Raw genomic sequence first — 118,603 nt, forward strand, 5'->3', positions numbered from 1 at the left:
CCAGGAAGCCCGGGTTCGATGCCCTGACTCTTACACAAGGGGCTCGTTAATGGCCATTATTATTTAATAGCTGTATTATGATAAGTCTCTCCTAGCCCCCTCACGCTAGACCCTGCCCCAACCAGCTTAAAGTCAAGCAGACAAGCCAAACAAAGGGCGGGAGGCGAAGCCAGCACAAACAAGAGCCGTACAAATATGTTCTAGCCCAGACTGAACTGAATCTCTGCATGAGGTTCCCTGACTGGGTCACGCTGGGGGGTGAGAATAAATGATCAGAAGACGCCTGCTTGGCCATAAGTTCCAAGTGCCCGGCCCCCCTGAGCGACGGGCTCTGTATGGTCCCAGCATTCTATGTTGCACGCTGGTTTCGCATCGAGACCCGCCGTTCGCACCCGCCTCAGAAGGCAGTAAGAGGCTGGACTCTGGCTAACTGGCGAGGTGCTGGAGCCGGCCGCATCCCGGGGCTGTCCTAGCGGGCTCAGGGATCCCGGAGCCAGCCTGCCCTCCTGGGGGCTCGTTTATTCTGGGGGCTGTTTGGGGAAGGCTGGTGATTAGACTAATCCCTTAACCCCTGATTGCCTCCTCCTCCCCATTAGAGGGTCAAACAGCTTTAGCAGCAGGGGCTGAGATAGGCCCTGGGGTATATAAAGCGCCGGGTTGCCTGTCGCTCCCAAGGGCAGATCTCCCTGCTGCCAGCTCTTCGCCATGCGGGCCTCTCCTGCCTGGCTGTGGCTCCTCTCCTTGCTCCTGCAGCCCCTGCCGGCGGCACACGGCTACATCTGGGCCTGGATGTATTCGCTGCCCTACCACGCCCCGGACCAGGCTGCCCTCCCGAGAAGCGCCAGTCCCCCGGCTGACAGCACAGCCAGCGTGGTAAGAGGGGGTGGGCTCTTCTCCTTCAGCCTGCCTGGTTTGACTGTAGGAGACAGCACCTTAGGGCGGCGGTTCTCAACCTCTTCTTCTCATGACCCGGCGGAAGCGATCGTTGATCCAGCATCATTGGACTGGAGTGGGGGGTCTGGGTTAGGGCCCAGGATGAGAGCTGTGGGGTGCAGGAGGGGGCTCCGACTTGGGGGGGTCAGGGCTGGGGCAGGAGGGGGCTCTGGCTTGTGGGGGGGGGGGTCAGGGCTGGGGCAGGAGGGGGCTCCGGCTTGCGGGGGGGTCAGGGCTGGAGCAGGAGGGGGCTCTGGCTTGGGGGGGTCAGGGCTGGGGCAGGAGGGGGCTCCGGCTTGGGAGGGTCAGGGCTGGGACAGGAGGGGCTGACCTCAAGTGGCTCCCGGGCATCGGTGTAGCGGGGGGGCTAAGGCAGCTTCCTGCCTCTCCTGGCCCCGCAGATCATGCTGCACCCCAGAAGCAGCCGCAGCAGGTTCCCAGACAACGGGAGTGTGGAGCTTGTGCTCAGGGCAGGGGCAGTGCACGGAGCCCTGTGTGTTCCCTACCCCCCACCTAGGAGCCGGGCCTGCTGCCGGCCGCTTCTGGGGGGCAGGACAGTCTGCAGTGCCAGGCTAGGCAGGAAGCTGCCTCAGCCCCCCGTTGCTCACAGGATCCCCCTGCAGCCAGGAGCCCCAGGGCCCGACATTCCCCCGCCCAGTGCTGGGGACCCCGCATCGGAAAACTGCCAGTTGAAAACCACCGTTCCAATGGGTAGAGCAGGGGACTGGGGGGTGAATAAGCATCTGTGATTGTCACCCCAACAGTGACTGTCAGGGGTGACAGCTAGGCCCCCATGTGCTCCAGTGGCGCAATGGGCTAGCGCACAGTACTTATACAGCAGTACTTGGCTGAGCAATGCTGAGGTTGAGTTCAAGCCTCACCTGGAGCAGGTATTTTAGGGGTGTGGAATTTGCAGGTGCTCCTTTCCCAGGGCAGATAAATGGACCCCATATAGAGGCTGAGCAAGGTCCCTCAAACCCCAAAATGGGTGTGGGTGAGGCTTCATTCAATTAATGATTGCAAAAAAACCCTGAAATGTCTGTGTCTGTGCTCAACTGAATTTTTTTCTTCAAAAACATTCAGTTTTTCATTGGAAAAAAAATGTTGGACGGCAGGGAGGTGTTTGGTTTGCCCCCTTCCCCCCAAGAAACTCTTCCTCTGCCAAATTTGAAGGGGAAATATAATCCGTCCAAAACGTAGACAGAACATTTTCCGCAGATGGCAGCTCACAGGTTTGTTTACTGCTCTTGCTGGCCAGGCACTATTGATGGTTCTGGTTTTTAAGTTTCACTGCCTGGTTCTCGGGCACTAGCTCGGCGCAATGAATCCATCCAAACTGAACAAAACCTCGCCCTGTTTCAACGGATTCTTGTAAAAATAAACCACGCAAACGCTGCGATGCGTGTGAAACCATTTTTTCGACTCCACCTCCCTTGGCGTCTAGCACTGCCTAGCAGCGCCTGGGTTAGGAAGAGCCTCCCACGCAGAACTGCTTAACACAAAGCGTCCTCTTGGGAGTGATTTAGACAAACCATCTCTGTTGGGAGTGGCCTGCTGGCTTTGAGCAGCTGTAACCCATAGGCTTAGTGCAGGACTCAAGGACTTCACTAGTATTGTGACAAGTGAGTGTTCTGATTATGCTGAGCGCACCAGTACCAGACCCGGTCTGGATGATGCTACGTGCTTGGCAAACACACCACTGCCTGCTCGCTCCCCCAAAGAACTCACAAACCAAGTACATGCATTCACCCTCAGAATCCGCTGGAAGGGGAAGAATTATTCACCCCGACTTCGAGGGAGGGAAACTAAGGCCAGGCTTCTTGGCCAAGTCATGCAGCGAGGCTGGGAAGAGAACACAGGAACCCCTGCAGTGTACAGCTTATTAAAGCGCGCCAGTGCCGGGCGTGTCACCGCTGGGATCTTTGCCGGCAACACGGTTCCATTTTTAAGCGCCCTCTGACCTCCCTGGTCACCAGACGTCTCCAGCTACAAGTGTCCCAAACTGACTTGCGGCCTGGTTTGCAGAGGCTGGGCGCTTACTGCGTTTCTCCAGGGGAGAGAAAAACTGAGCCCCCCCCCCTTATCCGGCGACCCCCCCCCCCCCCAGAATGATTGGTTGCTTTGGAACATGTGAGCCAGCCAAGTCTCCCCCCACCCACCCGAGGGTTTGCAGGATGAGCCCTGACTCAGAGCGGCTGAAAGGCTGAGTGGCAGCGCAGGGGCCATGCTGATCCTGATCCCAATCCCACTCCCCACACCAATGCTCCCCCAGGGTCCCCTCCGAGCCCATCCCCTGGCACTTACCTCCCCGGGAGGGGGGACGCAGTGGGGACGGTCGGCCCATTCCCCCTTCTGGTCTGACCTTGTGTCCTCTTTCCCCCAGGCGGCCGCGAGGTGCAGCCAGGACCGGCCCTGCGCCCCGGGGCTCTTCTGCGACAAGCATTTCCGGCTGTGCCTGCCCCGGCGCCAGGAAGGGCAGTACTGCCGCCGCGACGCCCACTGCGCCCGAGGCCTGAGCTGTATATTTGGCCAGTGCCACAGAACCATGCCGGACGGGCAGGAGGGTAAGGCAGGGAGCGGGGCCGACGGGGCTGGGGGCCATGCTGAGGCTGAGCCCTGGGCCTGTGTGCACACACCCCCGGCGTCAGGCAGCCCAGCCTCCTGGCTGTTCTAATTTATACCTGGCAAGCAGAGACAGAGAGCAGTGATAGGGCAGGGAGCTCCGGCCACGCCCACATCCCTCCCCATAGGGCGGGGCCAGGCACGGCCCCAGGGGCTGCTGCAGGGGAGTGGCGTTTCTGTGGGAGGCTGGTCCAGGTGGCACGTGGTCCCAAGACGGATGGGACTGGTTGCTGCGCCAGCAGGCTGCAGGGTCCTGGACCGGGGACGGAGGGATCGATGGCCCCTCCCGGCCTGCCCATCCCTCAGCGCCTTCCCCGTCTGCCCCCAGGTGCCCGCTGTCGGCAGGACAAGGACTGTGACGGGGCCAGCTGCTGCGCCCGCCACCATGGCGAGATGCTCTGCAGGAGAAGGCTGGCTCTGGACCAGAGCTGCTACGTGCCCCCGGGAGGCTTGGCCTTCAGCCTCAACCAGGTCTGCCCCTGCCAGGAGGGGCTGGTGTGCCGGACCGGGGCTGCTGGCGGCGCGTGAGTGCGCGGCTCACTGGGCCGCACTGTGAGCTCCCTGCCAGGTCTGGGGCAGGGCTCTGGGACAAGTGGGGCGATGAGGAGGGGCAGAATAGAGCAGGGGGGCAGGGCTGTTGGTTCATGCCTAGATTCATTGCCCCTGCCCTTCGCTGGAAGGGGACAGTGGGTTATAATGAGCAGAGTAGTGGGAGGGACCCACAACGCCCGGGGCCTATCCCAGACTCTGGGAGGAGAGTGTGGCCTACTGGTTAGTGAAGGGGGGGCAGAGAGAGAGAGGTCTAGTGGTTAGAATAAAGGCATTTTGCATGTTTTCTGGATGCTATTCCATGGACTCCTTGGGCGAGCCCTTACCTCCCTTTGTGCCTCAGTTTCCCCAACTTTAAAATGGAGCTAACCCCCCTCCCAGGACATGCTGTGCAATTCCAGTGTGGGGAGGGGGCGAGCAAGCCAGAAATGCCACCTGCTGACTCCTGGATCCCTCCCTTCTTGTCCCCTCCAGGAAAACGGTCGACTATTGGCAGGGTAAAAGTGACTGGCGCTGCATGAAGCCCTTGCTGTAGAGCGGAGGTGCCGGGGCGCCCTTCCCCGAGGACACGAGCGCCATATTGATTCCCTGTAAATAGCATGTACATAGACCTGTGCTCTGATAAACATGTCTGGTTCTTCCCCACTCAGGGGACTGGTGGTTTATTCCTGGCTCTGAGTCACAAGGTTAAACCGCTGCCCTCTCACCACGACCCGACGCTTCGGAGCACTGGCTGGCCCCTGCGGTGATGCCTTTGGTATTTGCACATTGCTCTGTGCGTGTGTGTGTGTGTGCGCGCGCGCATGGGGCTGTGCATTGCTCTGTGTGTGTGTGTGTGTGTGCGCGCGTGTGCGCGTGCATGGGGCTGTGCATTGCTCTGTGTGTGTGCGTGTATGTGCATGCATGGGGCTGTGCATTGCTCTGTGTGCGTGATTGTGTGATTATATGTGCACGCATAGTGCATTGCTCTGTGTGTGATTGTGTGTGCATGCATGGGGCTGTGCATTGCTCTGTGTGTGTGTGTGATTGTGTGTGCATGCATGGGGCTGTGCATTGCTCTGTGTGCGTGATTGTGTGATTATATGTGCACGTATAGTGCATTGCTCTGTGTGTGATTGTGTGTGCATGCATGGGGCTGTGCATTGCTCTGTATGTGTGTGTGTGTGTGTGTGATTGTGTGTGCACACATGCGGCTCTGCAGGCCTGCCTGTGTATATGGGTGAGATACTAACTCGCCCATAGGCAATCACCAGCCTGCAGAATTCAACGGCACTCAACACGAAGGGCTGCTCGCGGCTCCGAGGGGCAGGGCGGCGAGGAAAAGTCGGGTGACCCAGCTCTCTTGAGCCGCAGGCAAATACACAGTCACGTCCCCCTGTTCGCTGGGTGTTTGGCCTCCAGCTTCCATGACCTGCTCCTATGGCCAGCTTGCCAGAAAGCCTCTCTCCTTGTTGCCTAGTGACCAGCGCCTTGTGAGCAGAGATGCTGAATGGGAACGGCTCCCAATAAACGGCGGAGGCCTGGTAGCGCCGTTAATCGGGGGCAGGGTGGCCGGAAAGGGGCTCAGCGTTAGAACTACAGAGCCCTAGGCAGGGAAGGGACCTCGCAAGGCCATTGCGCCAGTCCCCTGCCCTCACGGCAGGACCCAGAACCAGAGACCATCCCTGCCAGGTGTCTGTCTCACCTGCTCTTAAATGTCTCCAGTGATGGAGACTCCACAACTGCCCTAGGCGACTTATTCCAGTGTTTAACCCCCTGACAGGATGTTTTTCCTAATGTCCAACCTAAACCTCCCCGGCTGCAGTGTAAGCCCCTTGCTTCTTGTCCTGCCCTCAGAGGTCTGAGTCTGCTTCTGCCTCACGAGGTGCCGCCGTTTGGAGCCTGCCCCTGCCTGGCGCTTGCTGCCCTAGAGCAAAACCAGGGGACTTTCGGGCCTTAGACACTCTTCCCCTAGACACACCATTGTGTCATCGAAACACAAAGGCTACATCTACATTGGCAAGATTTTGCACAAATACTTTTAACGCAAGAGTTTTTGTGTTAACGTATTTGCGCAAGAGAGCACCTACACTGGCATGGGCTTTTGCGCAAGAGCATCCGTGCCGGTGTAGACGCTCTCTTGCGCAAGAAAGCTCAGATGGCCATTTTAGCCATCGGGCTATGTTGCGCAAGAAATTCATGTTGCCTGTCTACACTGGCCTCTTGCGCAAGAAGAGTTGCACAAGAGGGCTTAATCCTGAGCGGGAGGATCAGAGATCTTGCGCAAGAAGCCCTGATTTCTTACATTAGAACGTCAGTGTTCTTGCGCAAGAACTCGCGGCCAGTGTAGACAGGCGGCACGTTTTTGCGCGCGCAAAATCTTGCCAATGTAGACACAGCCAAAGGCCTGGGGCCTCAAAAGGATCTGCCAGAACAAGAGGTCTTGTGGCACCTTCAAGACTGACATGTTCTGGGGCATCAGCTTCCGTGGGACACCTTGTTGGTGTTACAGGTACAGACTAAGACGGCTCTGAAAGGTATTTAGCGCAGCAGATGCTGAGCCGAGGCACCTCCTTCAAATCCCAGACCTGAATTATGAAGGCAGCATGGCAAGTTAGCTACCTTTGAAGGACATCCCAGGTACCCCCCCCCCCCCTTTCAGCAAGGGAGTATAGTTCTGTGGTAGTGCATCTGACTGTAGTGTAAGAGGTTGCAGGTTCACATCCAGGTACCCCCTAAATGGGGGCTACCCTTTCTCCCCTGACCCTTGGAAATTACAGCCTACGCCAGAGTGCAATGGCGTGCTGGGCCTCTGTGGTGTTACCACAATACAAACCACATCACATCCCTTGATGCCCAGCAATTTGTTGCCTTCACTGGAAGACACATCTGCCTTTTGGGTTGATTTATTTTTTCTTAACTTCAGCTCGGAGGCTTTTGCCCTGTCTCCCTTTCTCTGCCAGATTAATAACGTTACCAGCCTCAGTGCTCAAAATAATGCATCAATCAAGAGATTGTTTTTTAAAAAGACAAAACTCATGAGGCGTAGGCTCAATTTACCTGTTGGATTGGGGGGGGGGGGGGTTTCTTTGCGGGTATGTCTACACTTCAGCGTTTTTCCGACAAAACTTGAGGAACGTTCACACTGCAATTGCGTTCTTCCACAAGAAAATCGAAAGAACAGAGGGGTTTTTCTGGCATAGGGAATCCTCATTCTACGAGGAAGAAGCCTTTTTGCCAGAGCTCTTTCAGAAAAAGGCGTGTGTGACAGGGAAGAGGAAGTTCTTTCAAAAGAAGAGGAAAGAGGAAAAAGCGCAGGTGCCCTGGTGGCCACGCCGTCCATAGCAATCACAGCTGACATGCGAGAGTGTGTCCATTTGGTGTGGACACACACGCTTGAAAAAGAAGATCTCTTCCAAAAAAAGCTTCTTCTGAAAGAAGCCGACAGTCTAGACATAGCCTCAGCAATTAGGAAACACACAATTCTGGGGAGGTGGGGCAGCAGAAGCAGTAAGTGGCCTGTCTATAACATGTATTGCCTAGACCCGGGAAGTTGACGCAGCGCATGCGTGAGAACACTAAAAGGCCCTCAGGCACAGGAAAGTTCTGTGCAGCAATGAAGCTAAAATAGGCACCGTTGCATTTTTGAGAGGTCACTTAAAGAATCTAGTTCCGCTCTTCTGTCCACTTGCTCATTGCAAGCCCTACAGACCATCTTAACTTCCCACTCTGTGCAGCTGGAGGTTTGTGCTAAAACAATCAGCAGTAAAATGTGTTGTGCTTTAAATAGCCATCAGTAGGGTCCAGAGTTAACATGATGTTGCGATTAATGCAGCCATTTGCACTTCTCTGAATTGTTGTCGCAGGCCTCATGCTGACTCAAGGCGAAAAATGCCCCAGCAGTTAAATTCAGGGGCTGCGTCCAGATTGGCATGATTTTCCGGAAATACTTTTAACGGAAAAGTTTTCCGTTAAAAGCATTTTCGGAACAGAGCGTCTAGATTGGCATGGACGCTTTTCCGCAAAAGCACTTTTTGCGGAAAAGCGTCCGTGCCAATCTAGACACGCTTTTCTGCAAAAAAGCCCCGATCGCCATCTTTGCGATCGGGACTTTTTTGCGGAAAACAAATCTGAGCTGTCTACACTGGCCCTTTTGCGCAAAAGTTTTGCGCAAAAGGGACTTTTGCCTGAACGGAAGCAGAATAGTATTTCCGCAAGAAGCATGGATTTCTTACAGTAGGAAGGAAGTGGTTTTGCGGAAATTCAAGCGGCCAGTGTAGACAGGCGGCACGTTTTTCCGGAAAAGCGGCTGATTTTCTGGAAAAACTGGCCAGTCTAGACACAGCCAGGGTGTTTCTCTTCACAGCCAGGAACATGTTATGTAAAAAAAAATGAAGTCTGGGATTCTTAGACCACAGATCTGTGGCAAGAGAAGATTCCAGAGCAAGTGCCTATACAGAGCCCTGTGTGTGCGCGCAACAGCTCCCACCAGCCCCAGGCACAACACCTCTCCCATGGCACCATTGTTTGTTTACGTGTCCCCCCCATTAGTGGCTGAGTTGTGTTAATTGACTAATTGCTTGAGTCAGCACCATTTCCCCAGCCTGGAGAGCAGCACACATTCCAGGCCTTCCTGCGGGAGGCTGAGTTGAATTCCAGGTCACACAGCATCACTACTTAATTGTAGGAAACGAGGAGCCAGGCCTCCTGGGTTCTGCTCTCAGGCCTCCCAGTGACGTTGTACGGCCTTGGTAAAGTCACTTAGCCATGGCCCTCACTCGCCGAGCCCTGGCCTACCTTTCGCCCAAGCCAGGGAACCAGGAGAGTGGTGGGGGACAATCAGGCAACATTGTTTTTAAAGGAAGACCTGGAATCGAGTAGGCTCCTGCCTTCCTTTCGCCACAAACTTCTCTCTGCGAGGTGGGGACGTTCGCCCCTCCTCAGTCCCAGATGCGGGAGGCTGGGCCCGACAACGCAGCGAGCGCTTTGAAGTCTGCCCGGCGGGCGGCGCTGCCGCTGGTGTGGTGCCGGCCCCGAGGCCGCTCGGGATCAGCTGCTGCCGCGGAGATTTGCTTCCTGTTTGTGCCGCTCGCTGCAGTGACGCCAGGCCAGCTGCGGACCGCAGTGAGCTCACAGGATTTCCGTACACTCAGACGCAACGGCTCCTCGCTCACGTGGGAGGGAAAATTACCCCGCAAGCGAGCGCTGCCCACGGCCCTTCTGACTCAGCTCTGCTGCTAGGCCGGCAGTCGGCTCTGCCGAGCACGCCGCCTCCGTGCCGAGTTTGCAAGCCTGGCGGGAGAACGCTCCCTGCCAACGCCGTGTAACGCCCGTAGGCGCCTGGCTCTAACCCAGCCTGCTCGCCCCTGCCCAGCGCAGCACTCCCCAGCTGTCCTGCGTCCCGAACCCACCTACCCTCAGCACCTCCCCCTCCTGGTTTCAGATTTCACACCTTTGGGGCAGGAGCTCAACCGCTGCTGGCCCCAGTCCGGTTAGATCCCACGGATGCTCCTTGCACCCGCGGTCGGCCTCTCTGGGTTGCAGGGTGCTAGGCCCTGTACACACAGCGAGACTGACCCTGCCTCCCCCAGAAGTTCAGAGCCTTGAACACTGCGCAGAATCTGGGTCTTCTAGTCCCAACAGCCAGAGAGGCCGGAAGGGAAGCAGCACCATACCCACGTTAGAGGCAGGGAAACTGAGGCAGGGATGAAGTGATTTGCTGAAAGTACGGGGGAGCCTGGGACAGAGCTGGGAATTGAAGCCTAACAAAAGAGGGGGTTCAACAGGCCACAAGTCCAACAGGATCCGGCCATTCCCCACCCCCAGCTCCAGTGGCCAGTTTGCAGGAGCCGGCCGGCTGTAAGCGCAGAGACAGCCCCTTTTGCTGCACTCAGCATGATGAGCCGGGGCTAAAAACCAAACATGAAACTTTGCTTCCTTTAAGCTGAGCTGCTGCTTCCTTCCTCGACCGTGGGCCCCTTCGCCACCGCTCGCCCGTGGTGTTTTCAATCCACTGCCAGGTGAAGCGAAAATCAAGAACCCCGTGGCCTCCTGCCCTTCCCCCGCCGACGTAGGAGGGGAGCGTGGCCACGTGGAGGGACAAGCAAGCCCCTCTGCCCCCCGAGCACTGCCCAGCCGTTCTGTTCACAGAGGGCAGGCCGCTAGAAAGGAGGGAGCACAGGCCAGTAGGGAGGGCAGCCAGATCTCGGAAGAGTGCGGTCCCCATGGCCTGCCAGATCTCTCGTGTAACCTTCTCTGCTTCTGAGCTGCAAGAGTTTGGCTGCTGGGAGGTGGTAGAACCCTGCCACAGAAGGGGCCAGTCTGACCCTTTGTGGAAAGATGCTGGTTTCCCCATCTCCCCACCAGGAGACTGTCCGGCCCTCGGATGCTCTGCAGAAGGAGGACCGGATAAATGCACTAGACAGGAAAGGCTGCTATGGAAGATTGGGCAGGGATTCAACCCCTGGGAAACCCTCCCCTACGACTCGGAGCCTCAGTCTCTCACTCTGAGAAATGGGGCTAACGCGTCCTCCGTCCTGCCCGCGGAGCTCAGAAACTCTGCGCCCCACCTGGCTGGCCATGCAGCCCCCCCACACAGGGCTGTGCTCTCCGTCAAAACCTCGAGGTTTCCCCATGGTACCAATCAAGCCATCGACCGTCCAATCGCCTGCCTGGAAGAGGCCACGGGGCAAGTGGCGACGTTACCCAGCATCCTCCCCTGGAACCTTTCGCAGAAGGCCCAGCTAAACCAGCCCCCTAAGGCGGCAAGTTCTGCCCCATCCCTCCAAGCCGGGCAGAGGAAGATGGGGGGGACTGGAAGGAAGAACCAGGAAGGGGCCAGGAATGTGCCCGGCGGAGCCCACATGCAACAGGCTGGATTTCCAGGCACTCCCCAGAGACACGTTCGGCTCGGACACATTGTGCAACGTGGCAGGTTTCAGAGAGATGTTTGGGGGGCTGCACCCTGGGAACCCCTTGCTCCACTGACCCCAAATTTGAAGCACTAACCGTCCCCTGCACCCCCATGAGGCACCTTAAATATTCTGGGAATCCAAGCCAGGAGTGAATTTTGGTGCCCTCCCAACTGGAGTCCTTTAAACAATACGCCTGTCAGCTACCTTCCCCCGTCAGAGCGGCTGTGCTGCAGGAACACCATGCAAACCTCATGGGTTTCCTTCCTTTCCAAAAGCCGCTAGGATTGAATGTGATCCGAACCCGCTGGGGCTCGCGCTCTGGGCTGGAAGCAGGGACTATTGGCCATGTGCTTCCAGGGGGCTACAGACCCAGGTCGAGGTCGGGATGTCCCTGCACTGAGTGTGGCCCAGATGTCCAGTAAGACAAGCTCCTGCCCTAGAGCTCAATAAGGTAGGAGACAGTTTCCCGGGGGCTGGCCCTAGACTGAAATGACCCCCGTTCCCCAAGGAAATTTCTTTCCTTCAAGAGCAAGGTGCACATCTGTGACCGGTCCGTCTATGACAAAGACAGAGCCACATGCCCAGGTCTGGTATTAGCACATTCCCAAAACCAAACACTCCGTCGTACTCACTTCTCCCTGGGGGACGGACGTTCGTTGTATTGCGTCATGCACTACTGGAAGGGCCCCACCCCCCGCTCTCACGATGAGCACAGCAAAGAGAACAAATGGACACCAAGGGATCACATTGGCGGAAGGACGGAAAGTTGCTTATGCCCATTTCACAGATGGGAAAACTGAGGTTCAGGTCCTGAAAGACATTGCAGGCCCTAGCTCCAAATGAAATCCAAGGGAGTTGGACGCCCCAATGCCTTGGAGGACCTGAGCCTAACTGATTTGCCCAAGATTCCCCCAAGCAGCTGGTGGCAGAGCCAGGAATTAAACCCAGATCTCCTGGATCCCAGCCCCGTACCGTATCCACTTAGGCTGGCAAAGCGACCAATAAAAGACAAGATCCCAACTGTGCAAAAAATTAAATAGTGGAGCCTTTAATCAGGTATAAAATACAAGACACAAGTTTTATTAAAAATACAGAACCGGAGAGTCAAATGGATCATCCCGGAAATCGTAAAAAAATACCCCCATCTGAGCTCAAGGCAGGAAGCTAAGACACGCAGTCCCGCTCCTCTGGGCCCAGCAGGGGGTCTGTGCAAATGCAAATCCATGGGACAAGCTTAATGAGTTTAAAGCACTTAACGGACGGACGACAACTTGTTAAGGGGCTGATCCAGAGTCCATCGGATTCCTCGGGCACCTTTCCTGGGGGTGTGGGGGTCAGTTTGAGTGTCACCCCAGGATAGAGCACTGCACTGGAGAATAGCAGAGCCCCCGACTCCCCCCCATCCTTTGTGCTTATCCGGCATCCTTCATATCCAGGGATTCCAGGCCACATGACAAAGGCAGGCACTTGCCAATGGGGGAAACTGAGGCACGGAAGAGTTAAGTCATTCCCCATAAGTGTGCAAGAGCAGAATCCGGGGAGGAGGGGGGACAAGACATCTCCCCGACCATCAGCTCCAGAGTGTCAGCAGAAATGGAACCAAACACCCGAGTCCGGATCCAGAGTCTAGATTTGATCCTGATGCCAGGTCCCACCAGGCCCTGGTGGAAGAAACCAGACGGAAACCTGGTGAAGGGGGGAGTTTGCTCCCCTGGGTGTGACCGGGGCAGCTTTTCCCCATCCTTGCGCATTCCCCCCACCCCTCCGAATCCCGGTGCTGGAGGAGGGGCCTGAACCCAGAACTGTGATATTGCACCAGGGCCATGGCAGAGGAGAGAAATGCTCCAAACCCAAGCAGGGGAGACGGCCCTTTCCTGTTTGTGTTAAAATCCTAAAATACAAGATGTCCAAGGTCCCGGTCAGACAGACCAAAGGGAAGCACCAAACGGGAGGAGCCAGCCAGCGGGCGCCGTCAGACACGCTGCACGGTGACCCGGGGACGCACGGAGAGCGAACTCAGGGGACCATCGGTGCCCTGAAGCTTTTGGCTCCCCGCCCCAAGCACCACTTGAATTTGGAGACGGGCCCAGGCAGCGCCAAGGGGTGCAGGTCACCCCGGTCCTCTCGCCACGTTTATCTCCAGCCCCCATCGGGAGACCGAAGGCCTCGAGTGCTGAGCGAGACTCCTCCTGGCGTAGCTTATTGGCAAATCGGCGGGAAGCGGCGCTGGGGCGGCTTGTGCGTAAAGTCCTCAGGCCTGGCTCCAGTCTTCCGGCCTTTGCTTACGTGAGAGCCAGGAGCAGAGCGATTCCCCCGCTCCAGTCCCCCTCTGCAGACGTGATCAGGAAGAAAGACGGCGCAGAACCGATTCCCGGCAGAGACGTGATCTAGAACGGAGACCCCCGGGCAGAGGCGATCCGCCCAGATTCCCTCCAGACTTGCTATCCAGAAGGGATCCGCTCCCACGCTGATCCGGGCTCGAAAATACACGGTCCGGAGTCAATCCCAGCATCAGCAGGGAAGTCCAGGCTGAGACGCGCGCGTCTAAAGAAATAAGTACGATGCTTGCGAGCGCTGCACGGTGCCGTCATACCGCTGGCCAGATGTGTCAGTTGGCCGCCACGCGAGACTTCATCCACTCCAAGCCAGCTGGCAGGCTGCAGAGACGAGGCGAGAACGCACATTAATAACCCCACACTGCACGGATACACCTGCCAGAGGGTTTCCAAAAGAGCACAGCTCCACGCCACGCAATGGGGAAACTGAGGCAAGGATGGGATTGGCCTGCGCTGCTCAGCAAATCGGGGGCAAAGCTGGGAAGAGAACCCAGGAAGCCTGTTTCCCAGGACCCCTGCTCTAACCTCTCCCGTCCAGAGGCAGGAAGAGAAGCCAAGAATCCTGACGACCCCCCCCCCCCCCCTTTAGCCTGCTCTAACCAATGGATACTACTCCCCTCTCAAAGCCAGAAGCAAAACCCCCCTCCCAGCTCTAACTGCTGCACTGCTCTGCTTTCCCAGCCCTGCCACTAGAACCCACAGACCCCAACTCAGACCCCCTTGCTCTAACCACTAGATCGCACTGCCCGTCAATAGTTCTAACCCCCCGGCGCGGCACAACACACAGCAGTCCCCCAAAGACTGTCCTTTGCATTGGCAAAGCCCTCCACAAACCAAACCGTGCCAGGCTGTGCCGATGAGACAGCTCCCCTTGGGGGAGCCCCGGTTCCCAGGCGCTGGGAAGTCCCGGATTATGCCAGAGTCACCGCTGAGTCAGCCTCCCGCTGCCGAAAGGCCTTGGGGAGCAGGAGAAAGGCAGGGCCCCTTCCCAGGCCGAGACCAGGGGCCAGAGACTAGGTGGATCAAGTTTCATCTGAGCAGTGAGTCATCACCGGCGTCTGGCCGCCAGGTAGCAACCCGCCAACCTGGTGCGTGGGTCAGGCAGGCATCCCTCCCCCCCGTGAGCTCAACCATCTGGCATCTCTTCCCAGGCGGGTCACATGAAGCCAGCCAGCAGGTGCTGGCAGCATGAGTCACCTGAGAAGACGCTTTGGGCCTTTTCATCGAGGTGTTTGGGGAAAAAAAAAAAAAGGAAGTGACGGGCTCCGAAGAGAGGTTCTCGCTGCACCGATGGGGAAACTGAGTCAGGCGCAAAGGGCCTCACAGAATGGAGCGCGTGCCCAGGATTCCCTCCGCGCCAAGGTCAACAGCCTTTTCTCTCCCAGATAGGGAAAGGGAACCCAGGAGTCCTGACTTCCGCTCCTCTACGCTAACCACTAGACCCTACTCCCCTCGCAACAACAGATCCCTGGAGTCCCAGCTCAGCCCCCTGCTCTAACCACTGCACCCAGCACCTTAAAGGTGCCTGGAACATTTAGAGGCAAGTTGTTGCAGGCCAGCTTGGAATGTGCATCTGTCTGGGCCAGGCACGGAGGGAACCTGCCTGGATCCGCGCCCGTCAGTCGCAGGAATCCCCTGACTTCCTATTGGCTTCTTCCCGAAACTCCGTGCTCGGGCGCCGCAGAGCCAGGGCTGGGAGGCCAGGATGCTGAGTTTCCGCTTGGACCTCGCTGCGAAGCCCGACCCAGAACGGAACCAGACCCAAGCACCCCGACCGGCTCCCAAGAGTCGAGTCAGAGTCGAACCTGACCCAATCCCAACTCGGGATGGGAAGGCTTAACCTTAACGGGTGAGGCGGGCCAGTTAAGGTGAACCAGTGGGAGCTACTCCAGCCCAGTGGCAGGCAGGCAAGGGGCCATTCTAGCTGGGCTAGAGCAGATTTCTTCCCCCTCCCCCCACGTTAATCAGTTAGCCAGGATTTTACATCCCTAATGCCTGTTAATCAGCTGCCAGGAGCCCTGAACACCCATGCCAAGCAAGGTTAGAAGGGAGCCCCCAGGAACTGCCGTGCTGGGGCAAACCAGCATCCACCTAGTTCAGCCTCCCATCTCCTCACTGCGGTCAGAACTTGGAGCTACAAAAAATCCCCTAGTGAACAATTAGGGAAACACTTAGCAGGTAATTTTCCTTCTAGCCTGGCCAGTAGCCCACGGCCTGGCATGGGGAGAGGGGTGTTTCTAGCCCTTAGATAGGTCAATCCAGCATAACATGGCAGCCGACATGTTGATTATCTGCGTGGCACCGCCTAGAACTGGTGCAGGGGGTTTCTCCCCCCGGAAAATGTTCATTTTCAGCAGCAATGCCAATAGCAAAATACTTCCGCTTGGAAATGCTGTCCAGGTGCCTCTTGGGAATTGTAGTTCAGAAGCCTCATGCACCCACTCATTGCTTTAGGCCAGGTTGCAGGTCAGACTACCCCTCCCATGATGCAACACAGGCTCCCCCCTTTCGCATCATGAAGAGACCGTGGCCATGGTGCATCATGGAAGATGTAGTCTGGCTGGGAACCTTCCCCATAGAGGAGACACAGGTCAGGGGCCAACTGAACAACAACTCCCATGAGACACCGGGGCAGCATTTCCAAGTCGAAATGTTTTGGCCATCAGGCATAAAGCCGGCACTTTCCACAAAAAGTATCCTTCCTCCAAAAGCATTCAGCCAGCCAGACCCCACCCCTCTGCTGAATGAAGCAGAGCGCTGCAGCCCGCCTATCTTGTGGGGGAGAGTTCCGCAGGACACACGAGCAGCAAAAGGGACAGCCCAGTTTACGCGGTGGTGCACTCACCCCTCTCCCGTGAGGGCACAGCAGCCCTGGATGTGCCACGGATGGTCCTTGATGGAGCTGAGGGTTAGGAACTTGGAGATCTCTGAGGTAGTCATGGAGTTCTTCACATCCTGCTTGTTGGCAAATATCAAGACCGCCGCATTCTGCAGGTCCTGGGGAGAGAGATGCTGCCATAAACTTTCTCCCCCTTCATTCTGCTCCCTACCCCCGTGAACATCCCCCCAGCCCCATGGTGCTGCTAAGGGACAGGAAGCAGCATGCACACCCGCAGCATGGCCAGGGACCCAGTGGGTTGCGCACTGGGCTGGGAACCAGGTGATCTAGGTTCTGTTCCCAGTTCTGCTATGTGACATGGGCGAGCCACTTTCTCTGTTTCCCCTTTGGCTGTTTAGATTGTGAATCCAGCATGGGGACCTGTCTCGATGGGACCCTGTTCTCAGCGGGGGCCTCTCGGTGCGGCGGTGAGAAGCCAGAACGCTCCTTACGCCCCATTCCGAACAGCGGGCCCTAGTCGGGACTGGAATGAGGCACGACCGGTTTGTTTTGCATGATGCCAAGCAGCCGCCTTGTCAACCGAAGGAAGGCGAGGGGCCGTGTTACGGCCCAGCAGTCCCTCCGCGGGCAATATGGAGATGCAGAGCGGCTAACTGCAGCACGAACCCAGGGGTTTCTGCAGAGCATGGGGTGTTATGCAGGACACGGCTCCTCCAGGGTGCAAGGGACGGCCGGGGCTCTGGGTCTGAAATAGCTGGATATCCTGCCACTACCTATCCAGCCCTTTAACAACTGAGCACAAACATCAGCAACATCGCTCAGGGATCCGCCTCACAGTGACCGGGCTGAAGCAGCTTCGGCATGGCCATCGGGCAGTGGCCGCAAAGGGCGATGCCGGTGCTCGCTCACCTCATGCGCCAGCATCTTGTACAGCTCCTCCTTCGTCACCGTCAGCCGCTCGCGGTCCGTGCTGTCAATCACCAGGATGACAAACTGAAGGGATGGAAAGCGGTCGATCAAACATGCTGGAGCAGCACAAACCTCTGAGAGCTGCTGGTGGGGCAGGAGCCAGCTCCGGCCCCTCAGCACGGCACGATACCGATCGCTTCTGCCACCGATGCTCTGAGTGACCTTGGTCAAGTCACAGTCCCTCCAGGTCTTAATTTTCCCCATCTGTGCAGAATTCTCCCCAGACTGACCTGTCCATATTGTACAGCTCAGCGGGGCAAAGGCTGTCTCACCATGTACATGTACAGCACCTAGCATAGCAATCTCTCTGGCCCCTGCTGGAATACAAATAAGCCAGCGTTTGCTCTGGGCCTGCGGAAAGTTAACGGCAACCTTGCAGGCCTCCTACTCAGGCCAGGCCTGTTCTGAGCCGTGAAGGAGAACCCGCAGGGCAGTGGGAGAGAAATCCCAGCTCGAGTTATGCCAGGAATGCTGGCCAGGCAGGAAGGACGCGTCTGAACGCGGATCCCTGCCTCCGTGCCAAACCAGCGGGGGATCTTTCCCAGGGCGCTGCAGGAAAGTATTTTAATTCCATTCACACCAGCTGGGACAAAAGGGGGGGGAGAACCACGTAGAGAAGCGGCTCCTCCCCTGGATCCAGCCCCCCAAACTTCTACTTGCTTCCTGCCCCACCCTAGCAAACCATCTCCGCTGTCTCCAAAGCACCAGTCTCCTTAAAGGAACAGTGCACCATCCCACAGCTGAGCTACTGAGGAAGGGTTGGATCCTGCCACCTCTGCTCCCAAGGAAGCACCCATGGAAGGTGTGGGTGCCGGAGGAGCCAGAGGGAATTAGGAACTCAAACCCCAGAGGATTCAGGTACCCCAGAGGATCCCCTGCAGAGAAGTCTGAGCAAGGCCACTCATCCCGCAGCTACCTGCGTGCCACCGTGGGGAACAGAGACTGCTGCTGCCGGGGGCCCACCACCACATAAAACGGCCACACTGGGTCAGACCAAAGGTCCATCTAGCCCAGTGTCCTGCCTGCCGACAGTGGCCAATGCCAGGTGCCCCAGAGGGAGGGAACAGAACAGGGGATCATCCAGCGATCCCTCCCGTCACCCATTCCCAGCTTCTGACAGAGGCTAGGGACACTATTCCTACCCATCCTGGCTAATCCCCAGTGATGGACCTCTCCTCCACGAATTTATCTAGCTCTTTTTTGACCCATTTATAGCTTTGGTCTTTACTCCATCCTGTGGCAGAGAGTTCCACAGGTTGACAGAGTGAAGAAATACTTCCTTGGATATACAGGTGCACCAGCAGAACTGCGTTTGGAGTAGGGATGTTAAATATCGATTAACCTCATGAATTCTTATCAGTTACTTGACTATTCTACAGTCCCCAGGGCCGGGGCCGGCAGCCAGTGCACTCCAGCCCCACTCCCGAGGAGCCCCCTTCCACTCTGCACTGCCGCCTCTGTATCAGAGGCAGCAGCTCGGGGTACTAGGCAGAAGAGTTTAAAAACCAGCTCCCCATGCAGACTGGCTGCCCCGTGCTGCTGTCCAGAGGAGGGGCTCAGCTCCCGGACCTGGAGTGAGCCAGAACTGAGCCGGGCTGCCTGCCTGCCTGCCTGCCTCCTACTACTCTTTAAATGCAGAGCTGCAGCGGGGGTAGGTCCCGGACCCCCACGAGCCAGGACTGCTGGCCAGCCTGCTAAACAATTTACTTGGGGGGCAAGGGGAGAGAGAACGCATGTAGTCCACAGCATTAACCGATAAGCTTTTGCTTATCGGTTAATCGACTCCACTAGGACATCCGTACAGTACTTGGGATCGAGGACTAGAGCCGCAAGGATCGAGGCGCCCCGGTGGGTCCCCCAGAATAGCACAGGAAGAGGGGTGGGGTGGGGGTGCCCTGCGTTGGCTGACCTGCAGGAGGTAGAATAGGAGCTGCGGGGGAGGATAAGGGGCATCGGCAGAGCTGGGTGGCTGGGGCCCAGCAGCAGGACAGGAGGGCGGGTGGGCGGAGGGTGAGGAGCATCTGTAGAGGCGCACACAGCTGGCAGCCCACGTGGCCAGTCAGCTCCTCCCCGTAACGAAAGCACATCTGCCAGCGGCCAAGCATGTCGCCCTAGGGGAGCATCACAGGGCAAGCCCAGCCCGCCCGGGGACACGCTGCTCCTCCCACCGGTCCCTTACCTCTGTGTTGGAGTAGTAGGTGTTCCACGTGGACCGCAGCGTCTCCTGCCCCCCGATATCCCACATCAGGAAGTGGGTCTTCCGCAGGATGATCTCCTCCACGTTGCTGCCGATGGTGGGCGACGTGTGCACCACCTCGTTCATCAGGCTGGGGGGAAGCACGGGCCAGCGTCAGAGCCCAACCCAACACTGGGACACCCCTCACCCTGGAGGCCCCCCCAGATGCTCAGCAAGAGGCCAGGAGGAAGAAGGCAGCACCGCCTGGTAGGTAAAGCACGGCTGTGGCGTCCTAAAGACCTGGGTTTAGTTCCCTGCTCAGGCACCGACTCCCAAGTCACTGAGCTGCTCCCTGCCTCAGTTTCCCCCCCAGCCATCCTTTGCCTTGCCCCCAGGGGAGCCTCAGCGGTACGATCCCTGGGAAGGGGAGGCTGTGTGGAACCCTGAAACGAGCACCATTCGGAGCCACGCGTGACGGTTCTTTCAAAAGCTGGCGTCCGAATGACGACTTGACCCAGCTTTGAAACTACTAGAAAAACATGCTGTTTCTAGCCCCCCTTCATTGAAATGAATCAAGTGTAACCCACACACCTAGTGTGGTCCACTGTCCCATGTCGTGATATTTAGACCAGGTACAGAGAGAGATAAGGGCGCTCTACAAGCAAGGCTAACAGCCAGCTGGCTTCTTGCTCAATTAGTAGAAGTTCCTATGCTAAGCTCCAGAGATCCTGGGTTCAAATCCGCCCGTGGCTGTTACAAAAGCACAGAAAAGTTCTTTCCCTTGGCAACTTTTTTTTTTTTTTTACTCCCCCTCGCTCCTTTTCTTTCCTTTTTTTTTTAAGCAATGCATGTTTCACGCAGTACCGGAGTGCACTGGCTTTCTTTTAGCCAGACTGTGCATTTCTGGTGTGTGGGCGACCGGCCAGCTCGTCACTAGCATTCGTAATTCTGAGTTCTACGGGACTTGACTCCATCCCCTACTGTGGGTTTGTCCAGCGCCCAGCCCAACGGGGCCCCGATTTCACCTGCCACCTGTCGCTGTTCCCCCTCCCCTTGCCAATTTCATTCTCCCCCGCTGCCTTCTGGAATGCGAGGATGGGGTGCAGGCCTCTTTGTTGTGCTGCGACCATTTGCTGCCTGCTGGGGGAAACTCCCCCCGCCCCCCCCGTAGGGGTTTGGGCTATCTCAGCTCCCCCTCAGCCATCTGGCTGGCGGTTTGGCTCGGAATGGGAGACGGCAGGCCGGGGATACTCACAACTGGTAGAGGATGGTCGTCTTCCCTGCATTGTCCAGGCCCACAATGATCACCTTGTGTTCTGCAGGACAGACAGACGCAGGGTCAGGACAGCGCAGGCAGGCAGAAGAACCTGGTGTAACCCAGCTCCATGGGCAGCTCCCTCACCCCACCCCATCTCCCCTCCCACCCCAGTCCAGCACTGGGAAAAACCGGACGGCTTTCCACAAGCAGGCTGGCTCTGAGCAGGGACAAGCGGAGAGGGGGGTGCAAAGCAGAAGCTTTTTAAACACGAGGGGCCTTAAAAGCCATAAGCCGAGGGACACAAGATTCCAAGGTCTTGCTGCGTTGGGATCACCCCAAGGAGAAGCCGAGAAAGAGCCGTCAGGCTAGAGGGGGATTAGTTGTTTCCAAGGATCAGTTGGCTCTAGCGGACAGAGACCTGGATGTAACCATGAGCCAGTCATGGAGCAGCTCTGTGCCTCAGTTTCCCTCCCACGCGGTCTTGTCTGTTGACACGGTAAGCTCTTTAGGGCAAGGACTCTCTCGCACTGTGTCAGTGCAGCACCTAGCCAAGGGGGGCACCTAGCTACTGTTGCAAGACAAATGTTAACAAGTAAGTAGTTTGGTGGGGGTGGAGGATGGTGAGCCTAGCGGTTAGAGCCCAGCCTAGGACTTGGGGAGCTAGGTTCAATTCCATGCTCTGTTAAACCCTCCCCCAACCTCTGCATGAAGGCCCCTAGTCTCCATGCCCCTGGTCTCCTTAAGCAATGGCTCTTGGCCTTTCCAAACACCGGTTCCCCTTGCTGGGGTCTGATCTGTGTTGCACATGCCCACATTTCACCCCACTTAAAAACGACTAGACAAAAATAATCAAGTGTCCCAGCTTGCTGGTATTGCAAAGTGGCTGCATTTCTCCTGTTTCCCATCTAATTATAAAATAAGCCAACAGGATGATAAAAACTGTCCTTCTAGTTCAGCATTATAGCCTGTAGACTAATACAAATGAACCATGGTAGGTCTGAAATTTGAGTTTGAACAGACTTCGCTAGCACATTTTGTGTAGGTCTGCTCTAAACCAGAAGAGCTGGGGTACCCTTGGAAGACCGCTGCATACCGCTAGGGGTACAGGTCCCCCCAAGTGAAAAGCACATCCCTCCCTCCAGCAGACTGGGGGGGATAAATATTACAAACTGCTCAGCTACTGTGGTGACGGGAGCCAAGGAAGCGCTACAGGCAGCCACACCGGAGACAGACACTTCCAAACACGCTCGTGATTTTGATCTTCAGAGTGGGCAGAAGAGAAACCCAGCCAAGAGGCCACAGAGCCGGACTTGATGGGCACAGACCAGACCTGTTGCAAGGGAGCTAAGGCAATTCCGAGCTTTGGTGCAATCGGAACGTCCCTGCCACACAACCCGTTGCCCCCTCCTCCTGCCTCTGGATCTCGGGGCTTTCGAGAATCGACCCCCAGCCAATGGACCCTCCCCACAAAAAACCCTCCCATGGAAGTACACAACCAAGCCTGCGAATTGAGAGTGGCAGCTGTGGAGCTGGTGGGGAGAGGAGGGGGCTGAGTGAGGTTCAGGATCCGCATCCTTGGGCACAAAATAGCCCCGGGGGGGGTCCCAGTGAGGAGTTTGGGAACAGCTGTAACTGAGGAGGCTCCCATCCCCTGGATGCAGGAGAGGCCAAGGATCCAGAGCAGCAGGCTCTCAACCCTGCTCCCCCAAAACGTGCTCAGGAACCCCAGGCCGGCAACCAATCTTTTTCTGCATAGAACAGCCAAGGCCGGCGTTGGGGGGGAGCCCCACTAAGCTAAGCTGCGCAGGCCTCACCCCGGGGGGCAGAGCGATGGGGCTTTGGGGTTCTGCCCCTCTGCGAGGTTAATGCCCCCCCCCCCCCGAAGAGCGACAGCCTCCGCAAAGCCCAGTGGCTCGGCACTGGAAGCGCTTCCATCAGGAAAGACGCAGGCAAGTGCACCCAAGGGGGGGGGAGCCAGGGAGAGGAAGGCAAGTGAGGGAGCAGTCGGCTCCCGGCTCCCAACAGCAAGAGGCTGTTTTCTCTCCAGCCCAGACGCCCACACAATGGGCTGCACTGCTGCATTGTCTGGGCTCCCAGGCCGGAGTCTGGAGCGGGCCTGGGCGGCTGGAAAGGGGCAGGGCAGGAAAGGGAGAGGGGCCGGAGCAGCACAAAGCGGGGGGGGGGGGCGGGGGGTGTTAAACCCCTGCAGGGAGGGCAGAGGAGCCTTTACGGGCTGTTCCGGGCCAAGCCCCAAACCCAAGGCCTGGCCCCCCCGAAGGGCTCTCCGCTGCGGATTTCAGAGGCAAGCCCCGAGATGAAGATACCCGGGTTTACCACCGCCCAGGGGGCAGCTTTCGGCCCCAGCGCCTCCGTTCTGCCCCGGGGTGGAAATCAGAGCTCGGGGGGGGGGCGCTTTCCCGGGGGGGGAGCCACCGGCTGAGGGTCCGAGCTCCCCCCCCAATAAAACAGGCTCCCTCCTCCCCCTCCTTTGTTTCCTCTGGGCTCATTATGGCAAGAAACTTTCTGCTTCCCTCTGCTGTTCAGCTCTGCCCCCCCCCGGCCCCCCACTGCGCTCCCACCCGCTCCAGCCCCCCAGCCCTTCCCCCAACAGCCCGCGACTTACACCCCCAACCACGCCAGCAGCCCCCCAACTCCCTTCCTCCCCACGCACCCCCAGCCCTCCCCACCCTCCAGAAACCCGCCACGACCCCCCCCCCCACCGAGCGGGGCCTAGGATCCCCACGGGCGGCCCTTACCCTGGCTGCCGAAGATGCTCATCAGCTTGGCGAACAGCTGCCCCATGGCGCCGCGAACCCGCCGCCCGCAGCGAGGGACTGAGCCGGGGCCGGGCGCCCGCCCCCCCGCTTTATAGCCTCGTGACGTCAGCGAGCTGGCTTGGCCCCGCCCCCAGGCCCCGCCTCCTGTGGGGGTTTCCCACGGGGACGCCCTCACGCGCGTCCTGTGGCCGGAGTGGGGCGCTGCGTACGGCTACAGAGAGGAAATCCCCGCTAGCCCCTCCCCTTCCCAGCCCTAGCCTGGGGGGCCCAGGCCCGTGCACAGCCGGCCCCTGCCGCAAAGGGGAGCCCCCCAGCAGCCCCACTCCCTCTCCTTCCCACCCCCAGCCTGTGCACGACCAGCCCCTGCTGCAAAGGGGAGACCTCTAGATTGGATCCCAACCCAAAATTCAAGCTTCCACCCTGGATTTTGACTACCCCTGTGCCTGGAGGGGCATCTCGTTTGGAGTTTGCCGCAAATCTCTGGTGACACAGGAGTCTCACGTTTCCAAACTGACTAGCATTATTTCCTTGTGTCCCCCCCCCCCAGTCGATATGCTCCCCCTGTTGCTTGTCTGATACCTAGATCTTTGGCGTGGGGACAGGTTTCCGGTGCTATGTACAGCACCTTGCACCATGAGGTCTATGACTGAGGCTCATGGGCACTGCCACGAAAGAAAGAATAAAACATGCTGCAAAAACCTACCCTCATGCAGAGCAACATGATTCAAGCCACAATGAGAGGGGAAGGTGCTGCCCCAAGAAAGACACCCCACCTCTCAGATTTCTCGGATCCAGCTGGTCCAGACTTCGGACCGCCAGAGATCTGGACTGCAGAGCTCTTGGGCCCAGCCTCTCCCAGGAAGATGCTGCTGGGTGCTGCTTTGGGACGGGTGGGCAAAGTTTTGCTGGTTTTGTTTCAGGATTTTCATCCCACGACCTGGAACCTCAGAAGCAGCGTGAAACTAAAGTGAAATTCCTTTCAGTGCCTGGCCAGGAGCAGGGGGCTGATTTGGAGCTGAAGGTCCAGGCTAGTTCTTACTTTACTGGAGCTGATGCACCCAAAATAAGCTCCTGAAACCAAAACCTTGGCGGCAAACAAAACACCAAGAGGGGATTTACCCAGAGCTGCTCCCTGAGCAAATATGTAATAGCATGAGAAGGTCTGGAAACGGAGCCAAACTTCCCTGCAATGCTCTTTCCCAGACTCCAGGCTCTGAGCTGACTGACAGAGCTGTAAAACGTTCACCCCTCCCCTTTTTTTGCACTGGCAGAGCAGCAGGCCTGGCAGAGAACTTTAAATCTAAACGTCTGGGCCAGAATGGGCCCACGTCCTCCTTTGGAATGAAGGGCTGGCACTTCTAGCATCCACAGCTTGGTTCTTCACCATTCATGGGCGTAGCCAAGGAGATTAGACAGAGCGGGCGTGTTTATTAACTGTCCAAACAGAGATTAGTTCCCCCATTGCTCTGGGTGCTGATCAGACAGAGACAGTCCCTGCCCCAAAGAGCTCCAGACTAAGGAGACAGAAACAAATGATCATCCCCATTTTACAAACAGGGATCAAACCATTGTTCCCTCTAATTTTATCCATCTGTGTGCAGAATAAATTTTGTTATGTGCACCAAGGCATGTGTAACTGTGCACCACCAGTAGAAACACATGGTGCCGGCTGTGGGCGCTTTGCTAATCAGCTTGGTGGCGTCAGAATTTCTCCTGGGTGGCCACCCAAGTGCTCAGCTTACAGGGAAAGCTGGATCTGACCCAAAGAGAGATTAAGCACCTGCTGCAAGTGTTTTCTATAGTGTTTTCTATCTCTCCGTGGATGGTGTTTCACCAGCACCACCCTACACTTAGGTTTAGAAAGTCCAAGGTTTTAAAAAAGCAGTTCTGTGCAGAAGTATTTCTATTGTTGTTAAACTCCAAAGCAAAGAGCGTCTGGTTTGGATTTAAATATTTCTCTGATGTTTTTAACCCAGCGGTTACTGCCAATGAATAACGAACCGGAAAGTGACTCTGACTACAACCAAAAGCAAAACTAACCAGGAATTAAATACCATTGGCGTAAGCACAATAAATAATAAAAGCAGCTTACGGTATGGAGGGTAAGTTAGATTTCAACCGGCTTTGTTTTTAATATGCCAGAGTGTTCAAAATTATGAAGCTAAGAATGTATTTTATTAATATGATTAAATACTAAAATGATTAAATAAATTAGGATAGAATTATTTTGATATGTGGCATGGGAAAGCATTGAAAAATAGGTGGATACCCATTTTAGAGATGGGAAAACTGGGGTACTTGTTTAAGGTCATGGAGTGAGTCAGAAAAATGAGGAATAGAATGATAAACTGGCCTCTTCTACACTCTGTTATTGCTCTCCCACTGTTACTGTGCCCCTTTAACCACATTTAATACTCAGAAAGAGCTTTGCTTCATTTTGGGGGAGAGAAGTTTAGCCGAAGAGCTGCTAAAATGTCCCCTCCCCCCCAAAAAATGGTTCTTAATTAAAAAAGGGCCCTTAACAAAGAAATGTTTTGCCAACAAAAAATTAGCTGTTATCAAAAGTTTCCATTGATTGTGGTATTTGAATGGCCGGTTCTATCAACACGGTTGTCACAGCAGCTTTTGTGACCACTACTGACCAGTCTTTGGTAAATACATTTTTAAAAAGTCACATTGATTAAAAATGATTCCAGTTGCAGTTTCAACATAAAACTTCAATTTAAAATATCACAGAAGTGGATCCATGTCAAAGCCCGTGCCACATAAATAACGTTGGCACTTATTCCATGCAGGGCCGGCCTGAGGTATTCTGGTGCCCCGGGCACGGGTGCACGGTGCATGCGTGGGCTCGCCCGGGGGAGCAGGTCCATCCCCCTAGGGTGCACAGGCCTGCCCCTGGGGCACACGGCGTATGCGTGGCCTGGCTATGGCCGCTGGCGCGCAGCCTGGGGCCCACCCCTAGGGCGTATGGCACAAGCGCAACCCAGTTGGACCCGGCTGTCGCTGCTGGTGCGTGCTCCGGGCCATGTGGGGCCCCGCGGCCTTGGGGGGAAGGGCGTTGCTGGCTGGTGCCGCGGGGATGCGGGCGGGCTGGCTCTGCGGGAGCCAGGCGCGCGGTACCTGATGGCAGCTGTAAGGAACACCACGCGCCCCTTACAGCTGCCATCAGGCACCCCCCATCAGTTGGCGCCCTGGGCAGCTACCCGGCTCGCTAATGCCTCGGTCCGGCCCTGATTCCATGTTTCAACCAGCTTTGTATAATAAAGGGAGGTGGTGTGGGGGGAGGGCAGGGTTGTGATCCTATTTGAACTAGTTCCCTCATCCCTACTGAAGTCCTTCCTAAACCTTCTTTAAAAATGACTTTGTGGACTGAGTTCTCAATCTCTCCACCCTTTCCCTCCCCTCATTTCAGAAATTTCACCAAAGACCCTTAATATCCTGCAAAGAACATGCTGAATCAGAGCCAAACGTTAAATACGCTGGGAACAATTAACACACCATCACACTGCTCATGACAAAAGAGAGCCAAAGTCTACTTGTGTGTCAGGGGATCTCCTGGTTAACTAGATCAGATTGATTACTCCAGTAACACACTCTTGGTAAGAGAGAAACCACTGACTAAAAGCTTAGTCAGTTTCCAGTCATCATCTTCTTCCCACTCCCTCCACACGCACAGCTGCCTGAGAAAAATAAAATGATGCAACAATTCTAATCAATTTGTAAAAGGAAAATGATCAGCAAGAGAGAGAGAAAAAGAGAGAAGTTTCTAATTTTCTGTTTTTGAGATTCCAGGGGAATGATTAAATTCTCTTCCCCAAAAGTCCTGGTTTCACTTTATTTAAGGTCATGAAAACACCTGTCTTTGTATTAAAAAAAGAAAAAGCGAACACAGAGATGTAGCCCAATTATCCGTATCCTTGAAACCAGATCTTCCTTTCTGTATTTCATTTTAACCTGAAGATAAGGAGACAGATTATGCCCCACCCACATAGAAGTCACGGGGAGTTTTGCCGTTTACTACCATATAAACAGGGCCAGAATTTTACTTGTCATCTTTTTCCTCTGCTGTGAAGGATAATCCATGCGGCTCTTTGTGGCTGTAAAGCTGCCAGGAAGACATCAGAACCTGTCTAGATTTTTGTCCAAAAGTTCCTCATGGAATAACTCTCCGAGGCTGCTACAGAAATGTAGTTAGGGTCACCCTAGGGTTGCCAAGTGTCTGGTATTGGCCCAACAACTTTGGTCATTTTTCTTCCCTTTTTTTTTTTTTTTTTTTTTTTGCTCAACCAGTTATTTTCCTGCCATGTTCGGTATTTTTTGTGAAACTATCTGGCAGCCCTATTGGGGTCCAAAAAAACGCTCTCCAGACTCACATAATAGACTAGATAATGGTCTTTGGAACCATCCTCTTGAATTTCACGACAGGGAGAGAATTGTTAAATTCTCTAGGACGGTTTTAAAAAGATCTCTAGACCATCCTTAGCATTCTACGATATTCTATAGGGTTTTCCCTATCAGGATTCAATACCTTAAAAAGTAGGTATTCTTAACATTACAATCAGTATCGTATCTATGGGCCAGATCCACAAAGATATTTAGGATTTCACTTTTTATTGATTTGGGCCTAGTTTATTAAATAGCTCTAATGAGCCATGCCCAGCTACGGAGCTCTAGAACAAGCAAAAAGATCCAACTAAAACTACAACTCCCATGACTCATTTCACCTGCCTGCCTTGCACTGAGAAAAATGCCTCTCCTCCCCCCGCCCCCCAAGGGCTGGTGACCGTGTAGAAAGTGCTGGCTGGGCAGAACCTGGCTTTGCTCTGTTCCCCCGGGAGGAAGGGGTTTGCGCGGTTTGCGCGGTGTTGTAATACAACAATCTGATGGCTCTTTCACCTACCCCGTGTCGCAATGGCTGAGGGTTTCCTCTGCGCGGTTGTGGGCCGCACTGTAGTGGAAACACCCTTTGTGCCTCTAATGGAAGCTCCTTGGAGCTATTTCCGTGCCGCGGGCCCAAGGTTGCCTATGGGAGTTAGGCACCTAAATACCCCTGCGGAGCTACAGCTGGGCCTCTTGCACAGTGAGGCTTTTGAAGCAAGTGGCAGCGTTGGCGCCTTCTCTTTAATGCCTACGAGCTGGCTTGTCCACCAGCCAGAAACTAGGGATGCCGGGTGTCCGGATTTGAACCGGACAGTCCAGTATTGGAGCTTTCTGTCCGGGAAACAAATCGAGACAATAGAAACGAGACTAGAAAAGTCGGGTATTTTCTAAATCCGATGGAATGTCGATTGTGATGTCATGTCAAGCGTGTCCGGTATTTTGGTTGCAACCCTACCAGAAGCACCTCTCCAGGGCGATTTCTGATGCTAGGGACCCTTTGATCTAGCAGGCCAAGGTGCCAGAGCCATTGTCTGGCTGCTGAAGGAAGGCACAGTTCTAGCACCCAAGCCAAATTCCAGCTGGACACACGGTGGGAAGCAGCCAGGTCGATCGTCTCTCCCGGGGAATCTTTCAGACAAGAGGAGGTGGCTTGCTCGAGCGGCAGGGTCCCCTCTAATTTTGCCCGCCCCTGAGCGGAATGAACGTGATGGACACCAGGCTGGAGGGGTTGTGGTACGCGGAACAAAATCCATGTGGCGGGGGCGGGGCCAAGGGGTTCTGACTGGGAGGGGGCTCAGGGCTGGGGCAGAGGGTTGGGGTGCAGGAGTGTTCGGGCTCTGTCTGGGGGTGCGGGCTGGAGGGGGGGCTGGAACAGAGTGGTGAGGTGGAAGGACACAGGCTGGGGGTACAGGCTCCAGGGTGGGGCTGGGGCAGAGGGTGGGGAGCACAGGTATGAAGGGGGGCTTGGGGCCAAGCTGTGGAAGGGGACTCGAGGGGGGGGCTTGCAAAGGGCAGTCTGGGCCTTTTGGGCTGTGCTAGTGGTGGGGTCCAGGCTGCCACCAAGGCCAAGCACAGCAGGGGGGGAGGGGCACGGATAAGCGACCCGCTGAAGGTAGGGAGGCGGGTTGGGTTCTGGGCTTAGGAGATGGGGCTTTGAGCCTTTCCCTTATCCTGCCTTCCTAATGCGGGGGCCAGGCCCATCCCTGGGGCAGCCTGCTCCCCAGGTGGGCCCCTATCCCCTAAGCCTCTGCAGAACCCACCCCACCTCCCTACCCCCAGCAGGTCCCATAGCTGGCCTTGATGTGGGAGCCAAATCCATCCCTGGGGCAGCTTGTGGGCGGGGGCAGGGAGTGGTTCTGGGATGGGCCACCATGAGGGGGGAGGGCATGTGTCTGGCCACCCTGCTATGGCAGGGGAGCTCCGAGGCCAGGCCATGGTAGGTGGGGGCCCAGGGCTGGGCTGTTCCGGCCATAGCAGTGGGGGCTGGGCCCAGGTTGCCTTCAGGCTGCGGGAGACATCTGGTTCAGGCTCTCTTCCTCGGCCACCAGGCTGGAGGCTAGACGGGATGGCGTGGCCCTCTGTTCCTCCTCGGGTGATCCCCAGAGCACGTGCACGGTGCGAGTTAGGCGGCCCTGCGGCTGACCACACTATAAACTAGCGGTTGGGACGCAGCAGTGGGTGGAACGCTCCGGCCTCTGTCCCGCCGGGAGTCGGGGTAGATTATTTCTCATCTCTTTCCATCTAATTGAAGGCACTTCACCAGCCACCAGCGTTCTGCTCCCCCGGAGCAGCGACACAGGAAAGATGGGCTCTCCCATCTAGGAGACCCCGTGGATGCCCCTCCCCATAAGCACCCGGATCCTGGGCTTCTCCTCCAGCACAGAGAAGCGAAGCGACTTGCTCCGATTGCTCCACAAGCCAATGGCAGAGCTGAGGACAGCACCCGGGTCTCCTGCGTCCAGTCCAAGACCCTGTTCAATTGGCAAAGAGCTGCCAAGTTTAATGGAAGGCTGCAGGAGCTGTACCCTGAAAAACAGCCCCCATCACCTCTGGGCAGCACTGCGCCACCTTTCCGATGGGACGTGACCCATGTTCCCTCTAGGTTTTTCCATCTGTGAGTGGAATACATTTTGTGATGTGCACCCAGGCACATACAGGTGTGCACCACCCACAGAAACACACACTGCTGGCTGTGGTCAGCTCGGGGTGCTCTGCCAATCAGCTGGTTGGCAGCTGAATGTCTCCTGGTTGGCCACCCAAGCGCTCGGCTTACAGGGAACACTGGGCGTGGCCCTGGCACCGTGACCACGGGCAATGATTTCAAGCTCCCCTGGCGTTCTTTGTCCCCATCCATGAGCAGCACAGCACACCCCAGAGGCAGGCGCATTTCAGTAGCCAAGGGTGTAGACGCCAGTGGCAACCAGAAGTGCCCAGGGCAACATAATCTGCAGGATGCCTGATTTGAAATGTGGTGACCCACGACAGCCAGCAGGTGGCAACGGCACAGCACAGGGCTGAGTTAACCCTCTCTGCCCCAGAGAGTCTCAGAGGAGCTGCCCAGTTAAGTCTGTAATTTTAAAACCTCAGAGACTCACCAAAATAGAATCCTGAGCTTCCGTGGGCCAAACCCATGTCCTCCGATGAGAGTGGAGAAGAAAGGGGGAGCCTCCCAATTTGAACGGAAAGAAGACCCCACACTGGACAGTGTTCCCAGGCGCTCAAAAACAAACTTAACTCTGCCCCTTCCTGCATACACACACTCACTGTAGCATTCTGGCCGGACAAACCCATTTCCTTAACAGAAAGAAGTGGAGGGGAAAGATGGGGGGTTGTTGTTAAACAGAAAGTTGTTAAAGGGAAAGTCACATTTGGCATCCACTGTGAAACAGGCTCTTTAAGTGTCTCGACTCCCGCTCGGACCAAGAAGGACTAGTGAGGGGCACAGAGCATGAGCATAGACTGACTTTAATGGGGCTGGGACTTTGAAGCCTTCCTAGCAGGAGACTCAAAGCTTAGGGCAGGGGAGGCAGGAGACACAGGGCATGGCTCATCTGTCACTTTAATGAAACAATTGCGACTGGACTGCAGAGGTAGACAACTGATAAGGGAGGGAAGGGAGCATTGAAAACGCATCAGCACACGGCGCTAGCACTCTTCCCGCCCACCCCATCACAGCCGCGCCCTGTGAGGTCTCCATGAAATATTTATTACAAAGAATCAAGCGAATGGGATACCGGTTCTCTCCCCACTCCCGCCTCACATGAACAATAATAAATAAATAAAATACACTTTTAAAATAGTTTGTTAAATGACATAAATACAGGACGGTTCGTTGCTTTCAAGTGGCTTTGCTCACGTTCAGGTTGGGTCCACTTTGCAGACTCCTCCTCCCCGCCACCCTCTGCTGGGTTCAAGAGTGTGTCATGGGCCCCACACTGCTAAAGGAGATTCTCCTGCAGTTCAGCTGGTAGGGGCCTGTGCACTGGATTGCAATCCTAGGCCCGCTACCACCATGAAGCTATGAGCAGCAGCACTGAGCGAGCCATGACGTGTAGTATCTACGATACAGTGATGTGGCTAGAGCTTGCGGATTTCAAAGCGCATGGTGGAGGGTCGCTTATTATCCCCCACCTTTACAGAAAGGGGAAACCGAGGCACAGAAAAGAAGTGTGGCCTGACAAAATGGCAGAGCTGGGTGCAGACCTGAGGCACCCCAGGTCCCTGTTCTAGCCACTAGGCAGCACCGTGGGAATCACAGGCAGCTGCCAATCAACTTTAAGAGGCCACAGAGAACACATCCCTGGTGTTGGTTGTGGTTCTGCGGGGCAGGCTTTACCGCTCATGCCAGCTGTAGGAGTGGGAGACCCATGGGTCTGGTCTAAGGCAGTGCTGGGGCTCCCCTGGTGAAAGATCCAGTGATACCCCAAGCAGGCAGTAGGGGGAGGCAGCCCCCCCCAATCTAAGAGCAAAGTTTAACATTCCCTTTGAGAGGCGTGGGGGGCTGGGCTGGTGGGCACGGCTGACGCAGGCCCCTCCAGGCACGTGTGTGATGTGGGCAGGGCGCCAGGGAACTCACATCCAAGAGGCGCGGCAAGGAGCTGGGCCCTGCCGTGTCCCAGCTGGTGCGTGGGGGGACGGGGACGGGCTCTCGCGGCGCACGCACACACACCATGGCCGGACAAGGGCTGAACGCACATTAGACAGCCGCTGCGAGGCATGGTGCCCCCGGGCCAGGGGAGAGGCGCTGGGCACCCGTGGCCACTTCACGCCGGGCCAGGCCAGCTTTTGGCACCAGGTGTGCGGGGGTGAGAGCAGCTCTGCCCAGGTCAGAGGTCTGGGCCAGATCTAAACAGATCCCTTCCCCCCACCCTCCTCCCAGGAAGCTGGGGAGGGTGGGACGTGTCTGGGCCTTTGCGTAGAAGCCTCCAGCTGGGATAAAAATACCCCAGAAACAAAGGGCCCCGAACCCTGGTTCCCACCCCAGAAGTGGGCGCACTGGCAGAAGGGGGGGGTGTTCCTGGGCTGCACGGCAAAGGAACTGGGCTCCCCTCCGTCGTTCAGCTCCCCCAAATGCAAAACACCCACCTGGGGCTTCCAGGAGCTGCCTTGGAAAGGGGCAGAGAGGCAGCGTCACGGGCCTGTGGGGCCCCAGGGTGTGAAAACATGGGGGGGGGGAGGGCACCACAACGCCCCCCCTTAGCCCAGGCGCCGCTTGTATCCGGATGCCCGAAGAGGGCAACTGCTCTCCGCCCGGCGCACTGCACTCGCATGCGGGGAGGCCGTGCCGCTCAGCAGGCAGGGAGCACGCCGTCCGTGCACCCCCCGGGCCCTATGGGGCACACGCATGCACTTTCCCCTCCCCCACCCGCTCAGCCCCGGGGGAGCTGCCAGCCGAGGCACTGGAGCACAGAGGAGCCGGGCGGGGGCCGGGTTCTGTCGTAGGCACTGGAGCACAGAGGAGATTCCTCGGCGCCGGGCAGGGGCCGGCCATCCCAGGCCTCTGGGTCCTGGAGAGCACCGTGGATACACATGAGGGGCTGAGAACGGGACGGGGGAGGAGCCGGGGGAATGATGGGTACGAGGGTGGAGCGTGCTTTCCTCCCGGGAGGAGGTGCCCGCCTCCGGGCATGGTGCCCCACAGGGAGGGCAGGGGAGCAAGCTGGGCCCCACTTTGGTCAGCTTTGGGGGCAGGGCAGGCCTGAGGCCCCGGGGGGGGAGGGGGGGAGTACATCTTCACTATCTTATGGGAGGTGAGGAGGCAGGGTGGGGACACCACTGGCAGAGAGGCCCCCCCAGCGCTGCTGGCAGGGGAGCCCCATATGGGGGGGGAGTGGTACAGTCTCAAGCCAACCCTGCTATGGGGCACAACCAAACCAGCCTCAAAGGGGAGAGACCCCCCCCAGCTCTACTGACCTCCTATAGATAACGCCCCATGGCGGGGGCCCCTAGCAGCCAGCTGCCCCCCCCTAGCGGATGTACACGTCCCGCCCCCAGCCCTCCAGGTCGTTCTTGTTCCGGCTCATGGCCTCCTCCTCGCTGGGGCAGTAGCGGTCGCGCCCCTTGCTCCGGCCCCGCAGCTGCCGGTTGTGGTTCTGCTGGTCGGGCTCCGCCTCGTCCCACGAGCCCTGGCGCTGGTGGGAGCGGCCCAGGCCCCGGGGGTAGACGCCGCGGGGCTCACCCTCCAGATCCTCGTAGGGGTCCGTCTCCATGTCCATGCAGGACTCGCCCGGCTCCGTGTAGGCAGAGTCGCGGCTGCCCTGGGTCTCCGAGTCGAAGGTGTCCTGCCGGGACAGGCCGCGGCTGGCCAGGCGGCCGTGCGGCTGGCCGGGCCGCCCCTGGCCGCGGCTGGCCGGCTCCCCTGGGTAGTCGTGCAGGCTGGCGCGCTCCCCCTCACGCAGCTGCTCCCCATGCACTAGGTAGGGTCCCTGGTTAGACGCAGCGACAAACCATGCGAACGGGAGAAGACAAGGCCGAGTTAATGGGGCCACTGGGGGCAGCTTAGTACTGGTTAGCACACCGCACGCACACACACACACAGCGGCCCCCACACCCACTTCGGGCAACCAGGGAGCGGGAATTCTGGGGTCCCAGTCCCGGGGCTAGGAGGGTGAGTCCGCCTGGAAACAAACGCACCGGTGATGGAGTCGGGGGTGGCTCAGGGCTGGGCTGTGGGTGGGATGGACGGGGGCAGAACAGTGTATGGGGAGCCCCGGGCAGGCACAGCGGGGGAGGGGCTGTGGGGCAGGACCGGTGGAGCCCTGGACGAGGGATGTTAACACGTGGTTATTAGGCTACTCGAGCCGTCGACAGCATTTTTACCGACTACGCGATGAGTCGACGGGGGAAAGCAGCCGGCTCGCGCCGGGACCGAACCTGCGATTTAAAGCGCAGCAGGAGCCGGGGGGGGCAGATGGCAATTTCAACTGCAGAGCCGCAGCGGGGTTCGTCCTGGCTCGAGTCCGGACTGAGCCAGGCCCCCTGCCGAGCTGGCAGCAGCCTCTGTCCATGGAGGGTCCCAGTGGGGAGTGGGACACCCATGGACAGGGGCCGCTGCCGCAGCAGGCTCCCCTGCCGCCCTCCCGCCCCATGATGCTGCCTCTGCAGCAGCAAGGAGGGGGCAGGTGGCACCATGGAGATGGTGTGGAGGCGAACCGGCTTTTAAGCTGGTTCCCCCCAGCACTGGCTCCTGCTCCCCCCCCCCCCACCTTGTTGTCTCTGATATAGAGGCAGCAAGGGGGAGGGGAAATGCGAGATGTGAGTAGTTGAGCTAATCGACTAGTCAACTACTCGCTCACATCCTCAGCCAGGACTGGCACAGCAGGGGAGGGGCTATGGGGCAGGGTTAAGGGGTGCTGGCAGGGCCAGGTATGGGGCGCCCTGGACTGGCACAGCAGGGGAGGGGCTGTGGGGCAGGGTTAAGGGGTGCTGGCAGGGCCAGGTATGGGGCGCCCTGGACTGGCACAGCAGGGGAGGGGCTATGGGGCAGGGTTAAGGGGTGCTGGCAGGGCCAGGTATGGGGCGCCCTGGACTGGCACAGCAGGGGAGGGGCTGTGGGGCAGGGTTAAGGGGTGCTGGCAGGGCCAGGTATGGGGCGCTCTGGACTGGCACAGCAGGGGAGGGGCTATGGGGCAGGGTTAAGGGGTGCTGGCGGGGCCAGGTATGAGGCGCCCTGGACTGGCACAGCAGGGAAGGGGCTGTGGGGCAGGGTTAAGGGGTGCTGGCGGGGCCAGGTATGGGGCGCTCTGGACTGGCACAGCAGGGGAGGGGCTGTGGGGCAGGGTTAAGGGGTGCTGGCGGGGCCGGGTACAGGCTGCCCTGGACTGGCACAGCAGGGAAGGGGCTGTGGGGCAGGATGAAGAAGTGCCGGCAGGGCTGAGTACAGACAGCCTTGACTGGAGAAGCAGGAGCGGGGTTGTGGGGCAGGGTTAAGGGGTGCTAGTGGGGCCGGGTACAGGCCGCCCTGGACTGGCACAGCGGGGAGCCGTGGGTGGGATTGAGGGGCCCCAGTGGAGCCAGAATGAGAGATGCCTGCCTGGCTCCCGGCTGCCCGAACGGGGAGGCCGCGAGCAGCGTCTCTTCCGCTTCCCAACGAGCAAGCGTTAGAAACGCCAGGCACCGCGCCACAAACATGCCCGGACCTCCTCCCGCAGCGCCCCCCTCCCCACACAGGGCACCACACAGCAGGCTCCCCACGGGGCCCCAGGCAGCCGGGGAAACTCCACTTGCACTTACGGGGGAACCGGACACACCCGGAGGCAACGGGCGGGAGCAGGCCGGACCCGGAGGGGCGGGCACAGGCTGGATGTGCCAAGGTGCCGTTATGTGAGCTCAGTGCCCTCGCAGCTGGTGGGCAGGAGCTGCGATGCCTGGGGGGTGCAGCTGGTTGTCGCTTCACAGGGGCTTGGTGGTACCCACCAATTGGGCATCTCTGCTACCAGCCAGGCCAGCCGTCAGCTCTGCCCCCCAGGGGTGAGGTATACCGGTGCAGCCGTTACGGTACCTTCTTGCCATGGGGCGGGGGGGCAGCGCCAGGGCAGGAGCTAGGAGCCCAGCTTCCTAGCCGAGGTGAGGAAATTGCCTGACGCTGCCTTGTTAATGGCCCCCATCTACACACGCGGGGAAGGCGTCGGCCAGAGACGTCTGGCAGCCGGGCTGGGGTTTGCGGCTCAGGTCTGGCTGCGCTGGCGCTGCCCCCGAAGGTGGATGAGGGATCAACCCCTCCCCCAGCCCGCCCTGCAGAGCCCCATGTTTGGAAATCCCGCCACAGCCTTTCCGCCCGCTCTGGGAATGGTGCTCGGGGCAGGCCCTGCTCCGAAGGCAGCGCCCAGCCACGCCAAGAATCCTGGCTAGATTTGAAACGGGAAGGCGCGGTCACGCCCTGGGCAACCTGAGGGGGGCGCCCTGGCTCCCCGGAGGGGGCAGCCTCTGTGCAGAAGTCCAGGGAGGCGGGGACACAGGAGGGTGCTAGCAGCGTAAAACCGGCTCTCTGCGATGCTCGGGCGGCGCCGGCGGGGGTAGGGGGCACATCCCTTCGTGGTCTCCCCCGGGCACGATGCCCCCAGTTCCTGAGCCTCAGAACGATGCTGGGCAGGCAGACGGGGCCCCTCCCGCACGACCCGGGGGGGCGGCGGGGGGCAGCAGCAGAAGTGGGGTGCGGGGGGATCAGCCGGAGATTCCCAGGATCATTTCTTCCTCCGTGTTCAGAGAAGGCGCCGCCTTCCTCCTCTTACAGCTACAGCGCGTGCTCCTCCACCCGGGGCCGGGGGCTCTGCCCCTGCTCCGGGCTGCCCTTCCCGCCCCAGAAGCCCAGGTTGCGCTGGAGGGAGGTGAGCACCTGTACCTGGAGGTTGGAGACGGGGGCGGGGCTGGAGGCCAGGGCGGCGGTCGCCATGGTGCGGTTCAGAAGGGGATTGGGCGGGTTGCTGCTGGGCGGGTGCGTGGCCTTCCAATAGGCTTCCAGGTACTCGGCCAGGTGCTCACAGGCGTCCTCCAATTGGTTCTCATCCAGAATGATGTCAAACATTTCCTGCAAGGAGAGAGGGGCGTGAGGTGGTCCAGCAGGGGGAGTGGGGAGGGGCAGGGGGCGGGGCCTCATCCAAACTGGGAGAGTGGGGAGGGGCAAGGGGCGGGGCCTCAGCCAAGCTGGGGAAGTGGGGAGGGGCAGGGGAGGGGCCTCATCCAAGCTGAGGGAGTGAAGAGGGGCAGGAGGCGGGGCCTCATCCAAGCTGGGGGAGTGGGGAGGGGCAGGAGGCGGGGCCTCAGCCAAGCTGGGGAAGTGGGGAGGGGCAGGGGAGGGGCCTCATCCAAACTGGGGGAGAGGGGAGGGGCAGGGGGCGGGGCCTCAGCCAAGCTGGGGGTGTGGGGAGGGGCAGGGGAGGGGCCTCATCCAAACTGGGGGAGAGGGGAGGGGCAGGGGGCGGGGCCTCAGCCAAGCTGGGGGTGTGGGGAGGGGCAGGGGAGGGGCCTCATCCAAACTGGGGGAGAGGGGAGCGGCAGGGGCAGGGCCTCATCCAAACTGGGGGAGTGGGAAGAGGCAGGAGGCGGGGCCTCAGCCAAGCTGGGGGTGTGGGGAGGGGCAGGGGAGGGGCCTCAGCCAAGCTGGGGGAGTGGGGAGGGGCAGTGGGCAGGGCCTAAGCCAAACTGGGGGCATGGGGAGGGACGGGGCCTCAGCCAAGCTGAGGGAGTGGGGAGGGGCAGAGCAGAGAAGGGTTCTGGGTCAAACTAGCAGTGAGAGGCAGTTAAGGTGGTAGTGGGAGGTATCGGCCAATCAGGGCATGCCGTGGGGCAGACATTCCCCGGCTGTGGGGGGCAGGGACTTGGCCAGGCTGCGAGGACGAGGCGGGGATCAGGGCAGGCACTCTGCTGAGCTGGGGGTAAGGTGCAGGCTGCGGCGCGCCGTGGGGCGGGTACTCACTGGCGGAGCTGGGGCATGGGGCCGTTGTGTGGGCAGGAGACAAGCCGTGGGGCGCACTCACCGGAGGGCACTGCGCCAGCTTATCCGAAGCCACCATCTGCACATTCAGGTGCTTGGCCTGGGACTTGCCCCGGGACTTGACCAGCCTTTGAAGCACCTGCAGGCGGCCAGGGGCGAGGAGTGAGCGCCGGGGGCGGGAAGGGGCAGCGTCTGCCCAGGCCCCAGGGGAGAGGCTGGGCGCGTGGGGCTGACGCAGGGCGAGAGAGGTGACATAGCTGCTGAGCCCAGCGCTCCGACAGCAGAGCCGCTCTGTTCCTCTACAACGGGGTCGCCGATCCCTGGCTCTGCAGCTGCCCTTCAGTCCCGAGCCGCAGCCCCTGCCATCCCAGCCTGGGGAGACACGTCCCTTCGAGGAGAAGGCTGCGACCCTACAGCTCGTAACCCTCTCCCCTCCCTTCTGCTCTGACCAGGGGACCAGCCAAAACCCAGATCCCACATGCCCAGCGCCAGGGGCCCAGGGGTGGGAGAGACCCGCAGGGAGGGGACAGCTGCCTGGGCTGACTTCACCCCCTTCCCACCCCACAGAGCAGGGCCTCCCCCGACATGTGAGCCCTGCGCAGGGAGTGCAGCACCAGCGGCTCTGAGCCCGGGGGGCACTTGCCCTGCTGCACCCGGTGGCCCCTGCTGGAGTGGCCCTGCCTCCACGGGGCAGTAGAAGGGGATTTCATGTCCCTGCCCAGCTGCAGATCTCGCGGGGGGTTAGGACGCATGGCGGCGAGCTGAGGGGCTCCACTCCCACCCCACGGCCCCCGCAGAGCACATACCTGCACCTGCGTGCCAGGGGAACGGTCCCAGGGCACCTCTTCTCTCTGGTACTTGTTGGGCCCCCCAGCAGGGGAGGTTCTGGGCAGCAAGTAACCAGTAACCCAAGATCTGAGCCACCCCTCTGCAGGGTCCAATGCACCCACCTTGGGCAGTGTCCCCGGAAGCTGAGTGCTAGGGTGGCTGCCCAGGAGGGATTCAAATGCCATCCAGCTGATTAGCAGAGCGCCCGCAATGCCCACAGCTTGTGTGTCTAGTGGTGGTGCACATCCGCACACGCCTCAGTGCACAGAACAAAATTTATACCACACATGGACGGAAAACAAATCCCAGGGAACACTGACCTTGGGGGAGGTGATCTTGATGTAGACGATGATGGGGGCCAGCGAGGTCTTGGCCAGCTGGGCCGGGTGGTTGATGGTGTCGGCGTCCAGAGCAACGAGCTGCAGGGTCCGGGCCAGCTCGAAAATCCGCTCGATCTCGCTCTGCACCTCAGCTGTTGGACCAGAGAGACAGTGAGAGACTCTCGGGGGGTGGAGCCGGGAGCAGAGAGACCGTGAGAAATGGAGGGGCAAGCTCTAGGTGAGGGCCAGGGGCAGAGAGACTGAGAGACATGGGGAGGCAGAGGAGGGGGAGAGGATTGAGGGAAGGGGTCAGGTGGGGAGGACCAGGGCAGTATGTTGCGGAGGCTGCGGGGCACAGCAACAGGGGAAGTGATGTAGTAGGGGCAGACCTTGTGTGGAAGAAAGGGGAGAGGTAGAAGGGTTGTGGGGCAGCCAGGGCTGGCCTTACCATGAGGGGAACTGAGGCAACTGCCTCAGGTGCCAGACTGTGGGCGGGGCGCCCCTAGAACCCAGAGAATTGAGACCTTTCAAAGTTTTGGCTCCAGCGAGGGAGCATGGGGGCGTCATTTGAGCTCCCCACCTCAGGTGCCAAAATGTTGTGGGCCGGCCCTGGGGGCAGCAGTGGGGAGCGCTGCAGCAAGCAGCCATCCTCTGGGGTCTCTGTGTCCCACAGGCAGCGGAAGCCCCTCCCAGACACGTGGGTTTCGCTGCGGCTCCGCCTCCTTCCCCAGGCGGGAGGGACGTGTCTCCGGGTCCTGGCGTGGGGAACGGCCAGGCCGTGCTGCACACTGGGGTCGCCGGGCACGCACCCAACGTGCGACGCTGCCCAAGATCATCCAGCACGGGGCGGGGCGGGGCCTGCAGCTGGGGGCACGCTCACCCCCCCCTTCCTCTGCGCCGAGCTGGGGACAAACTAAACCCCAGGGCCCCACATGCCTGGACCTGTATCAGCCCTGGGGTGGGAGACTCTGGCCCCACCTTGCTCTGCTGCCCCCTGGTGGCCCTGCGGGAATGACACGGGTCCCTCTGGCGGGAGGAGCAGGGGGCTACCCGCTGGCCCCCCGCTCGCCGTGGCCAGCTGTGGATCCCACGGGGCTAGGCAGCGTGGCAGGGAGCGGTCTGGGCGGGTCCCCGAGAGGTTGAAGTTACATACCCAAGACATCTGCACCAGGAGCAAGGGAGGAAGGAAGCAGCGCGGAAGGAGAGGAAGGGGGAGGGAAAAGAAAGAAAAGGGGGGAGGGGAAAAAAGAGGACGTGAATTGTACCGATTGTCCCAGGAGTTCAGTGTCAGGCCCCCTGCCCCCGAGCCCGGCCCAGAGGGGGCAGCAGGCCCAGCTCACACGAGCCATGTTAGTCACCCGGCACGGACAGCAGAGCAGCTCGGTCCCTTTAAGTCGATGGGGCCCCCGGCTCTGCGGACGCCCTTCAATCCTGCCCCGCTGCCAGCGCCCAGGAGACCCCGAACACGCCGTGGCCCCGCTGAATGGGAGGTATGTCACAGGGGTGGGGGTCCTGCTTGGGGTGGCCAAGCATCGCAGCACGCTTGAGGAGAAGAGCGCCAACCCCCTTTCCACGTAGCACAGGCGGGCGAGAGAGACGCCAGCCGGCCCTGCCTGGGAGCGGGCGAGCAGCATGGAGCAGGGGCGCCCTTGCAGGCAGGACAGGACGCCTCGGGGCAGGCAGGGCACTCCAGGGCCACCGGGGAGCAAAGGAAGGGAGGACGCAGGGATGAAGGACCCAGTGAATTCAGATCCAAGCCAGGCAGGAGGGCTCCCCCTCCAAAGCCAGGCGGTCGGTCCCAGCGAGAGAGGGCCCAAAACCAAAGCAGGCCCGGAACAGCCAAGTGGGGCTGGGGTGTGGGAAAGGGTTCGCTCCCCAGCTCCCCCCGCCCCCCACCGGCCTCACCCAGGCTGGAGCGGGTGCTGGAGCGCTCGATGATGGTGTGCTTGCTGGGGTTGTTCAGCACGGAGCGCTTGGCCAGGGAGATGTCGGCCGTCACCCGCGTGATGGAGATTCTGAGCGGGACGGAGAGAAGAAGAGCATGAAGGGGGAAGGGAGGCCTCTGGCTTTTGCCCTGGCTCCAGCAGGGAGCCCATCCCACCGGGGCCGGCCTACAGGCCCCCAAAGTAGCCCTGGGGACCGAAGTCAGGGTGCGAACTCCAGCCCCGGGCTGCACATGGCCCCCTGCCCAGCAAGGGGACACATGGCAAGAGCGCCCGACGCCTGACTCTGGCCACTGACTTCACCGCGGGCAAGTCGTCGGTTCTCTCGCGAGCCTGAGCTGCAAAAATGGGGCGAAAGAAACAGCCTGTTTCGGGGAGGAGAGAATTCCTCGTGCTCCCGGAGTGCTGGGAGATCCTCCGACAGAGGGGGCAGAGGATGGGCAGGGGTTAGACTAGCTCAGAGGGAGCGCCCTGCATGAGGCCGGAGTGACAGCAGGCGACCCACATGCTGGCATCTCCCTTGTCCCCTAAGGAGCCTGTCACCAGGGTGTCCCGTCACGTGGGGCGACTCCAGGAACACAGCTTTTGAATAAAACGCCATTCCCCTGGAGCCCAAAAAGGGCCATGGCCGGGGTGGGGGAGGGGGGCAGGACTGGGTCCGACCAGGCCCATGGCTTTCTGAGCCCATCGGCCAGCACCACATGGGGAGCAACCTCCCACCCCGCATCCACATACACTGGTGCTGTGAATCCCGACACCCCCTCCCCCACCTCCCATCTCCTGCTTTGGCTCAGAGGGAGGCAGGATGGGTAGGCAGGGCTCTCTGGCCCTGCCCCTGGCCGGGGAAGGTGAGACCCTTCCACGCCCTACGAGAGCCACAAACCCAGCCAGGGCCCCTCGGGGTGGCAGCGTCTCTCCGGGGGGGCCCACACCTGCCGTCGAAGTGATGCTTCAGGAAATCGAAGAGGGCTTTCTGCATCATGTCCGTCACCTGGGGAGAGAGGGGAGGATGGAGTCAGGGGCGAGCCGGGATTCCCTGCATCAGTGTGTGCTGCATGGGAGGGGGGCGAGGGACAGACAGACAGAGCGGGGGGGGAGGTGCATGTAATGCCAGAAGCCACTGGCTCCCCCCGGCACCGTCCCTTCCTCACTGTCACTGGAGAGAGCCCGCGTTGATATTATCCATGCAGGGAGCGCGACACAGCGGAGGGGTCCAGCAGGAGCTGGAGAGAGGAGGACGGAGATGGCCTGGGGCAGGGGCGGGGGAGTCGGTGAGATGGAAGGGGAGGGGAAGGGGGAATGGCCAAGCAGATGGATGGCGGGGAGGGAGCAGGGTGAATGAAATCAAGGGTCGCCTGTCGCCCGCAGCATGTGCCCCGCCCCTGTGCCGCCCCAGGCTCCTCACCTCGTACCCCTTCAAGGAGGGTCCCACGAGGATGATCGGCCGCATGGAGGGCACCACGTCGTAGGGCGGCACGTGCTCCGCCTGCCAGAAGGGGCAAAAGACAAGGTGTGATGTGTGCCCGGGGGGGGGGGGGGAGTCACTGGCACCAGGGGGTCTCGCTCGTGTCCAGAATGGAAGCGCCTTGCAGGGTGGGGGTACCGCTGGCTCAAGCTACCCAGCTCCCGCTGCTGCCCCCTTGGCGGGTAGCCAGGTGGCCCTGCTGGAAGGTTCTGCCCTGGTGCCGTAATGGCCCAGCCCGGGGAAGGAAGCTGGTGGCCTGGAGACACCCATGCTGGTGGCTCCCCGTGGAGCACTGACCCAGCCCATCACCGCTAGGGAGAAGCCAGGTGGGGAAGGCTCCTTACAGGGGTCCAAGCCCGCCCCCCATGTAACAGGCAGGTCAAGTAAAGCCCTTTTACTCACCGATTTCTGCTTCTGCTTGGCTATGTCCAGTGATCACCATGAATGGGGCGGGGAGGGGGCAGGCGAGAGAAGATAAACAAGGCATGCGTGTTATTGACAGGTCACGACACGCAGCGGCAGCAGGAAAGGGTCTGCAGCCGGGGCGGTGGGTGGGAAATGAGGACAGGTAGGGGAGGGGGGCTCTGGAACTTGGTGCTGTGTGCAGAAGGAATGGGGGGGGGGATCAAAGGGAGGGTGTACGGGGGGGACGGTGCAGCTCGCACCGGTGTCTCCCCGGTGCTACTCGGCTCTGCTCCCCACTTCAATCCACACACCCCCCCGGCAGCAGCAATGTCCCCCTCCTGCCCCCGTGGCTCCCAGGCTGCCCCCTTGTGCTGCACTGAATCCCTCCCCCCCCAACTGATCACCAGCTCTGGAGCCCCCTGGGGACCCCGGGGTGAGGAATGCCTAGGACACCCAGCTGCAGCCTCTGCCCCTGTGCCCTAGTGCGCCCCCCGGGCTGCTCATTAAGCAAGATCCCAGCAGTCTCCGATACAGGGATGCTGCCCCTGGGGGAGCGGGATGGGTACCCAACGGGAGCCACCTCCCCCCACATCTACTGGGGGGAGGGCGGGATGGGGGAAGAAGGGGTGTGCACTGGAAGGTTCCACTTCCATGCTTTACATGGGGGGGGCCTAGCATTGGAATATTCCATTCCCATCTTGGAGAACCGCTAGAACATTCCATTCCCAAGTTTCATGGGGGGAGAGGAAGAGCATTGGAACATTCCATTCCCATCTTGGAGAACCGCTAGAACATTCCATTCCCAAGTTTCATGGGGGGGGGGGGGAGGGAAGAGAATTGGAACATTCTATTCCCATCATGAAGAACCGCTAGAACATTCCATTCCCAAGTTTCATCGGGGGAGGAGGGAAGCATTGGAACGTTCCATTCCCCGTCATGAAGAACCGCTAGAACATTCCATTCCCAAGTTTCATGGGGGAGAGAGCATTGGAACATTCTAGTCCCATGTTTGGAGCACCGCTAGAATGTTCCACTTCCAAGTTTCATGGGGGAGGACAACTCTGGAACATTCCATTCCCAACCTTCACATGAGGGATGGGGGGCAGTGCTTCAGACTTCACATGAGGAACTGCTGGAATGTTCCACTCCATGTTTCATGGGGGAGGAGCAGTGCGAGAACATTCCACTCCCATGCTTTATCCTGGGGGGGGGGGGAAGGTTTGAACCCACCAGAATGTTCCACTCCTGGGTCTCATAGGGGCATGGCTGCGCTGGACTGCTCCATTCCCATGCTTCACGTAGCAAAGGTGTCGACAGGCAGAAATGCTCTTAACTCACAGGGGGCATGTGTGATCACTGGAACATACCATTCTCAAGCTTCATTTGCATGTGCGTGTGTAGGGGAGCCAGATGGGGGACACGCCACATGGCTGCCCCCTTCCATGTCATGCTAGAGGCAGGGTTTCCTGGTGTGATGTGCCACACACCCAAAAGTGCCTGCACAGGGGACATCCAGCCCCTGCTATAGGTGCCTTGGTGCTCGTGATAGTGCTCTTACCCCATAGCGTGCCCCATGGCGCTGACCAAGAGCAGCAGCTGAACGACAACAGGACCACATCCGAGCCATGCCCCTCCCCCCAACCCCAAGCCCCCCAACCAGGCCGGCGAGCCCCACACACAGGGTGAATCACGGGTATTAGCAGCAGGCGTGAGCGAGGGTGCGGCAGGCGGGTGCAGAACCCCACTCTGGGCCCCTTTACCTTCTTAAAGAAGGGGATGCGCTTGACGTTGGAGGGGGACGTGGTAACACTGCTGACGCTAGGCTTAGGGGATCGGGAATGCTCCGGACCCTCAGCCTCCTCTGCCTCTAAGTCAAGGGCGTCTAGGTCATAAGCTAAATTAGTCATGTCCAGAGTACCTGGGGGAGAATAGGGGGAGAGGGAAGAAAACAAAAAGAAAGAAGAGAGGGAGGGAAGGAAGACAAAGTAAAACGGGGAAAGAAGAAATAACTGAAAAAAACAAAAGAACAAGAAAATGTACCAAAGGGAGGAGGGAAAAATGATTTGGAGAACGAAAGAGAAAAAGGAAAGGAAGGGAGAAAAACCAGAGACTTCCCTGCATATGGGGTAGACAGGAGGGCAGGGCAGGGGTGGCAGGCACCATGCCTGTGAGGGCAACAGGGCATCTGGTCGCAGGTTTCCTCTGTGTGCCACGGAGGTGGGCATGAGTGGGCATGTCTGGAGGATGCCTGTGCCCCGGCGGGCATACTTGGAACACGCCTGCGTATACGCCCCTCTGCCTCTGCCCACGTGTTCATCCGCTCACATGTGGGACTCTCCGTGGGTGTGCCAGCATGGGTGGCAGGCCCCCACGTCTGGCCCAATACGAAGGCTCATCCACCTGGCTGCCCGCGTGTGTGTTGTATGCGCAGCCCTGGGCTGCGTTTGCAGGGCACATGGAGATCCCAGAAATCCTACTGCAGTTCCTGAGCAGATAGCTGGGCAGTTCCAGGCTGGCACCCCTGTCTTTCTGCCCCCGTGGGGCTAGCTGGTCTCAGGGGCTGAAGGGCTCACAGCTAGAAGGGGACCTGGCAGCCAAGGCCACAACTAGAATCAGCCGCTCTCCTCCAGTCTCTCCTAGGGGTGCAATGAACTTTGCCATCTGGGGGCTGTCCGCTGTCAAACAGCAAAGGGAGAGGGAGGTCTTACCGCTAGCAGGCGGGGTAGGCCTGCGGGTCCCCGTCACCACATCGCCCAGGCTGGAGCTGGAGTTGTCCCCCGATTTGCTGCGTGGGGCAGAAGGGGGGGAGGGGTAAGTGCTTGGAATTTCCTGGGGGGGTGAGGGGGAAAAGTCTGGGGGTGGGGACCAGATTGGGAAGCAACAGAGGGACCCACTGTGGCAAATGCTGAGCAAGTGGGGAAAAGGTCTCTCTGTGAGAGGCTTAACACTGGAACCGCCCCAGGACGATGCAATGTGCCCATCTGCCTTGGCATCTTCTGCTCCCCTGCCCCAGCCTGGATCAGACCACTGGGGCCAGAGGCTAGCACTCTCCCACTCACCTAGGGCTGTACCAGATCAGATCAAGGGCCCATCTAGCCAGCAATTTTCCCCACTGTGACAGTACAGACGGATGAGTCCACCTGTTCCTGCACACCCTTCCTGACCTCTCCCCAGCCAGCATGCAGGCTCAGCCCTGGAGCATGGAGATGGAAAGTCCTTTGCATCCTCGGCTGGGTCTCCGCTGCCTGGTCCCTAGTGCAGGAGTTTACCACTGAGCACAGGGAATGACAATCCACGTGTTGAGCCCACTGGAAGGGAAGGTTGATCCTCCTCCCACGCCCAAGCTCTCCGTGAAGTGGATTGGCGTCTGGGCCTGCCTCAGTTTCCCATAGCCCATTGCTCTCGATCCCTCAGGTGGGGTGGGGATCCCTCTGGTGCCCCAGGGCTGCATGAGGATGTGGCCAAGAGCTGCAATTCCCCCTCCCTCCTCTCCACCTGGAGCTTAGGCGGTTTTGCCTCATCTTCTGCTCCTGCAGCATCCTCATGTTCTCCAGCTTGACAGGGCTGGGGATGAACCCCACCTCGCAGCCCTCCTTCACCAGGCGCCCGATCCACCAGTCGTTGCTGTATTTCTGGGGCGCACAGAGAAAAGGGGCCTGAGACATGGCGCCGAGCCCCTCCCCCTGGCGCCGAGCCTGACCCCCCACCAACGGAGCCCGTGTCGCCTCGGTGCCAAACCCATGTCCATCGACACAATACTGAGCCCCAGTCCTCCAGCCTCCCCAGCCTCCACCCCGGCACCCACCTCTTTGATATGCAGGAAGTCCTTGGGTTCGAAGGAGATGGCCATGCCCTGGACCGGCATGTCATCATTGGGGGAGGGGTTGTAGCCCACGTTCGTCCTCACGGCGAAGGCCACTGGCTTGGTCTGTTCAGAGGGGGGGGAGTGATGCTGGAGGGAGGGGCCCCCGGACAGAACGCTGCCCTGGCATTTCAGAGGGCGCTGTGGCCAGGCGGCTGCACAGACCCGCCAGGAAGGGGCGAGGCGATCCGGGGACACATTCTGGCCCCCTCAATTGGGCACATGGAACAGCCCCGGCCATCTCCTTCCCCTCCCCACCCCACCGTAGGAATCAAGGAGAAAGGGGCCCTCCGCCAAGAAATGGAGCGTGGACCCCTCCCGCCCCAAGAGCGGTGCCGAGGGCTGCGGCTCTGGGTGGCTTCGGCCTTCTGAGGGAGGGGAACCAGGATTGTCGTGTCCCCTCTGTGCCACAGCCACAGCCAACCACGTCGGATTCTGGGGCCTATTGAAGCTCCGGCCACCACAGGGCTGGGTAGAAGAGCTCAGCTCCACCGCCAGGCGCGGATTAGGAGAGGCGTGGGAGGGTGTCTAGACCCCAGTCCCCACCCCGAGAATGCACGCCCTATGGGGCAGCGAGCCAGGCCCCCATCCCCCGAATCCAGCTCAGAGGGGGCCACGAAAGAAGCCGAGCGTGAGCTGGAGCCAAACGGCTCCAGGGACTGGTTGGCTCCGGGGTCGGGCTCCGGAGCTTGAGCCTGCAGGTTGAGAGCCAGGCCAGGACGGCAGTGGGGCTGTCGTACCCCTTTTAATCGGCTACATGTAGCGCTAACACCACGCTGAACCGATTCAAGGGGGAGGGCAATGGGAGCACTCCAGTGGGGCTGGAGCAGCCCCTCCCCCCCAGGCAGCGGCTGCCCCCACGCGACAGCTCCCAGGCCCTGCTGCGGGCGCTGCCCCCTGCGTGGGGACTGCCAGCTTGCCCTCTGAGGAGCAGCCCTCCGGCTGCACGGGGAGACGGACTGCTCCTGGGGTACCAGTTAACTGTTACCCGGTAAGCATCATCCATTAAGGGTGATGCTTTCTGGGTAACCGTTTAACCATTGGCCCATGTACACCCCAAGTCGGCAGTGAGGAGAGGGGCGTTGCCATGGGAATGGGGGCTTGCGCCTATGGAGCTGGTGGTTCATAGTCGCAACGGCTGCCCCAGAAGAGGACGTGGGCCCCACGCAGACCTGCCGGTGGAGGGGCCTGGCTGGGCGGTAAACCGAGGCGTTCGCTCCGTGCCAAGAGCCTTAGCAGGGCCTTGTGGCCTGCTATTACACCTCCCCTCCCCCACTGCACCGCAGGGAGACACAGGGGCCTCGTTAGCTAATGGCAGCGGGACTGCGCAGCCAGCGGGCGCTTCTCACCGTCACCCAGCAGCTTGGCTCAGGGCCGCCAGCTCCCCTCTTCCCAGGGAGTCTGGCAAGGGGCAGGGGAGAGGCAGGTGCATAGGCCGGGCTGCCACAGGGGGCAAGAACGCAGGGGGCAGAAGTGAGCACCCAGAGGCCCCCCAGACTTGGCCAAGGGTGAAGTGTCCCAGCTGGCCTGTGGAAAGACACCTGTTCATTGCACAGAGGGGAAACTGAGGCGCGGGGAAGTGAGACGTGTCCAAGGTCAGGGACGCAAACAGAACCCAGGAGGAGGGCCAAATGCAAGCGGCTCCAACCACTAGTCCACACTCCCCTCCCTGAGTGGTAAATTGCCCAGCCTCAGGCAGTGATTTCGGGGCCTGGTGTCTTCCTGCTAGCTCCGACAGTGGGGCGACTCCTGGGATTGCGGGGGCAGGCTGGGAAAGGGGTTGCTTCCCCCAGGGCCTCCTCCCAGCGGCAGGGAGACTGGACCGTGAGTGTATTTCTCCTCCTCCCGCCAAGGGATAGGGCTGCCGGGGTGTGTCCCCCACCTGTGGCAGGATGGCAGCACCTCCAGACAAGTTGGGGGGCCCCTCAACCACTTGGCAGCAAGTGCTAGCTGGCAGCCACCCCAGGCCACGTAATGGAAGGGCTGGGAGGAGGCCAGGTGGGGCAGCGCCAGTCCGCAGTCTCCTGGCACCGGCACTCTCCCGAGCCCAGCCCGATCGATGAGACATTTCATCAAGAGGAGCCAAATGAATTAGCTGATGGGGGTCCCTGGGCTGCGGGATTTATGGGTGGCATTGGGCCCGGGGCCAGCTGCCGCAGGAGCAGCGAGTCCATTGGGCAGGGCGAGGGGACGGAGCCAGGCCTCCCTGGCACCCAGCTGCCCCTGCAGAGCGGCCCTCTCGGGGGCAGAGCGGTGAGTCAGGCTGAGGGGCCTGGCACCAGCAGTTCCGACGGGCTCAGCCGCAGGAAGGAAAGGCAGAGCAGAGAGCCATGGGGCTGACGTAACGCCCCCCGCCTGCCCACGCCCTACCTTGGCCTTCTCCAGCTGCGCCAAGGCCTGCCGCTCGGCCTCCTTCTGCAGCGCCTCGCGATCCTCCTCCAGAGACACGTCGGAGTCTGAGGGGCGGCTGGTGTAGGAGTCCGCAGAGCCCTGAGGGGAGCACCGAAAGCACCAGCATCAGAGGGATTCACAGCCCCCCCTGCCAAGAATGGGGTGACTAAGGGGGGATAGGCTAGAGGTCTATCAAATCACAACTGGTGTGGAAAAAGCGAATAAGGAAAAGTTATTTACTTGTTCCCACAATATAAGAACGAGGAGTCACCAAATGAAATGAATAAGCAACAGGTTTAAAACAAACCAAAGGAAGTTTTTCTTGACTCAGAGCCTGGTCAACCTGTGGAACTCCTCGCCAGAGGATGCAGTGCAGGCTAGGACTTTAACAGGGTTCAAAAAAGAGCTAGATGGATTCATGGAGGTTAGGTCCATCAATGGCTATTAGCTAGGATGGGTAGGAACGGTGTCCCTGACCTCTGTTTGTCTGGATATGGGTGACAGGGGAGGGATCATGAGGATTACCTATTGTGATCCCTCCCTCTGGGGCATCTGGCATTGGCCACTGTCAGCAGACAGGACACTGGGCTACATGGACCTTTAGTCTCACCCAGTCTGGCCGCTCTTATGGGTGCCATGGCCATGTAGCTGAGCGAGCCCATTTCGAGCGGCAGGAGATACCCAGAGGGATTCTCCCACGTCCCCAGGCTGCAGCGCCCTGGCATGGCTCATCAACCACAGGGGCAGGGGCTGGTCGGGCAGCCTGGAGTCAGGCCCGGCTGCCCCCCACGCTGGAGGCGGATGCATCTGGGGCCTGTCTCAAGGAACAATTTCATTCCTTATGCACCCATCGCCAGGGCGCTTTAGAAACAAACCAACAGCCCTGCCCCGGACTCTCTGTGCCTTGGTCCCGCCCCTCCTCCCTCCCCCCGGCACAGCGAGGGTTAAGCTGAGTGGCAGGGAACTGAGGTGCAGCTGTTCTCGCTGCTCTGGGATGGAACGTGATAGCGGGGCTGGGACAGGGCAGCACCAGGCTGAGCGGACGGCATCAGACCCCATGAAAGCACCAGCACTGGGGAGAGCAACAGGCAGGGGGAGCCTAGAAACAGACAGTCCCCCTAGGGTGAGGGGCCTGGAAACTCTCATCTTTAGGAGGAGCAGCCTGTCAGCAGGAGGAAAGAAAGCAGGGGCAGGAGAACCAGCAAGGGGGGGAGAGGGAGAGGGAGACCCGAGGGCCACAAAAAGCCGAACTAGGACCTTTCTCTTCCCACCTCTGGGCTGCCCCCTACACGTGGGGCAGGAGGGGAGGGGGCGAGGAACGGAGAGGAATGGGCTGGCATGAGGCCAATGAGATCCCTGGCCGGCCCATGGCTCCGGGGTGCCACACTGCTAGCGGGCCCTGCCCCTGAGGAACAGGCTTCCTAGTCACCAGTGGGCCCCGGCCGGGCTGGGAGCGCAGAGGCAGGAGGGGGCGGGGGAACCCAGGGGGTGAGGGCGAGGGGTGGCGTCAGCACAGGACGTCTCAGGAGCTGCAGTGACGCTGCCCCAGCCTGGCCTCATACCCACCCGTACACGTGGGCACGGAGCCCGGGGGCTGGGTTTGTTCAGGCAAGCGAGGCCGGCGGGAGAAGGCAGCCAAGGGAAGGGGGTTAACCATGAGGGAACGTTTACGGGACCCCCCCCTCCCCGCACTGCTCTCCTAACACCCCTCAAGCCCCCACAGCCGCCCCACTCTGCCAATTCCTGCCCCCCAGCTCCACCAGCCTTCAGCCCAGCTCCCTGCGGCACAGAGGCTGCTAATAACCCTAGTGGGTCGGTATCGGGGTCCCAGGGAAAGGGGGGGACCAGCAATCTCGTTTCCTTGACTAGCCCAGGGGCAGAGGGCGACTAGGACTCCGTATGCTCCCCCCTTCCAGTCCAGCGGCGCGGTGCCCAGCCAGCCCCGTCCCTGGGGGCAAAGATAGCAGCCCTCCGCCACGGAGCTGCCTCTGCCCAGGCCCCCGAAATGTCAGGGCTAATGAGTCGGCTCTCACCCCACACGGCAAGTTCAGCCCCCTCGGGAATGGGGGGCAGCCCCCCACGACTGGCCGGGCAGCGCATCCCCGTGAGCCGCAGGCTCCGCACTCAGCTGCTCCAGACCGAAACCAAACCTGCTGCTGTCTCCAGAACCCCAATAACGGAACAACCTCCCGGGGCAGCCGCAGGGGGCAGGGGGCCATTCTCAGGCCAGCCAGAGGGGGCGCTGCAGAGCCCAAGGGACAACCCCCGTCCCCCCAAACCAGGCCAGCCTCCTCTCAGGGCAGTTCCACCGCGGGTTTCACTCAATCAGAAACAGAGGCGTCCCTCCAAGGAGCCCCCCCCAGGGGACGATACGGGGGGGAGGAGCTGTCCTGTGCTGTGTGGGGATGGATGGACCTTTACAGGCCAAGGCTAATAGCTGGGAGTGGAGATGATTTAGCTGGATGTGGCTGGAAGGGGAGCACCCCCCATCTCCCCGCAGAAACATGCGAACCCTCCCTCCGCTGATCTCCGCCCCCTCCCCCCCCCCCCCCCCCCCCCGCCGGGCAGCCCTACTCACCTCCTCCGCCGAGTCGTCCAGCCAATACAGATACATCCTGGCCGCGAGAGGGGGCGTGCAGGAGGGGGGCAGCCGGGCTGGCAGGGGGACCCCAGCAGAGAGCTCTGGCAGATAAGACTAGCAGGCGAGGAGGGGAAGCCACGACCCAGCTGCACTAAACATCCAGGGCTCTGGAGGTGGGAATCAGCTCCCCCGGGTGGCGTGGGTGGGCGGCCCTGAGGCTGATCTCCCGGAGAGACCATCCACCCTGCAGGAGCCACCCGGCTTCCCTGCCTCCCCTGGACCGGCCCAGAGACACAGGCAGGCAGGAGTTGGAAAGAGCCAGGAGCTGATGACGTGGGGCCGGGATGCGATTGGCTCAGACACTGAGCGACTGTCATGTCTGAATGGAGCCGGCATGTGGCCCAGCTGGGTGGGGGGGTCACCGGCCCTTTAAGAACAAGGCTGCTGGTTTGAAGCCCAGCATGGAGGAGTAGCGAGCAGGAGGCCGCTACCGTGCTGGGATGTACGGCCCTGGATTGGGGCACTTAGCCCTGCAGCTGGGCTTGCTAGCACAGAAGCCGTGGGGAGCACCCGGAGCCAAGACGAATGGGAACGGGGACGGGGAATAGGGAAGTACCTGGATCCGTATCTCCTGCTCCAGCCCCTTCTCCCAGAGCATTCAAGCCCCGGCTGCATGCACGGCAAGAGGTGGGTCAGGCTTAGCACCCAGTGGGGGAAACTGAGGCACAGGACGGCGCCACTCGGCCAGAATTCCAACAGGGATGTGACTGGTTAGCCGATTGATTGGTGGAAGCTGAAGCAGCTCCCCTACCTGCCACAAGCAGGGGGCTGCTTCAGCCCCCCCGGGGCCCGCTGCAGGCAGAGGGCGCTCCAGCCCGGCCGGAGCCACCCCAGTCTGTAGCGGGGGGAGGGGGTTTACTCCAGCCTGGCCACATGGGCTGGAGCAGCCCTCCCCACCCAGGCCCCAATTAAATGGGGTTAACCAATTAAATGGGGTTTTACCTCCCTAATTTCCAAGCGCATGGCCCTATGGCAAATCCCACCCATTGTGGGTGCTACGACCTGAACATTCAGGCTCTAGGTCCCGTCAAGATTCGACTGCAGTTTGCCTGAGGCCTACCCCAGTGTTTCACAACCCCAACCCAGTTCCCAGCTGTCCCAAGAATGTTTTCCTCTCCCCACGGAGGCATCAGTTTCCTGGATTTTGCCTCCAGGGCCTGGTAAAGGTTCCTCTTGCTCTTGTGTTCTCCCCACCCACCCACCTGAAATCAACGCTCCCCACTACAGGGAACACCCCTGGGTACCACTGAGAAGAAGCTGGATCAGCACAATTTAGGGGTGGGAGGGGTCACAGATACGCTGACCCAGCACAAGAGTTCCAAGGTGTTTCACAAGCTCTCTGAGGCTATATCTAGACTGCAGGCTTCTTTCGGAAAAAGCTTTTCCAGGAGAGCTCTTCCAAAAAATCTTCTTCTGAAAGACAGCATCTACACAGCAAAAGCGCATCGAAAAAACGATCTGCTTTTTCGAAAGAGAGCGCCCACACCGAATGGACGCTCTCTCGCATGTAAGCTGTGATTGCTATGGATGGCGTGGCCACCAGGGCACCTGCGCTTTTTCCTCTTTCCTCTTCTTTCGAAAGAACTCCCTCTTCCCCGTCCACACACGCCTTTTTCCGAAAGAGCTCTTTGGCAAAAGGGCTTCTTCCTCGTAGAAAGAGGTTTACCGATGTCGGAAAACCTCCTCTGTTCTTTCGATTTTTTTCCCCCGAAAGAACACGATTGCAGGGTGGACATAAGTGAAGATTTTTCGGGAAAACGGCTGTTTTTCTGAAAAAACTCTGCAGTGTCGACATACACTGAGCTGTGGCACCCCCCAGCATGCAGCCACCTCGGCGTAGAACGAGGCAGCTGTTTAACAGCGCCCCGCAACACACAGGCGGCGGGGGGGGGGGGCGCTTGAACCCCCATGCAGGGCCAGGACTAGAGACAGCACCACGGACTGCAGAGCGCCCCCTAGCACCATCCTGGAGTACTGAGGGATTGGCATTGATTCTAGGGCAGGGAGGCCTCCTCACCCCTCTCCAGGAGCATGGCGCCCCCTAGTGCCAGACTGGGACACTGGCGTTAGCACTGACCCAGAAGGGAGCCCCCGTTCCCCCAAGTCCCCATGCCTCTCAGTCCCTAATGCCTTAGTGAACCAGATCTCAATGGGCTCAATCCATTGTGGAGTGGGACAACTTCAGCCTGCTCCCTGCAAGCTGACCCCCCCAGTGCCTCCTGCTCCTCCCCCCACCCAGAGACTCAGCCCTCAACCTCCCAGAAGTATTGGGGAGGGAGGAAAAAAACATCCCCCAGATCCTATACTCCCGGGGGGGCTTTGTACTGAGATCAAGGATGGCCAGGAATGTGGAGGGGAAGGCAGAGGGAGTCTGGGGGGAAAGTGGGGAGGAGGGGATATTGGGAGTTGCAGAGGAGGTTTGGGGGTGAGAAAGAAGCAGGCTGGGGGGCAGGGGCTGAGGTGGAGGGTCTGGGGGGGCAGTGATTGGAGCGAGGAGGAAGCAGGTGAAAAGAGGTTGTGGGGAGCGTAGCAGAAGCAGGAGGGTGCGGGAGGGAAGGGCTGTAGGGGGATGCAAAGAGCTGCACAATGTTCTGCCAGCTGGGGGACCCCCCACCAGCCCGGCTGGGCTGGGACCCCCCTATGGTTGGGGCCGGCCGGTTGCTGCCTGGGTGGCCCCATACCCAGGGGGTCCCAAGTGGCTGGGGAGGGGAGGCACAAGGGAAGGGATGAAGGGCAGCAAGAGTGGGGGAGCAGCCAGGGGACCCCCAGCCCTCCAGAGAGATGTCGGAGGGTAGGGGGGGACGCTCACCAAGACGGGCTGGTGCCCTTTGCTGGGCGACTCCATGCTGCCGGTGCTGGCTGGGCCCGGGCGCAAGTGGGCAGCGGGGACGGCTCTGCTGGGCGGCTGGGCTCAGGTTTCACCAACAGTGCAACATTCGCAACCTGCCAGGGTATATTTAGCCCATGCAGGGGGCGGGCGGGCGGGCGAGGGGGCTGGCCTGAGCCAAGGGTCAGCCTGGGGGGTGGGTTCGGCCCAGGGTTTAGCCGCCCTTGGACACGCTCTCCGCTCACCATAGACCAGAGGGAACCGAAAACAGCCAGGCTCTGCTACCCCCAGCCCCTCAATCCCTACCCACAGCTCCCCATTCCCCACGCCTGACAGCAGACGCCTGCTGAGGCTCAGGGGCACGCCGCGGGGCATGCCTGTGATGGGGGGGGCTGTCAGAGCACCAAGGACCCCCCCACACTAATCCCTGCCGGCCCGTGTCCAGGGCCGAAGCCCTGAGCAAAGCCCAGAGGCTGCTTTCTGACTGGGTCAGATTCTGGGATGGGTTAAAGCTAATTGGGGTCTGGAGCCTCCACATTCTGGGCCACCCTCCCCACCCCCCCACAAAAATCAGCCACCCCCTTCCCACCCACCCAGCCCCCACCCCCTGAAAGTCCAGCTGTGGCAGCCCCCAGCCCATTCGCTGAGCTCTATGCTACCTCCCTGCTGTGCCATCTAGGCCTCGCAGCTCCCGCTGGGGCCTCCGATTCCCAGGATCCTGCCTCGATTCCCCACAGGATTCCCCACAGGAAAGTGGCCATCTAGGGCAGGAGAGCTGCCAGCCTGGCCACCCAGGAGCAGGTTTGCATGAAAATCAAGGTGGTCCACTGAGACCCCCGACCCTGAGCTTAGAATGGGCGTACTGGGTCAGACCAAAGGTCCATCTAGCCCAGTAGCCCAGTAGCCTGTCTGTCGACAGCAGCCAACACTAGGTACCCTGGAGGGGATGGACCGAAGACAATGACCAAGCCATTTGTCTCGTGCCATCCATCTCCACCCTTCCAGAAACAGAGGCCAGGGACACCATTTCTATACCCTGGCTAATACCATTCCATGGACCCAACCTCCATGAATTTATCTAACTTCCCTTTAAACTCTGTTAAAGTTCTAGCCTTCCCAGCCTCCTGTAGCAAGGAGTTCCACAGGTTGACTATTTGCTTTGTGAAGAAGAACTTTCTGTTGTTAGTTTGAAGCCTGCTACCCATTCATTTCATTTGGTGCCCTCTAGTCCTTCTATTATGGGAACTAATGAAGAACTTTTCTTTATGCACCCTCTCCACCCCACTCATGCTTTTATAGACCTCTATCATATCCCCCCTCCGTCTCCTCTTTTCTAAGCTGAAAAGTCCCAGTCTCTTTAGCCTCTCTTCATATGGGACCTGTTCCAAACCCCTGATCATTTTAGTTGCCCTCCCCTCTCCCACCCTCTCTCTTCCCTTCTCCCACCTCCTTTTCCCAGTCTCCCCGAGTTTTGTTCAATAAAGAGAGTTTCTATTTTTGAACACACGTGTCCTTTATTTTGTACATCAGGAAGGGGGCTAGGGAGGGGTAAGTGGAAGGGAGTGAGGGAGGAATGGGGTACGAGCCCCCGATGGGGAGGACTGGGGTGGCTCTGCGGGCTCCTCGGGGTGGAAGCTCTCCTGCAGCCCCCCGATTGACCCCCCCCCCGGATGGCAGACTGCGGCAATTGCAGCTGGTCTGATGGCCGAGTGCTGTGATGTGCCCAGTGTGGGTACTCCGGGCACTCCAAGCCAGGACTGCTTTGCAAGCGGGGAACCCCTGAGAACTGTCTGTCCGGGGTGGGGGTCGGGTCCCTTTAAGCACAGCCCTCGGCTAGCCTGAGACAGCAGCTCCACGCTCTAAGTCCTCCTCTGATGCCCTGCCAGCACTGCTTCCGGCCATCCTTAAGCCCGGTTCAGGGTCCACTCAATGTGGACATGCTAGTTCGAATTAGCAAAATGCTCATTCGAACTAGTTTTTAGGTCTAGATGCACTAGTTCGAATTAGGTCTCCCCTCCTCACTGGGCTGGGCTCGTTGCTGGATGGGGGTACCTGTGCTGTGCTCCTGGGGCAGGCAGTTGGAGCTTTAGTGGGGTGCTCCCCCCCAATGCTGCCATGCGTAGGCCCACACTGCCCTCTGCTGGGCAAGGCTGGGAAGGCATCTCCTGAGGGACCCCCCCAAGAGGCAGGAACCAGATGGAGCAGCTACCAAAGGGTGAGAGCAGTGGTCACCAACCAGTCGATCCGCCCTGCTGCTCCCTAGGAGCCTCCTGCTTGTTGTGCAGGGTGGGGGAGACCGAGGCTGGGGATGCTGATGTCACTCTGTCCCCCTCCCCTGTACCCCGTCTTCTCAGAATGAGGAGGGCGGGGCTTTGGCAAAGGGGCGGGGCAGAGGTATTTGAGTTTGAGGTAGAGCCTGAACTGACTTAAATTCAAAAAGTGATCTTGTGCTTAAAAACATTGGAGACCACTTGGTTAGGGATTTTCCCCTGGCCGGGACGATAACGCACCACTGGAGGCTGTTTCTCCGGAGCAGACCCACCCCTAAACCAGAGATCCCACCGCTCCTCCACATCTCCCCCCCATACACACACACGCAAGCTCAGCGGCCCCCTGCAGCCACTCCGCCTCCCCTCCACTAGCCCAGGAATGAGCCCCCCAGCCTTGCCCAGTGGAGAGAGCAGCATGAGCAGCCCCACAGTGAACGGCCCGCAGCATGGGCAGCGCCTCCATCGGGTTTCAGCTGGTTCTGATCCAGGATCCATTTGATCCCCTGAATTCCAGGGCAATCTGATTGGGTGGAAGCTCCCACTTTTGGCCCATCTCCCGGTGGAAAACCCTCCCTTGGGGTATCCGGAGGGTTGAGGGAACCTGGGAATGAGCCCACGGCAAGGGGAGCCCAGGTGTGTGTCCCCAAGAGCCTCATCGCCCTGGGGGGCAGTCCCGGCTCGGGTACCGACAGAGCCAGCTGGGAAACGGCAAGGCCGGGAACTTTGCCTACGTTACCTCCTATATTCCATCTAAACTTTTCCATCCGTGTGCAGAATAATTTGTATGTGCACTAAGGTCTGTACGAATATGCACCACTAGCAGAAACCAAACACCTAGCAGCGGGTGCTCTGCTGATCAGCTGGGCAGCATCTGAATTTCTCCTGAGTGGCCGCACCAGTGCCCAGCTTACAGGGAACACTGGTCACTTCTCCAGCATCCTTCTCCCTCGCGCTCTGGAGGGTGGAAATACACGGGCAAGCTGGCCCTTTAAATCCGCTCTCTCCACAGGGCCCCACTCCAAGAACCTTCTCCGCAGGAACTGCGACCTCCAGCATCTTCCCATGCCGTCACCATGGGAACCACTCTCACACAGGCACCCCTCCTGGGGGGCAGGCCCCAGGGCCCCTCCTTCCAGCTGTTTATGCCCTTGCCCTTCACTCATGGGGGAGGGCAGCTGGAGAGGCGTACGCCACACCCACCAGAGCAGACTTTTAGGGCCCCCCCAAACAGTGTAGGTATCAGTCCAGGCAAGAGCTAACATCCCCAGGCCCTGAGGCCTTGTCAACCCCCCTGCCCTGCCCTGGGGGTGACGCCCTCGCCCCAGCCGCAGATCCGGCGGCTAGTGCGTCGTCTCAGAGTCAGCCCCACTGCCAGCATTACCACCCCCTAGCTCCATGGATGCTGGTGATACCCAGGGGCCTGCCCAGAGGCAGCCAGTGGGTTCCAGACAGGGACCCCCCCGCTGCTAAGAATCTGGCCCCGGCCTGCTGATCTTGCCCCTCCAACCATCCATCTCGCAGGGACTCAGCTGTTTCATTATTTAATGTCTGTTCCAGGCCCCCTCCCCTGGGGGGTTGCCATGGAGACCATGTTGCTTCCCGTCTCAGAGATGTTTCTGGGCTACTGGATGGAGGGGGGGGACGCAGAGTGATAGTGGCTGAGAGGGAGGTAACAGGAAAGCGGGGGGGAGGGAGCAAGATTGCAGGAGCTACCCAGCAGTCAGCTCCACCCCGCTGGCAGGACAGCCAGCCCCCCTCCTTGCCCTGGAGGGGCAGCAAGGCAGCTAAGAGCTTCCCTGGGGAGCTGCGTCTGGGACAGGGGGTGGGGCGAAAACCAGCGCTGGTCCAGTCCCAGCCTCTGCCTGCTGGGGGCGCTGCGGGGACCCCGCGCTGCTTTAAAGGAGCATTCCGTGGCCAAAGTTATGGCCACACTTTGCCATGGGCGGGCAGCTCTGATCTGGGGCTCCCCCTGGGTGCCCAACCCCTTCGGCTAGAGACCTGGGGACAGAGCACCAATGGGGTGGTGCCGTTCGTGTGACCCCAGCTCCAACACCCACCAACCCGCCCCTCTTTCCGGCACTAATCAGCCCCCGATTCCGCCAGGGAGTCACCTCCCCCTGCCAAGGCTCGATCATAACACAGAGGGGAACTCGCCCCACGCTGGGCCCATCCCCTCCACCCCAGGGTGACTCAGTGCACAACCAGGTGCTAAGATGCCAGGTCTTCCCTTAAAAAGACCCCACAGATTAAACCAAACTGTGGTTTGCGTGGGGGGGGGGGGGAGGCAAATTTTCTGCCTTGAAGCTTTAAACTTCTCTGCACCCTGACAGCCTAGAGAGGCACACTCCGCGCTTCCAAGGCTGATGAGCCCACCTCCCTCTCTCCCACGGGAACTTGACGTTGGTTCTTTCTTGTTGCGTTCCTCCTGCTTTAGACCAATGGTGGGCAACCCGTGGCCCATGGGGGTTCTAGACATTTTGTGGACTGCTGCCCACCCGCAGGGTGGCCAGATGACGCCGGTTTCCGTGCTGTTTTTTTCCTCTCGCTATTACTACAGTGACATGCACGTAAACCCAGGACACGCAAAGGGAGGTGTGTGCCTCACTTGTGCGTGCCACCTGCCCTGCTCTGCCCCCCTTGGGCAGGGGGCTGGACTTGGTGACCTCCTGAAGTCTCTTCCAGCTCTATGATTACCTCTAGTTCCAACACTCCCCGCTGCAGAATCAACGGTGCAAAGCAAACCTCATGGAGAGGGAACCCCGGGGCTCCGTTCCCCCTCCCAAACATGGGATGCTGAGGCCACGGGAAGGCCCCCACCCCTGCTGTCCTTACCTGTCTGACGAAGCTGTTGGACGTTGTGTCCGAAGAAGTGCTGCCATCGGAGCGTTTGAACCTGCTCTTCCGCTTGCTGTACTTGCCCTGGGAGAGGGAGAAACTGGTTAATGAGCGTGCAGGAGCTTACAGAGAAGTGGGAGCGGACCCGTGCAGGCATACCAGAAATCTGCAGAACTCCCCGCTGCAGGACGCTGCCAAGGCTCCTGGAGGAGTTACCCTGACATCTGCTTTGCCCCACCTTCCATCTGAGAATCTCCAAATATTTGACAGGCACAAATGAATCAAGTCATCCCTCTCCTGCCCTGGGGAGGTGAGCGAGTAGCATTATCCCTGATGGACAGCTGGGAGGATATCGAAGCACCAAAAGGAGAAATGCTTTACTCATGGCCACACAGTAAGTCAGTGGGACAGCGGAAAGCAGAGCTCAGGAGCCCTGCCTAACTGAGCCTACAAACTGTTTCTAGGACCACACTAGACATCCGCATGGCTGAGAAGAGGATGAGCTGCTAGAATATGGGCAGCAAGCCTCACGCTTCAGGGCGTTGGCTGGTCAGTTCCTGAGGCCAGGAAGGAATCTCTCCATTCCCGGTAGCAAATGACACCATAAGGAGGCTCTTTCCCTGTGACTGATGGCGGCGGAGGGGAGGGGGACAGGCACCCAGATCCTGGATTAAACTTTCCAGTGGGCTCAGAGGGGCTATTCTTCTGTGATAATCCCTACAAGCCAGCATGGACTGCAGACACGTTAGGTCCACATCCCCCTCTCGATACTCCCTGGGGACTGCTGAGTCCCCCACAACAGGGCCAGAGACCCCCCAATGTCCCTGGCCCTTTCCCTGGCCCTTGCCCAGAGCCCTGGGGGGTGCAGAAGCAGCGCTGGAGGGAGGGGTCACGCTACGACTCTCCTCTGCCGGGGGAAGCAGCTGGCTCCGAATGCTGCATGGTCACCTGATGCGGGTGCCAATCAATACGCCGCTCCCGGGCTCTCATCGCCGTGCTGGGTTCCCAACCAATCTGGCCCCGCGCCACAGCCAGCCTCGAGTCCCCAGGGAGCTAGCGGCAGCGCCAGCCACGTCAGCCCACCCCGCTGGACACAGGGGGCGCGCGCCGGGCGAGGGACAGCGGCCCTGGGTCGGGGGCTTTATTCCAGCTGCTGTCGGCTCCACCTCCCCATCCCCAGAGCACCGGTTCTGGACAACCACAGATCACATGGCACATCCGAAGGGTGGGGTCGACAGCTCCATCCTCAGCTAGCAGAAGGGGAAACCAAGGTACAGAAGAGGCTGGCGTATCACAGGCACTAGTGGGGGACCACACCCGGAGAGCGGCTTTGCCGCCCCGTGTCGACAGGCAGGGCGAGGCCCCTGCCCACACGTCCCCATGGGTGCAGGGCCGGGGCCCAGCTCCGGACAGATGTCGGGGGGGGCTGAACTGTGCTCTCCTGTGAGCTGCCCTCCCACTACTCCTTCCTGTGCCCAGGGAAGGGTGGGGCTCGCTCTGTGTACGTGGGCTGTGATCCTGTCGCATCCTCTGAGCCTAAGGTGACTGGCGAGGGAGGCAGCAGTGCCTGGAATTAAATTAGCCCCGTTGGTCATCACGGAGCAGGAGAGAGAGAATGTGGGGCTGGTTGGATTTGCCCTCCCTCCCTGCCCCACAACCAGGGCCCCAGAGATCACCCAAGAGCCGGCCCATCTGCGCCAGGGGCAAGGTGGGATCCACAAAGGCAGAGACTGAGACGACGGAAAGGGTTCCGGTTCCAGCCTCATGGACCTCCAGAGGAGGCCCCATGCTACCAAAGAGGTGGATGGGGCAGGAGGCTGTGATTCCACCCCACCCCGTACAACAAGAGTTGTGTATACCCCCCCTCCCCACAGCTCTACCTCTGTGCAACAAGCCGTGTGCGCACACTCCTCTCCGTGCAAGAAAGCCGTACACATTCATGCCCCTGCGTCCATGTCACAGCCGCCTATAAACACACAAAACAGCCCTGCTTCCATGCAATGAGCTGCATACACACACGCCGAGCTGTACACACCCAACTACTACACACACTCTCATCCCCATGTAATTAGAGCTTACTACCGACCCGATTTACTACACACGCTCCTACCACCTCCCTAGTGGCACATGCGCTCCCCTCCACGCCTTCCCCTCAGTGCGCAGGCTCGGATGCTCTCCTTCCTCACACCCACGCAGGCCCCAGCAGCCAGGCAAATGCACACGCGTAGGGAGCCAGCGAACACACCTGCTGCCACTGAGTCATCCCCTGACCAACAGCGCCTGGCAAATGCTCCAAATACCCAGCTGGTGGCACAGACTTAGAAGGAGCCAGCAGCTGAGAGCTGTCCCACGGCCAGCGCGCTTGCCCCATCCTCTACAGCGCCTCCTGCTGGGGGAGGCTGGGGCTGGCAAGATTTCCACCCCACCCGCAGCCAGCCCTCCCTGCAGAATTGTGGCTGGACCCCTCCGCAGCTGTCTCGGAGGGCCCAATCCTGCTCCCCCTCCCCGTCCTCGCCCTGGGACGTCAGTCCCTTCCCAGCTGGTTCCTCCTGAAACTCCCAGTGAGCGCGAGGCCTTTCCGCACAGGGCAAGCAGCCGGGACGTGTTGGGGCAGGTCTCGGAATGAGCCATCTCAGAGGGACAGCTGGGCCCAGTTGCTGCCCAGCCCACAGACACGTGGTCCCTGCGCAGGGCAGGAGTTGGTATTTTTAGGATTCCTCCCCACCCCCATGGCTCCAATCAGGGTCCATCCATCAGTCACATTCCCTGCACCCGCGGTGGGTGGCTGGGATTCCCCATCCAGGGGGCTGGTGCAGGGTTTCGTCTGTAACGAAATAGCTGCAAGCCTGTTTTTTACATTCACAATGAACCCTGCAAGCCCAGAGGCCTTGGAGCTACGAACCGCCAAGCCTAGAGAGGCCGAGGCTCAGCCCTGGCACAAGTTAAGCTCTTGACTGGGGGCCCTCCAGGTGGGGAAGGGTTAACCGGAGCCATGTCCTAAGCTGGTGGAGGCTGGGTTTGTGTTTCCCAGCCCTGTGGTCCATCCAGACATGGGTATCCCTTCCCCTTCTCCACCCTGCTAAGTAGCCCTGAGCAACAGATCCAACCAGCGACTGGTACCCCCAGCAGGCACTGGTATCCCAACCAGATACTGGTACCCCCAGCAGGCACTGGTATCCCAACCAGATACTGGTACCCCCAGCAGGCACTGGTATCCCAACCAGATACTGGTACCCCAGCAGGCACTGGTATCCCAACCAGATACTGGTACCCCCAGCAGGCACTGGTATCCCAACCAGATACTGGTACCCCAGCAGGCACTGGTATCCCAACCAGATACTGGTACCCCAGCAGGCACTGGTATCCCAACCAGATACTGGTACCCCCAGCAGGCACTGGTATCCCAACCAGATACTGGTACCCCAGCAGGCACTGGTATCCCAACCAGATACTGGTACCCCCAGCAGGCACTGGTATCCCAACCAGCGACTGGTACCCCCAGCAGGCACTGGTATCCCAACCAGATACTGGTACCCCCAGCAGGCACTGGTATCCCAACCAGATACTGGTACCCCAGCAGGCACTGGTATCCCAACCAGATACTGGTATCCCCAGCAGGCACTGGTATCCCAACCAGATACTGGTATCCCAACCAGATACTGGTACCCCCAGCAGGCACTGGTATCCCAACCAGATACTGGTACCCCCAGCAGGCACTGGTATCCCAACCAGATACTGGTACCCCAGCAGGCACTGGTATCCCAACCAGATACTGGTACCCCCGGCAGGCACTGGTATCCCAACCAGATACTGGTACCCCAGCAGGCACTGGTATCCCAACCAGATACTGGTACCCCCAGCAGGCACTGGTATCCCAACCAGATACTGGTACCCCCAGCAGGCACTGGTATCCCAACCAGATACTGGTATCCCCAGCAGGCACTGGTATCCCAACCAGATACTGGTACCCCCAGCAGGCACTGGTATCCCAACCAGATACTGGTACCCCCAGCAGGCACTGGTATCCCAACCAGATACTGGTACCCCCAGCAGGCACTGGTATCCCAACCAGATACTGGTACCCCCGGCAGGCACTGGTATCCCAACCAGATACTGGTACCCCCGGCAGGCACTGGTATCCCAACCAGATACTGGTATCCCCAGCAGGCACTGGTATCCCAACCAGATACTGGTATCCCCAGCAGGCACTGGTATCCCAACCAGATACTGGTACCCCCAGCAGGCACTGGTATCCCAACCAGATACTGGTACCCCCAGCAGGCACTGGTATCCCAACCAGATACTGGTACCCCCAGCAGGCACTGGTATCCCAACCAGATACTGGTACCCCCGGCAGGCACTGGTATCCCAACCAGATACTGGTACCCCCAGCAGGCACTGGTATCCCAACCAGATACTGGTATCCCAAGCAGGCACTGGTATCCCAACCAGATACTGGTATCCCAACCAGATACTGGTACCCCCAGCAGGCACTGGTATCCCAACCAGATACTGGTATCCCCAGCAGGCACTGGTATCCCAACCAGATACTGGTATCCCCAGCAGGCACTGGTATCCCAACCAGATACTGGTATCCCCAGCAGGCACTGGTATCCCAACCAGATACTGGTATCCCCAGCAGGCACTGGTATCCCAACCAGATACTGGTACCCCAGCAGGCACTGGTATCCCAACCAGATACTGGTATCCCAACCAGATACTGGTATCCCCAGCAGGCACTGGTATCCCAACCAGATACTGGTACCCCCAGCAGGCACTGGTATCCCAACCAGATACTGGTATCCCCAGCAGGCACTGGTATCCCAACCAGATACTGGTATCCCCAGCAGGCACTGGTATCCCAACCAGATACTGGTATCCCCAGCAGGCACTGGTATCCCAACCAGATACTGGTACCCCCAGCAGGCACTGGTATCCCAACCAGATACTGGTACCCCCGGCAGGCACTGGTATCCCAACCAGATACTGGTATCCCCAGCAGGCACTGGTATCCCAACCAGATACTGGTACCCCCAGCAGGCACTGGTATCCCAACCAGATACTGGTATCCCCAGCAGGCACTGGTATCCCAACCAGATACTGGTACCCCCAGCAGGCACTGGTATCCCAACCAGATACTGGTATCCCCAGCAGGCGACATCACAACAATGTATCTGTGCTGGTATCCCCACCTCCTCCTCCATCGGGCAGTGCTACACCAAACCCCACAGCGGGTTTCCAGCAGGGGTGAAGTACCCCCTTAGTATCCACTAGCAAGCAGAAGGGGAAATAAAGAGGCGTGGTGCCTCTGGATTGGATCTACCAAATTACCCCGTCTGCTCCAAAGTTTCCCGGCGCGAGCCCCAGAGGAGGCATAGTGGCACCCCGGGGGCCCCTCCGGGCCAGGACTGGCCCAGTCTCACAGACCCTTCAGCATTGTGACCCACATTTTCCAGACGGGGAGACCACGGTGACACAGCAAACAAGGGCAGCTAGGTCCCCCGCAAGACCACCCGCTTCCACCCCTAGGACCCACCCACCCCCTTGCTCATCTCCCTGCCGGTTTGGACACCCGCCACCCGTTTGGGGCTCACCTCCCTGGTGACCTCTGGGCACAGGATGGGGGGCACGTGGGGCCCCCGCTTTGCCTGGTGGGTGCCAAGGGGGGGGGGGTTTCAGCTGAGCTGGAACCCGGCGAGAGCAGCGAGAAGGGCGGGGGCAGAAAGCTGCCAGGCTGCGAACCTGCCTCCGATCCCCCCGCATCGGTTCGAGCCCGTGTCAGCCCCCCTGCACTTTCCAGCAACCCCCTCGGAAAAGCAAAGGGCAGCGGGTCATGGGCCGGTTCCGATCCGGTCCGGTCCATCCCCCCGGTATTTCTGGCTGCAGCCCCCCTCCGGGGGGGGGGACCCACCTGCAGGCCGGGGTGCTCGAACACGTCCATCTGGATCTCCTGGGTGGAGCTGCGGGGTGTCCGGGCCATGCCGCCCTCCCGCACCATGGAGCTCGCGGCGGCTCGGCCTGGCTCGCCCCGGACTCGTGTCCCAAGCCAGCCCCGGCAGAGGAGGAGCCCGGGGCGGGGGCGGGGGCGTGTGGGGGCGGCAGCCGCCCGGCCCCTCCCGGCGGCCACACAATGCGCAGGCAGGCGGGGGAGGGAGGGGGGTGGCGAGAGACGGGGGCGAGCCCCGGGGCTCGCCGGCCCGGAGGGGGCGGGGTGTGGTCCGAGCGCCCCCCCCCCACAGAGCGATGTGGGGGGGTCTGCAAGCAGGCAAAGACCCCCCCCTCCGGCTTTGGAACTCCCCCCCCCCCCATCCTCCCCCCCTACCGAGGGGCCTGGCTGCCAGCAGCACTAAGTGGGGGGGGCAGATGTCAGGAGATGTCCCCCGTCATGGGGATTCCCGAAGGGGGGGGGGCTCATGCCTCCCTACTCCCCACAGAGCCCCCCCCCCAAACCCACGGCCATGGCTGGGCGCAGGGCTCCAGTGATGGGTCCGCTCCCCCCTGCCCAGGGACCATGGGGGGCACTGCTGCCCCCCCTCAGATCCTGCAGAGAGCTGGCCCTGGGTATTTTACTGCCACTCTTTTCAAGCCCGCCCCCCAGGCCACTGCTCCAGCCCACCAAAAGCTGGATCCCGCCTCCCTGCAACTGGCTGTGGGGGGTTGCGGGGATACTCAGCCCCCAGACCTGTTTTATTGGGGGGTCCCGGGTTGGTGTGGCACTGGGTTGGCTCTCAGCGCTAACCTGCTACCCGCCCGGTAACCTGCTACCCGCCTGGTAAGTTGGATTCCACGCACAGCTCCCCCCATCCCATCCCTGGGCTCCCTCCACACACACTGTCCCCCCTTCTTTCCCTCCCCCCGTCTGCCAGCACCCCTCAGTCCCGACCTCCGCCCAGCAGGTGGTAACCTTGAGAGAGATTTCTGAGTCCCAGGATGGGGACCCCCAGCTGGACCGGTTCCCCTCCCTTCCTGCCAGGCACAGGCTCAATGCGGCCGTGTGGGGGGGCAATACTGCTGGGATGGGAGAGGGGGGGAGCTTGGTTGGGAACAGATCTCAGCTTCCCAGAGCCCCTGCCATGAGAGCATGCTGGCCGGTGAGCGGCTGTATTGCTTAGTTGGCCTTATTGTGCAGTGACAGCTGGCCTGGGTCTCCAGAGCTCTGCTGCAGGTCGGTAGCTGGTAACCCACCCACCTCTCTCCCCCTGTGCCCTGCCACCTCCTTTCATTCGCCCCCACCACCCTTTGCCAGGAACCTGTCCCCTACCAGAGCCTTCCTAGCAGAACCCACCTGCCCCAACACCCCCTGGGGGCTCCCAACAGGCCCTGATGATCCTCAAAGCCCCCCACATGCCCCCCACGTCAGGTAGACTAGGGCACTTGGATGGGCGCCGATTTAGGGTGAGAAGGAGGGAGGGGAAAGGAGTCATTGGGGCCACTTCTTCCCCCACCAACCACCTGGGGAGCAACTGATGCTGTGGCCAAGACCCTGGAGTAAATGAGGGGGCTGAAGAAAAGTGCACTCCCCTCCCTCCCCCCACTGCTGCCCCTCCCACCCAGCAACCCAGCTGAGGAATGGAGTCAGGGACTTACCCCCTCCATCTGCCCGGTACTCCTGCCAGGGCATGGGGGACAGGGCAGGGACGCTGGTCCTTCTCCGCCCACTTCGGGGCTCCAGCTGAGGCGTGGGGGTCGGGGCCTTGCAAGCCCTCATGACCCAATTCCGCTCCCCAAGGAGACCACCAGGCGGGTGGAACAGGACAAGCCCTGCACCCCACCCCCAGGAGAGGGGCAAGCCACCGCACCCCAACCCCGGCAAAATGCTGGACGGGCTGAGCGGGGCCAGCGATGGGGCAGGACCAGAGCTGGGATGGGGGGGAGGGGTTGATAAGTGAGGGTATGTCTACACTACCACCCTAGTTCGAACTAGGAGGGTAATGTAGGCATACCGCACTTGCAAATGAAGCCCGGGATTTGAATTTCCCGGGCTTCATTTGCATAAGCCGTGGAACGAGGCATACAGATAGTTCGGAATGGCTTTCTAGTTCAAACTATCTAGCCCGTGCCGCGTGTAGCCGCGCGGCACGGGGTTCGAACAAGCCGGCATTTAAAAATGGCACCGGCCGGCTTATGCAAATGAAGCCCGGGAAATTCAAATCCCGGGCTTCATTTGCAAGTGCGGTATGCCTACATTACCCCACTAGTTCGAACTAGCGGGGTAGTGTAGACATACCCTGAGTGGGCCGTAGCCAGCCCATATGCTGTACTCCAGGGGTGGGGAACCTCAGACCCGGAGGCCGAGGCTCGGGTCCAAGGCTCAGGGGCCTCTCCCAGTACTGGGTAGCCTGCGCTGGCACTCCAGCCCCACTGCTGCCCCACCATGGGGCTGGAACCACAAAATCTACTAGGCCGGGCCGCCCTAGGCTCTGGTGTGTGAGAGGAATGGGGGATGGGTCTGTCTCCTCCACTGGGGGCTATGTCAGTGAGGGGTTTCTTGGTTTGGTTTGGTTTTGCTTCCCACTTGTGTGCAGCCCCCAGCCTCAAAAAAGTTCCCCAGCCCTGCTGTACGCTCTACACCCCAGTACAGAGGAAGCCCCATGACAGGCGACAGGGGGAGAGAATACGTGGCTGGTGGGGGTCTGTGGCTAAGTAGGAAAGAATTGGGGGGGCTTGGCTCTGTGTTTCCCCACCTCCCTCCCTTGTCTCGCCACCCGCTAGGCTACAGCTCGCTTTGGCAGGGGTCCTGAGCGTAGGGAAGTGCCCTCACCCCACTGGAGCATGACAGCAGCCCCATGACCACCCCTTCACCTCGCAGAGACTGGGGGCCAGTCCCAAGGGGGTGCAGCGGGGCGCGGTGGATTCACTCCGGAGAGCTGGCTCCAGCCCCGGCCTGCGCAGCTGGGAGACAAACTATCCAAGCACCAGGGCAGGCGAAGCAGGAGAGCTTTTCCATTATTAGAACCCATCCATCACGGGCGGGCTGAGGCGTGACTGCAGAAACCAGCACTGAATCCCATTTCACCTCCACCGGAGAAACCAGGCATGGAGAGAATGACTTGCCCAAGGTCACGCAGCTAATCGGTGGCAGAACCAGGTGTAGACTCCAGCCCCCCTGTTAGGCTCTAGGGTCCCCCCCTCTCCGCCCCCATTTCAGAGGGTGGGGATACAGCTCAGATGACTGGGACTATACAAGTCCGGACCCCAAAGAAGCAAAGAGGGGGTCTTTTGAACCCCAAAAGACTAAGCAATTGAATCAACCGATTGTACACAATGTGAGTGCAGAAGAGTATGTCAAGTAAGGCCTCTAAGGAAAGTTGGTGATGTTCTGAACTTGCTGGGCATTAGGAGATCTGCACGCAGGGCATACACGCATGTGAAAGTTGTAATTGTAAACTACAACATCACCTGGCATATAAGGCAGGGAGGCACACCAGGCCAGCTGTTTCCACGGAACCAACTTCAGCGACTCGTCCATCCTTCAGCTGGGAAAAGACAATGCTGGGACCACTAGAGTTAATGGAAAGACAAGGAGACAGCTGGGAATTCCCCCACACACACCAATGAGTCACCAGGCCAGAAAGAAGGGGAGGGGGGGGAAGCCTTTTACTAGCAGGCTTATGTTGCATCAGAGGCTTTCTCTACACCTAAAAGTTTCAAGCGCAGCAGCTTTAAGCTATGGATGTAAACAAGTAGTCGAGTATACGATTAACCGGTAAGACTAGGCTTATCGGTTAATCTTCTCAACTACTTGCATCCCGCCCAGCCTTGCTGCCTCTGTATCAGAGGCAGCAAGTGGGATGGGGCAGGAGCCGGTGCTGCAGGGAGCCACCTTAAAAGGTGGATTCCTCCCAGCACCGGTTCTGCCATGCCGCCAGCCCCCCAGCATGGGGGGGCAGGAGAGGCTGCACAGGAGCAGGGGAGGCATCGCACGGAACAGCCTCTATCCTCGGACAGCTCAGACCCCCCCACGGACGGGGCTACTGCCACCCTGCACTGCTGCCTCTGTATCAGAGGCAGCAGCATGGGGTGGCAGGCAGGCAGCTGGTCTGCTTGGGGAGTTGGTTTTTAAACTGGCTCCCCTCACGGACCGGCTCCCTCCTGGCACCTTGCGCTGCTGCCTCTGATACAGAGCTCTCCCAGGCCAGCGCTCTATGTAAACCACATCCATGAGGAGAGTAGCAAACAGCACTGTAGCCTGGTTCCCATTGGCACTTTACAGCGCTGTAACTTCTGCACTTGGCGGGGGGTTGTTTTTTCACACTCCTGAGCCAGAAAGATGCAGCACTGTGAAGTGCCAAGGTAGACGCAGCCTTTGCATGAAGGTTTTTTCCCAGAAACTGAGGGCAGCCTGTCCGTGAAACCCTGGATTCTCCCTAGGACAGGTGTGCTGGGAAACTGTTCGGAGGGAATAGAAAAGGGGATTTGTCTAATAAACAAGCGTAAAGCCAGAGGTTGCGTCTTTCCATTTCAATTCCGTGTGACGGGTCCGCGTTTGCTTTCTCTTACCTGTTCACCTTTGAATCTGCAGTTTTTTCCATAGTAAATAAAATTACTTCTACCCCCAGAGCGTCCCAGCGACATTCAAACTGCCCCTGCCTCTTCATCCCAAACTCAAACCCAGCTCTGAGTCAATACAAGCCGGTTCCCGGTTCCAGTCAGGAGTGAAGTAGGTTTCCTCCCTGCAGAGGATCCCAACTTTGGGGCGGTTCCCTGATCCAGATGTGACTCCCGCCCGTCTCCCGCTCCTGACAGGGGGATGCCAGGCCCGATTTGAAATGACCTCTTCAGACTAGGGATGGAAATGGGCAATTGGTACTCGGCCACAGCCCCCCACCTACAGTCTGCCATCAGCAGCAGCAGCACCCCTGTTGCCAGCGGCAACCACTCTGGGACCAGGACCAAGATCCCGCGTAGTTAGGTTAACCAGTTAAACATTGGGTTAACCGAACGTTTAACCGGTTAACTGATTAGTGGGGATTTTCCATCCCTACTCCAGACCAGCAGGGGCTGGGAGATTTGGGGAGAAGGATGCTGTTTAGAGAAACCCCTGTGTATCCCCTCTTCCCAGCTAGGCCAAGGGAGATGGCCTTTTCTGAGGGTTCAGGGCCACTCCCATTTTGGCCTGTTTGTGCAGAGACCATCCAGTTACCCGGCCCGAGGGGAGCAACTCACTGAGCATCCTGGGCAGCTGCGGCTGTTTCCAGGATGTTGTTTTTCCGGCTTGTCTCCCTTTCCTGCTCCCCCCTCATAACCATAGTCCCCCCAAGGGACCCTGGCAGTGAACAGAAGCTGGGCAGGAAGAGTAGGAGGGAGAGGAGAGCAATGACTGAGGAAGGTACAGATTGGAGGACAGAAGGAAAGAGCTGGGGAGGGAGGGTGAACACACAGCCCGCAGGCAGCTGCATGGGAGTATAATGCAATTACTGATCTCTCCTTACAGGGCCAGAGCCTCTCCACGGGCCAGGCGCGCTCGCCGCCTCCACGTTTCAGTAGCAAACACTGTTGACGCTGACTTCGGGAGACTGCTGGTGTCCCATTGGCAAATTGCTGATGTGGGGCGGCAGGGGTTGGCCTCAGGCCCATCCTAAACGCCAGCAACACAAGGCGCAATCTTGGCGCGATGGCCCTTCCCCCGCTTAGCGCTAGTTACAGATAAAGGCAGCCACCTCTGGGGCGGAGCAGAGTGCTTTTTGTGAGCAATGAGCCATGGGGATACAAAACCCAGCACAAGATGCTAAGGAAGATGTAGACCGGGCCCTCTGGTCAATTTCATTGCTTCCTAGGAGGCATAAGAGCATAAACCAGGCCTTCGCAACATAGGGCCCGAGGGCTGCATGCGGCCTGCAGGGGCTCACTGTGCGGCCAGTGCCAACTACAGACGGCGTGGCCCTATCTGATCTGCTGGCCAGGCAGAGGAGCGGAGCGCTACCAGGAAGAGGGAAGTGCGGCGAGTCTCACCGCCGGGCTGCCTGCGTGCAGCTCCGGCGCGAGGAGGCAGGGTGCGAGCCAGAGGGTGGGACGCTGGCAGATGCCAGGACGCTGGTGTGACGTGGCATTGTGACGTCACGGCTGGCGACCGCCGGATTCAAAAAGGCTTTGGCAGCCCCGCAAACTGGAAGGCAGAAGCCAGGTAGGGGAGGGGAAGGGGCTTGTGCTGAGGGGAGGGGGGCAGGTCAGGAGAAAGGGGAAGGCACCAAGGGGCAGAGTGCAGGAGAGACAAATGCCAGGGGGCCAAGTGGAGACACGCACGGTTTTTTTTTTTGCTCAACAAAAATTTTTAGCCCGTGTGTTTGGTATTTTTTGGGAGCGCATCCCTACTTGCGTCCCATAGCTGTTTTCTTTGGAGTAATATGGCCCTCGCCGCTTTTCGAATTGTGCAGGCCTGGCATAAACAACCCCACCCCACCTCTGCAGCATTCTTTAAATGCTGCAACCAGTGTTCCCACTAATCTTTTCCATCCATGTGCGGAATAAATGTGTATGGGCACCAAGGCATGTGCACCACCTGCAGTAGAAATGAAAAATCTAGCTCTGCTAATCTGCAGGGCAGCATTGGAAACTCTCCTGAGCGGCCGCACAAGTGCACAGTTGACAGGGAACACCGGCTGAAACCCCATTTCAAGGCTGCATTCTGGTGCTTTTGCAATATGGGAGAAAACAGCCAGATTTCCCCTCCAGGGAATTCCTCCAGTTTTGGGGCATACCTCTGGAGAACAGAACATGATTCTGCCACAGAGCTGAGAAGTAACTATCTTCCCTCCTTGGTACAGACCCACTGGTCTGACCAAATGTGATCCTGGCATGCGTTGTTATCTGCCTTTCTCTTTGCCATCAGGCTGCGTAGCAAACACTAAAGGTAGGTCCTGAAACTGGTGAGCCACAGGGTCTGAACCAAATTTCCAGCACACATTCCTGTAGCAGGTATGTCCAAGTCTGGGAGTTTGTTTTATGAAAACAATCAACTCAATTTTTAAACAGCCTAAATCTGTGTTTATCTGTGTTTGTCTCTCTTAATGAACCAAGAATCTGTTCCTGTCAGGTCTCCTTCTCCTGCCATATGTTGATCATTTTACACCAGCCAGATTTCAAATGAACCATGAGATGGAATCCAGTCTGAGGATTTAACAAGCGGCCTTAGTTTTGGTCTGATTTTCTCATCAATTGCAATTTTCAGACGCCACCTCCAAAGGAGGAATGAGGCCTACAAAAAGTGTGGATTTGGGTGCTTTTTAACTTTTAGTTTATTAAAAATACAAAGTGACAGATTTTGCTTGAGTGGCATTCGTACCAGTTTAAAAATGGAATTTTCGTTATATTTTGCAAACAAGGCGATTTAGAGAATTACTTTTTAAAGAAACGTGGCCATTTATACATTTACATTTTTGCTAGTTTCTCCTCTTGTTCCAAGAACTCTTAGGCTTTCAGATCCTGGAGAAGATCTGAGCAATGTTCCTTCTAATTTTTTCCTTCCGTGTGCAGAATAAATTGTTTTCTGTGCACCAAGTCATTTGCGGATGTGCACCACCAGTAAAACATGCTGCTGGCTGTGGGTGCTCTGCTAATCAGCTGGGTGACATTTGAATGTCTCCTAAGTGGCTGCCCAAGCACTCAGCTTAGAGGGAACACGGGTTCTGAGCCCTCCAAATTCACTCAGACTTCAGCCCTTTTCTAGATCATTCTTGGACTGGGGGGTGGCACTTTCTGGGCATGAATCTAACCTAATTGACTCTGGTATTACACTACCCCCTTTTCATGCAAATGCTTCTGGTTCACCTGGCATGAGAAGGGAGTTGTGCCACCCTGGTGCCTCAGTTTCCCTACCTGTGTACAACAGTGACATTGATACTTACCAACCTCACATGGCGCCGGTGAGGATTAATTAACGTTTACAAAGTGCTCTGAAGGTAAAAAGCTCTCCACAAAGGCCAAGCCTCATTAAAACATTATGATTATTACCACTGTCGCTGGCAGGCATTTTGCATGAAAAACAGAAACCCTGTTACATCATCGCTTTGTACTGAGAACCAGTCAGAAGATACATGGGATTTAATTAAAATGCAGAGTTAGAAACACAGCTCAGGAGTCCTACCTCCCACCCAGTGCTGTAGCCACTAGACTGCACTTTCTCCCTCCGATGCAGGGGTAGGCAATAAATAGGCTGCAGACCAGACACACTTCACCAGAGTTAGCCCCTCGCGGGCTGCTGGCATCATATTTACTTGCGCGTCCACAGGTATGGCTGCTTGCTGCTCCCATTAGCTGCAGAGCGCTGTTCCTGGCCAATGGGAGCTGCGGGAAGCGGTGTCCCAGTCTGCAGCCAATGGGAGCTGCAAGTGGACGTACCTGCAGGGAAATACAGTGCCAGCAGCACGTTAGGGACTAACCCTGGTGAAGCGAATCCAGCACACAAGGCGTTTATTGCCCACCCCTGCTCTAAGGTGACTGTCATGTTGTCTGGAGCGGCTCGCAACTGCGAGTGCCTATCTCAGGACAGGCTGTCACAACACAAGGGCAGACACTCCAACCCGGTAGCACATTCTATCGCTGTTTCATCAAGCCAGTAACAAATGTGAATTCCTGTATCACTAGAGGAGTCTTACCACGACATTACAGACAATCCACTCGGATTCTCCAACCTATCTTGCCACCCAGATAAACGGAATGTCGTGACGACGGTCACTTAAACCAAACATTGCACCACACCAGGTTTCTCTCTGCCCCAAGAGACCAGTCACTTACCCCCAGACCAACTGGCATGTCAGCTCTTACACCAAAGAAGAGGCAGGCAGACAATTCTCTAGTAAATGATCTAACGGTTTATTTGCTGAGAGAGAGAAATGAGTTTGCAAGAGGCTATAAGAGGTAAAATATAAGAACAGGTGAGTCGAAGTTTGTAAGACCAAATGATAGCAGAGATGTAGCAATTTGCCAGTTTCCCAACAGAAAATTCTGGCTACCCAGAATAATTCTGGAGATCTTCTCATTCAGTTTTTCTGCTCCTGTCTAGACTACGGAGTTTTTCTGGGATACCATCCAGAGGTATCCCAGAAAAACTCTGTCGCTTCTAGGGAACGCAGTTGCTCTTCTGCTTTTTTTGGCGGAAGAGCAGACACGCTCTTTCGGAAGCCCTGTCTTCCTCCTTCCATGAGGAAGAAGGGCTCTTCTGAAAGACGAGGTTTTTCCAAAATTTGGCCCAGTGTAGACGGGCCAAATTTCGGAAAAGCCTCTTCCGACAAAGCTATCAGAAAAAGATGTGCAAATTGCGGAGCACAAATTGCGGGCCTTTTGCTAAAAAAAAGCAGCAGTGTAGACCTAACCTCAGAATCCAAACAGTCCAGAGATAGACTATCTTTCTTTAAATCCTTATTTATAGCTCTCTTCACACAGAAAGCAAGCTGACCATCTCTGCCCACATAAGCTTTTCCTTTGAGGCAGGTGAGGAGAAATGCACTTAGCCTTTTGACCTCTGATCATCACCAAATGCTTTGAAACTGACTTTTCCAGGTAAAATCTTTAAGTCCTTCATTAGCATTTCTCAAAATGTCTTTGATGGGTTATTTAGCTATAGGGAATACACAATGTAAGCGTTTGCTATTATAACAGAAACTGGTAAGTGAAAACAATACAAGTAGCATTCTATTAATTTGCATTAAGTTTAAACATCCAAATACACACTTATATCTTTAACACTTTAACCCTATACAACCACACATATGAATGGACCAGGGAAATTTCTGACCTAAATTGGCATGTGGTTTTCCAGGATCACAATGATATCGGAGATGAGGACAGGCCAGGTAATAAGCTGCTGCAAATGAACACTGAAGCATGAAAATCAGACTGTTGCATCTCCATGTAGCAATGTGGTGAAACTCAGAAAAGGTAATTTGAGGTTAAATGGCAGGAAAAATTCTTCCTAACCTACAGTATCTTCCAAGGAAGGATGGCCCAAGAAGTAGGAGATTGGGACTCAGGCTAGTCCTAGGTGTAACGTTGATTCACTGTAGGAGTTTAGCAAAAACAAGGAGGCATCTTAAAAACTAACAATTTTATTGTGGCATAAGCTTGTGAGAGTCGCAACTCGCTTCATCAGATTCATGCATCTGATGAAGCCAGCTGCAACTCATGAAAGCTCATGCCATAATAAAATTGTTAGGCTCTAAGATGCCACCGGACGCCTCGTTTTTGCTGAAACAGGCTAAGAGGGCTCCCTCTCTGAAACCTGTATGAGCTTGGGTTAGAGGTGCATCTACAATTCAAGGATGCTAGTCCAATGTGGTACTCTCACAGCCATCTGTTTGTATGACAGTACCGGATCCTTTTCATGAGTACTGCTGGAAACTCTACTTCTGATGATCATAGTGGGTTCTCATCCCTGAACGCCCAAGACTATGTCTATACAGCAACATTATTTCCAAATAACATAGTCCGTATCTACACAGTAATGTTGAAATACTGTCAAGCTGGAGGACTTCTTACTCCATCTCCTGTAACCCCAGGGCTGTGTCTAGACTGGCAAGTTTTTCCGCAAAATCAGCTGATTTTGCAGAAAAACTTGCCAGCTGTTTACACTGGCCGCTTGAATTTCCGGAAAAGCACTGACGATCTCATGTAAGATCATCAGTGCTTTCCCAGAAATACTACGCTGCTCCCGTTCGGGCAAAAGTCTTTTTCCGAAAGATTTTTGTGCAAAAGGGCCAGTGTAGACAGCACAGTAGTGTTTTCCGCAAAAAAGCCCCAATCGCGAAAATGGCACGGACGCTTTTCCGCAAAAAGTGCTTTTGTGGAAAAGCATCCTGCCAATCTAGACGTGCTTTTCTGAAAAACCCTAAGCATTTTCGGAAAATCATGCCAGTGTAGACGTAGCCTAATTGTACGAGGAGGAAGGGAAGTCGGAGGAAGAGTGCTCTATTTCAAAATAAGCACTCTTATTTTGAGTGCTGTGTAGACCGCACCAAAACTCAAAATAAGCTATTTCGAAAGAAGCTACGGAACTGATGTACCTCAATTTGCATTGCTTATTTAGAGTTAAGCCGTGCTGTGTAGACTCGCCCCAGGAGAGCTGGTCATCCTACCCTCCCCTGCCAGGCCCCGTGTATACCTGCAAAGCTGTCACCATGGACTGCCCCATAGCTTTGGTTCCTGTTTCACAGCTGGCCTTCAACCTGGCACAACTCACAACTACATCTATCCCTGAATTAGGCAGCTGTGTCTAGACAGGCAAAGCAGCTGTCTACACTGGCCGCTTGAATTTCCGCAAGAACACTGACGATCTCATGTAAGAAATCAGTGCTTCTTGCGGAAATACTATGCTGCTCCTGTTCGGGCAAAAGTCCTTTTTCGCAAAAGGGCCAGTGTAGACAGCTCAGATTTGTTTTGCGCAAAAAAGCCCCGATTGAGAAAATGGCAATTGGGGCTTTTTTGTGCAAAAGCGCGTCTAGATTGGCACGGATGCTTTTCCGCAAAAAGTGCTTTTGCGGAAAAGAGTCCGTGCCAATCTAGATGCTCTTTTCCACAAATGCTTTTAACGGAAAACTTTTCCGTTAAAAGCATTTGCAGAAAATCATGCCAGTCTAGATGAAGCCGGGATGTTAAATTTTGAGTAACTGACTAATTGAACAGTTGATGCAATTTGCATCAACTATTCAATCAGTCGATAGGGCACCTCTGCCTTTGAAGTGTAGCAACAGCCCTAAGGCTGTTGCTACACTTCCAAGGCGAAAGCACTGTGGGGAGCATGCGGCCAGCGGGGCAATCCCCCACTGGCCCCATGTTCCCCAAGGCATTTCAAAGCAGCAGTGCTCCGGGGAGCCTGGGATAAGCTGGGACTCCCCTGCTGATCCCGGGCTCCATGCAGCACTGCTGCTTTGAAATGCCGTGTGCAGCCTGGCCCCAGGTTCCACATGGCACTGCCGCTTTGAAGTACCCCCTTCTCTTCCCCTTCTGCCCCTCACCCAGCTGTCTCTTTCTAACAGAGGCAACAAGGGGGGAGGGGAGCAACTAGTTGACTCAACTATCGAATACGCATTTGTTTATCGGACTAGTCACTCACATCCCTACCCTGAAGTGGCCCAGGTCCCCAGTTTAGCACACCTCATTCCATAATGATAGAAATGTAGCCGTGTTAGTCTGGTGTAGCTGAAGCAAAATACAGGACTATGTAGCACTTTAACCATCTTGTTAGTCTTTAAAGTGCTACATAGTCCTGTATTTTGCTCATTCCGTAACTTCTCTACTTCCCCCCATTAATTTTGCTCCTATCCATGGTCAATCTCTAGTCTGACCTAACTAACCTTCAGCCTGGCACAGAATCAGAAATGTAGCACTGGAAGTCCAGCCCCTGAACTGAGGCAGGACCAAGTGAACTTACAGCATCACCTACAAGTGTCTGTCCAACTTGTTCTTCAAATCTCCAATGAGGGGGGGTCCCATGTAATCCCTTGGAACCTCCCCACAGCTCACATATCCTTATGGTTAGAAAGCTTCTCCTAACATCTAACCTAAATCGCCTTTGCTGTAATTTAATCCCTTTACTTATTGCCCTACCATCACTGGCTAGAGCACATAGTTGATCAGCAGCCTCTTACAGCCCTTAGCCTATCTGCAGACTGTTATCAGTTTTCTTTTCTCAGGATTAATCATATGCAATTTTTTAACATCCCTTCACAGGTCAGGTTTGCTAAAGCTTTTGTCATTTGTGTTGCTCTATCTGAATTCAATTCAGACTTTGCCCTCATCTTCCCTCAAGTGTGGTGCCCAGAACTGGACACAGGACTGCAGCTGAGGCCTCCCCAGTGCAGAGCACAGCTAGCCAGTAACTGCCCACATCTAACACACCAGCCTTTTACCCAGCTCCCCAGGTTGTTGACTCATACTCAATTTGTGAGCCCCTGTACTCCCAAGGCTGCTCCAAGGCTCGCACACGGACCCTATGAACTCCGCCCCTGCCCCATGACTGACCCCCAGCCCTGACCTGCCCCAAAGCCTATAGCCTCTCTCAGTGTTTCTCAACTTTTTTTTTATAAAGTACCCCTTTTTAAAAAAAATATAAGTACCCTCAGTACCTACTGTTTTCACACACACATTTTTTTTCTACCGTTCCAACACATTTGTTTAAACAACTTAATCATAGCCGGGCAGGTGATTAAATGTTTGGGTGTAAAAAGTACACAAATAATAAAGCACTGTAAAAGTGTAAACAAAAATTCAGTTTTCTCCACATTTGTTGTGTTGACAGCCCCAGACTTCTCTCAAGTACCCCTAAGGGTACTTGTACCACTGGCCTATCTGACCCAGGGCTCCCACACTTAACCCATGAACCCAGCTTCAATTGTTCCCCAGCTCTGACCTGCCCCAAGGGCTCCCACACTCATCCCATGAACCCACCTCCTACCCCATGATAGGGATGTTAAATATCAGTTAATTGAAGTTAATTAACCTCATGAATTCTTACTGGCTACTCCACTAGTCTGTAGTCCCTGGGGGTGGGGCTGGCAGCCATTCCGCTGAGGCAGCAGCATAGGGTGCCAGGCACCAGCCAGAACTGAGCTGGGCTGCCTGCCCACCTGGCTCCTAATACACTGCAAATGCAGAGCCCCAGTAAGGATAGGGCCTGGACTTGGTGCAAGCCAGGACTGAGCCGGGCTGCTGGCCAGCATGCTTAAAAATGTACTAACAAATGGTCTGGTAGAATAGTAATAGGAATGCAGCTGTGTTAGTCTGGTGTAGCTGAAGCAAAATGCAGGACTATGTAGCACTTTAAAGACTAACAAGATGGTTTATAAGATGATGAGCTTTCGTGGGCCAGACCCACTTTTTCAGATGGCAGCAGGGAGGGAAGCGCTGTAGTCTCTAGCATTACCTAGCATTACCGAGAAGTGCGTTTGCTCATCCATTAATTGACTACACTATTAGATCCCTCCCCCATGACTGCCCCCAACCCTGATCTGCTCCCACAGTGACCCCATGAACCCAGCTCCTACCCCATGAGTGCCCACCCAGCCCTGACCCGCCCCATTGGTCCAGCCACAGCTGCCCCACGCCTGCCCAGCCTCTCCCCCATAGCTCAGCCCTCCCCAGCCTGTCCAACCCTGCACCACCCCATCCCCTTCCACGTGGTACACTGAGCAGCTTCCCTGCACTGCGCAGGCGCAGCCTCTGCCGGGCTAGTCCGGGCAATTCTCCCACGTGACCGTTGCGCAGGCGCCGCCGGGCCCCGGACTATACCATTCCCAGACACGGGGGGAGAGGGGGGGAAGATATGTTGCAGACTCTCGGTTCCGTCCGAACTTTTTCCCTCGGAACCGGTTTCTTTCCCTTTCTTCTGGGCTCTCCCATTACGCAGTGGAGCCATCTGGGACGGGAGGGGGCGCTGTGAGTGGAGGAGGTGGAATGGTACGTCCCACGCAACCCCCCCCCCCGCGCTGATAGTGGGAGTGGCCGGCGCTGAGGTCCCTTCCTTTCCGAGCTCGGGCCGCCGCCGCCATGAGGTGAGCGAGGCCCGGGCCCGGCGGGGGGAGCCGCCTGCCCCGTCAGCCCCGGCGCGGCCCCTCCCTCGGGGCCTGGAACGGGGGGGGCTGGAGTGGGGGGGGGGAGGAGAGGCCTGGAACGGGGGGGGGCTGGAGTGGGGGGGGGAGAGGCCTGGAACGGGGGGGGGCTGCGGGGGGGGGGGGCTGGAGTGGGGGGGGGAGGAGAGGCCTGGAACGGGGGGGGGGGGGGGGGTGTGGGGGGGAGGAGAGGCCTGGAACGGGGGGGGGCTGGAGTGGGGGGGGGAGAGGCCTGGAACGGGGGGGGGGGCTGGAGTGGGGGGGGGGAGGAGAGGCCTGGAACGGGGGGGGGCTGGAGTGGGGGGGGAGGAGAGGCCTGGAACTGGGGGGGGGGGCTGGAGTGGAGGGGGGGGGGAGAGGCCTGGAACGGGGGGGGGCTGGAGTGGGGGGGGTCACTGGTGACAGGCTGATGTAACCTGGTGTCTGGTGCCCCAGGGAAGGCCCCGCTTTGCTGGGTCTCCCCCATGTTCCCCTGGGCCCTGGCTGTCTGGACAGCAGGCTCGCCTGAGGAGGGAGCCCAAGTCTGCCCCTCTGCTGGGCCCTGGAGCACTAGGCTCTGACTTGCACAGGGACGGGTGACGTTGGGGTGTCCGGGGCCAGCTTCAAGGGTGGTGCTCAGCTCAAGCGAGGCACCCGGAATCACTGGTTGCCGTTCCAGCTTTGTCCCGCCTGTTCAGTTGAACGTCACCCCCCATCTTAGTATGTGATATTTTTTCCACAAGTGGAAACCTCCTCTCTCTTTTTAGTAAGAGTTCTGGTCAATCCCACTGGCTGCGATTTCTCCACTCGCTATTTTTGCCACATGCCAGACTTGATTGCCCTTTTCACAGATGGAGGCATTTCAGAAGTGCCCTATGAAATTAACTTACAGTGGGGTTTGTAATCTGTGGGTTGAAAAGCCGGGCGTAAGGGGAGGCTGCATTTTGAGCATTCCTGGATCAGACACATGTTGAGCTCTGCCATTGCTCTCACTGGGGGGCTGCCTGTTCTAAGCTGTGTGTTGGTTTGTTCAGTATGCTCAGGCTGCAGAAGAGGCTGGCCTCCAGCGTCCTGCGCTGTGGCAAGAAGAAAGTTTGGTTGGATCCGAACGAGACCAACGAGATTGCCAATGCTAATTCTCGTAAGTAACTATTTCTCATCCACAGGAGCTCTGGGCGAGTCCCTGACTTGCTAGTGCTGTCTCCTGGTATGATTTGTGGGCATAGATAATGATTGACTATTGCAGAAGGTGCAGTGATCTCAACTTGCCCTGGTTACACGCTCTCTAGCAGGTTAATTTAATAGTAGCTAAACAATTGCCTTTGCCACAGGTTTTTTAATATTGGACTTTATTTAAAGGTTTTGCTGACTTACAAGCATGTAGCAGTTGCCTTCCTCTGATAATTGGAAGCAGCTAGGGACACAACTCTAGGAGTCTGCTAAATCCACACCCAAAGAACTCGTGCAAAAATGTGACAAGTTTGGATGTTCTTCGGGACAGGAGTTAACACTCTCTAGACCAGTGTTTCTCAACCAGTGGTACGAGTACCCTCCGGGGTACTTGAGAGAAGTCGGGGGGGGGGGGGGGGGACATTAACACAACTGAAATTTGGAGAAAACTGAATTTTTGTGTTAATTTTTACAACGCTTTATTATTTTTGTACTTTTTTACACCCAAACATTTCATTGCCCACCAGGTTACAATTAAGTTGTTTAATCAAATGTGTTGCAATGGTAGAAAAAAAATTGTATGTCTGAAAACTAGGTACTGGGGGTACTTATAACTTTTTTTTTTAAAGGGGAACTTTATATAAAAAAACTGAGACACACTGCTCTAGGCAAACACCAACCATAGTGATATCCAGTGGTTAACAGATGAGATGTGTGACTGAAAAATAAGAAGAGCACAAATGCCTGCGATACAGTTCACTATAAGCTCTGAAAAATAGTTTGTTCCTTCTCACAGAATAGGCATCCTTTGGTGTTCACTGGGCTGGCAGATCCAGCAAATAGAATGGAGACAGAAGCTGGACCCAAAGGACTTCTTTGGAAGGGCTGTTCATTTTACTTAGCTTCACACTGCAGTGATGGAAGAATGTTTCCCGTGTAGGCCTGTGGTAGTCCATCGCACAACGGCCTGAGGAAAACAATTAAGGGGCTTTAGTAATCTTCTTAAATTCCTGTAGATCAGCAAAAGCAACAAGGAATCCTGTGGCGCCTTATAGACTAACAGATGTATTGGAGCATAAGTTTTTGTGGGCAAAGACCCACTTGAAGATCCAGACTAACACAGCTACCCCTCTGATACTGTAGACCAGGGTTTCCCAACCTATGGGTCGGGACCCAAATATGGGTCGCCATTATATTTCAAAAGGGTCACCACGTGTCTCCCCAGGTGGCTCTGCCTCCTCTTTTCCCCCCCGTTTTTGAATTGCCTTGGGTCGCCAAGTCTTCGTGAATTGTCAAAATGGGTCCCCATGTGGAAAAGGTTGGGAACTGCTGCTGTAGACTCTCTAATCCATCCCGAAAACGTTCTGAACAGGAAGTGTTGATGTTGGACTCTCGCCTTGCTCGTGCCATCTGTTACCTGTTCTGTTCTGTTCTGTCTTGAACATGGAATGCCTTATGATTTCCAGGTCAGCAAATCAGGAAACTGATCAAGGATGGTTTAATAATCCGCAAACCTGTGACTGTTCACTCCCGTGCCCGATGCAGGAAGAACACCTTGGCCCGCCGAAAGGGCAGGCATATGGGCATAGGTAAGTGCTGGCTGGCTTCACTTAGGATAACTGGCCGTAAACATCTGTCCAATTCTAGAGACCTTTCCTGAGGGTGGATTTATAAACGGCTTTATGTACCGAGGAGGGGTTCTGTTAATCATACTCGTTGGATTTTGGGTAGGGATGTTATATATCGATTAATAATCATGTAACTGCATTAAATCTTAGTGGTTACACAATTATTCAATAGTCCCTGGAGGCAGGGCCGGCAGCCAGTGCACTTCTGGCCCCACTCCTGGGGAGCCCCCTGCCACTCTGCATTGCTGCCTCTGTATCAGAGGCAGCAGTGGGTTGGCGGCAGCCTCTGTCTGCGGGGGACTCTGAGCTCCCCATAGACTGTGCCAGCATCCTATGGGGCTTGCCGTGGGCAGAGGCTGGTTCGTGGCAGCAGTGGCGGAGGAGGAGAGGTGGCTTTGCAGAACCAGCACGTGTGGAGATCCCCGTGTGTATCTGCTCTCACCTGCTTATCAGAGGCAGCAGCACAGGGTAGGGGAGTGGCTCTATAGGCACTGGCTCCCGCTTCTCTCCCCCCTCCCCCCATGCTACTTCTGATAGAGAGGCAGCGGAGGGGGGGTGCATGTATTTGATAGGATTAACTGATAAGCCCAGGCTTATCATCGGTTAATTGCATAGTCAGCTACAGGTTGATATCCCTAATTCTGAGGCAGGCAGAGGTGTTAAGCGTGCTGGGAAGGCTGCTCACCGGCAGTTAACTGTGTTCTCGCTCTGTAACTTGTCCCTCTCCAGGTAAGAGGAAGGGTACAGCTAATGCTCGTATGCCCGAGAAGGTGACCTGGATGAGGAGAATGAGAATTCTGAGACGTCTCCTTCGCAGATACAGGGAGTCCAAGAAGATCGACCGCCATATGTAAGTGTTAGAGCCAGTTGAATCCTGCCCCTCTCCTTAGTTGGTGAGTGTGTTTGGGTGGAACAGGTTCCCCATCTGCCTGGATACACCAGGGCTTTTGCATCAGGCTCTATGGACTTGGACCCGAGCCCACAGAGGCCAGAGCAGAAAGCTAAGGGTATGTCTATGCTAGCCACCCTAGTTCAAACTAGGGTGGCTAATGTAGTCATTCGAACTTGCAAATGAAGCCCAGGATTAAAATATCCTGGGCTTTATTTGCACGTTTCCAGGCACCGTCATTTTTAAATGCCTGGTAGTTCGGACTCCCTGCCCGCGGCTACATGCGGCACGGGCTAAGTAGTTCAAATTAAAGCCCCTAATTCGGACTATCGTTACTCCTCATTGCAGTTCGAACTAGGGTGGCAGTGTAGACATATACCCTAAGAGATTAAAAACATCTTCTATGTAAATGATCAGTCTCTCGCTGCGGAAGGATCTTGGTGTTACAGTGCTTCTCAGATCTGATGCCTTTGTTGAAATTGGGCAGCTCAAGGGAGATTAAGATGTTGCACAATGGTGAAATTCCTTTTCAAACTCTGGGACACGCAGGTCACCACGTGGCACACGGCGTTCACTGCAGACAAGGCAGAACTGGGTTCGTCTTGAATCCCTCAAGATGCCTTGGAAGCTGCACAGTTGTTTGTGTTTCCTCTTTGGCAGCCTCAAGCAAATGAGTGCTGCTTCCTGCCCCACAGTGGCTGCCCCCCCCCTCACTCCATCCCTTTCCTTTTCCAGGTACCACAGTCTGTATCTGAAGGTCAAGGGGAATGTGTTCAAGAACAAGCGGATTCTGATGGAGCACATCCACAAACTCAAGGCAGACAAGGCTCGCAAGAAGCTCCTGGCGTAAGTGTTTGATTCTTAAAGCCATGCAGAGCGCTCCGTACAGGCCCAGGGTTAAAAGTCTTGCACGAGTTTGCTTTTTATAGCTCTCAATATCGGTTCAGGTGATTCCAAGTGCTTTCAGCACTGTCCTCGTAAGCACCCTTGTATCGGTATCGCACCATTCGCATTAGGAGACTTCTACTCTGCCAGTATGGCTAGAGCAGCAGAACTTTCTAGTGTAGACGAGGCGTAAGGCTGAGCTGAATGCAGGGTTGTACCGCATCAATGTTGACAAATCAGCCTTGGTTCTAATGGTGTAAATATATCCCAGGGTGACGCAAGTGTCCCCTTTCAACAAGCTTTGCCCTTCTGTGCCACAAACGCCCAGGAAATTGCAAACCTTCTGGGAATGGGCACATTGTTTAGCTGAAGATTATGGAGACAAACTCCCCTCCCATTGAAGGATCCGGTCTGAAGAAGAGGGAGATTTAAGACAGTTGAAGGACAAATATGTTCCGGCAGATCATGCGTTACTTTCCCTTTCTAAATTCAGTCAGTGGACAGATTAGCTTTGTTAGGATCTCAAGGGAGTCTCTAACAGACAAGTCAGCGTGGTGGCCTTGGACTGAAGGCAGCATGGTGCCCTTGTGCTGACCTAGCTCATTCCCAATCCTGGCCAAGAGTAGCTCCTATTGACTGTGGATCATTGGGGTCACTGAACAAGATACTGCATTGCACTTTAGTCTGTTGCATTGCAGAGCCGTACCGGGGAGCTGTAATGCCTTGATGGTGCATGAGGGGTTTGTGAAATGTGTTCGTAGCTCATCTCTCCCCGACAGCTACCTACGGCTGGAGCAAAATAGTGGGAGGTAGGGAGGGAGGCCCAGGTGAAAGCTGGGTAGGTTTATGGCAGTTGTTTTTGACATCCCTTGTGTTCATGAAACCTCTTCATTTCCAGTGACCAGGCGGAAGCTCGCCGGTCCAAGACTAAGGAAGCCCGCAAGCGCCGTGAAGAACGTCTGCAAGCCAAGAAGGAAGAGATCATCAAGACTCTCTCCAAGGAGGAGGAAACCAAGAAGTAAACTTCTGTGGCTGTTCTGTGTACATAGTGCTGTCATCAAAAGGGTATTAATAAACGTTCCACATCCAAACCGGCTCTGGCCTGTGTCGGCTTCCTTTCCTGCTTGGGTTCGGGGGTGCTGAGCTGCCTTTGCCATCTGGGGACATGTGGCTCTTGCAATACAGTGAAACTTTTCAGCAATCCACCTTTCTATCGCGCAGTGCTTTTGCGGGGCAGCACACCTAACCTCTCAAGGCTCGGGTGTGCATCTAGTCAGTACAGCAACTTTCTTCCTGCTGTAGAAAGAGGGCGAAGGGTCTCTCGGCCAAAGGACAGTCACTGAGCTGGGATGGATGCGTAGAAAGGAGAAGCCTTGGTAGCTGAGCCTGGGGACAAGATGCGGTAGGAGCAGTCCCTCAATCCCTGCAGTATTGTTTCTCGTACTGGGTAGAAAAGTTAGCCAAGTGGCACCTTCATAAGCAAAAGAAAAGGAACGTTAAGTATCTGTACCCACACTCTCAGGGCTAGCCGCGATAATCTATATCTACAAACCCACGAGGAGTCCTGTGGCACTTCAAAGACTAACAAGTATTCGGGCATAAGAACGGCCAGACTGGGTCAGACCAAAGGTCCATCTTGCCCCGTGTCCTGTCTGCCCACAGTGGCCAGCGCCAGGTGCCCCAGAGGGAGGGAACAGACCAGAAACAATCCCTCTCCCGTCACCCATTCCCAGCCTCGGGACACCAATTGCCCATCCTGGCTAATAGCCATTGATGATCCTGTCCTCCATGAATTTATCTAGTTTTCTTGAACCCTGTTAAAGTCCTGGTCTTCACAACCGCCTCTGGTAAGGAGACCCACAGGCTGACTGCGCTGTGGTGAAGAGAAACTTCCTTTTATTTGTTTTTAAACCTGCTGCCTATTAATTTAATTTGGTGATACACACCCCCGCCCTGTTCTTATGTTATGGGAACAAATACATAACTTTTCCTTATTCACTTTTTCCATACCAGTCCTGATTTTATAGACCTCTAGCCTATCCCCCATTAGTCTCTTTTCTAAGCTGAGAAGTCTCAGGTTTTTTTAATATTTCTTCATAGGAGACATGTTCCAAATCCCTAACCATTTTTGTTGCCCTTTTCTGAACCTTTTCCGATGCTGATATCTCTTTTGAGATGGTGACCACATCTGTACGCAGTATTCAAGATGTGGGCATATGGTTTTATGTAGAGGCAATAAGATATTCTCTGTCTTATTCGCTATCCCTTTTTTAATGATTCCTAACATTGTTTGCTTTTTTGCCTGTGCTGCACACTGAGTGGACATTTTCATAGAACTACCTATAATGACTCAAAGAGCGCTCTGAGTGGTAACAGTTACATTAGTCCCCGTCATTTTGTACATATAGTTGGGATTATTTTTTCCAGTGTTCACTATAATTTCATTTGCCATTTTCTTACCCATTTAGTTTGGTGAGATCTTTCTGAAGCTCTTCAGTCTGCTTTGGTTGTAACTATCTTGAGCAGTTTAGTATCATCTGCACATTTTTCCACCTCACTGTTTACTCCTCTCTCCAGATCATTTATAAATTGGTTGCATAGGATTGGTCCCAGTACAGACCTTTTGGGGGACACCATTAGTTACTTCTCTCCACTCTGAAAACTGACCACTTATTCCTACCCTTTGTTTCCTGTCTTTTAACCAGTTATCAGTCCATGAAAGTACCTTCCCTCTTACCCCATGACAACTAACTTTAGAGCCTTTGGTGAGCGACCTTGTCAAAGGCTTTCTGGAAATCTAAGTACACTGCATCCACTGGATTCCCCCTTGTCCACATGTTTATTGATCCCCTCAAAGAACTCTAGCAAGGCAGGATTTCCCTTTACAGAAACCATGTTGACATTTCCCTAACAAATTATGTTCATCTCTGTCTGACAATTTTACTCTTTACTATAGTTTCAACTAATTTGCCCGGTACTGACATTAGACTTACCGGTCTGTAATTGCCAGAATCACCTCCAGAGCCCTTTTTAAATATTGATGTATTTGGGTCTAAGCTTTTGTGGGTAAACACTGCTTTGTCCAATGCATGAAAGCTTAGGCCCAAATACACCAAAATTTTAAAAGGGCTCTAGGTTTGATTAGATCATATCCATCAAGCTGTCATTTTAGACCCTTTCCTGAACCTGAGTCAGTATCTGTGGGGAGTGAGTACCAAGGTCTTTCTTAATGAGCTGGTGGTACCATGTGCTTTCAACTTATGATCAGTACCGACGACTGTTCTACACCTGGGCCTATTCCCAATTAGTGTTCTGTGCTCTCAGCCCTGTTCATGCCAAGTTCTGTGAGCAGGGGCCTGCCTCTTGCTCACAGCTTAGCTCTGCTTTATATTAGCCATGTTTTGTCTGTTAGCAGAGGCCTGGCTACATGGGCTTTTGTTTCAGGTCTTCATCTTTCTACAGCAGCATCCTGGGAAGGAGGGCCAGGCCCAAGACAATCCAAGATAATTCAGGGCTTGGGGAGGATAGAAGGGTGACCCTTCCCTTCTCCCTGTGTGTGGCTGGGTGTTTGCCACCCCCTTGGCCACATACAAGGGTGAGAGCAGAAAAGTCCAAAACAGCTGCTCTATTTTTTTTTTTCACAGACATCTCTAAAAGCCTGAGCAAGACAGGCAGGGCGGCATGTGCCTCCCTGTCTCCTAGGAGAAGGTCCCTATGCAATGAGTCAGGTCTGGATCTATGAAGTATCCAGTGTGCACGTCAAGGTCAGAGACCTTCAGTTTAGTTCTGGCAAGGATCAGGGTGTTGCTATGAACTTACTCGCGATGGGGTGACCTGCTAGAGGGAAAGCATGGTGGGGAGGTGATTAAAATCTATTCGGGTCACAGAGGGGTAGACTGAGCGGGGGATTGCTGCATTCCAGAAACAAGTGAAACCTGACTGGCGGAGGACGTGATTTTTTTTCCAGCCCATAAACATCTGGGCCTGTTGTGCAGACAATGCTCAGAACCTGTAACTCCTACGCTGTGGGGGTTTGGCACCCCAGCATTAGGTTTTAAACAGCAGCTGCTGACATTGTACAGGTTGAACCTCTTTAGTCCGGCGCACTCTGATCTGGCAACCTCCCTCGTCCAGCATGATGTTAGTGAGCTGGATGTCCACGTACCGTGGGTGTGGCCAAGTTTCCCATGATCCCATAAAGTTTGTTTGCAGCCACCGGTCCTGGCTCCCAGTGTTCTTCGCTGCACTGGACAGTCCAGTATTTGAGGTTTCTGTCCAGGAAATAAATTGAGAAAATCCCAGACATAGAAATGTCCGGTATTTTCTAATTAAGTTGTTGTGTTATGAGTATCAGTACGTAGTTGCGTACTGCCTGGCTGGTAGACACAGTGTGAGTCACACAGTGTGAGTGTGTCTACCAGCCAGGCAGTACACAACTTCACAGTAGAAAGGAGGGGGGTGGGGTGGGAGGGAATCTCAGGGCCGGACTTGCAGGTGCTCCACCAGGACCGTGTGTGGGGCAGGCAGCACCTCAGGATCTGTGTGTGCCCAGGCCAGCCCCACTCCCTGCTGGCCGATTCTCTCCCCCTCCTTTCCCCCCCACCAGCCCCACTTCCCCCCAGCTGGTTCTCCTCATCTCCCTTAGCCAGCCCCGCTCCCCCCCCCCCCCCCCCCGATCTCCTCCCTGCTTCCCGCTGGCCCCTCCCTCACCCCCCCCCCACACACACATCTGAGATCAAGTGCGGTATTTTTTTTGAAGCCATCTGGTAACCCTAGATGCAAAAAAGCTCGTGCTGGCCTCTGGGCTGCTGGACCCATGGGCACCAGGGACACACCCGGGGGCTGGCTTGCTCCAGGTGAGGCCTCCCACTCCTCCCCACACCAGCCCCCTGGTGCTGCTATCGGGGCTGTGAGTTGAGGCCACTTCCCTGCGTCCTGCCTCTTCTTCCAGCTCCAGGTCCTCGATATCTTCGGCCACCTGCTGGGGAGGAGCAAACCAGACCCCGGCTGCAGCTCAGGGGACGAGGGGCTGAGAGAAGCAGCGGGGCCGGGTGTGTAGCACGGGACAGGGGACTGGGACATCTGGGTGACAGGCCCAGTCACTAGTGAATCGGTAGCTCAAAGACAAAGGACTTTGGCTCTGCTTCCTGAGGTGGCATTAGGCCTTCCAGCCCCTCTGGGCTGGGGGAGGGCAGAGGGGGACTCCAGGACTCAGCTCTGCTGGACAAATAGGCAGCGTGATGGCTGATGAAATTCAGGGCTGACGAATGCAGGGAAAGGCCAAGGCCAATCAACTCAACTAAAGGCCCAGGTGTCAGAAGCAGGGTGGGGGGTGTGGCTGAGACCCAGCAAAAGAGCAAAGCCCAGACACCTGGGTGACCTTGGCCATTGGCACGGTCTGAGCTATTGCTGGGTGCTAAACAAGAGGGAGAAAGGGGCCCGGCCGCACCTGGGAACACAAATGAGACGGGGCTTGGAAGCAGCCCAGTGAATATCCAAAAGCCAGCGGCTGGAAGCAGCAGGGAGAGCCCGGCTCTGTTCCCAAGAGATTACACGGAGATCCTTGAAGTAGTTTAGGTGCCAAACTCCCATTAAAACCCACAGGATTTAAGCACCCAAATCCCTCTGAGGATCAGGGCCTGACAAGCCCAGTGAATAATGGAGAAGGGAGGGAGACAGCGGGAGAGGGACCTGCCCCAACACCTGCCTGGCTTCTCATGCCCACAGCTGGGGAGCTCTTTGCAAAGGAAGTCAGTGTTGTCTTATGGGGGAGAGAAACTGAGGCACAGAGCAGGGGAGGAACATGCTCACGGTCCCCCAGCAGGCCAGGGGCAGAGCCACCTGTAACCCACACCCAGGCCCACGCTGAGACTTCCTAACACAGAGTCCAACGCTAACCGGAGACCTGGGGGTTGGTTTGGTCCATTGAGAGCCCGGGCTGAGTTTGGATTCCATGCACCTGCAGCACTGGGCTGCTCAGAGCCCAATTGAGGGATGGGGGGGCGGCTTTGGGCCCTGCCCCCAGCACCTAGGGCCTTCTAAACATGCAGTGAGGGGGGGGGGAGTAGCAGAAGCACCCAACTCCCCTGGGAGCTCATGGGAGGGAGCCACCTCAGCATCTAGCGGGTCTAGGCCCTTTGGGGAGCCCCCTTGGGCCTGAAACAGCTCACAAAAGCTGCCCCTTAGCAAGGGAGTGAGGCAGGTTGCACAGAAGCCGGAGGGGGAATTGCTGGCCCAGGTGTGCACCCCTGAGTCACTGGGTGCCAGCCTTATAGGAAATGCTCAGCCCCCCTGGACCCTACAGCCTAGAACCAGCTCCCCCAGCCCCTGTGCAGGGAGCAAGCCCTGGGGGGGCTGAGCCTGGCTCCAGCCCTGCCAACTCTCCACTGATGGGGGCCAATCCATTTGCCCCGCCCAGCCGGTTGACGGGATCGGCATCAGCTGCAGCCCCATGGAGCATAAAACCAGCAGCAACCGGCAGGGCTGCAGCCTAGTCCAGGCAGAGAGGCTAGGTGGGGGGAAAAGCTGTAACGCTGACCAATGGCTGATGCTGGGGAAGGCAGGATGGGACTTGGGGGAGCTTTAGTCTGCCCCCCTGAGGAGCGTGAGGCTGTGATCCCCAAGGAGAGGAGGCTGCCAATGGGGGAGGTAAGAGGGGGCTGGGGGGGCCCTGCTCTGTGGCTCGGAAGGCCAGGCCCCTCTGTGCCAGGTGTATTGGTGCTGCTGGTGTCTGCGTGTGGCTGGCCTGTATGAGCAGGGACTTGGCTGCTTCTCTGAGCCTGGGAGTCCCTCCCCCCCTTCACCTCTGGTGGGAGCCTGCAGGGGGCAGCGCTGCCCCACGTGGGTCAGATGGGGTGGGGGGTTCCTGTGCTGATTAACTTTTTATAGCCTGGGCTGTGTTGCTCCTGGGTAGCAGAGCCAGGGCTGACTGGCATCCCTAGACTGCTGAGTGCCAGGTGTCCCGGCCCTACCCGTCTGGTGTCTTGTGTGAGCCTCCTGCCCCTACCACGGGGCACGGCCCCAGGCTCGGTGGGTCAGGGGGGCACAGGGAGGTCTCTCACCAAGGCCTGTCGCTGCAGGCTGCTCAGCTCGGTGGCCAGACAGGCGATGGCAAGAGAGGCTGCAGCAGGAGCTCCTCGCAGATGCCCACGCAGCAGCAGGATGATGCCAGGTAGGGCTGGGGGGAGGTGGCTTGTCCTTGTGTGTTCTCTCTGCTGCTCAGCCCCCTCCCACTTCCACTGGGATCTACAGGCCTGGCATTGGGCCCTCTAGGAAGGGGGGAGGCTGGAGGTGGCATTGCCCTAGTGCCCAGCTGGCTTGTACAGCCAGGTGCTGTGCAAACATCTCCTAAAATAATCCCTGCTCTGGAGGAGACAGGCACAGAGGGGGAGGGAAACTGAGGCATGCAGGGTAGAAGGGAGTTGCCCAAGGTCACCCGGCAGCTCAGTAGCAGAGCTGGGCATAGAATGCTGACTCTCAGACCACTGCCCTGCCCACTAGACCATGCGGCCAGCCACTGACCAGGACAGGTTGTGGGTGAGTCTAGTAGCCACGTTTCCCTGACCCTCTGAGCACCAACCCCTGCTTTGTGCCCTTAGCCAACGGCTGAGCCTGGCTTGCAGCTGCTGGGCCAACCCCTTCCCATTGTGCGTGTCTCTTTTCTCCAGCTGCTTGGATGCCAACAGCAAATCTGTGCCCGAGGGCTGCGTGGACAAGCCCCGTGCGAAGAAGTCCTTCCAGGTAGGGTGCACGGGGGAGGGGGCAAGGGGGAGAACAGCTGGTGAGTGGGGGGCGGGGAGGGGGTCTAGGACCCGGATTCCTTCTCAGGTCTGATTTGTGCAAAGCTGATGCCTCTGCCTCCCCTTCCCATCTGGGGCCCTGGCTCTGGTAGCCTGCACAGCCCCTAGGCACTGGGCATGATGCCCGGAGTCCCTTCTCCGGGCCAATTCTCCACTTCTCTTAATGACTTGGCGCAGCCCCTGCGCCCGCTCGGTGACCCTGATATGGGGGGGAGGCTTGGCGGCAGGCACAACAGTTGGGGGGCAAAGGGGGTGGGGATTTTATCACGTGGCTCTCCTGATGCATGGCTTTGGCAAGGGGGGATCCAGGCTGTGAGCTGGGGGGGGACAGCGCTAGGCTCCAGAACTGGGGAGCATCCTGTTCGGCGGACACACGAGGGCACTAGAGGTCCCCGGCCGTGCTGTAGGATAGGGAGGGAACAGGGCATGGGCCAAGGGGCTAGCACAGCACCCCTGCTCCGGGCTAGGCCCGGCCCTGGTGCGACATGAGGCCGTGCAAGGGACCCGGAGAAGCAAGGGCCGAGGGGCTGCAGGGACAGGGAGCCGGGCTCCTACCTCTCCTGCGTCAGCCGGTGCTGGGCTAGGCAGGTCCCTTCTCCACCTCGCAGCTGGTCTGTGTTTGACCGGCCCCTGGCTGGCTCCAACCAGCTGGAAATGGCCAACAGTCCTCTCCCCTCCCTGCTGGCTGCTCCCAACAGCCCTGGCTGAGGTTTGATTCCCTGCCGCAGGCGCCATTAAACTCCTGGGAGTTCCCAGAATTCCCCCCCTTCTCCCTAGGGTGTCTGTGCTGCCCGTGCCCTTCCAGAGTCACCTGGACCCGCTAGGTCCCGTGCACACGGAGGGAGGTGCCAGGGCGTACGGCAGGAGGAGGGAGCCTGGGCTGAGGGGTACGGGGAGCCCTGGGGCACCCCGGGCTGGTCGACTGACTCTCCTCCTGCCCTGCAGTGCGGCTACCAAGGCTGCGAGCGAGTCTTCAGGAAGAAGGCGGCCCTGCGGGCCCACTGGCCCGAGCACAGCAAGGTGCTGCCGTTCGCGTGAGTCTCTTGGGCCCTGCAAGTTTGGGGGGGGGGGGAAGATGCTGCTAGATGGGAGCCCCCTGGTGTGACGGGGTCGGATTTGGCCCTGTCTGGTACTGGGCATGTCCCAGGCTGTGTCCTGCCGCTGGCTGGCCAGGGCTTTGCCCAGTGTGGCGGAGCCTGGGGGTGTCCCTTCCGCCCCCCAGGCCCTGCCCTCGCTCACGAGAGGGGTGTGTCTCCTTCAGGTGCCAGGAGCCCGGCTGCACCAGGAAGTTCGCCAGCGCGGCCAAGAGGAGAGCTCACCAGAGGAGACACGCTGGTGAGTGGGGCTGGCTGGAGGAGGCTGGGCTGTGGGGGGGGCCGTGTGGAAGGGAGACTAGCTGGGAGGGGCGGGGGGAGGGCCAGGCTGTGATGGGGACGTTCTTCTTGGCTCCTGCCTGGCACTGGGGCAGCTTCCCCCCATCTTCTGTGTGCGGCATATTGGGGGGCCTTGAGGAGAGCCTGGCCGGGCTGAGCTCCGTGGGGGGAGCCGCCTGGAAACTCCTGTTGCCCCTCGGATGGAAGGAGCCACCCCAGGGCGAGGCCTCTGCAGCTGTGTCCCTCTTCCAGGGTACCTGTGCCCCAGGCCGGACTGCGCCACCGTCCTGCCCACCTGGACGGCACGTCAGAAACACCTGCAGCAGCAGCACCCTGGTGAGGAGGGGCGAGGGGCTCCCCTATGGCACCCAATTGCAGGGCAGGTGTAGGCACCTGTCTGCTGGTGCTGGAAGGGTGGCATCCAGAGCAGGGGAGGGCAGGGAGTTCCCCTGACCAGACCCATAAGGGGGGGTGCGGGGCAGTGCAGGGGAGGTCTCCTGAGCCGTTGCATGGAGGAAGAGGGATGAAGCTCAGGGGGTGTCCTGCCAGTAGCAGGTGGGGCCCCATGTGGATTGTGGGGGTGAGTCGTAGCGGAGGCCTGGTCACACCCCAGCATCCTGCTGACTTTCCATCAGCACCCGGCATCCTTGGACCCCGTCTCGCCGCCACCTCCGGTCCTAAGGCTGCCCCCGAAGCTGCTTCTGTAGCCTGGCTGGGCTAGTCAGTCTCCTCCCCTGTGGCCTTATTGATGGGCCTCGCCTCCCCCAGGCCAGTCCCTCGGTAGCTGCCTCCGCCTTGCCGGGTTACGCTGCCCTGGGGCTTGTCCCGTGTCAATCCAGCCCGTAGAACCAGTCCTGTCAGGCTCCCAAAAAAGCTTCCTCTCCCAAGTAAGTTCTGTGAGTGGATGGAACAGCCCCCCCCCCCATGTCTCCACCTCCCACGGGGGGCGGGCGGTGCGGCGCTCCGGGGAGGCATTCGGGGGGGGTGGGTTCTGTCGTGGAGCTCAGCCTCCGCTCTCCCGCCCAGTGGCGTACCAGTGCCAGCTGTGCCCCAAGACCTTCAGGAAGCCGGGGGGCCTGCGGAAGCACAAATCTTTCCACCGCCGGCAGACGCTGGCGCGGCAGAAGCCCACGTGGCCGTGCCGCAAAGCCGACTGCCAGGCCTCCTTCACCACCATCTTCAACCTGGAGAGCCACATCCGCAAGGTGCATCTGCAGCTGCTGAAATATCACTGCTACTTCGTGGGCTGCGAGAAGGCCTTCGCCATGCGGGTGAGGAGGCAGCGGGGGCTCTGGGCTGGGGCAGGGGAGGGTGGGGCTCTGCGGATTTCTGCTAGTAATAGCAGGAGCTGGTCTATGGAGCTGTCTTGGAAACAGGCTTTTTTTTTCCCCCCCACCATGGGAAAGTTCTGGGAAGCCTCCCTTTTTTGGACCCACCCAAAAAATCAAACCATAAATATTAACTTGGGGAAATGCTGTTCTAGCTCCCCATGGGAGTTGTAGTTCAGTTTCTTCATGCTGCTACTGGCCTGGCTAGGCCAGGCTTTCTGGGTGGACTACACTTCCCATGATGCACCATAGTCTCTCCGGATGAATGGGGAAGCAGTTGCATCATGGGTGATGTAGTCCAGCATTCCATAGTAGCAACTGGGACCAGGAGAAATGGAACTACAGCTCCCATGAGGCACTGCGCCAGACTACCTAGTCACCCCTGAAATATGAAGGGCTTTTGGGGGGGCGGGGGTGTCTCTTGTTGGGGGTGAGCCGGTGTCCGCACTAGACGACTTCTCTTTCCTTGGCAGGAGAGTCTAATCCGGCACCTGACCATCCATGACCCCACAAAGAAGAAACTGAAGGTAACTAGCCCACACCCCAGCAGGGGCCCCAGTCCCCTCCTGATGTTAGGGCCTGGTCCCAGAATGGGGGGGCCTCCCTCTTCTATCCAGTGGGAAGTGACCCCCCCATATCCGGGTCGGCAGGCTTGCAGAAATTTTGGTTGCGCCCAATGTCTACAACCCTCCCCCTTCCTGCCTCTGGAGGGGGGGGGGGAGTGGTGCGAGTGCTGGGAGGGGGGGTTGGAGGGTACAGGAGGGAGTTGGGGTGCAAGCTGTAGGAGTGGGGGGCAGCAGGCAGGGCTGGGGGAGTAACCTGGTGCATAGACCTTGCTGGCCATGGCTCAAACACAGGGTTAGCCAGGAGCTGCCACGGGGCCCATCTATTTTGGAGGTGCAGCTGTGCTGGCGCGGGGAGCCTGTGGGGAGAGATGGGGTGCTTATAGCGGGGAGCCAGGCCTGGGGAGTGAGGGAGCCCCTGAGGAGTGGGGGGGAGGGGAGGGACAACCCCCCAGCCAATGCCCTGAGCCCTGCTCCCCCTCCCAGCCGCAGCGCAGCCGACCCCGCAGGAAGAGCCAGCGCGCCCGGCGGCAGGTGCGGGTGGAGGAGAACCTGAGCCGGCTCTTCAGCCAGAAGCTCTACGTGAGGCTCAAGCGCAGCCGGTCGGGCTTCCCGGCGGGCCAGGCCGCTGGCCGGCTGCTCCTGCGGGTCAAGGCCAAGCTGGAGAGCGACCTGTCCAGGCTGTTCAACGAGCGCCGCTACCGCCAGGCCGTGGAGCCAGAGGTCGACCTGAGCACCCTCTTCCAGCTGCCCCCGGCCGCCGGGGCGCAGGCCCCACCCAGAGGGGCCCGGAGCTCGCAGGCCAGCGACTAAGATTTGCTTTTTGACTTTCCCCTGGAGGGGGAAGAGACGGGCCCGGTCCCAGGCAACGGAGCCTCTTCATTTGTTTTCTCCCCGGGGCAAAGGGGTCTATTGAGTTTAAGCCCAGCCAGGCAGCCCTGAGCGGGTTTGCAAGGGCTGGCGTGGGGAGCTGCCCCACCTCTGTGGGGACTGGGCCCAGCTGTCTGCAATAAACACCATGTAGAAAGTTGAGCTCGTCTCCTCTGGTCTGTCCTGCTCTTGGGAGGGGCTGGGGGGGGGTGTCATGAGGCACCAACCCCCGCCCCCGGGTGGGAAACAGGTCGGGGCTGGAGGACCCCCCTGGGCACTGTTCCCAGCCCAGATCCACAGGGGACTGATCCGCCCTGCTTAGTCAGGCTCAGGGCTCCCGGCTGGAGCTGATGGATCACCTGGGAAGCTGGGTTGCCAGGTGGCTTTGAGGGAACACTGGTGGGGGATGCTGGGCAGGTAGGACCGGACCCCCCCCCCCCCCCCCCCGGTAAGCCATGTGGGGAAGTGGCAACCTGGAGGCAGGGGGAGCTCCCCTGGCCGAGGGGCTGGGGTGGGGAGGGGCTGGCAGCCTGGGTCCCTGTGGGTGTGTCTGCACTGTTCTGGGGGGGGGGGGGGGGTCTGAGCTGGGCATGACCCTGCGTGGGGCTGGGCAGGGTGAGGCAGAGCTCCTGGCTGCAGGGTGCCCAGAGCAGTCTTGGTTCATCTCTGGGCCCCTCCCTGGGCTGGGGGTGTGAGGCCCCAGCAGGCAATAGGGGAGCTGCGCTGTGGGGGGGGGGGTGTGCCCAGCCTGTCTCCTGGCAGGGGAGGGCTGAGTGTTTAGCAGCCTGGGGCTGACTGGCCCCCTGCCCTCTGGCTGGGACAGAGCCTTCCCTGTGCCCCCTTTAACTCGCCTCTTGCTGTTGTGCCCACCCTGTGGGGCTGGGCTGAGCCTGGCACTGCCCCTCCGGGCAAGGCAAGGGGCTGGCACCCAGAGGGGCCCCTGGAGCCCTGCCTGCTATCCCGGGGGGGGAGTTGGGGCTGGGAGTTGGGGCCTAAGTAGCCCCCCCCAGCGTGGCCAGGGGAGGGGCTCAGCCCCTTGAAGGGGCGGGGGCTGGTGTTCTTCCCCCTCCCCCATGGCAAGGGTCTGGGATCCAGGTCTTGCTGCTAGCCCTGGGGGCAAGACCTGGATCATCTGGCCTGCTCCCACGAGTGGGGGGAGCGTTGGGCTGTGGGTCTGCACAGGCTCTCGTGCCCCCTCGAGCAGGGGGGAGAGGCACTGGGGCTGTCTAGTCCAGCCCAGCCCCTGCCTGCTCTCTGCAGTGCTCCAAGGCAGATGACTCAGAGCTGGGGGGGGGGGGGGGGGGGTGCTGCCTGTAACTCACCTGCTCTTGCAGGGAGGGGGTGACATTGATGCTGAACTCCGTGCTGCAGCAGAGTCCTGCTCTGAGCGCCCAGCGTGCCAGTGGTCGCACCCTGTGTTGCTGGGGTGGTGCACATCCATCTGCGCACATTTATTCTGCACAGGGGAAGGAACATGGCAGGGCACCCTTGTCCCCCCCTCAGCTGTGGCAATGAGCCAGCCAGACATTCGCTCTGGGTGTGACTCCAGGGCCATGTCCCCGTGGCAGCTGGGAGCCTCCCAGTCAGGCGTGTCAGAGCACAAACCTCCCCTTCCCCTGGGGGTGTAGACAGACCTTATGAGCCAGCTCCAACCCTGCAGGGCAAGCATGTAACTCCAAACCCCCCTTCGTGGGGTCGCGTACAGGGCCGAGCCCGCAGGGATGCCAGATGTGTAGGCCCTACAATAATACCAGGATTGGCCCTAGATGGGGAGAGTTTATTTATTTCCACTGCTCTTCCTCTCATATCCCTACCCTCTCCCAGCTTGCCCATATTATGGACTTCCCTGGTAGCAGGCCCTGCATTTAATGGCTGAGGGGGGCTCCTAGGCCCCTTCTCCCTCCCCTGCCCTGGGGCTGCAGCCAGCGTGGCTCTGGGAAGAAGAGAATTTGTGCCCATGATGCAAAAAGCAAGTGACCCAGAAAGGCCCCCGTGCGCCGCCCTGCGCAGGGGAAATGGTCCCGCCAAGGCCCTGCAATTATTCCGGCCTCTGTTTGCTTTCACGCTTGGATTCTTTTTCCTTTTAAAGGCGGCTCCCGCTGGGAATTGGAGGCTTTGAGGGGGTGGTTATGGTTTTTAAGGTCTTTGCTGCCACAGGCTGGGATCAGGGCTGAGCTCGTGAAAGCCATGGGCCACGGAGAGTCCTGGAATGGGGAAGGGTGCCACGGAAAACCACGAGCGCTGTAGGGGGCGCTCTCTCCTGGCAGACTGCGCATGGAAGGGGGCACCGAGCCACAGCAAGTGGGATAGGGGGTGCTCTCCCCAGGCAGACAGTGTGGGCTCTAAGGCCCTAGTGCAGAGGAAAGGGAGAGTCAGTAGGGGGCGCTCTCTTCTCAGTGCTCTTGCTCCAGGGAGCTGCACTGCAGGGAGCGGGTTAGGGCCCCACTCCCTCCCGGGCAGGGCTGGCCCGTGGTGCCGAGGGGCAGGCAAGCTGGGGGCCACCTCTGCATGCAGGCTGGAGGGGGCATAGCCCCCCACGAGGGTGGGGGCTGTCTGCTCTCAGGGCTCCCCACGCAGAGCCCGGGACGTGACTGGGGTCTCGGTTCCCAGCTCCTGGCTGTAGCCCAGCAGAGACGTGCGCATCCCCGCCTGGCCGGAGCCCTGAGCGTGATACGTCCTGACAGGCCGGGAAGCTTCCCAGCTGCCCCCAGGTAGGAGCAGAGCCTCAGCACAGCTCCAGCCCGCTGCTCCCAATCTGTCAGCGTAGGGGGGGGGGGGCGAGCTGCAGGGGGCTGGTGAGTTGGGGTGTCAGGGGTGCTGCAAACCAGGCGCATCACCAGGCTGCCCTGCCTAACGTGCACACGCTGCTGCTGCCCCTATGCAGGCAAACAAACGGGGGAGGGGGTAGTATCCCACCCGTGCCAGTATCCCACCCCTGCTGCCCTAGAGCTAATCAAGGGGCCTGTCTACCCTGCTGCCCCCTGTCCCTGCTGCCCTGGCTCTGACCATTGGGCCCCTCTCCCCTTGCTCCCAGCTCTAGCAGTGGGTCCTTGCTGCAGATGCAGAAGTCAGCTCTTCTCTCCGGCACCAAAGCCGCCCTCAGCCAGCGAGGCACGTGGCTGAAGCCGCGGTTCCTGCCTGACCCCTCGTGGCCTGAAGCCTGAGATCTGCTTGACCCTGAGCTAGCCCCGCCTTGGCTAGCCACCGAGGTTATTAATAGCCGGGCTGGGTCTGTGACCTCTCCCTGCTGCGGCGGGCACAGAACTGTGCTCTGCTGCTTTTCCTCGGTGCTCAGAGTACAGGCCTGCAAGCCCGGCTCCTGTTCCTGGCGCTGTGGCTGGAAACCGAGCGCCCTGGATCCTTCGTGAGCTGCACCGTTAACCGGGGGGGGTTGCACTTGGTTCTGCTTCGGGCTGCCGTGCTGGGATTGCTCCCTTGCCCTCCTCGCGGGCCGGGTTCTGTCCCCACTGGCCTCTGCCAGGCGCCTGCAAGAGTCCTCTGCTCCACTTGCTCCTAGGCTCTGGCAGGGCTTGGCTGGTGCCAACTGGACTGATTTGCAGGACAATTGGGAAGAGACAGAGCGCGCCACATGGATTCCTTTCAGAGCATTGCCTGGCTGGGAGCAGTGGGGGGCTAGGGGAGGAGGGGCTGCAGCTCTGCCGGGTTATTTATTCGGCAGAAGCCGTGTGCCGTGAGGTGCCCCGGCTGTGCCCACTGTCCCTCTGGCCTCGGGCCAGGCTATGCAGTGGGGAGCTGCTGGTGGGGGAAGGGCACCCTGTGTCTGGGGGGGACTTGGATGGCTCCCGGCGCAGTGTGTGCAGTGCCCGGTGCCGCTGGAGGGCATTGATGGCTCTTAGCGCAGTGCCTTGTGACCCTGGCCCAACCTCCCCCCCCCCCCATTACTAAAATCACCTGGCTCCATCAGGGGATGCGCCAGGTCCCAGCCCAGCTGCGGGGCGTGGCCCTGAGGTGCACAGATCCCCGTCACGCCAGCCCCTCCCGCAGCCGCCCTCCCTGCCGCTGCATCGCAGCCTGAGCCACCCTGTGGCTTTGCTCCCCGGCCGCTGTGTGGAAGAAAACATCAACGTGACGTGACGGGTGGGTGGGTGGAAAATTCCTAACCCAGGCCCGGTGATGCTAACGCAGCCTGACGGGCCCGGGCTGCCTCCTGGCACGTGGCCATAACCCAGCGCTGACGCGCCTCGGCCCATGGGACCACGCCATCCCTGGCAGGACCAGAGCTGGCCACTGGGCACGGCCAGGCCCACTTTGGCCTCTTGTGGCCATTACGCCTGCCCCCAAAGTGTGGGATCCAGGGGGCAGGGCTGGGGGGGCAGGCGGGCTGTGGGGCGGGTGGGCTCTATGGTGGGGGGAGCCCGCGACTGGGGTCACAGGAGGAGCAGAGCCAATTACCTGGCCTCATTAAGTCTTCGCCCCGCTGCCTGTGCCGGCCTCCCGGCCCCAGCGTGGCTTCGGGAAGGAACAGTTTGTTGCTTCCCTAGCTGACCGGCACCCCAGGCCTCTGGCCACCCTGAATCCCGGGTCTTTGCACCCCCTCCAGCTCACCTACCTCCGGGAGCCTTTCTCTAGAGCAGGGGAGCAAGAGAGGGGAGCGTTACCTAGTGGCTGTAGCAGGGGAGGGGGAAGGGGTTTGGGCACCGGGAGTCCTGAGGTCTAATCCCAGCTGAGGAAAAAGCCTCGGACACTGATAAACGCAGGAAAATCCGCCTTTTGCCCACCGGCTGAGGCGCTCAGGTGAGGCAAGCCAGCCGGCGTAGCTCTATCTGCCACCTCCAGCCCTCCCGCTGCTCCAGGCCTCAGTTTCCCCACCCAAAGGAGGCTGGAAAAGCAGGTGCGCCCTGGTGACGGGAGGGCCAAGGATGAGATTGGGCTCAGGAAAGGCCGAAGCTGCAGGCCCCCCTCCCCCCTTACTGGCACAGCGACAAACCACCCAACTCAGCTCTGGACGTGACATGGGAACATTTAATGGGGGGAGGCCGGCCCGGCCGGGGACCCGGCTCTCATGCATTCTCTGTACAGGTGAGGCGGCTCCATGTGGGGGGGGGGGGGGGGGGGGGGGGTCGGCACCAGCCCTTATTGCTTCGGTGAGTGGAGCCAGGTACGTGGCCCCCGCGGGCTGCAGTGATCATGTGCACACAAGCGGGTGGGCGGGCCACGGCGAGCCCACAGTCTGCCTGCAGTGGGCATCTGTCTGGAAGCCCTTCCCCCCCCCCACGGCGGGGAGGGAGTCACCCCCTCACAGCACTGCAGCAGCCCCTACTGCTCCAATGGCAGCTAGACAGCGTCAGTGGGAGGGAGGTCGAGCAGGTGCCCTAGCAAACCCAGACAGTCCATGGAGTGGGGGGGGGGGGCGGGCACGAGAGAAGCTGCATGAGAAACGGGGGGGGGGGGGCGCAAGGCAGAAATGAGATCAGGGCTGGAGTCCTAAGGAGCATGGAATCTAGGGCCACCCCATCTCGGTACCCCCATGCCCACTTAAGCACCAGCAGTGGCTCAGCCAGGGAAATGACGGGGGGGGGGGTCACAGCCTACTCAGCAAAGGGACGGGTACCCCACGGGGGAGGGGGGACGAGCAATGGCCCCACATGGGCAGCGACACGGCCCCCAGGACGACAGGGGCCTGGGCACAGCCTCGTGTTTTCACGCTGCCGCAGAGCTGGGCGAAGATTCCTGAGGTCGGCTCAGCGAGTCCACGCAGGAGCCACGGCTGCCAAAGAAGCCTGGGGGGAGGCAAGGCCCCCCCCACACACACCAGCCTGGTGGCCCAGGTGTGAAAGAAGCAGGCCTGCCCCTTGGCTTTGCCCCATTCGAGCCCAGCCCTGAGTGGTTAAAGGACAAACACGCCTCGTTTCCACGATTAAACGAACACCCGGCCGTGCCCACGCACACGCTGGGCAGGCCCCATGATCCGCCGAGCCACGAGGCCAGCCTGGAGTCCTGGGATTTCCATACATGATATGCATGCAAGGGGCTGGGGGCAGCAGTAGCCTACTGGGAGCCGGGGGAAAGGGGGGAACATTGGACATATGAACTATTGCGACCCTCTCTCTGCAACACCTTGGCCAGGCGCATCCAGAGTTATCCTCCTGGAACCAGCTCAGTCTGCTGCCCACTCGGGATCAGACAGAGATGGGAATGAGGCGAAGGTTTAAACACCGCCGGGGAATCTCCTGCTACTTGCTGCACTGCGGGGCTATTGACACACGTGTGGCTGGGGAAATCGGGCACTCCGGTTACAAAAACAAAGCCAGAGGGAGTAGGATCGGGAGGGTGGGAATTAACCCCTCCATTCTGCCCTCTGCTGGCAAAGCGAGTGCCGCCAGCACGGCCTTGGTGCCAGCCTGGGTGTAGTCTCCCTCTAAGGAAACCCCGCTGAGTCCAGTGTGGGAACAATTCTAGCGGAGGTGCTCCGAGCACGGGGAAGCGGTGAGAGGCAGGCTAGTGAGTGCTGGGCTGCGGCAGGCGCGCGAGGCCCCGGCCCGCAGCCGGGAGAACGAGTCGGACGGCGCGATGGCTCCCTCAGATCTCTGTCAGCGCCTCGGCGGGCACCAGGCCGCGTTTCTTGCCACTGGTCACCTTGATGAAGCCCTCGTTCTCCTTGCTCTTCCCCACGCCCACGCAGATCTAGGGCAGGAGAGAGTCCGGGGTCAGGCCTGCGGCAGTGGCGCAGAGAGGGGTGGGCGGGCAGGGGGAGGGGCAGTTGCCCCGGGGCACCACACTGGGGGGGAGTGGGCCAATTGAGTCCCCCTCTGCTCCCCCATCACTCCCGGCTGGAGCCTCCGACCCACCTCCATGTCCACCGGCAGGTTAGTGCGTGCGGGGGCCCAACCCCAAACTGGAGGGGGCAGCGGAAGGTGCAGTACAAGCTTCCCCCTCCCCCTCCCCCTCCGTCCTCCCAGGGTCAGGCTCAGCCATGCACCTGCAGCCGAGCCCAGAGCCCCTCTGCCAGCACAAACAGCCCCCCCCGAAACCGCTCCCCGGCCAGACCTCCCTTCCCCCACTCGGCCCCCCAGCAGACCCCCCCCCCCCCCCATACCTGGCTCTCCTTGAGGCTCATCTGTCCCTGCTCCTTGTTGCCGGAGAAGGGCCGGCAGCATTTCCAGACGCTCTCGCCCGGACGCACCCGCTGCACGAAGTTGGCCGGGAAGAAGCCCACCCTGTCGCCCAGCTTGCCCTGCGGCGACACGGCCAGGCCGTGAGCTCGGCTGCCCCCCCAGCTCGCGACACACGCTGGCCACCGCCCCCCCAGCCACACAGCTCCAGCCCAGCCTGGTGCCTGCAGCCGGCCCGGCCTTGAGGGAAGGCTGGGGGGGCCAGTTCTCAGCCAGGCCCCAATCCCTGCCCCCCAGGGTACCCTCCCCATCCCCATCACCAAGAGGGTCCCACCTGGCAGCATGGGCCCCAGGGGGAGGCAGCCAATTTCACCTGGGGAGGGAGCAACCGTGTGAGTGCAGCCCCCGGTGGGGGTGGGGGTGGGGGGTGTTAGGATGCAGCTCCCTCTCCTGGGAGAGTCCAGCTGCCTCTCACATGCACCCTGCAACACCAGCGCTGCTGACACCCCCAGCCGACACCCCCACCCCCACACGACACCCCCACACGACACCCCCACCCCCACACGACACCCCCACCCCCACACAACCCGACACCCCCACACCACCCGACACCCACCCAGCTCTGCCCTCCTAGCCCAACACCCACACACACAGCTCTTCCCAACACTCTCAGCACCCCGCCCCCGGTAACACTTGCATAGGGCGGTGAAGGGGCAGCAATGCCTGGCGTGGCGGAGGCCATGGGGTCCCAGGGCGGGGGGCACAGTGCAGGGTTTCCCCCCGCCCCCCGCTACCCCTCCTGGCAGGAGGCCAGCGACAGCCCGGCAGCATCGCACCCACGCTCCCAAAGCTGCCACGTCAGCGAGGAGGGGGCTGTCTCCATGGCAACTGGGAGAGGAAGCCAGATGTGCGTCCACATGGCCTGCGGCCGGGGGCTGCGGGCGTGCACAGGAGCGCTCGTGCGTGTGCTCGTGCGTGTGCTTGTGCGTGTGCTCGTGCGTGGAGCCTGCTGCCTGCGCTCCTGCTCTAGGGCAGCATCCGGACGTGGCACGAGGGGGTGGGGCACTCGCAGGAGGTTCCCCCCCGGTGGGGTAGATCCAGTCCCATGTTAACCCATCTACCACTTGGCCCGGCCTGGCCCCAGCCTGCCCCTCCACCCTCCCTACCAGACACCCCCCCCCCCCGCCACAGCTCCATCTGCCCCCCGGCGCCCTCACCCACCTTCCACCAGTCTTCATTGGAGTCGTCCACCAGCATGATCCTGTCTCCGGGTCTGGGGACAGAGATGGGGGGGCAGGGTGGGGTTAGCTTGGGGGGGTGGGGGCTGGGATCCGCTGGCCCCATGACACTTCCCATCCCCCGCACCTCTGCCCGCCACGGGGTAGCTGACGGGGACGTGGCTGCCCCACTCTCTCCCGGGTCCGGGAGCCCAGCCACCCCAGGGCTGCTCGGGTGGGTCGCTGTGCGAGGCCTGGAGCCAAGACCCTGGGGCATCTGCCCGTCCCCCCCAGCCCCCATTCACGGTCTATGCGGGGCCAGCCCCTGCTCACAGCCCCCCCCGGGGACCCAGGGCTGCTCCGCCTCCGCCCCAGGGACGGGCACTTACTGCAGGGGCAGGTCGTTGTGCTCCTGGGGCAGGAACTTGTAGAGAGCCACGTAGGAGTACATGGGGGAGACGTCCTTCCGCGCAGAGCCCCCGGCAGCCTGCAGCGACGAGAGCCAGGGCCCGGCCCGCTCACTGACGGGACTCACGTTCCCCAGGGCCCCCGCCCCACGGCCCCCCTTGCCTGCGCCCATAGCCCCCCACAGCCCACGTCCCATCGCACCCATCGCCTGCACCCCATTGCCTGCGCCCACAGCCCCCCCCTCCCAACCCACAGCCCCACCCATCCCCACGGCCCATATCCCATTGCACCCATCGCCTGCACCCCAGCTCCATTTCCTAGGGCCTGTGCCCACAGCCCACCCCCCCAACCCACAGCCCCACCCATCCCCACAGCCCATATCCCATCACCTGCATCTCAGCCCTGTTTCCCATGACCCCCCCCCCAGCCCAGCACCACCCAGAATCGGGGAGAGGAGCGGGCCATGGGCTCAGGAGAGGCTGGGGGGCAGAAAGGAGTCTCTGGCGACACAGGAGCCAGCCTGGGGCGTGCCTGTGGGAGACAGAGGCCGGCTAGATGTGGGGGGACAGGCGTGGGCTTAGGGGGCAGCTCACCTGCTGCTCAGGGCTCTTCTCCTCCGAGCTGGTGCCTTCGCCCTCGAGGGGGGGCGTGAACACTGAGAGAGAGGGGGAGAGTCAGCCCCACGGGCTCCCCCACAGCCCCACCCCCACTCCCTGGCCAGTGCGGGGGCAGGGGGGCACGGGATGGCGCGAGGGACCCTTCAGCCCCTGGGAGAAAGGCTCCCTGAGCTCATGTCTGGCACCCCCTCCCCCAGCAAGGGGGTATTAAAGGGACAGCGCCACCCCACCGCTCCCCATACTTACCGCTGTCACCGCAGCTCTCCTCTGCGCTCGGCGCGCTGCCGTCGCCATCCTCCCCGGCCTCGTCCTTCTCGCTCTGGGGGCGACGGAGACACCGGGGGTAGGGCAGAGACTGGCTGGGCTGTTCCAGTGTGCCCCCCCGGCTCCTCCCCAGCACCAGCTGCATCCCTCTTCCCCCTGGAGTCTCCCTTCCCCACCCTGAGCGCCGCCGCTTCCCTCTTCCAGAGGGTGGGGCCAATGGATAAGCCGCCCTCGCCCGCTGCTGTCAATGGCCGGAGATCGGGACAGGGAGGAGCCACCGGAAGAGGGTCGGGACGGGCGGATCCCCCCACACAGAGTCTGTGTGCCAGGGGCTGCTGCCCGGGGGCCCCAGGAGTGGGCTCCGTGCCCCCCCCCCCCAGCTTGGGCACGTACCAGGCTCCTGGTGGGCGACTCCGAGGTGCTGCTGAAGCTGGAGCGGTTCAGGTAGGCCAGCGAGGTGCCATAGCGCAGCGTCTCGTAGACAGGGTCCACCTTCCCACTGGGGCCTGCGGAGACGGGGGCCTGGGCGTCAGAGATCCCAAGCCAGCCTGTAACCCAACCGTGTGCTGGGGGACTATGCTCTGGGGGGCGGGGCTTATCACAAGGGGCGGGGCTTACCAGATGAGGGGAGGGGCCTACCAGATACGGGGCGGGGCTTACCAGGGATGGTCCTTAGCCCTCTCTCCTTGCAAGGGCTGTAATCCCCCTCCTGCCCCCCCCGAAGGGAGCAGCACCCCAAGAACATCCCTGCAGTCCCCCCTACTGCTCCAGCACCACCCCAGTGCCAGTCACACCCCCCCGCTGCAGCTGGCATTTGGTACGTCCTGTTAAGGGCCCCGATGGCTCCAGAGGGATGGGGAGACTCACCTGCAGGGGGCGTCTCCTTGGGGCTGCCCTGCTGATGCTCCGGCAGCAGGAGGGGGGAGCTGAAGTTGCGCCGGAAGGAGGTCGCCTGGCGGAGGGCGAGAAAAGCAACAGTGATGGGGGGATGGGGGGAGCCCCTCGGGCCCGCAGGCGGGGGCCACCACCCACCCCAGACTCAGAGGCCCCTTCACACCGGCCACTCTGGGACTTCACAGCCCCCCGAGGGGTCACACAGATACACCCCAGGGGGCACCAGCAGGACTCCCCCAGCCTGGCCCAGCTGAGCGGCTGCAGCACCCACAGGGCTGCCAGCAGGGGGCGGTAGTGCGCCGGGTCGGCGGAAGATGGGGGGTGTCGCAGCCAGCAGAGGGCAGCAGCGTGCACCCACCCACCTGCCAGGAAATGGGGCACAGCAAAGGATGATGTTGCCCCCCCCCCCCGAACCAGCCCCGTGGATACTCACCGTCTTGCCCGGGCACTGCTGGTGCGAGACCTCCTCCGAGCACCACAGGTGCACGCTCACCTTGCACGTTTTACACCGCAGGCCTTGCTTCGAATTGCCTGCAGGACACAAGCACACACGGGGGTGAGAGGCCCCAGCCCGGCGGGGGCGGGGGCAGGGGAAGGCTGAAGGGCCTCGTGGGAGGGGGGACAAAAGCAACCAGGATGTGGGGCAGAGCCAGCCCTTGGGGTGAGACCCAGGCAGGATTCCAGGCCGGTTTCCCTGCATGCATGGAGGGAAGGGGAGAAGGGAGGAGGCAGAAAGTCTCACCCAGTTGGCACTTTCTCCGCAATATCAAGGAGGGAAGAGGAATGAAGCTCAGAGCAGGAATAGCAAGGGGGCTGTAAGTCAGCAGTGAGGGGCACCAGCAGGGCTGGGGGGCAGGGCTGGGCAGTGGGGGCTGTGTGGCAGGAGGGGGGGGCACCGGCAGGGCTGGGCAGAAGGGGCCGTGGGGCGGGAGTGAAGGGCACGGGCAGGGTGGAGCTGGCAGGGGCCGTGGGGCGTGGCACCAGCAAGTCTGGGCAGAGGGGGCTGTGGGGGGGAAGCGGGGGGCACCGGCAGGGCTGGGCAGAGGGGGCCGTGGGGCGGAAGCAGGGGGCACCGGCAGGGCTGGGCAGAGGGGGCCGTGGGGCGGGAGCAAAGGGCATAGGCAGGGTGGGGCTGGCAGGGGCCGTGGGGCGTGGCAGCGGCAGGGCTGGGTTCGTTCCCCTCCGTGGGGCCGAGGCCCCGGCACCCACCTACGATGAGCTGGCGACACAGCTCGCAGGGGCTGTGCTTCTTGAAGACGTACTCCTGGAAGCTGTGGGTGCGCAGGGGTTTGAGGGGCGCCAGGGCCCGGTGGCAGGCGCCGGGCGAGAGCTCGGCCCGCAGCAGGACGGCCTCGGCGGGCGCCGGCGGGGGGGACGGGGGCGGCAGGGGCGTGGGGGGGCTGAGCAGCACCTCGCAGGGCAGTCGCAGCTCGCTGCTGGAGCGCAGGAAGAAGTTCTCCATGCTCTTGCTGCGCAGGATGGTCTTGAGCGACAGCGAGCGCTTGATCCTCTGCATCTGGGGGGGCAGAGCAGAGACCCGGGGGCGTCAGGGGGGCCATGGAGCATCACCCCACCCCCTCCTCCTTCAGTAACCACGGCGGGGGGCACCCCACCTCCGCCTGCCAGAACCAGAATCCGGGCTTGCAGGCGCTTTCGCGTAATCTGTCAATCCCAAAGCTAAATAGGCCCGCCCCCCCATCCCATAGCCACGCCCCCATCGGGCTCCTCCCCTAAAAGCACCACTCCATCCCTTAGCCACGCCCCTAAACCTTTCACTAGCTCCTCCCCCTTCCCATTCTAAACAGGGTTAAAACTCTTTGGGACAAGCCTAGGCCACTATCATGGATAGCTCCACCCCTGCCCTTAGCCACACCCACTTCCCTTGGCCACACCCACATTCATTGCCTCCTCCCTTTCCCCAACCCCACTATGCCAGCCTCACCACCCTCGCCCCCCCCCCATGGTGCGGGATCTCCCCTGCTTCCTGCAGTGACCCAGGGCCCCCCAGCTGCTCCTGGTGTCAGGAGCTAGAACCTGGGGCTTCCAGCCCACCCCTCCCGGCCAGCTGGGATAATCAACCAGGAGAGACTCCAGCCAGGCAATTAGCCAGGGCCAGGGCCCGAGATGTTCCCCGAGCTCGGCACCGCCCCACGGGCGCCCCGCTGTTCAAGCCACAGCCACGCACACAAAGCACAAGCAGCCGGAAAGGGTTGAGACGCAGGCCTGCATCTGGGCCTTTGAACCCCCAGGCAGGTGCCATGTGGGGCATCAGGCACCGTCGGCACAGGTCTGGGTCCCCCTATTGCCTTGCTGCATGCGGCGTGGGGCGAGATGAGCCGAGCCCGTTCTCATTTGCACAAAGGTGGAATCCCCGGGAGCTGTTGCCAGTACAGGGCTCATGACACACAGTGGAGCAGCACTGAGCCTCTCGGGTGGGTTTCCTAGGGGCACGGCCGCAGCTGCCACGATCCACGAGGCCTTTCCCATCCTGCTGCCGCAGGGCAACGCGCCCGACAGAGCCACTGCGGCTAAAATAGTCGCTCGCTGGGGCCAACGTTTCAGCCCAGCTGTGAAGGAGCCTGGCACCCAGGCCTGGCTAGTACCGCAGCCAGATCCCTCCCTCTTCTGCAGAGCGGTAGCTTGTCCCTCATGGCACGGTGCCCGGCACGGGCGTGGCAGCCCCGGGAGCTGTGGAACAGCCAGATTCTGTCTGCCTGGGCCATGCCCGCTCCCACCTCTGGTCCCCCAGCGCCCCCCGACCACAGTGCTCGGCCTTCCAAGGTTTAATCCAGGGTCCTGGCACCCGTCACACCCACCGGCAGGGCAGGCCCGTGCCAGCGGGGCTCTTCTCTGCCCCCCACGGCCAGCGCGGGGCTGCAGGGCCCAGCCTGGGGGGGATCGCGCTGGGAAGAAGGGAGAGGCCTAGCAGCAGGCAAAGCCGGGGTGAAGGAGCTGCAGGGCCAGGTGTGGGGAGAGGGAGCCGTGGGGCTGGCAGAGGCCTGGCACAGCCACGTTCGCTGGGCTACTCCAGAGTCCCCTGCCCGGCTCACGCCATCTCAGCTGTGCCGGGGAGCATCCAAGGGAGGGACCCTTCTCACCAAAGGGAGCTGCATCCCCCGGTCAAAACAAGACAGCAAGACGCCTGGGCTCCCTTAGCCAGCTCTGCAGCCGATTTGTGTGAGTGTGTGTGTGTGTGTGTGGGGGGGGGGGGGGGGTGCAGAGCAATCTGGAGCAAGGCCCTTCCCCCACCCCATGCCTCAGTTTCCCCACCCAGGAGAGGCGAGTGAAGCACTTCGCGCAGCACCCTCAAGAGCGGACGAGAGGAACAGCCACCGTGCCCCTTACCTCGTACCCCTACCCTGGCACAGCCCCCCCGGGGAGGGGCATAGGGGGAGGCACCGAACTCCGCACGCAGATGGGAACACGTCTGCAGGGCCATGCACTCGGCCTGGCATTTCTCAGTCCGCCCGTCCCTCTGGCTGCCCCCCCCCCGGCAAGCGGCCCGTGTGCCAGGGGGCTGAGGGGGCACCGCCAGGCCTCAGGGGTCTGCTCCCTCATTGTCTCCAGGCAGCCCGGGCCCAGCTCGGGGCATGGCAGCAGCGGGCAGGGCGCCGGGGCGGGTAATGTCACACCGCTTGGCTGGCTTCCCAGTCCCTCCTCGGAGAGCCGAAGGTGATTAACCGCGAGCACAGGGACTCGTCAAGAGATCTTAATTAGATGGAGGGGGGGGGAAGATGCCAGCTGGGGGAGGGTGGGGAACAGTGCGGTCCCTAGCCTCCTGCCCACCCCCGGATCTGGTGATACCCCCCCATCCCACCACCCTGCCCCTTGCTAACCGAGCCTCAGGCTCCCCTCAGAGTCCAGCGCCCCCTCACGCCCGTCCTGCCACCCTCTCACGCCCGCCCTGCCATCCCCCACCCATTGTGCCGTTCCCCCCCTCACTCCTGACCTACTGCCCCCCGCTCGTCCTCACTCCCGCCCTGCTGCCCCCCACCCATCGTGCCCCCCCCACTTCTGACCTGCCACCCCCCCGCCATCCTGCTGCTGCCCCTCCCCAGATGCTGGGACACAAATGGAACATGGGGGGGGGGGGTATTGGACTCAAATGGGACCTGGATCCATCCACAGAGATGGTGAGGCTACCAACCCCCCCCCACTTAACCACCCCTGGATTCAGGGAGCCTTCCTGCTCCCCTTTGGGGCTGCCCCTTCTTGGCTCTTCAGCCAAGCCTGGCTCATTCACACCCGCCCAGCAGCCACTGCCCCCCCCCCCTCCAGCAGAAGGCACCGCTCACAGCCCCCCCCCCGCCCCAATCCCAGCCCCTCCCCCAGCCCAGGCCCCTCTCAGAGCTGCCCTAGGGTGACGCCTCTAAGGGCAAAAGGCCGGTTCCCAGCCATGGAAGGGGAACAGGCAGTTGGCAGCCAACATCTGCCCCCCCACTTTCCGCAGCCCCCCCCCGAACAACCCTTCTCCTGCAGGCTGGGAGTGGGGCCATGGGGGCTGGGCGGGGAGTGAGGGGCACTGGCAGGGCAGGGCGAACAGGTGTGTGTGTGGGGGGGGTGTCAGTCAATCGCCCCCCTTCTTGATGCTCAAGTGCCTGGGCAATTTCACTCTCTCACTAGCACTAAATGGACTCCCCCCCCCCCCCCCCCCCCCTTAAACCCATAATCCCCAGAGTCTTTCTTTAATCGCCCAACATCTGTGTGGGGCTGGGCGTCGCCAGCTGGCTGCTTGGGAGGCTGGAACCGTCCACGGGTCCCATCAGGTTCTCCCCAGAGCGACGCCTTCGGCTGGTTTCATCCCCCCCGTGTCCCTTCCAATCCCACCCCCCTGCTGGCGCCGACGAGCCCCAAGGCTGCGGGGGGGAGGGGTTAAGTCTCAGGCAAGCCCCACGCCTGGGGGGGGGGGGAGAGGGGTTAAGTCTCAGGCGAGCCCAAGGGCTGTAGGCGCTGTTCTGCTTTGTCCTGTAGGTCCAAGCGGCGCGGTGGTTTGTTATTGTAGGGTTGCAGGGCGCAGCTTCCTGCCCCGTTTATTGTAGGGTTGCTGGGGAGGGCTGGGCCGTGTCTCCCATCAGGCTACTCTCATAGGGAGGGGTGGGGGGTGGAGAGGGTGTCTCAGGAGGATGGTAAATGACAGCGAGGACACAGATTCCCCCCCCCCCCCCCCCCGATGCTTCCTGGCTCTCCCCAGGCCCTTTGACTGGCTGCTCACAAGAGGAGCCCGAATCCAAGCCGGCCTGCGAGGATGCGAGAGACGCTCACGAGGCCCGGGCAGGTGGGGGGGGGGGACAAGACGCCATCCACAGTGCTCGCTTTTATCCCTCCGCCGCTCCCCCGAGCCTGCCCGCGCCACGGCTGCTAGGAAGCCCGAGATTCTTTGACACCCAGCCCCACCCCGGATCTATTTTTAACCTGCCCTAGATGCTGCTGCACAGAGCGGCGGAAAAGGCAGGCGCGGCAGAGCAGAGACGGGATGAGCCCGCAGCGCTGCCCCCCCGGCCATGAGCCTGCCCCCCTCCGGCCAGCATGTGCCCCTCCAGCCAGCATCCCCGGGAGCGAAGGTGTGACCAGCCCGAGGGAGGCACAGACACAACCCCCTGCCCCTAGAGGGGGCCAGTGAGCCTGACATGACTCCTCCACCAGGAAAGTGCCCTGGGGTGGGGTAGGGGGGCCCCAGGGGCTGTGGAGGGCATATAGGGAACACCCCTCCCCCCGAGAGACCTGGCATCCTCCACTCCACCCCATGGGCGCCAGCGGGACTAGAACCAGCGGCCCCTTGCCCTGAGCTGGGAGGATGCAGAGCAGGGCAGCCAGCAGAGGGAGACAGAGCGCCCCACAATGGATCCAACCCAGGAGCCAAACGTCAGGAGATGTTCCAAACCCGGCACCTGGTCCCAGCTTTGCCGAGTGGGTCCCCCCACCACGCAGCCCCCATTCCTCCGGACAAACGTTGCCCCGCGCGGGATGACCCAGGGCAGCCCCCCCCAGCGCCGCCTCAGCTCAGGGGAGGGGGCAGACGCCCCTCCGTGCCTCCCCATGGGCCAGCTCTGAGAACCGGGGCAGTGACATTTGCCCCCCCGGATCAGAGGGGAGAGGGTCTCATGGCGCTGCAGATGCAGGAGGGGGCATGGCCGGGATTCGGCCGAGGGGTGCCCAGCGGCAAAGGCAGAGGAGCCATGGCCGGCTGCGCATGGGCCTGCCCAGAGAGTGGATCCGTGCCAGGCTCCCTCCTCCAGCCGTACCAAGTGCTGGCCTGGCCCTGGCAACTGAACATCCGGGGGGGGGGGGGTTAGGAGGTGCAGGGTGGCAGGGATCCGGCCGTGGATTCCCCAAACACACTGCCAGGCCGGGGGCCGTGTCCCACACATCAGGGAAAGGGGAGGCAGCTGCTCGGCTCTTTATAAGGGTTTTAACTGGCGAATGGATGTGCCTAGCAGGGAGGCGTATTAGACACACCCACCCCCCTTTCCCCACGGAGCGATGAGCTACAAGAATCTCCCCTGCCCCCCCCCAGCAGGTCCCCCCTCCCCCATTCTCCCTCCTCGCCACATCCTGCTCCCATCAGCCCCTCCTCCAGCAGCTGCAGAGGCCTCCCCCAAAGGGAACTGGGATTCCCACCCCTCTGGCCTGCTGCCTGGGGAAATAAAGGCCTTAAAAGGGAGACAGTCAGGGCAGAGATCCCAGGACTGATCAGCCCCTGGCGGGGAGGGGGGAGTAAGCAGGCTGGAGAAGGCAGGGGATCCCTGGGGAGGGGCTGCAGCAGCCCGGGGAGACGCGAGGGTGCAGGGGGCAGTGCCGATGCTGAGCTGGGCTTGCGCATGTCACCCCCAAGGTCTCATCTCTGGGCCAGGCAGGGGCGCAGCTGGGGAGATCCAGGGGCGGGAACGTCAAGGCCCAGCCAGCCCAGGTCGGCAGACACCCGTTGCCTCCGCAAGGCAGCCGGCTGGGCAGGGGAACGGCAGCCCCAAGGCCCCAGAGGAAAGCGTCGGGTGTTTCTGCCGCGGCAGCCGCCGGGACGGATCCCATCGTTTGGGGGCTCGAACCAGGCCCATCCTGTAACCAGCCTCCAGATCCTCTTCCCAGTCGCCCTGCTGAGGCGAAACGCTGCTCCAAGGGCCATCGGGGTCCAACGGGGGGAGGGAGACTCTGGGTTTACGTGGGGGCTGCTTCCAGCCAGCCCATCCCCACAGACTCTGACCCCTTCTCCGCTCCCCCATCCCCTCAGGGCAGGTCAAGGAGCTCGGCCACAGCATGGACTGTGGGGTCGGCTCCCTGGGGTCCCCACTGCTGCACTGAGCCAGGCTGCCCCAGATCTGACTTAGCCTCATGCCCCCCCCATGTACCCCCCACTCCCTGCCATGTAGCATGGGGCACAATGACTAGAGCCTCTCTCTCAGCAGCCACCCCAAAACCAATCCCCCCCCATGCAGCTCCCCGTTTGAGACCAGGCTGAAGTTGGGGGGAGTTTTTACACCACTGATCCAGCATTTTCTTGGGGTCCCCTGCTGGGCAGGGGCAGCGACTGCACCCCCCACCTGGCAGAGTCCTGCTGCAGGAAGCAGATCGGGGCGGATTCTGCGCCCAAGCCTCTTTCCCGCTGCCCCCCACGCGGGGAGCCCCCAGAGGCAACCTGGCCCCACATGCCCCCTTCCCAGGACAGGGCCGGAAAGGCTCTCATTGAGAGGGCAGCTGGCACACTGATTGGAGGGACCAGGGGGTGGAGGATGCCAACCTGCCTGGGTGGGCAGCCGGCAGGATGGCGAGGGGGGGACAACCAGGCAGCATGCGGAAAGAGCAGGTGGGTCCCTGCTGATGGGCAGCCAGGGGCCCGGAAAGCCGCTCTCTGGGCACATTGCATCCACCCTGCCCGGCGCGGGAACGGTCAGGGCCTGCCCTGGGCTGGGAGAAATCCCCCCCCCCCCCCCCCCCCCACACACACACACCTGTCTCCTGGGCCCGAGGCGCAGGGATGGTCTATGCGGTCACCGCCAGGCACCCACAGCAGAGACAGGCCTGGTGGAAACGCTTAGGCCTCGGCCCTTCCCGGGCCTCTAAATGGAGTTGCCCCCCCACTCGGGGGGCATGGGGGGCAGGCAGAGCAGAGGCAGCGCCCGGGTGGTCGCCCCTCCAGAGCCTTTCGCGGGTGCCCAGATCGCTGCGCCGGCAGGGGAGTCACTGGGTCCCCCTGCAAAACGCCTCCAGCCCCTCTGCTCATTACACGCCGGCAGCAGCAGGGTGCCCTGTATGCTGAGTGCTTGGGCGGCCACCCAGGAGAGTCACACGCTGCTCAGCTGCTGAGCAGAGCGCCCCCAGCCAGCAGCGGGTGTTTCTACGGGTGGTGCACGTCCGCACAGGCCTCACTGCGCAGAACATTTATTCCGCACATGGATGCAAGCAATTAGAGGGAACACTGGGGGGCACCAGCGGGATTTTACTTCAACCAGCCCCCCAGGCGCCCCAGTTCAGTCCCTGCCACTCGGACGGAGGACAGGCTCAGAGCCTGCTGCAGCCACCGTGGCCGACCCGGTTCGCAGACCGGGGCCCACATCGCGTGAGGAACGCTCCTGCGGCCGAGGGCTCACAGCAGGGCCTGCTGCCCCCAGGACCGCCCCCCCGATACAGAGTGGGGGGGCAGCCCCTACCCCAAGGGTCCCAAAGGCACTGCCGGAGACAGCTCATCACTCAAGTCTGGCTTCCAACCGTGGTTCGAACACGCCGCAGGGAGACCCCAGATGCTACCTGCCCCATCCAAGGCATGTGCCATCTCTGGGGATCCTGTATGGTTCTGGGGTGAGTTGGAAGTGAGGCTTCAGTCCCCCCCAAAACCAATGCCTCTGGAATGTACGCCCAGCCCCCCGCACCCTCGGCCTCCAAGCTGTGGGCCCACCCCCAGCCCACACTTCCAGGGTATGGGCCCAGCCCCCCCAAACCCTCAGCCTCCAGGTTGTGGGCCCAGCCCCACAAAAAACACATGGCCTGCAGGCTGTATGCCCAGCCCCCCCAAACGAGTCACAAACACACAGGATCCATTTTACTCCAGCCACATGCCAGAGCGGGGTAGCGACGGGCACCAGCCAGACACACCCGAGCCATGGACAGCACCTCTCGCGAAAAGGAAGCCAGGCCTGAATCCACTTGCGTTTACACTGGCATCCAACCAGCATCACTCCACAGGCACCCACCAAGCCGTCCTACGCCAGGGCGAGAGCAAAAGCAGCAAATCGCACCCCGAACGTCCCTCCTTTCCGACCCTCTGCTTGTGTCACGGCGGCACTGAGCCCCCCCGCCACGAGCCCCTGTAAAATCTGCTCCCCCTTTTCCTTCCAGCCCAGCAACCCACCAGGACTCCGCTTCTGCCTTACGCCCCGGAACTGCACGGGCTCCCCGCAGTTCTAGTACGTCAAACTGGGGGAGTCCAGACAGGATGGGGGGGGTAAGAGGCCTGGTTTCTGCACCAGGTCGGTCCCTGTCTGCTGGGTTTGCTCGAAGTGTTTTGAATGAAGCCTGAAGCGGTGACCCCTCCCCTTCCAAATCCCCACGTGTAAATCTCCCACTGAACTCCTCGTCCTCTGCCCCCCAACATCCCCAGGGGCTCTCCCCTCTCCGCTCCGGCTGCTGCAACGCCAAGGTGATGCCAAAGAGGCCTCCCATGAAGCTTGGGGGAGAAGAGATCCCCTTGCCGCAGCGCTACCCTGCCTCTTGCCAGACCCCGGCACCCTCCCCACCCTGCCCGGCCGCAAGACACCCCACCCCTGGAGTGCCCCATCCCCGGTTATGCAGGGGGAAGCAGAGGCGTCCCAGCTGTTCTCTTGGAAACCCCATTTGGCTGAGGCCAGGAGCGAAGCCAGATGCCAAGCTCCAGGCGCTGGCAGGTTTTTTGGTTTTTTTGGGGGGTGGGGGGGAGAAGAATACAAGCAAAACAATCCCTCTCCCCATCCCCACCCATTGAGGAGTTTAAGCATCGTCTGGTGCAGCAAGAGGGGGCAGGTCTCTGTCAGGGCAGCCTCCTGGGTCGCCCCGCAGGAGGATCAAGCTAGTGCCAAGGGGGCGCTCAGCGAGAGCCCCCGCCAGCCCCCCAAAGGGGCCGCTCGTCCCTCCCCGCGGCCGCTGACAAGCCAAAGTGCCCCGGGGCAGGCGGCGCTCCGAGCGGGGCAGGCGTGCGCCCCCCGGCTGGAAAAGGGCCCATTGGCACCGCGCAGGACGCGCGTCAGGGGGGGGGAGAGGAAGGGGGGCAGAGGAGTAAAGGGGGGGCTGCAAGTCAACGTCTCTCCAGGCGGGTGGGGGGCAGAGGCAGGCGTCCGGGCTCCGCGTTACCTTGGTCTCCTGCGGGCTGGCGAAGGTGCCCGGGCACCGCTGGGCATCTGCGCCCTGGGGGTCGTTCTCCTTCTCCGTCAGCTCCGTCATGGTGCGGGCGCCACTGGGGCACGAGGGGGAGGGAGAGAGACCCCCCCCCTGTGCTGGCTTGGGAGAATAAACCCCCCCCCCCGCCGGGAGGGGGGGCGCGGCCCCGGCTCCCCCCCTGCTCCCACTTGGAGAGAAAACTTCTCGGTCGCCGCTTTAATGCAACAACCCCCCCGAGCCGAGCGCAGAAAACCCCGCCCCCGCGCCGGGCTTGTCCTCTGCAGCCGCCCCCGGCTCTGCCCCTGGCCCGGCCCGGCCGCTCCGCGCTGGGCGCCCGGTCCCCGCGCTCTGAGCCGCCGCCGCACGCTGCGCCCAAGTTTGATTTAGGAGGCTGCCTGGCTCCGCCCCCTCGGCTTTACGAGAAGTTCATTAACCTCGCTCGCTCATTGGCTATGCTAATCCAGAGGCAGCCGCCGCCCGCCCATTGGCTCCCTGCGAGGGGGTGGAGCTGCCCCCCCCTTCCCGCACCGTGGGAGCCGGGGCTCTCGGCTCTGCAGGGGGCCCCCCCGTCGGCAGCTGGTCAGTTTCAGAGCAGACCTAGGAAGGGGGAGGGCTGTCCTGGCTGGAAGGGGGGCTGCCGCACCCCCTGGCTGGATGGGGGGGCTGCCGCATCCCCTGGCTGGATTGGGGGGCTGCCGCATCCCCTGGCTGGATGGGGGGGGGCTGCCGCATCCCCTGGATGGATGGATGGGGGGGGCTGCCGCATCCCCTGGCTAGATGGGGGGGGGGCTGCCGCATCCCCTGGCTGGAT

At 59.5% G+C, this 118,603-nt stretch overlaps 6 protein-coding genes across 11 annotated transcripts; 3 read left to right on the plus strand and 3 right to left on the minus strand.

The window, feature by feature from the left end:
* Nucleotides 1-705: 705 nt before the first annotated feature.
* On the plus strand, nt 706-4,639 carry LOC149521298 (uncharacterized). The gene is made up of 4 exons (XM_089774046.1): nt 706-873; nt 3,317-3,497; nt 3,884-4,079; nt 4,579-4,639. The coding sequence occupies exons 1-4, from the start codon at nt 706-708 to the stop codon at nt 4,637-4,639; spliced, it is 606 nt and encodes a 201-aa protein (XP_089630172.1).
* A 7,381-nt stretch (nt 4,640-12,020) lies between these two features.
* On the minus strand, nt 12,021-23,449 carry ARL5C (ARF like GTPase 5C). Its single transcript, XM_075911288.2, has 6 exons — nt 23,332-23,449; nt 20,573-20,633; nt 19,321-19,468; nt 17,082-17,165; nt 16,179-16,330; nt 12,021-13,654 (listed from the first exon to the last, which is right to left on the minus strand). The coding sequence occupies exons 1-6, from the start codon at nt 23,375-23,377 to the stop codon at nt 13,606-13,608; spliced, it is 540 nt and encodes a 179-aa protein (XP_075767403.1). The 5' UTR covers nt 23,378-23,449; the 3' UTR covers nt 12,021-13,605.
* Nucleotides 23,450-31,048: 7,599 nt separating this feature from the next.
* CACNB1 (calcium voltage-gated channel auxiliary subunit beta 1) lies at nt 31,049-66,023 on the minus strand. Of its 6 annotated transcripts, none has more exons than XM_075911760.2 (14): nt 65,866-66,022; nt 59,952-60,038; nt 49,361-49,480; nt 46,934-47,056; nt 46,624-46,760; nt 45,837-45,913; nt 43,126-43,145; nt 42,664-42,744; nt 42,191-42,249; nt 41,221-41,330; nt 39,316-39,467; nt 38,211-38,306; nt 37,076-37,261; nt 31,058-34,160 (listed from the first exon to the last, which is right to left on the minus strand). In XM_075911760.2, exons 1-14 carry the CDS (start codon nt 65,950-65,952, stop codon nt 33,702-33,704), a joined length of 1,794 nt encoding a protein of 597 aa, XP_075767875.1. In that variant the 5' UTR covers nt 65,953-66,022; the 3' UTR covers nt 31,058-33,701. The 6 variants fall into 6 exon arrangements, with proteins under 6 accessions (XP_089630019.1, XP_075767873.1, XP_075767875.1 ...); XM_075911757.2 differs by lacking the exon at nt 43,126-43,145 and adding an exon at nt 44,889-45,046 and having other exon boundaries at nt 31,062-34,160; XM_089773893.1 differs by lacking the exon at nt 46,934-47,056 and having other exon boundaries at nt 31,049-34,160; nt 65,866-66,023.
* Nucleotides 66,024-80,292: 14,269 nt separating this feature from the next.
* RPL19 (ribosomal protein L19) lies at nt 80,293-86,141 on the plus strand. The gene is made up of 6 exons (XM_075911282.2): nt 80,293-80,437; nt 81,508-81,614; nt 83,110-83,232; nt 84,001-84,121; nt 84,896-85,006; nt 85,944-86,141. The coding sequence occupies exons 1-6, from the start codon at nt 80,433-80,435 to the stop codon at nt 86,065-86,067; spliced, it is 591 nt and encodes a 196-aa protein (XP_075767397.1). The 5' UTR covers nt 80,293-80,432; the 3' UTR covers nt 86,068-86,141.
* A 5,396-nt stretch (nt 86,142-91,537) lies between these two features.
* Nucleotides 91,538-97,138, plus strand: LOC112546300 (P43 5S RNA-binding protein-like). The gene is made up of 9 exons (XM_075911429.2): nt 91,538-91,693; nt 92,125-92,216; nt 92,713-92,785; nt 93,790-93,878; nt 94,106-94,179; nt 94,470-94,553; nt 95,244-95,488; nt 96,019-96,072; nt 96,595-97,138. The coding sequence occupies exons 1-9, from the start codon at nt 91,586-91,588 to the stop codon at nt 96,919-96,921; spliced, it is 1,146 nt and encodes a 381-aa protein (XP_075767544.2). The 5' UTR covers nt 91,538-91,585; the 3' UTR covers nt 96,922-97,138.
* A 4,075-nt stretch (nt 97,139-101,213) lies between these two features.
* On the minus strand, nt 101,214-118,007 carry STAC2 (SH3 and cysteine rich domain 2). The gene is made up of 11 exons (XM_075911311.2): nt 117,766-118,007; nt 108,661-108,967; nt 107,885-107,982; nt 107,425-107,509; nt 106,951-107,063; nt 106,540-106,612; nt 106,270-106,331; nt 105,658-105,755; nt 105,273-105,324; nt 104,036-104,173; nt 101,214-103,623 (listed from the first exon to the last, which is right to left on the minus strand). Exons 1-11 carry the CDS (start codon nt 117,853-117,855, stop codon nt 103,519-103,521), a joined length of 1,221 nt encoding a protein of 406 aa, XP_075767426.2. The 5' UTR covers nt 117,856-118,007; the 3' UTR covers nt 101,214-103,518.
* Between the last annotated feature and the right edge of the window lie 596 nt (nt 118,008-118,603).

The sequence above is a fragment of the Pelodiscus sinensis genome, chromosome 29, assembly GCF_052426305.1.
Source record: "Pelodiscus sinensis isolate ZL-2025 chromosome 29, ASM5242630v1, whole genome shotgun sequence".
Lineage (NCBI taxonomy): Eukaryota > Metazoa > Chordata > Testudines > Trionychidae > Pelodiscus > Pelodiscus sinensis.

Excerpts from the sequence above, each read along its gene's own strand:
- LOC149521298 (XM_089774046.1), top strand. The coding sequence starts at position 706 with ATGCGGGCCTCTCCTGCCTGGCTGTGGCTCCTCTCCTTGCTCCTGCAG. Across the intron at positions 874-3,316 it reads CTGACAGCACAGCCAGCGTG|GCGGCCGCGAGGTGCAGCCA; the intron begins GTAAGAGGGGGT and ends TCTTTCCCCCAG. Across the intron at positions 3,498-3,883 it reads CATGCCGGACGGGCAGGAGG|GTGCCCGCTGTCGGCAGGAC; the intron begins GTAAGGCAGGGA and ends GTCTGCCCCCAG.
- STAC2 (XM_075911311.2), bottom strand. The coding sequence starts at position 117,855 with ATGACGGAGCTGACGGAGAAGGAGAACGACCCCCAGGGCGCAGATGCC. Across the intron at positions 107,064-107,424 it reads CAAGGAGACGCCCCCTGCAG|GCCCCAGTGGGAAGGTGGAC; the intron begins GTGAGTCTCCCC and ends CCGTCTCCGCAG. Across the intron at positions 106,613-106,950 it reads AGTCGCCCACCAGGAGCCTG|AGCGAGAAGGACGAGGCCGG; the intron begins GTACGTGCCCAA and ends CGTCGCCCCCAG.
- ARL5C (XM_075911288.2), bottom strand. The coding sequence starts at position 23,377 with ATGGGGCAGCTGTTCGCCAAGCTGATGAGCATCTTCGGCAGCCAGG. Across the intron at positions 20,634-23,331 it reads GAGCATCTTCGGCAGCCAGG|AACACAAGGTGATCATTGTG; the intron begins GTAAGGGCCGCC and ends TCTGTCCTGCAG. Across the intron at positions 13,655-16,178 it reads TGTGCCCTCACGGGAGAGGG|CCTGCCAGCTGGCTTGGAGT; the intron begins GTGAGTGCACCA and ends TCGTCTCTGCAG.
- RPL19 (XM_075911282.2), top strand. Across the intron at positions 81,615-83,109 it reads GATTGCCAATGCTAATTCTC|GTCAGCAAATCAGGAAACTG; the intron begins GTAAGTAACTAT and ends TATGATTTCCAG. Across the intron at positions 85,007-85,943 it reads GCTCGCAAGAAGCTCCTGGC|TGACCAGGCGGAAGCTCGCC; the intron begins GTAAGTGTTTGA and ends CTTCATTTCCAG.
- LOC112546300 (XM_075911429.2), top strand. The coding sequence starts at position 91,586 with ATGGCTGATGCTGGGGAAGGCAGGATGGGACTTGGGGGAGCTTTAGTC. Across the intron at positions 91,694-92,124 it reads GGAGGCTGCCAATGGGGGAG|GCTGCTCAGCTCGGTGGCCA; the intron begins GTAAGAGGGGGC and ends CTGTCGCTGCAG. Across the intron at positions 95,489-96,018 it reads AGAAGGCCTTCGCCATGCGG|GAGAGTCTAATCCGGCACCT; the intron begins GTGAGGAGGCAG and ends TTTCCTTGGCAG.
- CACNB1 (XM_075911757.2), bottom strand. The coding sequence starts at position 65,952 with ATGGTGCGGGAGGGCGGCATGGCCCGGACACCCCGCAGCTCCACCCAG. Across the intron at positions 42,745-44,888 it reads GCATCCCCTTCTTTAAGAAG|GCGGAGCACGTGCCGCCCTA; the intron begins GTAAAGGGGCCC and ends CCCTTCTGGCAG. Across the intron at positions 41,331-42,190 it reads AAGCATCACTTCGACGGCAG|AATCTCCATCACGCGGGTGA; the intron begins GTGTGGGCCCCC and ends CGTCCCGCTCAG.